General features: G+C 41.0%; 4 protein-coding genes and 1 long non-coding RNA gene across 9 annotated transcripts; 4 read left to right on the top strand and 1 right to left on the bottom strand.

Moving 5' to 3' along the window:
- Positions 1-20: 20 nt before the first annotated feature.
- rad51d (RAD51 paralog D) lies at positions 21-16118 on the top strand. Its single transcript, XM_041051271.1, has 12 exons — positions 21-143; positions 298-427; positions 519-580; positions 5793-5911; positions 10489-10570; positions 10767-10901; positions 10983-11078; positions 11209-11299; positions 11695-11765; positions 12323-12490; positions 13816-13953; positions 15227-16118. Exons 2-11 carry the CDS (start codon positions 346-348, stop codon positions 13909-13911), a joined length of 1002 nt encoding a protein of 333 aa, XP_040907205.1. The 5' UTR covers positions 21-143; positions 298-345; the 3' UTR covers positions 13912-13953; positions 15227-16118.
- Positions 15168-30727, bottom strand: lig3 (ligase III, DNA, ATP-dependent). 2 transcript variants are annotated; one of them, XM_041051270.1, is made up of 21 exons: positions 30611-30727; positions 27952-28532; positions 27493-27621; positions 26186-26404; positions 25907-26058; positions 25535-25701; positions 24487-24564; positions 24205-24373; positions 22435-22590; positions 21217-21348; positions 20997-21076; positions 20464-20551; positions 20302-20379; positions 19925-20048; positions 18899-19041; positions 18718-18792; positions 18100-18246; positions 17075-17225; positions 16623-16702; positions 16394-16477; positions 15168-15453 (listed from the first exon to the last, which is right to left on the bottom strand). In XM_041051270.1, exons 2-21 carry the CDS (start codon positions 28502-28504, stop codon positions 15220-15222), a joined length of 3039 nt encoding a protein of 1012 aa, XP_040907204.1. In that variant the 5' UTR covers positions 28505-28532; positions 30611-30727; the 3' UTR covers positions 15168-15219. The 2 variants fall into 2 exon arrangements, with proteins under 2 accessions (XP_040907204.1, XP_040907203.1); XM_041051269.1 differs by lacking the exon at positions 30611-30727 and adding an exon at positions 29592-29824.
- LOC121190490 lies at positions 18999-25620 on the top strand. The gene is made up of 4 exons (XR_005894993.1): positions 18999-19130; positions 20491-20579; positions 24190-24406; positions 25555-25620. It is a non-coding gene; the product is annotated as an uncharacterized LOC121190490 (long non-coding RNA).
- Positions 30728-30986: 259 nt separating the features above from the next.
- tmem248 (transmembrane protein 248) lies at positions 30987-43524 on the top strand. Of its 2 annotated transcripts, none has more exons than XM_041051365.1 (7): positions 30987-31337; positions 32951-33109; positions 33757-34045; positions 36618-36768; positions 37002-37185; positions 38567-38710; positions 39887-43524. In XM_041051365.1, the coding sequence occupies exons 1-7, from the start codon at positions 31335-31337 to the stop codon at positions 39905-39907; spliced, it is 951 nt and encodes a 316-aa protein (XP_040907299.1). In that variant the 5' UTR covers positions 30987-31334; the 3' UTR covers positions 39908-43524. The 2 variants fall into 2 exon arrangements, with proteins under 2 accessions (XP_040907299.1, XP_040907298.1); XM_041051364.1 differs by having other exon boundaries at positions 38567-38748.
- Positions 43525-53388: 9864 nt separating this feature from the next.
- Positions 53389-142082, top strand: doc2b (double C2-like domains, beta). Of its 3 annotated transcripts, none has more exons than XM_041052158.1 (10): positions 53389-54106; positions 96965-97044; positions 106456-106479; positions 114015-114089; positions 121735-121844; positions 124629-124755; positions 132508-132665; positions 135887-135968; positions 137176-137272; positions 141250-142082. In XM_041052158.1, the coding sequence occupies exons 1-10, from the start codon at positions 53776-53778 to the stop codon at positions 141261-141263; spliced, it is 1098 nt and encodes a 365-aa protein (XP_040908092.1). In that variant the 5' UTR covers positions 53389-53775; the 3' UTR covers positions 141264-142082. The 3 variants fall into 3 exon arrangements, with proteins under 3 accessions (XP_040908092.1, XP_040908089.1, XP_040908090.1); XM_041052155.1 differs by having other exon boundaries at positions 137627-142082; XM_041052156.1 differs by lacking the exon at positions 106456-106479 and having other exon boundaries at positions 137627-142082.
- Positions 142083-144179: the final 2097 nt, after the last annotated feature.

Genomic DNA, 144179 nt, shown 5'->3' with positions numbered 1-144179 from the left:
CTTCACTACGGCAAGCAGGAGGCGGCTCTTTATGCCTTCGCGCACACACTTTTGGGTAAAATGAGTGTGAACCTCTGATGTTTGAGATGTAGTCGAAAGAAAAAGTTTCGTGTAGGCGTCAGTTTGTCTTAGTTTAACATACGGTGAGAGTTTTGTCGCCGTGAACTTTAAAAGCAGCTTTAAGAAACTCACTCACACAGACTCGAACGACCGCACCGGCAGAAAAGTTAGCTGTGCAACAAGCTAAAAACAGCTAAGCTAACTCCATCCGTTAACGTGGTTCACTTTCTTTTTCAGCGTCTTAATTTAAGTTACTTGTGAACGAGCAGTAAACAATGTAAGACCATGGTAGTCCTGAGAGAAGGCTTGTGTCCTGGACTGGATGAGGATTTAGTGCGGGACCTGCGTGCTGCTGACATTAAAACAGGTCAGTGTGTTTGTGCGCTTCTGTGCGTGTGTTTGAGGATGTTTCATCAAAACAGACAAGCGCTGACAATCCTGTTTTTTTGTTTTCACAGTGGAGGACCTGGTCTCGTCCGACATTGAGGACCTTGCTCAGAAATGTTCTGTGTCATATAAGGTATTTATGTCAGACAGGAATTAATCGTGGAGCTCATTCACTGAGGTGAAAGACCCTTAAAAAAAACTCTGCACGTCAAAGTAAATACCCTGTGAATGTCCCTGTACAAGCTAGATTGTCCCTGTCCAGTTCAGCCATATTCGCCCCGCGTATTATATCAAACCCTCCAAATCCATGAGTAAATCATAAAGTCCCTGAAACCAAACACTTTTCCTCACAACATGTAACAGCTCTTCATCTGTGACAAACTTCATTATTTCTTTGAAATACATCAAATTCATAGCTTTCTTCTGTGGTGTTAGAAATAAATTAAGTAAAAACAGAAGACACCCACATTTTATACTTGGCATTAACGGTGAAGAGTGGGAGGTTTAGGCCCTGACCAATATTATGTTGATCTTAGACACACATTCACCCACACGCAGCATGAGTTTCTTCATTCTGGACCTATAATTAAAAAAAATGGCTCGCTTAATGTAAACAGACCTCCCACTGGGCTTGTTATGTATAATCATGGCAAGCCAGGTCATCTGCTGTAGAAGTCAGGCAAAATTGTTTCAGAACAGAGGTTCAAGTCAAGGCTGAAGATCACATTTGTTTCCTGTTCTTTTCTGGATATTTAATTGAAATTGAAACTAGATTATATGTTTTAGAGTACCGGTTTATTCAGACGTTTTGGCACGCCTGGGGAAATCATGTATTTTGTTGATTTTTGAAGTAAAAAAAGAAGTAAATACTGTCCTTGCATCAAATAAACACTCAAACCGAACCTTTCTTCACGCGTTAATGCACCGTTAAGCCTTAACTGACTCATTAATACTTGTAAGGCAGGCCCTGAATTGTCATTAGGAACTGTCAGCTGGTGACATTTCTAAAGCTGATAAATTCTCTGACTCTTCAAACCTTGTGTTAACACTCAGCAAACATGGACTCCTCAAAGCATCTGACTGAGAGGCTGAAAATTAAGCTAATTGATGCTTATAGAGCAGGAGAGGCTATAAAAAAGATATCAAAGCACCTTCGGCTTGAAATTTCCACTGTCTGAAATATCAGTCAGGAAGTGGTAGTGGAAAGAGAAATGAGAAGACAAGATCTGGAAGACCAAGGAAACTTTCAGATAGAACTGCAGGTCTGCTGGGCAGAAAGGCAAAACCGAAATCCATACGACAGCACAGTAGCCGCAGGAGTGTTTAGCTGACACAATTCCACTGTTCACTGTTGATGCACATACATGAAAGAGTCATGAGGAGGAAACCTTTCCTGCAACCCCATCACAGAAGTCCAGGTCCAAAGTCTGCAAAGCAGCATCTGGAGAAGCCAGAGCCATTTTGGAAAGTGCTGTGGACAGATGAAGTTAAAATTGAGCCACAATCACCAGAGGTGTGTTTGGAGAAAACAAAAAAACAGGAGCAGCATTTGATGAAAAGAACAACTCATCACCTGTTAAACATGGGGGCGGAAAAGTTGTGCTTTGGGGTTGTGTGGCAGCCAGTAGCACAGGAAGCCTTGCACAGATAGGATGGATGGTTTCCACTAAATATAAATAAATTCTGGATCCAAATGTCACGCAGTCAGTCAAGAAAGTGATAGAGAAAAGAGTTACTAAGTTCTGGCTTCGTACACGTTTACACAGTATAATTTGTCTCTATTTTTTAAGTTTATGAAATAAAAAAATAAGAGTGCATCAACATCTTTAATGTCTGTTTGCTGCAGTGGTTGTATTTACTTCTTTTCACTCCAGAACTCAACAAAAATATGTGTCCGGGTTGGCCAAACGTTTGCATACAACTGTGAGAGAGAGGTCACATGGCAGAAATTAAAAGTGGTATTTTATATACAGCAGTTATATGTGCAGTGAGGAATAAACAATAGAAAAGTTTTTGGCCATCAGGAAAGCAAAACTAAAACAACTCCTCATTGTGTCTGCCACTGAGTCCTTCATTATCAGTTTGAACCCACAAAGAGAGGCCAGCTCTTTCAGTTTTAAATTATTTTGCAGTGAGAACCACGAGGAGAGAGTGCAGAGATCATGAAAGAAATTCTGCCCAGCTCAGTTCTGACCTTACGGGCAGATAACAGGAGACTATTTTTTTCTATCATCGTGTTTCCCAGCAAAGTTTTTCTGAGACATAAGAGTGTAAATAATCGGCAAGGAGACCCAGAAGGGCCTTTTAGATAAAAGTGGATCAGTGAATAATTGTGTGAGTGGACAGGGAATAGAAGGCAGCCCAGGCAATGTTGGTAAAAAGATGAGTGAGAGATTTTCAGTCAGTCAGTGTCTGTACATGCAATCCAGACACTTTTAGGAAACGAATTTCTGTAACCCTAAGGGATTAAAAAGCTCAGAAATTACAAAAAAAGTTTAAGTTCTCCATATCACTGCACGGTTTGAGTCGAAAGTGTTAAAGATACTGTATCACCACAGCATCAATCAGAGTATTTCTCCCCATTACATTATTATTTTTTTAATATTCTTTTTCCGTCACTGCCTGTAGCAGGTTCAGGTTTATCCCAGTGACCGAGTTAGACTTCCTGACCTGCTTGTTCAGCCTGTAGACACCCCCTGAGCTGAAAAGCTGGACCCTGGTCAGTCAGACTCCTGCTGCTTTATTTGAACCATTGTTGTGCACACTCAGAGGGTAGGAGGTCAGTGTTAGGTCATCTGTACCGACATGTTTATTTTGACTAAAGCAGCCTCCCACAGTTCAATTAAAGCTGGACACGGCAAGGTTGTTATTTAAAAGCACTTGCCTCTTATGAGGGTACATCCTAAACTGGGGCGGCTGAATTCCCTCTAATTGAGACCCAGCAGATTTACTTTATTTCACTAAATAAATTTCTGCTGCTGGACTTGAACTCAGGCAGGAAATTCTCTCTGCCCAGAAGGAGAGACTAATCAGAATGTAAGTCTGCTAAACATCACTAAGTGCTCTTTGCACAGAAAGCTGGACTCTCTAGCATTTGATGTTTCCCCTCCTCTGATCCCTTTTAATACAAAACCTGGTTAGTGAACTTACAATAAGCAGCGTGTTCTCATGCCGTAGACTCATGTCATGTTGTAAATTCCAGTGGGATGCATTTGTGTTGTCTGGTATTAGGTACGAACATCCAAGAGACAATCACATACTTATTTACCAAAAACAGAAAACCAAATGTCCCATGAGGTCACCCTGTTGGGATTAGAGCAGCGGTCGTCATGACCTGATTGGTCGTTTGTTTATTTGCCTCCGGCAGTTGTGCTCCCTTTGGTCGCGCACCTTGAATGGATGACCAAACCTAGAGAAGAGGCATATCGCTGTATTTCCTAATCATCTGGACAGTACTGTTCCCTCCAACCACACCTCCCTCACCTCCATCTGTTAGCTCAGGAGGTAAAGGGCGGAGTTTTTGCCTATTAAAATATCCAGACACACACCACCGATCAGTGATATCCCTGTGATAGCTAGTTCAACCCTCAAGCTAATGCTCCAGTGCAGTATTGTATGACTGTGGGGTTAGCTGCATGTCTCACACCACATTTGATCTGATACATTTATGTATTCGGCCCCCAAGTGTAGGAAGAGTCATCAGAAAGGATTTTGATAGTGAGTTTTTCATTTAAATACTTGAATGCTTTTCTGACATAGAACTGACAGATACCATGAGATAAGAGAACAATTAACACAGGGACAGAATTAGAACTTGGAAAATGTATTTTTCGCTTCACTGGGTTTTAAGGTTCCTTGTTCCTGTGGAAAACAATTTCTGTTTCAAAGGCTCTTGTCTCAGAATGAATATGAAAGCTAATTGATTGGCCACTGAAAATCCAATCTGGCAACAATTACTATTCTCCGCCATCACTGTTTGGGATCCCAGGGATCTCAGAGTGAACTGAGATGTTTTGTATTTCTGTTCCTGGTGAATAAGAAAGCAAAAATATCTGATTCGATGTTCAACTCTTTATTCATTTACTTCTCAATCGTGGTTCTCAGGCTTTTAAATAGCGGCGGGGAGATGAAGCCGTGTTGAAGCAATGAAACTTTCCAGCCAGTTGTGATAAAATTAGGTTCATTTCCTGAGTCGTCATTTGTTTACAGCAAGAAACAGTGAGTTCAGTCCTAACCTTCTGTTTCAGTGATGGTGTCTCTGTGACCCTGTGGGGTTTTTGTTGCTCTGATGAATCAAAGTATTCCCATACTGGAGAAGACCTCCTCTTGGCTGTTGGCATCTCAACAGAATACCAACACAAAATCTGCTATTTAATATTGGCTATAAAATTTCCTGTATTTCAGACTTACAGAATTTTGAGTTCCCCCCTGTTTTCTTTCTTTTTTTTTTTCTTGTCGTTGAATAATTGAGAATATTTGGTATTTGGACTGGTGGCTGGGAAAAAAAAAGCAATTTCAAGATACCACTTTCAGCACTAGGAACTTTTGGTGAATGTTTTTGTTTTGGGGGGTGGGGGGGGTAATTTCAATATTGGAGATGTTAATAGTACAACACAACTTAAGCAGTGTTGATAATTGAATAACAAAAAAACACCAAGATAAACCGTAGCACACAGTTATACATTACAGTTAAATGTTGTTTCCTCTAATGCGAGTGTGTAGGGGTGTGTGTGTGTGTGTGTCACCATGTGTGACTGTGGACAACCATTATTCTTTATGTAGCTTTGTGTAAGAGCTGGAGGAAGAGAAACGAGACCGAAGAAATACACAAAAGGGACGGAGACAAAAAAATAGGGTGGCAAAATGTGACGGCCATGGACGTTTTTTAACAAGGGCCTGGCACAGACTGAAAAAAGGAATCAGATTAATCTGTAATGAAAGTAATTACTAGTTATATAATAATATAATAAAATCATTACCCATAATGAAGGCTTTGATAAGGAGCCTGAGCACAAACTGTTCTACGTTCTCGACGTGTTCTTCAAAACTGCAGTGCAGGAAGTTTTCTAGTGAAGCTCCAGTACTTAAATGTTTGTTAACCAGATGAGAGGTGAAGGCACAGAGAAAGCAGACAGTGTGGGCATGGTGACATTATTTCAAAAAGCCTCCTAATCACATCAAAACAAGCCAAATTTTTACCTTGTGCCTTTGGATTAGAAACATAATGGCCCAATTGGGCAGAAGAGTACCCCAGCCTGTCAGCGCTGGCCGGATCGGTACATGTGTTGTGGCTGATCCATGCAGCAGTTGTATGAGCCTCATATGCTGTAATTTTTGTGTTTCAGGCTCTGTTTGCCATCCGCCGAGTGCTGCTGGCCCAACACACAGCTTTCCCTGTGTCGGGCGCTGATCTGTATGAGGAACTATTGAGCTCAACAGCCATCCTCTCCACTGGAAATCCCAGGTAAAGACGATTGTGCACACACAGCAGAGCACACCGCTTTGTCTTTCAGGGACCGGGGGATTTAACGGTGGGCTCCGTGCCACAAGAGCTTAAAGGAAGGTTCACCTCCAAAACCAAATATGTATTTCTAAGGACAGTTTTCCATATATTGAATTAAAAGACACGTCCTTTTGACACAGGATATAATTTGAGATTAAAGTCTCTGAGATGTTGGTCTGCTGTCGCGATAGTTTGTGTGTGTTTTTTTAAATCGAAGGACATGACGGTTGATGAACAAGGACTTTTAAACACCAAGTCCAAATTAATTGGGAAACTAAAACCGCCTTTGTTGGAGCAGGGGCTACTTTTGTTATGTTTGCTGTTGTTGGCCTTCAGCTTTGCAGACGAGTACAGACTTTGCACAGTCACACGATAACGTGAAATCAATAGAATCGTGCATTACCAAAGATGTTTGTAACCAGAATCCTCTGCATCGACCCATTTTATCAAACTAAAATCTTTTCAGTGTTGTTAGAATTGAATTTCCATCGAACTGTGCCGGCAGAATATGCATCTGGAGCGTATGGCTGCTGTAGTTAAAAATACAGAAGAGCAATAGAGTGTTTTAGAAATGGGCCCGTGTGCTACTTTCTTTCACTGAGGAAACATTTTAGCAGCTAAAGCCGACTCCTGTGCTCGTTGTTCCATTTGGCTCATGAACGCAGCCCAAAGTGGCTTCTGATATATCAGCTGCATTTGCTTGGCCTCCAGCTTGACTACTTTCCACCTGACTACTTTCCACTAAAAAAACAAACACCACTGATAAGTCCTTTAAAGCATTTTTTTTTTTGTGGTACATCAGAAAATCAAAATTTAATGACTTGAAAGAAACCAGAAATTCCCTCTGATACCAGCATGGCATTGTGTTACAGCAGCACTTACAGTGCAACCTGCAAAGCTGAGACACAGCATCCCATGAAAGCTTACCAGATGAGTCTGTGCTGGCACCACAGGATTTGGGTTGTCTGTATCCAGTCATAGCACAAAGCACTGCAGAAAAATATCTCACTTTCGGAAGGGAAATGCTCTTTAGCCAGGACACAGGCTGCTCTGGACAAATCTATGAAATAGCATAATTTATTGGATGGTACCTTTTCTCCAGTTAAACTCACAGTTTCAGCATAATTAATGACCACAGGTGTTTTTTTTTTTTCTCTCCATGGCCCTTTTTAAGTGGTTTGCATGAATTAGTTAGTGCTTCGGATTAGTGATATGAAACTGAATCATCCGTGTGAGGAAAGCCGGCGTGATTTGTGTGTGTCTTGGTTGCGCTCTGCTGGCGAAAGAGTGAAGTGATGAATGATGCTGTTTTTGCTGTCCACGGTGTCACGCTTTGTGCAGTCAGTGTGATGTGTGGTTGTACTCACGGGCAGCGTAATGAAGCGTATAATTAGTGGCCGGTTTATTTAAGTACACTAACCCAAATAAAGCAGCCCTGGAATAAATCCTACCTGCATAAAGGTTATAACGATCATTCATCACTTCAGCTGCATGGTGTTTTTCAATTTTTTTGTATGTTTGGTGGAGAAAATGTGTCCCTAAAACAGCTGGGCTGTTGTATTAGACTGGATTAGTTTTAACTGGTTGGGCTTATTAAACTGGCAGCTGAGTGTATAATATGTGGAGTATTTTAGCTGCTCTGAGAGACTGTAATCTGTTGGTATGCCGCAGGATACTTCCTGCTCTCCTCGCCGTCTAATGCCGAGTGTGAAACTAGTTTTCTCGGCTGATCACCTGCATAGATGGGAGAGAAGATCTTGCTGGTCACTGCTTCAGGATCAGTGAACTGGTGATGGAAAACATTATTCATTAAAATAGCAGAATGAAATGATCCCAATATTTCAGTATTTACATTTTCTTCATCATTCTCACTGATGACAGCGAAGTGTAAAGGCCTGAAGCCCCGAAGGCTGTACATACTTTTCCACTTTCCCTTTCTTCTTCCAGCTGTTTGATATGTGCAGGTAATGCGAATCCTCAGTCCAGAGAATTATAAAAAGAACTTAATAGGCATAATACTTCTTGGTGTTATTTCATCCAGCTAATAGAAATGTAAAAAATTTATCAAAACAGCTCAAAGAAAACCTTTCTGCTATAACATAATAGTGGCTTTTTGAAGCTTTATAATTGGCATGGACACAGAAACCTTTCACAGGCTGTCAGAAAGTTTTGCACTCTCTACCTAACTGAATGTACTTGAACTGTTTTCTCATTATTATGGCCACAATAGCAGCTGCCTCATTGTATTTCGAGAAGTATCACAAAATCACTGGAAACACATAGATGCAACTTAAATTTCAATTCTATCACAGTGTAATTAGTATAATAATTAATAATGCAGGTAAATGACATTTACTTTTCGCCACTCAGAATAATATGTACCAATATTCCCAGAATGAGCTTTTTTCTGTTGTAAATTCACTTGTCAGATCGTTCACACAGAACGATCTTTTTCAGACAGAGGCTGAACTGAGGGGCTGCATAAAGGACCAGTATAAGATAAATAAAGTGTGCATGCTATGTCCCCTTTAAACTGCAGTCCTGGTGCTGGGTGTGGTCACAGACTGTAAATATCTGCACACAGCAAAGTGAAGTTGTCTTCAGGAGCACTCTCCATCTAAAGCAAACCATACTCAACATCAGAATCTGAGCCTCTTCACTGCTTACAGTCCAATCACACACTAAGATGAAAGCCTTTAGGTCCAAGGACCGCGCAGTGTTTTGATTTCACTGATGACTGCAGCCCATGGAAAATTCTGAATCTGTGGCTTTTCAAGGACAATCACGTTCATCCTTCTGAGCTCTTACCGGAGTGCAACCTGATTTTTTCATCAGCAGCGCGACCCTCTCTGCGCCGGTGTCAGAAATGGCCGGAATAATGCAGGCATGTCCGTCCCCGCCAATTCTCCTCTTCACAATCATGCTGAGTGTGATGAGAACCACCATCAACCAACCACAGGCTTCCAGTGATGCTTAACCTTCAAGCTGGAGGACACTGGCTATGTAGATTTAACTGTAAGGCTGTCACATCCGTCATCACACATGCAGGCAAACTGTACAGATCACTGGCCTGAATGTCAGGCGATCAGATGATCGAAGCTTTATGAGAACAAACATCGACTTTGTTGATGACGATCAAAGTAAAAGTGCACAAACAGCATTTGTTCATCTAGATTTGAACGGTAGGATAAGGTTAAGATAGAATGAAAGTTTTATTTTTATATACTTTTTTTTTGTTTGTTTTTTAAAACCACATCTGCACCATCACATCAGCCTCTGCTCTCTGAGCTCAGGAGGAAATTAATTGACCCCTGGTGATTTATTGCTTTAGTTTCTTGAGGTGTCAACACATAAAAGGAGCGGATACGCTGGGGTGGAAGAGGTCACGTATAAATGACCTGAGGTGTATGAAGGTGGAACTCGGAGAAGATTTACCTGTGCAGCAACAAAGAACCCATAACAAGACTGACAAGGTCATGAATCTTGGACCCTCCCTCACGCAGTATATCCCTGTCAATAAAGATAAAGTATCCATCTCAGCGTGTTCCTGCAGGAGTTTGAGGCTATTGCAGATGTTGCATCTGCTTTCGGCTGACAGAACAGTTTGTGGTAATAGTCCTCAGCCTATAACACTGGAAGAAATAGATAATGTAATAAAAAAAAACAGATAGTGAAAGGGGAATTAATTGAACACCTCAGTGTTAAAGAGGACGTTTACAGGAGATTTATACCTGAGCTTCAAAAGTTTGACTCTTGACCTTAGAAACAGTAGTTTGACCAAATAATTTTGCATGAAGCTCGATTTACAGGGCAAGATTTTTGCAGAGTGTATGAAGCTTGAACAGGTGGTCATGTCTAGAGGGAAATCTTTATTCAGCTGCACTGGCTACAATATAGAAAAGCCGATACTGCAGATCAACATGTACAAGCTAACATCAGCCAGCCTGCTACAGGCCAAGCCATGTTTCGATAAGTTTGCCACAGTTCAGCACAAAAAGTCTAAATCATTGTGTTGCTTTCTGTCCTCCCCCTCGCTAATCATTCAGTCAATCTAAAAAAACACAAAACAGAATAATCAATTACAACAGTAAATGTGTATAAAAAGAAAATTCTGTACCTATAACTCTCTATTTTATTTCACTTTACGCTTTATTGAAATGTTTTTTTTTATTTGGCACCATAGATCGTCAATAGACACACCTATTAGACTTGTAACTAACAAACAATGACCCCTACACACACCTACACACAGACACACATTCGCCCTGCGAAGTGATTAATGAAAAGCCAACTATTTTTGATAGATTCCATTTGAAAGACGCAGCCGGTGGCTGAGCTTGATAAGAGGCAATCAAACAGCAACTGAAATTAGGAATTGGCCGAACGTTTTAAGAATAGTCTGGAAGCCGATGCAAGCCCCGTTTGTATTATGTTTACCCAACTGCAGTTTGTGTTGGATCTACAGATGCACTTGGACTTAATAGTTTATTACATGGGATGGCAGTTGTGAGTAATGAATCGTACCTTGTTTTTTGCAGCTTAGATAAACTGCTGGATTCAGGCTTGTATACTGGAGAGATAACAGAGCTGTCTGGAGGCCCAGGAAGTGGCAAATCTCAGGTGAACATTTCCTACCTTCCCTCTCTCGATAATTTCAGTCTCATGGATTCACTCTTTTTAGAATCCGCCCTTTCTCTGTAGAATAAGAAAATGTACGCTGTCTGAAATAATACTTTACCGTAGCTACCGTTTAACCAACATGAATTATCCATGCTTTCTTTTTAATTATCCCCTGGGTTCTTGTTGTGTGTTCTAGGTGTGTTTTGGTGTCGCGGTGCACATTTCGTACCATCTGAAACAGAGTGTGATTTACATTGACACGACAGGAGGGCTGACCGCCAGCCGGCTGCTTCAGATGCTGCGAGCTGAAACAAGTAACACAGAGGAGCAGGTGGGTTGACAGGAATTGAGCTGTAAACACACATCACATGGTGTGAAATGTAATGTGAAACAAGAAGCTATGACTTTACAGATGGAAGCTCTGCAGAGGATCCACATCTTTCGTCTGTTTGACATCTACTCCTTACTCGACTGCCTGTACAGTCTTTGCGGTGGCGGGCTTCAGCAGGTTCGTTTGCAGTTGTTTGTTTTTTTTTCCTTTTGCTTAAAATACACCAACAATCCCGCTGCACCCAGGGAACCTTTGAGAAAGGCGGATCAGATTTTCAGCAATCTAATTTTGTCACATTTTGTATTAGGCATCTGTTGGCGGTGGCTCTGCCAAGGCAGTGATTGTGGACTCGGTGTCAGCTGTTATCTCTCCTCTACTGGGAGGCAAACAAAATGAAGGTGATATCTCTTTCTGCTAGCCCATCATAGTCCATCATACCTGAGGCTGTGTTTACACCTGAGCCTATAAACTACAAATGTCTGTCATGAATCTGTAAAAAAAAAAAAATCACAACAGGGTTCACACACATATAAGGCATCATATCGAGTCATAAGAAAGTGTGACAATAACAGTGACATCTCTACAGTAACATACAGAACTAATTGGTAACTGGTCTTTGTGTAGTAACTAAAGTTTGTTGAAGCAGAAAACCACAAAAAAAACAAGTGGAATAATGTAACTAAACATAGTCCAGACAACATTATAACAGAAACACTATAGGCTGTGTCTCTAAACTGAAGGTTATACATCAGCAGCACACAAACTAACCTCCCCACAACTTCTGTGCCTCCAGGGATGTCCTTGATGATACAAGTGGCAGGAGTTCTCAAGATGATGGCGAAGGACTTCAACGTTGCAGCTTTAGTAAGGATGACACAGCCATTGGATGACGCGTGTGCTGCTCTGGATGCACGATGCATCTCCAGTGTCAATCTAAACCTTCTCACGCTTCCTCTTGTAATTGCTTTAAGACCCAAAATGAAAACTAAACATTTTCTCCACCTTTGTTTGGGTAAGCGAACAAAATCAAGATAAAAAAACGTGATATTGCTCCTTTCTGACAGCTGAAGGTGTAAAACAAAAACACCTTTGTTTGTTCAGGGGTATGACTGGAGGTTATAATTATGTTTAAAAAAAAAAAAAAAAAGAGCTAATCACATTAAAAAGCATGCACCAAAGAAAATTTGCCTTCACCTCAAATTAAGGTATTTGAAGTACGATAAAGATAATTTGATTGGCTGTTTGATTCCCTTTGATTAAAAGTGGAACAATCTGGCCGTCCTCTTTTAAATCTGGTTATTATCTCTGGAAAACTATACAAAAAAATAAAACAGAATGTAGAAATGATGTGTGATAATCCTGAGAAGGCAAAAAAAAAAAAAACAACTAAAAACCAAACAGGATGGTGTCTGGACCTGCAGGTAACAAACCATGTAACGAGAGGTGGCAGCGGGGAGGTGCAGCCAGGCCTTGGTGTATCGTGGAGTCACATCCCCAGAACCAGAGTCCTGCTGGAGCGAGTGGAGAAGGCCGTGGCTGTCGGCCGCCCCAGTTTGCGCTCTGCAACACTGATCAAGTCTTCTAGACAGGTACGACAGGCAGCATTGACTTGCACATCATCTGCTGTAGCTCGGTATTGATTGTGTTAAGGGGGTCTCATTCAGAGGCAGATGTCAAAACGTCTTGTTAAAATGGAGACTTTGAGCCTGTGCCTGCTGTTTTAAAGCAGGTCTGGTTTGATAAAGCAGCTCTTTATTTCATTTTAATGGCAGCTTCCAGGAAGATTTCCATAAGAAAAATATACCAGTCTCATCCTAATTCACCAAGACGAGCTGTCGTTCTCCTGATGTAGACACAGGACACGCAGCTGTTTACACAAAAACAATTCCAGTGTCATGTACTCACACTTGTCCTGCAAGATGAGATCTACAAGATGTGACAAAATGCAAAACCCTGAGTGAGCACGCAAGTCGAGTTGGACATGACCTCGATATAAGTGCAACTATACTTTTCAAACAGTCGCCTCTGGCTGCTGTTTGAAGCCTCGTGCAGACGTAGAGCCTCATTACTGCTCATTAAAAGTCCATCTTAGTCTTTTCTCCGGTGCTTTAATACTGTCACCAGCATTCGTCTATAAGCAAATTCCTTTTTTCTTCTATAATGTTGTTTCAAAAGCCTTTTGTACTCAGTTATTTGTGCGTTCTTTGTACTGCAGAAAAGAAATCTACAGATCGCTTATATTTCAATCACAGCTGTGTGTATAAAACATTGAAATGAGTTTTATTGAGTATTTCCAGCCTTGACTAAAGTAATAATATATGAGGCTAAGGTGTGCTGCAGGCTTTAACTTTACAGCTTCATTATCATGGGTTGGTTGTAATTACTTAACACTTATTGTTGCACTGAGGAAGCAGAAATAACAGCGGCAGCGGAGGGCAGCGTGCAGTGAGCTCTTCACCTTAGCAAAATAGGCTTTTTCTATGTACTTGATAAAATTACACACGTTGAAAACAACAGCACACGTGATATAAATGTCAAAGCACCAGAGTGTGTGAAGGAAAAGCAAACATGCAGTGGAACGGACAGAGCTAGCTTCTACCTACAGGACAGCAAATACATGAATGCCATTAATTGATAGTGGGTTTTAATACCATAAGGAAATTGTTATTATTATAGAAAACTGCTGTATATTTTTATCCTTGCATAAATAACTGTCCACATTAATTATACATTTTTGGTTTTGCAGTTATAAAAGAAGTCCATCAGATGAAACAAACAAGTGCTTTGATGAATCACATTCAGAATGAACATAGCCAAAATGAATGTTTTATATTGCAGCGTTTTTTGTTTTTTTTTTGTTTTTCTTGGGGGAAACTAGGTCTAAATCAACCCTGTCGTCTGCTCTGCTTCTCAGCCTTGTCACATCAAAGAAGAGTTTGACTTGCAGTGGTGGAGTCGCTCTAAAGAAGGACCCTCAGGAAAGAGAAAACTGGATGAGACCGATTCCTGACGAGAGCCAGCTATAATCGTCTGCCAAAACGTCTGACCAAAGGTAAATGAAAGTTTCTGGACCAAATTTGCAAGAAAACGTGTCTTTGAAGCACTATGAAATACTGCGTAATTGGAATTACGTGTAGCAGTTAGTCAAATCAAAAAGATTGTTGCTACAAAATTGACCCATTTAGCTCGTGACACTGGCAGTGCATATACCTCTGAGATGCTCTGTCAGTCATCTGCTGCAGCATTAATATGGTGGCCTGAGATTTCTTTTTACCTGTTTTGAGGAGGGAGGAATATGGATGCGAGCAAGTTCTTCCTCCTGTGTGTCTTTCAGGCCTTTCAGAGCAGGTTCAAGTGGATTTTTGCTCCTTCACTGGTTTAATACATTCAAACATTTAATTAAGCCACCTCATAGCCTAAAGTCTCCCAGGGATAAAAGGCGAATCTGAATTATCCCTGAAAGCCATTCAAATGCATGAGACTGAATCAGAATCAGAGAATCAGAGTGAAATATATTTGGTTTATGAGGAAAATGCCTTTTAAAACAACGGATTCCTCTCATATGCTCATGGTAGAATTGAGGACACGAACTCTCCAAAAAGCAGCGAAATTTATAGATGGGAAAATGTATTTTTTCCTTATCTCAGACAGGAAGTCATTAGTTTAGGGAGGCGTCGGTTATGTCATCAGAAATCCATTTACGTCATATCTGTAATACCTCCGCTTAAACAGAAAGTGGCTGCAGTGCAAACTGAAGGATATAAACAATGTTAGAATGATGTTACTGAGACAGTTTTATTATCTTTATCAGCATTTTGTTTATTCCTAATGGCAGGCAGGTTTTGGTTGTTCTCAGTTCATGAACAGCAGTTTAATACCTCACAAAATGTTTCGCTCTGGTAGTAAAAATAATACATGTTGTAAAACCCATTATCTTAATACAACCGTGTATTTGTTTTCAAGTCCGTAGTGTGATTTATGTTCCATGATCACCCTGTAAAATGCATTTCATTTTCAAACACTGTTCTGAGTAAATCTTTATACAAATACTCTACGTCTATCACCAACATTCACAATTTTCCAGTGACCTGGATTTGGCAAAAACTAACACTCCAAAGGTAAAGGTGTGCTGGACGTGGCCCCTGCTGGTTTGCAAGTGTACAAAACACAAAGAGAATAAATCAAAATGACTGTCTTAGAGGATGCATACCTGCTGTCACAGTAATTTCCCCAAACCATAAAGAAAAACCCCGTTCACTGATTAAGTTACACTGATGTGTGGTACAGGTGAATGAAGTTTCTTTTTTTTTTTTTCTCATTAACAGGGAGGTACGACGCGCCTCTTCCTGATACATTCCCAGATCCAGCTGGGTGTGACTCTCTGGGCTTGGCTGTTCTCTTCAGGTTCCGCCAGAGTGTGTGTGGCTGAGGCGGTGTCGTAGTCCGGTACGAGGTCTCCGTCATACGCCACAAAGTACCGCCTCAGCTTGTCAAAGTCCTGCACTGACACGGGCAGGAAAAGCTTCACCCCGGTGAAGATGTCCAGCAGCGTCTACAAGGAGAACACAAATGGTCAGTAGAAGAAGTACCCTCCACTTTAACTGTCCCCAAACACCTATTGGAAACTTACAGGACGATCACTTGTGTTTATTATTATTTCTGATAGAAGATCTGATTGCCTTTGGTGGGACAACTTTGTCTTTCATGACACTATTTAAATGTCAGCTGCTGTCATTAACCTGTATTTTGGTTCATTTTATTAGACACTGTAGTGTCTGCTTCGCTGTCATGTTACACACACACACAAAAAAAAATTAGTTCTGCGGTGCATTACTGAAAAATAACTTTATGTCAGCTGTAAATAATGACTGTATATACACTCACAAGTGAATTTCAGGCTTCATCTTGACACTTAGCGAAAAGGAGAAAAGAGCTAGCTCACGGACCACTGGCTAGAATCGAGCAGTAGTGGCAGGCAGGTGAACCGCAGAGATACGGGGATTTCTCTGACTGCACAACACACTTGTCAAAATTGTCACAGTGAAAAGGAAACACAAAAAGGTTGATTTAAATTTGGAAGCAGAGTCTTGTGCTGATTAACAGTGATCACGGGCTAAAAAAAAAAAAATCTGACTGCGAATCATCACAAGCTGCAACTACTTATAACATTAAATTAACCTTTTTCTGATTAATAATTTTGTCTATAAAATGTTTTAACTAAAGGAACTCACATCTTGTGTTTCCAGGATGCCAAGTGTTGTAAAATACCAGTAAACAAAGTCTTGAAGTAAACAGTAATGAAATGAAGCTGTGGAAATTGAGCTGTTTTTCACATGAATAAAGACACAACTAGCAAAATATTTGGGGCTTTAATCTGATTGACCAATGATGATGTGAAATTCATGCACTTGTCATTAACAGTTATCTGCCAACAGATAACAATGCGGTGTTTGTTTGGGTGAAGTTAAAAGTGAGACCTGTTGTTGACCAACCTTGTCGTTTCTTGGCTCCAGCAGCTGAGAGGTTGCCTTTGTTTTGGTTTGTCCGTTGCTGTGAACACTTTCACTCTTCTTCACCTGGTGATAAACAGACGACTGTCAGTTCATCACTATTGCACGAGGCTGTCCACTGTTTTCACCACTGTCTGACAGAATTACTGTAATATTTCAGGTTCACATCTGTCACGTGATCACACTGTGTTTTCTGCACCGCTAACAGTACCTTCTTGGCGACGGGTGCTTCGGAGCCAGGAGTGCGAGGCTGGGATTTCACCACCTTTGGCTTGGGTGGAGTGCTGTTGCCTGTGAATGGAGTGCATGTTATGGATGATGTATCAGATAAAGCAGCTTTGCAGCACTCACATCACACCGGGGTCTCTCGTTTTACTGGGTCAATGCCGAGTCGATCAGCACATTTGTTTCGGTGTTAACATACAGACATACCAAACATTTCGCATTTCTGTGACTGTGTCCTTTCTGAAATGTTTGGGACTCCGTCTTTTGATGGACATGTAAATAATGGGGACATACTGACGTTGCTGTGGGTGTAGCCGGTGAAGGTGAATATGTGTCTGCATGAGTTTCAACATAAGCAAAATAGGAGATTTGTTTCTGGTCTTACAATGCTAGCATTCGAAAAGCTTGCTTTGTGTTTATGTGGCTTTGTGTACTTACTGGTCTTCTTCTGAGAAGCACCTCGGTGGGAAGAGGCAGACGGGGAGTTTCCTCCGCTGTCCCCTCCTGATGAGCCCTTGTCATCATTGGACGTGGACGGTCCAGCTGTCACTTTAAAGTCACAGTTCTCCTTTGATATGCGGTACAGCTCCTGAGCAGGGTGGTGAAACAACGACATGGGCTTCAGCCAGGAGACGTAATGTTTCGTGTCATGAGAGATTGAAGGCCCATGTTGGATTCACGTAATTTAGCGCAGGCATGTTTTACAGCCTCAGCCGATATTTCAACTCATTTGTCAGCGTTTGCTGGATGACTGACTGCAAATTTGGTCCTCCTCCTCCTCCTCGGCATTTAAATCATACATTATTTAGGTAGTCCCATGGGTGCTTTGTTCAACAGTGGCCTTAATTATTTACTATTTCCATCACCTCTGTCACTTGGCCTCCCCCTTTCTCACCCATATTCCATCATATATTACAAGTGAGACTGAAAGTTAGTTGCAATAATCCCACGACATGCTGCGTTTTCGCAATCTCATGAGCACCTAATCATTATGCGACAGTGGTTAATTATACTACCGGTCAAAAGGTTTAGAACGCCTCCACTCCAGCGAATCACTGAAAATGGTACAAAAGTCAAACTGCCCTCACCGAGTGTGTTCGGCTGCTGAACGAGTCACAGATTTTGATTAAATTAGTTCAACGAGAAGATTCCACGAGCCCTTTTTTTCTGTGCTTTCATTTCAGAAACACTGAGACACTGAATTATGTCAATTTAACTATAAATAATATAAATAATGGAGGTGTTCTACAACTTTTGACTGGTAATGTGTTTCCCACAGTGCCATTGATTAACTGCATTTACAATCATTCCTTTTCTACAAGTCATATCCTTGAATGAGCAGAATGTTGTATTTTCTCCACGCTTCCATTGTAAAATGTTTTTAATTTGCTCTTCCCGCTGTAAGGAACAGTTATATGTTATTAACTCAAATGTAGACTTGAATCAAAACAGCGATATCCTACTTTAAGCTGGTGCAAGTTGGTGGCGCTCTTCCAGTCCTTGTCATCACGGATGCGCGTCATGCGGGGAAAGCGGATGGAGATGCCATCAGCGGTGTGCATTTCTGATTTGGAGAACTCGGCCCCTGTGATCTCCCAGACAGGTGCTTGCTGCAGCAGGTGAGAAAATAAATGACAAAAGGTAAATATATGACTGTCGTTCCATTAAATGAAAAAAGTCTCACTTCTGCTCAAATGGAAAAAAAAAAAAAAGCCATGATTATTACTATTCAAGGAAAGGAGTTTGTGGATTTCATTACTAGATTCTATTTTCAAACTTGAAAGCCCGAAAGGGTCATTTCAATCAAATGTTTTCAGTCTATGAAGTTTCGAGTACTTTCATGTGAGACTATTTTCAGTTAATATGCAGGTTGGAAACACTTCCCAGCTCTGCAGCGCGGGTGGTCATTATCTCTGTGTCTGAGGGTAATTTATTTGTAGACAGTTCTGCAGAAGACATATGCAAGAGATGCTTTTAACTGATCGCTTCGTTTAAAGGTCTCTGGTACCCAGATATACAGCTGGGTTGTGCAAGAACAGGCCCACTGGGAAATACAGATGAGCTGAAGAGGGAAATCTCACCTCAGGATCCCGGATAATGAAATCTGGATAATAGTTCTTGATGATTTTCAACCAGCTTGGGATTTTGCTTGGGTCCTACTCAAAGACACACAAACACACACACACACACAAAAGATGCATTTTAAATTTTATGACAGCAGCTCAATATTCCAGGCAGGCCTCTAAGTGGATCCTCTCTGACCTTGCTGATTTTGATCACATCCAGCTCCTTCTGGAGCCTGGCCAGGGTGGCGTCATCGTAGCCTCCGGAACACTTGGTGACTGTGCACCATTTCTTGGAGTCTGGGTCATAACAGCCCATTAGGAAACTGGACATGATGCCCCCTGGTGGGTAGAAGAACACACCTGGCATTAGGAGGAGGAGAAGTGCTGCCTGGGGAGACCTCAGACCCTCTGAACTGTCCCTTCCACGGGTACTGAACTTACACACCTACATTATATATAATTTATATAATTTCACTTCTGAAAACCAGCCTTTTCAGATTCACTTTTTTCCTGCTGATGTTTTCCCGCTTTTGTCGAACGTATGTCGTAGAATGTTATGGCAGCTGTGTTCATCTGATTTATTGCTTCTGCTCTCACACTGCACGAGCTGTCTTTTTTAGCTGTGCTTTGGAGAGGTGTACCTTTGTTTTTGCATTTGTTATGCTTCCATTGTGTTATGTGCTCATTAGCCAGCCTCCACAGCTGCTCACATCTCTTGTGTGTCTGCTTGCTTTACCCGGTGCTAAGCTATCCTTATGCATGTTGTGTTTATTTGAGCTCACAATGTAACCGTTAACAGATTTATGTTATTGTTAATTTCACCATTGTGTACACGTACAGTTACACAGTTATATATTTGTGTATATACACACACACTTATGTTGAAGATATTTAAGATTGTATTCAAACTCACTTATCTAATAAAGTATCTGTTCACATAATTACCAAAACACATATTAAATATCAGTTTTGCTGAAACTCATCAAAAGAAAATTTCTAGCAATATTAAAATTTAATAGTCACAGTAAAACTGTCTTGATAAGCTAACTGGGGTGTACCCAGTCTCACTCCTCACCTCACAGGTGGTTAAGCATAGAAAAAAAAAAAAGAGCACTAAAACTGTCAGAACAAGTAAGATAAAGCATCAAGGACTGGAAGAGACTCCAAGTCCACTGCATAAAGACATGAATGCACTGTAGCGGATGGTTAGGGCTTTACACACCGTTTGAGCCTTTTCCGTAGAAAGCTCCCAGCACCACCAGGTCAGCTGTGTCTGCCATCGCACCTTCATTCAAGTAGTCCTTCTTCACTTTCAGCCAGTGACGCTTTCCTGGTTCATAGGAGCCCTGAGACACAGATATGCACCTCAGTACAATTAAACTTTACCTATAACCTGCTTGTTATGTTCACATTCTCTACGGTTAGCATGTTAGCATTGTAACAGATGTGAAATATAACATTTTATTTAGTTTGATTTTCCTATTTAGGTAAATACTTTTCAGTACAGAGGTCCACTGTGAGGACAGAGAAACATTAGACTCATATTATCATCAGTTTGATCCCATTTGGAGACAACAAAAAAAAAAAAAAAAACCTCACCTTTATGTCTTTTAGCACCAGGCCTTCGAGTCCCTCTCTGATGACACGAGTTATCATATCAGCCAGGTCTCCTGCCCTCTGACACACAAAACAACACAGCATGAGATGCTATTCTTGCAGCACTGAGCTAATGCAGATGTACACAGTCAGAGTTTAACTTACAGTGACATGTTTCATCTCTGAAAACAGGATCCTGTTGGGGACCTCCACCATGTTGTCATGCAGGAACTTTCTGCGCTCACATAGAGGCCTGGAGAACACGACGCCAGTGGATAAATGTAAGACAGCTTGTTATATTTTATCTATAGTTATTACTGTAACCTAAACCTGTGACAAAACTAGTTGATAAAACTGTATATTTCAAAATAAAAAAATACTGTTTAGTTGTGATAGACCAAAAATGTCTAATATGTGAAAAGGCTAATTTTGTCTTCATATACAAACGAAAGTGAAACATATTTGTTTGGGAAAATAGCTGTTTTTGCTGAAGTTAATATTGAAAATTCAGGTAGAAATATTTTTACACAGAGACTTGTTCCCAGTTTTTTTTATTATTAATCTAATCTTATTCTTACCTAAACATGTAATGAAACAAAATACAATCACAAGCCGAACTACCAAACCAACAAGAGAAGTTGTTTATAAATAAACTGAAGCCAAATGAATAATGGGATCCCCACACACACACACATTACCTCTCCATGAGACTAACACCATTGAAGTAGATACAGTCGAAAACAAAAAGGCACACGTTGGCATCTTGAAACGCTGCTTTCTGAAGGGAAAGGAGAGGAGAGGAAAGCGTGACATGTGGCAGCAGCGACTTATCAAAAAAACAAGCTGTGTGACAAAATTCATGCTGTTAAAAAAATAAATAAATAAATAAAAAGTACAAATTGGCTTTGTTGTTCTCACCTTGTGTACACCCAAGGTCCCAAAAGGCAGGGGCTTACTGGTCTTTGTGTCAATTAGGAGGACTTCGGCATCCAATATCATACTGTGGCCACCGGGAAAAGCCTGAGGGATGTAGTCTTTAAAATGGGCCACCTGAAACATCAACATGGACACACACAGGGCTTAGGAACCGAGTAGAAATAGGAAGCATCTAAAACAACTATTACAGCAAGGCTTAATAGATTGGAACAGTCCCAAGTTTTTAACAGGAATAACACTGTAAAAACAAATTAATGTGGCTAATTATTGTCAACCTGTAAAAAAAAAAAAAAGTGCAGTTGAAAGGACAATTTTCTGCATGCTACAGCACATTTGGTCTTCCTCATTTTGGTTTGTCCCCACTATCCACCTTCATTATATTCTGTGGTGGATGATGTGCACAGTTTTACAGTGTCATCATTTATCAGAATAAAAAGCATTAGGAAACTTGGACTACTGTAATTAAACCTCATTCCCACCCCCACAGAATGTTAACCTAACATTAACATAAATTGCCTAATTACTGTGGCTGAGGGTGCACAATCAGCCGTTTGGCTGATGGGGAGCAGGGGGAGGGCAGTCACACAGGGAAACGTTCAGGTTGGAGGGCTAAAACTGGGCCATACTTTAACAGAGACCGCAAAGAACAAGCTGCTCAGAAACCGGAAGAGCAAAGGGTGAACCGAGATGTAGAGATGTCTATCACTGAAAGGGTCTGCAGACTTGTGTGAATAGAGAAAAAAAATAAGAACACAAGTTTTCAAAAGCATTTCTTAAGCATTTAGATAAGTGGAGGCACCTGGTTTGTACATATCCTCATATATAAAAGCTCTAAGGCTTTTTTCCTTGTGCCACAGTGCTCAGTGTTCTGCACTGACATTTACTGGGGTTCAGTGTTGCTGTGAGTCATGTATGTGCACAGCAGCTCCCTCTAGTGGTTCAAAGGGGCTAATGGGTATGATGTGGTACTATTTATTCCTGCATTTTTTAAACTCTCAGCCTCGTGCTGAGAAAGCAAATGCTGGAACATCGCTGTGGGAAATGTCTGAATTTCACACTAGGATAAAACCTTTAAGCTCGTAATCCTGCAGGGGCAAACCTGAGGACGTTCTATTCTGATGCATTGACAGTGTGGCTATGCGTTTGCATTTGTACGGTACGTGTGTGTGTGTGTGGGTGTGTGGGCGTGACAAGACTGACTTTGTGTGGTAACACTGGTTTGAGGCTGCGGCTGAAGTAGCTGAAGCTGTCTCCGTTCTTATGGACCTGCACGCGTTCTCCATCATACTTGATCTCAGAGTACATCCCGTTGGGGCATTTCTTCATGGCATATTCTATGGATTTACACGCCTCTGCCTGAAATCACAAAGGAAAACAATCATCCACAAAGCTCTCAGCAAGTAAATTCCAAATTCCTATGGCTACTTTTCACTGAATTTTCGTTCTGGTTGGTCCACTGGCAAAATAAAGCCCACTTTCATTGCATCTAGGTGCTGTTTTTACATACAGCAAAGAGAAAAGAGCAATAATGACAATGAAAGCAAACAAACCTGCCCTTTACTCAGCAACCCTGCATCGCGAACTCACTTCCACAGTGGACATGTGTTTGTGTCATCCACAAAAGCCTAATTTATCCCTTTCAATGTTGTACCAATATGCAGACTGGTAATATTGCACAGTTACACTAATTGATATGGCTTTGCTGACAATGTGACTGCATGTTCACCTGCTGCTTTGCGTGCACTAATTGCATTTCAGAGCACACCATCCAAATAAATTATCCTTAATTTTATGTCCATACTCAATTTCAAGTGTCTCCCCTGCTAATGTGTCTACTGGATGTAACAGAAGGTGACGTAGCTCTTTATCTTCTGCAAACTGATGTCAGGGCTGAAAACGCTTAAGTTTTAAGCCTGTGGGAAGCTGAGAACTGGACCATGTTATTCATTTGTAAACTAAAATATGATATGATATGGCTGCAGTGCATTTCATTTTACCTTTATACTGTGTCATTAAAGGTCTGCTGTGTAATGTGAATTTGAAGTGGTCTGCAGGTTTTTTTGGAAAACATTCTGAATCATGCTGAATTAACACTCAGAAGGGGATTCAGCACGGTCATGTGTTTTCAGTGCTCAGTTATCTGTATGGTCCAGCTGCTGCCTGTTGGGTTGTGTAGAGACGAGTTATCAGCTGGAAACTCTTTGAGCATCATATTCTCTAAATCTTGTAGAGTTTTCATCTAATATGAAGGATCTCATTAAATCTTTTGGTGAGTCAGTCATAGGCAGTGTCTCATCCTGATGATTAGATTGACAGGAAGTCCCTCCTCTGTTATTTAACGTCTGTGTGGAGACATGCTTGCTTTGTTTAGACTAAATGTATGGTCGTCTTAATCATAACTGAATGAAAATGTTCTTTTGACTAAGCACAAGTCCTAAGGAATGGCTGACCTTCTGAACTGATATTAAATATTTGTTTTATCTAAATCTTTTTTTCTTGCATATAAAAGAATAAGAATAGCGGTGCCTTGGTATTAAGACATCCCATTGAACTACACTGCAGAAAGGTCATTTCATATTTTTAACCTTTTCTCTTTTATAAACCCAAGGTATTAAAACCCCAATTATTGCCTTTTATCAGAAATCTATTTCTAATTTACTTATTTTCACTGATAACCCACAAACTTTGCCCTAAAACAAAAATGGATGAATACAGAATTGGCCCACTGCTGAATACATGATGTGTAATGAGTTATAATGAGGTCACGTCATGTTCATTTGCTTCATCTTGTATGGGAACATATGTATCAAGTAATTCATGAGGTCTGAAAAGTCTGAACTGTGAGTCCTTAAATCACTACGGCTCAGACGAGTCAGCCTTCTATTCAATCACACAAACACTAAAGAGAAAAATTAGGGAGGACTGTTGAAAACTTTTTTTTCTCCCATGTTTTAGCAGGGGACCACTCACCAACATGGGCTGAACGGGGGTCATGAGAGAGGCCTCCACAGTGAGGAGTTTCCTGGGCCCTGAACCATTGGACGCCTCCTGCTGATTCCTCAGGACCCGTTCAATCACATCACCCAGATTACGCGAGGCCTTGAAGGCATCGTAAGCGTTCGGATCCACAGCATCCAAGCTGCGTGAAGGGGCAATAAGATAAAGGCTCGAGGTTGGTATGAAAACGTACCTTTTCTTAAAAGTGTTCAAAGAACATTGTGTATATTAAGCGCAGAAGACAAAGACACTCACACATGTTTTGCTCCGGCGTTCATCTTCAAGTCGTGCTTAATAAGTCGAATGATGCATTTCAGGTCATTACTGGTGCATCTATGAAGAACAGAGAGTGCAGATTATCACTGGGGTAAAAAATGTAAAGTGCTGGGGTAGTGCTGAAGGTTTGTGACCAGAAACAGTTTAAAATAATAATTTTAAAATAACAATTAATCAGTAGTAAGGTACCATAAATAAGAAGTTTTGTCTGCTGCTATAGAGACTAGACTGTCAAAGATGTCTACTGTAGTGTGTGTGTGTGTGTGTGTGTGTGTGTGTGTGTGTGTGTGTGTGTGTGTGTGTGTGTGTGTGTGTCATGCCTGAGGCAAACAATCTAAAAAGAAGGGAAAACTACAAAAACCAATAAATACTAACAATAAAAAAACAGTACAAGCTAAACAAGCGGAAACGAATCATTGTACCATTCACACATACGTGAAATGAAATCATACAATCTGTCTCCCTGGCTTTTACACAGTGCTGTTTAAAAAAAAATCACTATTTGAACAGTCACTGACACATATAGCACTAAAATACAGTCAGTTAGCAGTTAATTAGGTACACCTAGCTAAAACACCTAGCTAAATGCAGTCTGATACAACAGCCCTGCAATAAAGCCTCCGTGACAGCTAGAACATTGAGTTTTTATAGTTTTAGAAAGGTGTTGATTCAGCTTTATAATTTTGGAGGATGTAGTCTGTGGTGCTGTTGAATCTAGTGCATTATACAGAGACGTGTTTATATTATTTTTTCCACCCCGTTTATATCAATGACAGAAACACCTCTCTGTATAATGCAGAGGCCACTAAAGTCTCTATATTAAACCGTTGCTTGTCAACAGTCGGGGTTATTTCTGAGTTTCTGCCACATGAATGATGCTGTGCTGCTTTTGGATGCATTAAAGAAGAGTCTTAAACTGTTTTAATAGAGCAGGTCTGCAGTGCTTATTTTTTTTAATGAATGACCTTATCTGTACCACTTTACTACCCAACCTAATTAAACTGGAAATGATGATGTCCTGTATTACTTTTTGGAAATATTCTCCAGCTCAGTCTGCTGCTCATCTTCCTTGGTCAGCTGGGCGAGGCGGGTCAGGGAAGCATCCACTTCCTGGATGGTCAGTAGGCTCTTGGCAGCCGGAGGAAACGATTTACTCTCCTCGAAGAACATCCTGACTGTCTCAGATACATCGCCCTTAAAAACAAACACACTCGCTGTATTTTACAAGTGTCATTTTTGACGACTTGTTGTTCTGTCATCGTTTTTAATTGGCCCAGAATGAACTCTGCTGAATTTATTTTTCTTTTAATCATCCAGTATTCAAGCTTTGTGGTATACCTTTGAATATTCACAAAGCATTAGACATGAGTTTATGTGTGAAAACATATGGGTCACAGACCTGCTCCAGATCGCGCACCATGGCATCCTGGTCACATCTGAATATGCGGCTGAAGAGTTTTACAATCTGCTTGTCATTGAGGTTGTAGACACTTTTTACAACGCCTGGCAAGAGCAGCTTCACTGTCAGGTAGAGATCGCCATGGAACTTATCTAGGAGGGCAGAAAAGAACATTCAAGACCAACATTTTGTTGTTGAAAATCTGGCCTCGGATTTTGTCAGATGCTCGTGTGTTGAATAAACATTCTAAGCCCAAAAAAAAACAAGAAACACATGAACCTCCAGTTGAGCCCTTCTTGAGATACTTCTCAATAATCTGTGTCTTGGCATTGTAGCTGTTGATTTCTGCCACCATGGCACAAAGCTTGCGAAACTCTCTGAAGAGGCAGTCCTTGTGCTGAGGGTCACAAAGTTGGGTGGACAGGGTGCTGCCTTGGCTGGCTTTGGCAGGGGAAGAGTGGGGTGGTCCTGAGCTGCTGGAGGAACCGGCCTTCGCAGCTGACAAGAGAGCAAAGTGATGAGACCAATTTGTCCTTCAGCTGGACACACAGTGGAACATAAAGTAAAGGTGACATTCTCCTCACTTAGACAGATTTAATGATTATTGCTAAGTTTCATCATTTACAGATAACTTAAGGGGATAATTTGGTTTCGAAAGAATTTCAGCCTTTGTTGTAAGCTTTCTTTTTGGACTTATAATGCTGACAATTTCTCTAAAAACCCTAAAAGAATACGTGTACAAAATGCTAACAGTTTCACTGCAGTTTGGCTTTTTCCAAAATACACAGTTCCATTTTCATCTGACACACTGGACGTCCTGTCCTAGTTGAGCCTCCCAGGCTGCATACAAATTAAGGTTTTCCCTGCCTATTCAAATGCAAGGCTGCTTTTCATTATTTATACTCGTGTTTTTTTTTTTAACACTTTATTACTGATGCAGAACACTGACACTTATTAATTAAGTAATAAATAGTATGACTTCCATTTATTTATTGATACAGTTCAGACTGTATGTTAGACAGGAATTAACACGGGCAATATTGTCAAGATAGTAAGTAAAATCATTTTCACTGTCAAAGACCTTTAGCAGACAAATTGCTGCAGTTTTTCTTTTATCTCATGAACTTTTTAATGTGTTTTGTATTGCTGTCGAGTACCAGCACTCTTAATGTCTTCAGTTGCCCTGTTGTGTTTTCATTGGGTTTGTGTTTTAGTTATTTATGTGTGTTTGTCCCCTTGCTGTGAAAAGATTTTCCTCTTGCCCACACACGTTTGGATTTAGATTTCAGACCTTTCTGTTTCCAGTTTCTCAGCATTAAAAGCCAGTTCATTATTGCAGTTACATGTGATATTGTACTGTGGTGTCTAAGTGTCCATTATTCCAATAATCAGACAGAAGTGGCAAACATGACAATGTGTGTCTCAAGATGTTCCTACTGCTTGTTTCAGAATTGATAATCATCCCCTTTTATATCATGTTATTTTGATGACTTTTGTTGTAACATTGAGCAGTTTTCGTATTGTTTCTTCTTTTGTAAATAGCTATACAAATAAGAAACTACTTGACCTTCAGTCTCATATCTTACCAGTGAAGCCTGAAAACTTGCGTGGAGCATTAACAGAAGGGTCAGCAGGGGGAGCCATAAGCTGGCCAGTGGTGTTCAACTTGGACTGCACCTTCTTCTTTGGGCTGGCATTAACTTTGGCCATCAGGTCTACAAGACAAGACAAATGGCTTTAGAACAAATAAGGATCCACTTGACCTGAAGCACCATATCTGACTGAACAGGTAAGCTGACATTAGATGCAATAATGTGGATACACACTGAGCATGGAGTCAAGTAAAATACTTTAATTCATATACTGTTAACAGACATTAATGGTTAAAATCATCCTTTTTATGTGGTGCACAGGAGTTCCCAGTAAGTGTTAGCACTACAGAGAAGCCACTATAAAAGGTTGCACATACAAAAGAAGAAAATTTTATTAAATACTGCTAAGTACTGCACATTACAAAGAGATTTTGTGATGTGTGTGTGTTGTACCTGAAACATGTTTATTAATGAGCTCCTTGTCTTCATCCTGCAGCTCCTCCCAGCCCTCCAGATCTGTAATGTCCTCAATCTTCTTCGTGGTGGCCCTTGCTCTTTCCAGCTTTTCAAATATACACTTCACATGATACCACTCTTTCATCTCCCCTGCAGACTCACTGAAAGGATTTGGCACAATCTTCCCTATACGCACTATGCCCTTCTGGATTTTGTCTTTGCACTTCTTACAGCCTGCAGTGCCGCGTTTGGCGTATTCCACGAGGAACCTCTGTTCTGCCATGTCTGGCTCGTTGGAGAAACACTGATGCAGGGAAAGACGGGGAGGGTGGTTTTGGAGGAGGCTGTGTTGATGGGATACCGAGGAAAAATTTCGGATTTCCCTGGAAAACTCTAACACATTAATAGGTGGAGGCTGGTGTTCAAAGCATTTAGAGACAGGGAAGGATCTGCACACTTTCAGGAGTTGCTGACACCTGACAAGTGTTTGAAGAGTCTGGAGGCCTGCACAGACAGTCTTGGGAGCTAAAAAAATAAGAGGTCTCTGCATCCAGTTGTGACTGTAGACAAATTACAACCTTAAAAAAAAAAAGGGACATAATGGTTAAAGAGATCATTTGTTTTTGTTTGGTTTAAAATCTGCCTTGACATGTCAAACATTACTAATACCATCTGTCTGAATAAGGGTTTAAACTACCTCAAGTGAGTCAGCTTGGCCTTATTTCCCTAATTGTTATGACTTTAAGCACTCATTTCACTGTAAAATTTTATGCAGCTCAGACCAAAGTATGTACCAACAACTGAACCCAAAGTGATTTACTGATTCCCATAGGGTCCAGGTCATCTTGACCCTTGGTTGGTAAAATTTCTTCATTCATGTTTCTAATCCAAAACTCTGATCATAGATTTATGACAACTCAAATGTGAGATATGTTTAAAGAACCTCTTTACTCATCTCTTGATATGGTCTCTATAAACAATGACGATTTAAAAAAGAAATAACAAAATATATATAAACATGTATAACGAACATAAGTTAGACTGTGCTATAAACATGCAGAATACTCGTAGTATGAGCTTTCTTGGGGAAAAAAAAGCTAGGTCTTGAAGGCACAAGCCTACTGTTGGAGAATCACAGTTAAATATGACAAAGGCTACTCACAATAAAATGCAAATCCAACCATAATTCGCAAGAAAGTAATTTGACTATTCTGCCATGTAACTATGCTGGCTACCAAACCGTATTGCATCACATCCACCACGTTTTTTTTTCAATCATTTGTTGACAAAAGGTGGTGGGGCTTCGGTTCAACATAGTACACGAAGTGAATGAGGGTCTCTTCAACATTTTAATAATTAGACTTTATAATTAACCTTGACTGCGTGTTTAAAGACCGCCTGTCTGTTTACAGTTATAATGTTCTGGTTGTATAACTTTAAACGTAAATGTGCACAAGATACGTGTAAATTTGATGACACGAAGGCAACCGTTAAGCTAACTAATGGATTAGCTTTAGCCATTCTCCCAGTGTGCCGCATACAGACGGCTAGCCTAGCTAGCTAAACTGACTGCACAGCAGCTATCAAAAACAACTTGACACGTCGCTAATATCTCTGCGCATATTTAGCTACTGTACCTTGAAGAAGCTTAGTAAAATGCGATAGCACGGTTTAAATTTCTAACCCCCTCTTCATTGTTGTTAGCCAACAGCTCGAGTGTCAAGTGAATTGTAATTACAGTATATAGAAGCACTACACTTCCGCATTGGGTCTTCAAATTAAAAGATTAGCTACACAGACATTTGAATCGAATAATGTTTAAGAGTATTTTTAATTAGGTGTGCAACCCTTATCTAATAAGCGCGTACTATTGTCCCATTTGTAATCCACACGTCGTGTTATATCTAGTTCCTCGGGTAAGACTTTATTTCGAAGGATTACTGATTTCCGGTATATATCTTGTTCACTCTATTTAACTTGGCAGACATAAACAAAGCTAAAAGCCAAAGGGGGTAAAGCATGGTATGCCCATAGACTGTAGTATGCCGTGGCTTCCCCATACTTGTTGGGTTCACGAGAGAAGAAACGGCAGACCTTTAAACATGTGGCAGGATGTACCTACCGCCACCTGCCGAATCGGAGCACTTAACCTATAGACGGCAAGCCAGCTAGTTTTAAAACTAACATAAATAGATCGTATGGAAATATAAACTTAGAGGCGTGTGCATAAGTTCAACAACGAATCACCTACCCCTGAGTCAGTTGGCAGTGGTGGAAGATGTACTCAGATGTACTTAAACCAATACAATTGTGTAAATATACACTTGTACCAGTGAAAGTCTTGCATTCAAAATGCCACTTAAACGAAAGTTCAGAAGTATTATCAGCTTCATGTATTTAAAGTATAAAAAGTAAAAGAACTTTATGCCGTAAAATGTCTCCTGTGATTGATATATAATTCTCTCGTATATTATTAGATCGCTAGTATTGATACGTGTATTAAAAACGTAAGACCTATTTTGTACTTCAATTTGGTGTAAAAGGCAAATCAGAGCTTCTGAATCTTGTACTAATAGGTAGTTTTATAATAGTTACCTCAGTTAATAATAAAATGTTCTTATTATTATTGTTGTTGCTTATATTGTTGGCCGCATACCTCCTTCAGTAATTGATGTCATTCATGCATTGCCATCTTGATCTTGTTTCCCAGCAGAGCATGAACTCAAAACAAAACGAAATATCAGGTGCAACAGAGCATATGAAAACATGACAAAACACGCGAGTGAGAGGCCCGAAACTCTCATACCTAACCATTCAGTTGCGCAACACCCTTGCATTTCATATTTCCGACGGTACTTTAATGCAACAAGAGCCTTCGAATTTTTGTAAACACGGCGAGCGCTCTCTCGTCGTCTACGTAAATTTCGTAAGCGTCACAGTCTTCCAACGCGTGGACGACCAATTTTTGGCGCACATTCTACGTAAATAACCAGAAGGAGGCGCTGCGACGCTTCCACTACGCAGTGCGCGGGTACGCGGAGGAGATGTCGGCAGGGAGGACCCAGATGTATTATTGACGTTATTCCAGGCTGTGCGCAAGATATAGCCTACTTCTCATCAGACCTGCAGTGAACTATAGAGCAAAGAATGGGAAGGAGTATACGTGGTGTTTTTATCGCTGAAAGCCTGGTTGTCTCCACCGAACACCGACTTTTGCTCTTCAGCAGCATATTCAGGAGGGACTAGCTTCGGGAAAGCAAGCAAGCTAGCAGTGCAGGCTAGCTTCGCAGCGAGGCTAGCTTGCTAGCAAAACTGCTGCCTTTATTGTGGCCCGCAACGAAACTCCCAGCTAGCATCCGTCGCATGCACAGAAAGAGAAAATGGTGAGAACTGCTAATGTGTTGTTTCGTTAAATTTAATCAGCTATTTTGGCAATGTCATAGCCTGACCCTCAGTATGTCACGTTTGTCACACTGTTGTCATATCTTGGAAGAATTGTCTAGGGGCCAGGTAGCTAGCTAACCGTGCTACACAACGTTGACAGCTTCTGTCACCTGGCTGGCTGCGATCTCTTGTATGGAGAGATCCAAAAAAAGCCTAGCAGTTTAAAGATGTTTGTTTTATACCAAATGTCCTCACGTTGTAGAATGGCAATTACAGTGTCTTTTGTATAGCAAGTGTTAGCAGCATTGGTATATTCGAAAGCGTTAAACTTTTTCGTTGATTTGTTCAAGCAAAATGTCAATTTTTGAATTCTTACTCAACTTTGTAGCTCGAATTGGGATCTCGGTATTTTGCAGGAAGATAAAATCGCATGGGTCCGAGATGTAAAACTTCCACGGAAACTAGCCTTGTTTGCTGTACTGACATGCAGCGTGTAGACCTAAGGAATTTACCTAAAAGTAGTATGTGAAGAATGATGGTAATGAGCTGGTGAGACTTCCTTTAAGTTTGGGTGGGTAGTGAAACTCGCACATTTAGGTATTATTTGCATACAACAGTAATCTTACTTAAGCATCCCAGTGGAAACACTATCAGAGATGCTGGAGAGATTTTGAAGTTTCAAAGTATCAGCCAGAAACAGTTGTTTCATGAACGGATTAGCTGAGTAACACTGCTGAAGACATGTCAGTTCAAAACCTTAATGTAAACCACCCATTCCACATCAGTGCTAATTTGGGCCTTTAAAACAACCAGTTTATTGGCTAAATTAAATGAGTGGTTTTGAAGGTTCTGTTGAAAAATGTGCCATTGATATATCATTGCTACTGCTAAAAGCATCTTGCTAAAACAGTTGATGTTAGGTCTCATGATCAGACTTTGTGAGCAGTCATTGTATCATCAAACATGTTAGTTGAATACATTTGAAAGGACCTAAAGCTACTGCACCAGAGATACCGGAACACGTCAACAGTTTAGTTGCCTAGACATGTTTTCTGCTGGTGATGTGTTTTGATGATAGATATGTGTCTTTTTATAGTGTCTTTGGGTGTAACTTTTGTGCTATTCTAAATTAAATAATTTTAGGTGTGCATTTATCCGGTTTGACTTAAAAGGAACTTGAGCACATCGCCGGCATTAACACTTAGAGCTAGAATATTCAAATTATTTAGATTAGATTTAATCCTTCCTCACTTTATCCTTAGAGCACACATCAAACCCTACATTATGAAGTAGATTAAAGCAACCTTAATCGGGCTAAATGCACGTTAATAAATGGGCCATTTTCTGGCCCATTTACTAGATCATCACATTTTAAACATTTTAAATTTCCCTAATACAGACCCAGGTTTTGAGACTTTAGACCTAGGCAGCTGTTATTAATTGTATTAGTATATCTGTGACTTCATTATCTATACTGAATGCACAGATACAGGTAATAAATAATTTAGTGTTTGTGTCAAGGCTTGTTATTTACCACTGTTTTTTAGAAACCCCCGTGATGCACAAGATTATTGTGTGAATGTTGGAACATTGTGTATTTGTCCACATGCAGGTGTACCTGTTGAATCCTATAGAGAACCTGAGAAGCTACATCAACAACCGTCCACCACTGGTCATTTTTATGATCAGCGTCAGTGCAGTGGCCATTGCCTTCCTGACCATCGGTTATTTCTTCAAGATTAAAGAGATTAAGTCTCCAGAGTTGACAGAGGTGAGGCACACCCACACAGTTCTTTTAAAAGAGATGAAATTATATGGTATGCACTTTTAAGTGTCTGTCAAGTACCAGAAAAACGTGGTCACAGCTAATGGTAAATGTCAGGTCAGGACTTTAGTGACCTGCCTTTTGCCACATGGATGCATTTGCCCAAATTTGTAAACAATTCTGCGTTTATGACCGATTCAGCCTTTTCTAGTCTCACCCACTTCACTCTGCGAGGCCAAGAGAGGCTCCTCTTACTGTAACAATAACAGAATCCAGGTTTTCTTGATATACTGTGCAAGCTATGTGGTACATTTGACCCATTTTGCTGTAGTGTACATGTGACTGTAAATACTATAATAGGAGACAACAAAAAAAAATGAAATCAAAACCACAGAAAGCGTGAATGTGCTGTGCTTCCAAATCCCGTACAGAAGGTGGATGCATGGAATAAAACTTTGCATTTGAATCTGAGCAGGAAGCATAAATCAAAGGGTGAAATGTTATCTGCTAATACATAACTTAAATATCATAAGGGAGGTTTTGTGCATGGTAAGTTAAATAGGATTTCATTGATACAAATCAATGCAGGTGTGTTTGGTTAATTGCAACATATTGTAATGTCCAACAATGAAAACACACTCGTTCTTTCTCAGGACTGGAACACCTTTCTGCTGCGCTTCAATGAGCTGGACTTTTGTGTGTCAGAGAATGAAACGATAAAGCACGGCCTGAACGAGTCGACCACGCCAGAGAGCATGGTTGTGACCAGCGGCCAGGCTCGTTCCAGCACCCAGGCTCCCCTCCTGCTCGAGGACTCGGGTCCCATCAACATTTCAGTCCCCATCACCCTCACACTGGACCCCCAGCGTCCATTTGGAGGGTACTCTCGCAATATCACCCACCTGTACGCCACAGTGCTGGGGCAGCAAGTTGGTCTGTCCGGTATGTTCTCTTTTTCATCGTCTCCAGTTTATTTGCTTCATACTGAATAACAAATACAAGATCTAGTAACTAATGGCTCTGTTCCTGTGCCCTTCATATGCCTGGCAAGGTCAAAACCCAAATTACAAAGCTGTTTTACTCCATTCAACCTCATAGGAAAAAAATCACAACTACACTATTTGTAGTGTAGCCAGAGACAGAACTGTTGTAGTTTGCAAAAACTCTCATTCAGTAGTGCCACATTGAATACACAAGCTTTTATTACCTTAAAAATAATGCCTTCCTACTACAGGTTGTGGATACACTACAGAAACACGATAGCTGACATAGACAGAATGCAGAAAGGATTTTGTTTAAGCTCAAAATATCAGGTGTTGGTCGGTTAAGTGTAAGCGCTGCTTGGTGCCTATAGGGATGTTTCACACTGGCGTGGTCTGTCACTAAGTCTCACAAAGTGGGAATTCTGCACATGGATTAAACTCCCATTACTTACAACCGCCAATCTGTTCATCTGCACTACAGGCTCATGCACATTATCGTCACAAAGACAGTGTTATTGCTACGCAATAAGTGACAGAGAGAGTTATTTGTCATGTGAGAGGTGTATGCAGTCTATAGTGTCTGTATGTCACTGACCTGGGCTCTTTTTGTGTGTACGCTTGCTGTACGGAGGTAATCCATTCCTTTTGTGAGTGGGAGTTTGTCCTTTTCGATGGGTATTAACTTACGTCTTTGTGTAGTGACTTTACTTAAACATAGTGAGCAAACAGTGGCGGCTTTGTGTACCTTTAAGCTGATCCCATTCAGCCCTCCTATACATGACAGACTTTAAGGTTTCAAAAGGCAGAGGAAAAGTGAAAAGTGAATACCAATAGCTTTGAAGGCATTGTGCCTGCATGTGTACGTATATGAACGTTTACTTTTGTCTTCTGCGGCGTCACATGCTCAAAGAACCTGTGTGTTTTCTTGGCATCTCACTTCTGACGTCTGTTGACTGTACAGCTCCACAGAAACATTAAACTTGGCAGATTCGTGTCTTTCAGGCTGGGTTTAAATCAGCCAAATATAATAATAAAATTGTGCATCTACGTCAAGCAGCTAAACTTAATTGTCATACTTGAATCAGGTGTCATCTTTGAAGAACATTAAATGCAGTGGACAGGAGGGCTTTCCAAAACAAACATCATATTTGTGAGGATAAGTAAAATGGTCAATTTAAACATGTTATTCCATTACCTAGTGGCAGAGCGTAATGAGAAATTTGTATCTCTATTCAGAGGAGATTAAATTCCCTGGGTAAGGTCAGGTAATTTTATTTTTTAAAGCCCTTCGCACTGATATTAATCCTATCCAGATTGGCTGTATATGTGGTTTTAACTCTCTGCCTTTGAGGACAGTCTATCTCTAAATACTTGCTCTGTTTTGATTAACTCCTGCTCTAATAATTTCACCGTTAGGCAGATAGGTGGCTTGGCATTGTTGCTGAATGTACAACACCTTACGGGCCGCATTTTACAAACACAACTGTTCCTGGGCTTCGGGCCTTTGTGTGTCTTTCACTATCGTTCTATAGTCGTTACAGGCTCAGTGGTTTGCTAACAACATGTACCTTGTTTTAGGTTTTAGCACTAGAGTGGATGAGCATAGTCAGTAAAGAGCTATGCAAATATTTATTACACTGAGCAAATAGTCCTGTCTGAATAGGGCTTTCACAGTTCAAGAGGAGAATGAATAATTCCTTGGAAATGTCAACATACAGCTTGTTGTATTGGAGCCTTTCAAAATCAATGACTGTTGAAAAATGTCCTTAAATTATAGTATTTATGATTTATAAAGTAATATAAAAATTGTATTTAAAAGACAGTTGTTCATAAATGGGTGCACAAATCTTTTGTGAAGTAGCCCAGTGTATTAATATTAGATATTATTTTGACATCCTGATTGGTTTCCTGTATAAATGCTCATCTTGAATGATTGTTGTCATTTCTGCTTTTACTATCCGATTTACCTAACCTTAAGTACAAATTCCACAAATCAGATTTTGAGAAAATAAAATGTACCTAGTTCAGGTACATGATGACTAACTACTAAGGTCGTCAGTTGTTTGACTTTTGCTTAAAGACTCATTGTCCATAGCTGTCCTCCTCTGTGCTTAGACACACCCAGGAGTCAAGTTTGAATGATAATCTTTTGATCGGCTTTGCAGTTTGATAAAAAATTGCATAAGTCTACAATCAGTCTGTCCTTTGTTATCAGCTTGGTATGACATCAGATATTGCTGCTGTGGCGGTCCCTGGTTTCCTGTCGTGGGAATTGTGTGCGTGCTATTTAGACTGTTTAGGCTCTAATAATGGCCTCAGAGGTAGAAGGCGTTTCTCTCTGGGCCTGTAGGTTGTTTTAGCCCGATCATAACTAATCATCAGCAGCAGTTACTCCCATGTCAACGTGTGATTGAAAAGTGAAGGAAATTTGGAGAAACGGACAGAATTTTCTCCCAGAGAGAGTTTGAAGTCCACGTCTAATCATGTAAATCTCATAATAATCTGTTACGCTCACATGTTTTTGCGTGTAGGCCGGGAGGCCCATGAAGAAATAAACATCACTTTCACCCTGCCTGTATCCTGGAACTCGGACGACTGTGTGCTGCACGGACACTGCGAGCAGGTGGTGTTCAGCACTTGCATGACCATCACAGCGGCCAGCAATATCTTCCCAGTCACAGTGTGAGTTGGACTGCCTCCCTGACTCATGGGAAGACACTTTATGTTTCTGCCTAGAGCTGGGCGATAACTGACAAAATAAAATACAGTATCTTAATATTTTTATCTTCACATCATTTCTCACAGTGTTTTAAGTCTGCACCTCTTTTCTTTGCGTATAACATCTAAATTAAGTGTTCAGATTTCATTCACACAAACACCAGTCAGCAAACAACAATCTGCGTTTTGTTTTGTAGGCAGCCGCCACACTGCGTGCCGGAGACTTACACCAATGCTACGTCCTGGTACAAGGTGTTCACCACAGTCCGCGATTCAGATACCAAGTACAGTCAGGACTACAACCCCTTCTGGTGTTACAAAGGAGCCATCGGCAAGGTGTACCACGCCCTGAACCCAAAGCTTACTGTCATCGTTCCAGATGTGAGTCCCCGTGTTCTTATTTTCTAATAGCAAACATTGTTCACGTTCACAGCTTTTATTTAGCAGAGTTCCTGGCTCCAGTGTCAAGGGTTGTCACTGGTCAAGATCTCGCAGGTGTAAGGACGTCTTTCAAATGTCCTTTCTCAGGACATCTGTGAATTATTCTTAATTTCTCTTATTTATAAATGTAAAAGTTATTATACAGATAAGATTTCAGAGACTTTTTCTTAGTGCAGATTCTTGGTTAGCAGCATGTTAGCACAGCTGTAGAACAATAATCCGCAGTATTTTATAGCTAAACTGACATACATTTTCTTTTCTGGAATATTCTATTTTTTTTAAAAAGTCATTGTAGCACAATTCAGAACAGGAAGAATACAGGACAATTCAGATATCTCATCATGATTGTGTATTGGTACTGTTTAGGTGTGATTTTCAGGCAGGGTATGGAATCAGTCACTCTCCCTGTTTATGGTAATACAAGGTAAATGTGACCAAACACAAAGCCCTTTCTGAAACCCATTTAGTCTTGGCTCTATGCTGATGGCAGTAGATTGTTCCAGGATCACAATGATCCCATTGACAGACCACAGCTAGGCACTGAATGGTCCAGGGAACCAGAAAACAATTTAAAGATATATGCTGTGCCTGCACAGTTACCTGATCTGAGCACACTTGAACACACAGAGGATCCGGGAGTGGTGCTTGAGACGACCCTTTTCCATCATCATCAACAAAATAACAGAGGAATGGACTGGCACTTCCTGTTTCCTTCTTTCCTTTATATCGATAAATGGACCCTAAACAGCTGTAAAATGTCTTTAAATGCTCCATTTCTTTACTTTTCAGACTCACTGCACAATTAAAATTTGTATTCAATGTACTTTGTATTATAAAACTCTCTAATATCAAGTGGCATGTAGTTATATTAAACAGCAGCCAGTGAAACAGAGCACTGTTAAGTTATTTTTAAGACTCTTTGTTATGTAATTATTAAGTTTGCCCTAAGGGGGGGAGGGGTAGTATAAACTGTGAGATGGATTTGGCAAACAACATACAGACAGTAGGGTTTTAAATGTCACTTCATGTATTGTAAGTACAGCGAATCCCTATGAGTGCATGAGTGAACTGCGCTAACAGACGCGTGGTGTCTGTTAGCGCACAGAGCGACATGGACACAGGATTCACATTGTGCAATGTCAAGCTGCAAACACGTCACCCCAAAAATAATAAATCCCGAAGTTGTACCGCAGGTGCTGCGAGAAAATGGGGCAAAGGAACATACGCATGTAGTATCAGCTATGCAGTGTACGTCACCTTTTAATTATAACAAAACCGTCAGTTAACTCTGATTCTGACTCTTTTTAACATTTCATACCAGGATGACCGTTCCCTCATCAACCTGCATCTGATGCACACGAGCTACTTCCTGTTTGTCATGGTCATCACTATGTTCTGCTACGCAGTCATCAAGGGGCGACCTGGCAAAGTACGACAAACCAACCCCGACTTCTGCCCTGAGAAGGTACAACAGACACCAGCAGTGCTATATGACGTAAACAGGTAGTTTCAGCCAAGCATCAACCGACCCCTGATTGGTCAGAGACATGATCCAATCACGCTTCTGATTTTCTGCTGCTTTTCAAAAATATATTGATGACCATATATAATGACTGTATTTTTTTTATATGTCTTGTGAATGTGTGGCACATTAGCTCCTTATTGCTTTAGAGATCCAGAGCACATATTAATACTGCCGATGTTAACGTGAACATATTTGCAAGTTATGCTTCAAAACCCGGGAGGACGTTGTTATGTGCTGCTGATGGTCCTCGGCTGTGCCTGGTACGTGCGTAGTCGCATCTCGCCTCCGGGGGTAAAGGCAGATTGCCCTCTTACTGCTCGTGGTAGCACAAGGGCATTACCCACACGTATCACCTGTCATCGCAGCCACTGTACGAGGAGCCGGCTCACACCAGTTCAGAGATTAACAATTTTGAGATAGGTCAGCACGCTCTGACTCATTGTCTGAGTCAGGCCAAATGGATGGTTTTGAGTGCTGTGCTGGGGGAACAGCAGAGCAGATTATACTGTTTTTGGATACAGGCAGGTGGGGGGGTGGAGCTGAGCTAAAGTTCTGCAGTTCTTCATCTAACAGCTCACTGTGTCTGTGTCTGTTTGTACGATTCGTCCTCACAGCTTTTAAACCCAAAGCACCACTAACTCAGTGATAAACTCATCATGGAAATGCAGATTTTGATTTTTTTTTTTAAAAATTAAAAAATGCAGAATTTCCACATCACCAAGAAATTTGTGTGAACTGAGATGTCCTTCACTTTGATGTTGACGCTTTAGATGCAAAAAATATATATATTTTAGTGATTTCTTCACAGCAGCGGCTTCTTTCCAGTTTGCTGATTTACTTGCATAATTCTTTAGATTTAGGATTTTAAAATTTCTTACTGAGACTCTGAGACAGCAGGGCTACATACAGTAGTTGCAGTAGTCAAACTTACCTGAGGAAATCTGATCAGACTTTCAGCTTGCGTTCATCTGATTTCACTGCTTCTGTCCATATTACCAGTCTTTTTGTCGTGATACTTGTGTGTTTGTTCTCTGAGGGATTGTTGTTGTTTTCATTTTCTGCAGTGATCTGTCAGGAGGTTGTAAGCTGCACTAAACTGCATTTCTTCTGTTGCAGGTGGCGCTGTCAGAGAGTTAAAAAGACATCCGAGAGCTATGTCAGAACTTACCTGTAACATGGAAAAACTCAAAGAAACGGAAGAAATAAAAATAAACATACCAGTTGCCTAGTGAACCCTGGAAATACAATAAGGGACACAAAAGCTCTGTGAATGCATTACTCTTGCAATGTTGGGTTTCTCCAACCAAAGATATACAAGTGCCTGTATCTGTGGTGTAAATATTTGTAGGAACTCTGATATTCTGTGCAAAACCTTTTCCTTTTGGTTTATTGTTGTTATTATTTTTGCCTGAGTCCCCCGTGTGCCATGTCCAAACATGCAGTACGTAAACAACGCAAAAGGCCAGATTCAAGAACCACATCGCCATTTTTCTAACGTTTAGTCTCGTTCTTTCAATCAAGATAGAGAAAAAAGTATTTTCAAACCACAGAGAGGTGAGTTAATGGCATTTATTACAGAGTTCAGATTTGAGTTTTTGCTGTAAACGTTTGTTTTCAGATGGATTTGAGATATCTGAAGTCTTTTTTTATCTCCCAGGTGGAGAGAGCACGATGTTTAGTCGCTTGTTTAAGTGAACTAAATATGCTTGAAAACCTGGGTTGAGATATTTGGCCGAGGATGAGATGCTTGTGAAATTTGTAGTTGAATCTTCAGTATGCACTTGGACTTGCAGCTTCAACAGGAAAGAGAATGAATGTAGCATGTTTCTCTGCTCCGAGCTCAACAGTTTAACAGTAGTCTGATCAGAATTTGGACATTTTCGAGTCAAAAGTAGCTTTGCTCATTTAGTTTATTTAATTGAACTCTCAAGCAAATTCTATCTTGACCAAATTAGATATCTGTTTCCCGTGTGTCTGCAGTGTCAATAAACATGGAGTAGTGTGTTTAGATAACTGCACTGTGCACATCAACAGTAAAATTAACGAGTCCCATTTTCAGTGGCAGTTAAATAAGCTGCAGAACCTGTGGTTTGTGTCAAAGTTGTTTTTGTTTTTTTATTTCGAGACACATAGACGTTGTTACACTTAAAATATGATTTTCTGCCTTTTGTTTTCTTTCCTCTGCGGCTCCATCACTCACCTGCCTGTCGTCTTTTATTAGCTGCCACTCGCTCTGAGGCATTTTCGTAGTTTCGGCTTCTAGACTAGTGTGACGTTCAGTACAGTCTCCGTCGTTGCACCTGGATGAAGCAAAACATTATCTTGCCTTACCTACAGAACAATATGATGGACTTGCTCGCTTAAAAATAGGCGGGGAGATTGTTTTCTCTCTTTCCAACATGAACTTGCCAGACCCTTCTTCTTCCACAGCCACCTTCCTCTTTTTGTTCTATTCCAGTATGATGAGCCTGTGGTTTGAAATCCAGCTTGTGACCTTTGTCCTGTTAATGTAAATGTCAAGTGGCCCTTATTATATTTTAGGATGCTTTTTAATTACCTGTGCTTTTTTTTTTTTTTTTTAAAGCAAATCAATATCAGTTGCACGTGTACAAGTGTTGGCAGAGTCAGTGCACCTTCAGATTTCTTGCACATTTTGTGTTATTTGCTCCCGTGAAGAAATTAGAAAAAAAAAAATGTCCACGATCACATGTGAACTGTCTGATGTTGACTGAACAAGTGGGACTCCTCCTAAAAATATAATTATAAATTAGCACATAATTATATTGACACAGTGAATATATTTATGATTAAATAATTTTAAGTTTTATTATTTTGTAGTACAACAAAATGTGCAAAAACTCACTTGGTGTGTGAATGTGTGTGTGTGTGAGAGTGAGTTTGGGAAATGTTTAGACACAACAAACAAAGGCGGCTTTAGACTGTGATTCTCTGAGAGCTCGTGAAGACCAGAGTGACTCGTGAGTGTGTGTGTGTGTGTGTGTGTGTGATGGGATTTCTTCAGTGCACATGTCTGTATTGACTCGACTGGGCACAAAATTAAAACAAGCTCACCCCCCCGCCCCCACCCCCCTCCACCCCCAGCCATCCCCATGCAAAAGTCTGCATACTTTCACGAGTTGTCGTGACTGTGTCGTGCTGAAACTCGTAACTGTAGCTTTAAGGATGAAATTTGTGCTTCTCCAGTGGTTATATAATTCCTATTTTGAGAGCATGGCTGACTTTGACAATCATTTATTCTAAATGTACTGAATCACATATTGGGAAAACAAAACAGCACTTAAATTAGATGAGGTTCAGATTGTTGTGTTGTTAAAAGCCTAAGTCACCAACCACTGTTCCCTTTGCTGTTTTGACACAAATGTAAAATCTATTAAATTTGTCTGAGCTTGTCTAAAAAACATGTTTGCACAGAGAAGATCCAGAATAAAATCCAAACTATCCACAGTCTTAAAGGAAAACTAGAGAATAAAGAACAATCTAAGTCCGCCTTTAGTATTATGTTATGTATGACTTTTTTCAATAGCAGTTACTGATAGATTTAACTTACCTCCGTTATAATTCTGTTCCATAATTGATGTACCTGTTGAATGTACTTTTTAATAAGAAGCATAATCTAAATCTGAGATGCAAGAATTCCAAGTGATTTTAAAATATGATGTAGTTTGATTATATATTTTTTTTTCTGTTTGAAAGGCTTTACTTGAATTGTGTTTTAGTTCGAGTGGTATTCATATAAGGTTTTTTTTTTTTTTGTGGCAGAAATGAATCTCTGGTCACATTATTGTATCAAACACTTTGTACATTTATTGTTTGACTCTCGCGTGCGTGCGTGTGTGTGTCGGTGGACGAGTGAGAGGTGTTGCGTGTCGGTCCTGATGGTTGTGATACCTTTTCTCTCCACGTTGACTGATGCTAGGACAAGTCTTCCTAACTCTGATGTGTATCATATTTGAGCATGCATCTGTTGCTTTTACTGGCATCGCTATCTGCTGTGCGCTCGCTATTGAACTGGCAGCTCTTACGGGACGGTTGGAGATTTTGGTGGGTGGATACAAAGCGGGTGGGGGTTGGCGGGGTGTATGTGAGCGAAGGGAACTTGAAGATGTGAATGAAGCATGCCATATTATCGCCACACCATCAAAAATTAATGTCGGTGACCTGCGTTTACTTCTTACGTCTTATCCCTCTTTGTGTGTTTCATCTTTGGTTAGAATTGCATCTCTACTTGCAGAATGCCTTAACATTGTCCAGTTTCGTTTGAGTCCTCTTTGTTTCACATATCACGTATTGTAAAACGCACCGGCTTCCCAGAGACAAACCCAGACATAATGCCCACGTTATCACCTCTGAGCCACAGGAAGCTCGAATGACCACGCTTTGCTGTCGTAGTTTGGAATCTGCTCCACCAGATCACAGGGGACTGGAATAAAAAGCAGCGGAGTTCCAACAACTCACAGCATTCTTGGCTTTACATTAAGCAAAACACACAGTAATCTCCTATATAAAGCTGCCATTTCACCTGGTTATCCTTTCTGTCATATTAGCAGCGCTTACAGGCTAGTATTAAGCCAACTCTGTGCCTTCTGCACTATCGAGCTGCATCCTCCTCCCTGTACATATAGTAGATAGGACCATAGGTTTAATGTGGCTAGGATGTCATTCAAATCCTTTTCCTCTCCAGTGGAACTGCTGTAAATTAATTCAAGTTTAAATAAACTCTCTAAAGATCAACATCGTTTTGTCCCTGATGCTCTTTCTGTCCACCGACACATAGTTTCTCTCTCTTTCTACGGGGAGATTAATGATGTTATGCCAGTGGAAAGAACTTGAACGAATTGGCCGGTACTGAAAGTAAAAGGCCATGGAAATATTAAGCGCTCGACGTTCAGACCTCAAGCTGTCTATGTAGGAGTTAGAGGAAAGATCTGGTGATATTCTATATTTTTGTTATTGTCAACAAATTCCGTGAAGAGACCAAAACCAAAAATGCGTCAGTCTGTCCTTTCCCAGCCCATCTGTGGCTCATAAGCCTGTAAAAAAAACAGCTCAGAAACACATAGTTTCAGTTTAGCAAAATGGGAAATTATTTCCCAAAACAGCTGAGCACTGTAACTTTAACCAAATGTCGTCCAACAAGAATAAATAGCACATTTGTTTGGGACTATTTTCAGTTGGCGATTCATAGGTGCTGTTGAGAATTTGCAGCAGCAGAACAGTGTATGTGGTTTGATTCAAAATCAACTACAGCGCCCGAACTCATTCTGATGAAGGAACATGTCACTCAGTGCAACAGTGTGGCTCACTCATGTTTTTTTTTATAGCTTCTAGACAAGACATAGAAGTCAAGGGCACAGAGGAAGCTAAGCCAGGCTCTGGACATTCTGACTGTAAGTGTTAGCTGTATCAGTTTGTTGGTAGTTTTGGTCTTGGTCTGAAATTTGCCGCCAAGGAGAACAGAATTTCACCTGACTTATGCTTCAAAGTTAGACACTGACTCCCAACATTTTGTGCACATAATCTACATCGTGTGAATTTAAGAAGATCAAGCCAAGACATTTTCAGTACATGGCATCACTTTGCTGGTTGTGCTTGGAAGAAATGAGAAAAGTTCTCAACACATTAGACTATTTATCTGTGAGACTCAAAGGGCAGATGGCAGCAGGGCAGAATTACCAAGCAGGCCTAATCACTGCAGACCTCGAATAGCAAAGGTCAAAACAGCCCTCGAGTCCGTCTGCCCCCGTGGCAGCCCCTGAACGGGCCACTCTGAAACAGGATGAGGGGGAAGCTCCAAGAATATTTGAAGCAGAACTGGAGATGCTACTACAGACGCAGTCACCATCACAGTGAGTTCATTTCTGCCAGAAAACCTTTCCATTTAAGAGATATTCAGCATGTGCAATATAATGGCAATGGCATTATCATTTGGTTTGTCTGTCAGCTTTCTGCTGGTTTGGTCTTTTAAGGTTTAAGAAGGGTTAGGATTTGTGCAGCGCCGCATGTGTTGCTCCTCGTCCTTTGTACTCGAGCCCTGACTTTCAGCTTGCGTCCGGGAGGTGGGCAGAGACAATAAACAACTCTTAAAGTACACTGCACTAGAACATTTTGTTCGATCAGTTCCTTCCCCTCAGTCACAGAACCAAACGCAACAACAAGCCATTTGCCCACAACACAACACAACCAGCTGAGACTGAACGATTTACAGCCAGTCACGATGCATGCTGGATAATCCCAATCAAGGAGTTTCAATTCAGGCAAAATTGCCATTTAAAGCACAAGTTGGGCAATTACATCTTTTTCTTATTGTCAACAAATACCCTCAGCAGACCAAAGACTAATTGATCCTATTACAAAGTGTTTCCTGTGCAGCCAAAGCCTGATTCCGTTTATTTTGTACACAAACTATAATATAAATAAATCTGACATGGTCCTTAATTATGAACAGTGTTTGAGTCAATCCCACATTCAGCATCCTGCTGCCAGAAATACTCAGTGGAGCACCAAACGTCTATTCATCCAAAGCTGGAAATTCCTGCACATTTTAAAAGTTGTTTTGACATACATTGTTGGTTTTGGTCTTTTCCTGGGATTTGTTATTGTATTCTTTAAAGATAGGACAAGCAAAACAAGACATCTCTCACACACACACACACACACACACACACACACACACAAACTTTATAAATACATAATTACTATTTAGCATTTATGAATAACAACATTCATGATTCATTTAGTGAGTCAGTTTCCATAACTACATGGTGAACTGTGAATGAACAGGACCTGTGCAGAAGGCACGAGCAGAGCTGAGTGGTGATATATAAAATACATGTAATGATACAGTGGGTGAAATCAAGTGTAATTTCAGAGTAAGGCAGCTGATCACAAATTAGCCACTTAGCAGTGCAGACAGTGCTACAGTGCGCTCACACTGGAGTAGGAGGAAGTAGAGAGGAACTAGACACTGATTGAGGACATCAGGACATGAGGATGGCGTCATTTTGTGTCAACTGCTTCATTCTAATATTGGACCAAGATCGGTTGGTTTTTGAAATCTCTGTCTCAGTGATATGTATCAGCACATTTCAGCAGAAACCTGTGATAAACCCACAGTGTGGTACCTGCCCATTGCTAAAAGAAACAGACATGAGTGACGATGTAGTGAACATTTAGAATGAATGGAAACAGGTAAAAAGATGCATCAGGTGGCCCTGAAAATATAACTCAAAACTAAAGCTAATTCTGCTCTGTGCCTGCTGCATGCGTAAATGGACAGTTTGCAACTTCACAAAAGGATAATGTGTCAATATTTTGCTCTCAGCTTGTTCTGCTTCCCCCAAGTGGCCAAAAGAAAAATCAATTATTGTTATTGGTGAAAATCTATAAATGGAAAAAAAAAACACTCAATGTCCAAAGAGCCTCTTCAGTTATTGAGGGAAAAGCACAAGCATAACTGATAATGTTAATAAGGGGTGCATCCAATATATAGAGCTCACCGGTGCTGGCTCACTCACATTGCTTTTTGGAAGAACTAAATGGAACTGAGCCATCGTTAATGTTATTAATATGCTCTTTTACTGCTGTGACACATTCAGATGTCTACAGCAACACAGGCCTGCTGTTTATTCCAAGTGAGGAGTTACTTGGCCTGTTGTTTACAGGCTCAGAAATAAACATGTTAACAGCATGAGGGTCTCCTCATGCTGTTAACATGTTTTAACATGTTTTGATCAGAAGGAATCTGAACAGGTAGAATAAAAAATAAGATTCCCAACATTGCTGAAGGATCAGTCTCGCACTCTAATGTTTCAATCATTTGTTTCCGTTTTCCTTGAAACACGGGGAGCAGGCTCTTTCACAGCTGTGTGGAAGGAAAACATCCCCCTGTGAATACTAAAACTGAATTTGTTTGCTGAAGCTGAATGTGGACGTTGTCACCAGCAGAGGGCAGGGTTGGCAGACATATAGATGAGAGGAAAGCCTACTCTATGTTTGAGTTTCGTAGCGTTCCAGATAACACAGAATGTACTGGCAGACTCAATCATTTTAAATCTAAAGCTGCAAACTCTTGTATCCTGAACATATTGTGTTTAGTGTTTTCTCAATAAGTTTGGTAAAATGCACCCAGACAGATGAACGTCTTGATTTTATGAGTACTTTATTTTCAATATGAAACATAAGCATGACACGAGGCCTGCTGCCTCTGTGTCTGCAGGTTGATGCATTCAGCCTCTAACAGCTCAGGAAGGACACGGCTTGTTTCTGTCCCTGAAAAGCCATTTATAAAGGATCAAATGAGCCTGAGGAACAGTGCCTTCACTTTTCAGACACTGTCCTTCGGTGGTTGACATAATGTTGATCTGTTTTACTGTATGAGGAGACCCGAGGAGAATAAAAATCAGTTTCTGAACTTAAAACCGAAGTTTTGAGGCCTTGCTTTATTTGGTTATATTACTGCCCACCACCTACTGGAACAGTAAAATCCATGGGTACAGTTGGTTCTATATAAAATACATTGACATGTTTTCTTTAAGAGAGACATTTGGCCCTGCCTTCTTATTTTAATCTAACGACATGAGTGGTATTTCTGTCTTTAGAGCAGTCCTACCTCCTACCTCTGAGTAGGACTTTTAGCAGAGCTAAAACTTCAACGCAGGGGCCTGATGACATGTGAGAGAAGTTTGTTCATTTTGTGTGCCAGAACTGAGCACAGCTGAAATTAAGGGCAGAATTTCAGGCGTCGATATGGGCCATTATGAACAAGTATGTTTGAAAAGGTCACTCTTACCCTTGACTCCCTCATTTACACTGAATTCCTGGGTGACGGGAGTGGCAGAGCCTCCTTGGAGCGCTTGTTAAGAGACCATTAATCAGATTTCTCCTGACATGGCATGCAATTTGGGAGAGATTGTTTATCCTTTCCTTTAATGTGTGCTCCTGCTCTGAATAATAACGGCTCGAACAAAGATTGGACTCAGTTGTGTACAAAGCTGCTTGTTAGTGTCCAACAGTTAGCTTACCGTTATTTAGCAGAGGGACGTCAGCTGCAGAGGAGGAAGTTGGAGTCCAGACAGTCCAGCACATTTACTTCTCTCTCTGCAGATACTTTTCAGAAGCTAATGATCAAGGACACAGCTGGTTAAAAGGCAGCAGCAGCTCATTCGCCAGCAGACACAGATTGTCAGAGACAGCGGAGTCCACAGGCGGGACGGAAAATGGACTGAATATAATATTGAAAATGAAACTCACAATAAAAATTAATGGGTTTGCAGAGAGTCAGGAGGTCTGCTTGGGTGGTGAATTATTCTCTTAATATGACGAGAATCTTTACACAGAGAACCACTTTTCAACAAATGTTTTCTTTTCTTTTTCTTTTTTCGTATTTGTCAAGATATGCTACTACAGCAAGAGCGTTAGCTCAAAGTTGAACCAGGCAGTTGGTTTGTTAACTGTGACGAATATTAACAACAGTTTGAGTACTAACTCTACCATTTGTAATCTTATCTGCTAAATTTGGAGGATACATTTGTGAACCTGGGGGTTTGCTTAACACCTGTCTGACCAGCGATAGTGCTGGTGATTCACAAACAGTTGTTCAAATTGGCCTGGACAGGAAAGGTCATGTAAAGAAGAAAAACTACGTAATATTGCCTTTTTTTCCCTAATATTCCTGTTTTTAGCTGCATTCTACAAACACCATCTCCTATGAGCCCGTAACTGCTGTGGGTTGAATGTTATCAGATCAACAGAGTGAGGCGAGTCCACGGGTAAGTCAAGTGGCCATGGCGAGTTCACACATGGCTGTTATTACAGCCACCACGTGACACCTCCTGAGCAAAACACAGGCTCAGTAGTTCCATTAGGACAAGATAAACATAACACTAGAATTAGGAAGCATGATTGGAAAATCTATTGTTGGGTTCTCACCACATATAAATAAAAGATATGGATGCAGATCATCTGATTGGCTAAACCTCCTCTTGAGGTGGACAAGGATGCAAAAAAAAAAAAAAAAAAAGAGCCTAGTTTGCTGCAGAACAAGTGCAGTGACCTCAGGCTGGCAACATGGTAATTCTGTTGGGCACAAGTGGACTTTTCCCCATTTGGTAATTTCATGGTACACCATGTCATTGCTTGCACTAAAATGAGCGCTTGAGGGAAGAGTAAATACAAATTGGGTGATGAGGTGTAATTTTGTGTTCCTCTCAGATCATCTTTTAGAATAGTAGCAGGTGTTTCATGCATTTTTAGCAGGTTTAGCATACGCACAGCTCTGCACATACACATCAAAAAGACAGTTTTAATATGATTGAGACAATAAACCATAGAAGGGAGAGTATGCACTGGACTAGGTCCAGGAGTGATTGTCATCCGTAATCCGCTTGTAGTCCTTTGTAATGTCTTTTCTTTTGCCTGATTAGGTCCATGTATTTACATGAAGGTGACAAGACGGGCACTGCGCTCTGTAAAATGTTTTTCAAGTGCAGGAACAAGCTAAATAATCTCATAAAGCTGGTCTAGGTTTATCAGCTGATGGGCCATTGCCATTGTCATTGTTATTTTACATACAGCAGCTTCTATGTTCATGCAGTGCATTTCATCAGCTGTACAGGAGACATCCTGATGATCTGATCTGAATATTATTACATTTAACGGTGGTGGGAAATGAAAAGTGTGGGTTTTGTCTAATCTAATAAAGCTGCGATTTCTACATTTTTCTCCAGATATTCATAAAACCTGTCTTCAGCAAACAGTAATGGAGTCATGTAAACAGGTTTATTGTAAAGAATTCAGTTTATGAAATCATCTAGACGCAGACTGTTGTTGCACAGTGTTGGCAATATTGCCACCATTGTATGAACAGAAATGCATAACCGATTGCAACCTATTCCATCACTTCAGCAAATTGAACAGACAAACAATGAAACACATTTTCTAGACATGGATATCTGCTTCTCTACATAACTTTCAACACCTCATTATTTCTAACAAAGGTGTACAGACACTCTCCTCTGTCATTCGGCTGCTACAGTTCCAGTGAGGTGATGACATGCCATCAATATCCAAAATGAAAATGTTTGGTGTGCATCATTACCCACAGAAAACACGGTCAGCGGGGCTGTTTGTTTCTGCAGAAACCATTCCATAAAGTCAGCTTCAGGAGGGAAATCATCTGCCCTGTGTGGCATATTTAGTGTGCAGTCAGTGTATTCATATTTGAGGTGTTTTATATTGAAGCCTCTGGACCCCGGGAACATAAATTTCATTTTGAGAGAGTCTGGTCTAGGTTCTTCGTGAGAAAACAGTCAGTGAGTCACCATGGGGAGTGCACTTCTTTTAAGAGACTGGAGGCTTTATAATGCTGATTTTAAAAGGGGTGGTGATGTTATTGGCCACAATAGCTGTAAAATACCTCGTGTGTTGTCATTAAATTACTAAGATCTGTTCAGAAATCACAAACAAAACAAACACCGTAGCACAGATTTGGCAAGACATTGTGGTTTGTCGCTCAAGGAGGAGGAATAAATGAGTCACAGTGAGCTTAAAATTTAAGGGACAGCTCTTGGTTCAAAATCAGACTTTTACTCCGCCCCCATTCAGGAGCCAATCAGCAATCAGTGTGCCCTTTATTAACCCAATCACCTGTACACCTGTGTGTGCTGCTTCCTGCTCCTAACACACAAAGTTTGCTCAGAAAAGCAAAAACATAATACACAATTAAGCTCTGTCATTATTAAACCTGGGATTTTGGCCACTAGGGAACATGAAGTTTTGAACGCAGTATAAACCTATCATCATTTTTTGTGTTGATATTTTTGAACAAATAGCTGCTTTGTTACTTAGACATGCGGCAGTTGTGGAGGAGCATTAGCATTAGCATTAGCCTTCAGCCGGAGAAATGTGTCTGGCCACCTGACGAATGTAAGTCCAATCCTCACTCTCTTTTAGCTCTGTTTTCTAGCAGCTTCCAGGGGAAATATCTGTTTCTTCAGCCGCTAAACGCTTCACTGTGTTCACCAGCTAGTTGCTAACTGCGTTTGCTAGCTGTGTCTGCTAGCTGTATCTGCTAGCTGCGTTTGCTAGCTGCTTTTGCTAGCTGCGTCTGCTGAGCGGGTAGAGCACAGTGACCTTTTAGGCCTATGTGATATCAGGTGTTGTGGGAAAGTGAAGGGTGGCATGGCAAACGACTATTTAAATACAGCACAGGTTCAAGGTGAAGTGTAAAGGCTTTGTTATGGTTCAGATAAAGTGCAGAGTCTGAAACCCCCGGCCCGAGGGAGAATCGGTGCGCGGCTGCATTGGAACGTTTTTGTGCTTTTTCGAAACAGAACAAAACAAAGAGATCAGACGGCCACTGTGGTGCAGCCAGGAGGAAACTATGATTGATTTATTTATTTATTGATTGATTTATTTTGCCCCGTGCTTGTGTGCGCGCTCTTTGCCTCTTTAGACGGGGTGGACGATCTACAAATGAGATTGTCTGAAAGGTAGTGAGTCCGTAAGCTCTACATCAAACCTGTGTTTTTATCAAAAGTTTTGTTTATCCAGTAATCAGAAGTCATTTGTACCTGCAAACTATTCTTTTTCTGATGTAAGACAAGAGGGGAAAAAAAATTGATTTAAATGCGTAATGAACACTCAGTATATAAAGTAAGAAGCCTGTCAGGGTCTCTGTCTTCATTTTGCGACTCTAAATTGTCACAGTGCTGATGGTATTTGTTAGGCAGCTGATGCTTGGGGATTTAGTTTTTGTGTTTTCATAGAAAGGGCTACCTGGTACTCCACTTGTTTACTGTCGGCTCACTGCTTATTTGAGATAATTGCCTCGGCGTGGCTGGGGATTAAGAGAAGGCTACTTTAAATACCCCAGAGTCCCACACTGCTATCTCTTAGTGCATTATTACCGAGCAATCGTGGTTTTACTATATCTCTCCAAAGCCCCCGTCGTGTATGTGTACACACTCACACACAAGCCCTTAATCTTCAAACTCACAACTAAAAAAACAACTTCCCCCATGATGAAATTTTAAGAAAGTGGACAAAGGCTCTGTCTCTTGTTTGATAGTGACAAAAGAATATCGACGTTTTTGCCAAAATAATAATTTCTGGTCTCATTACCTAACTGGAAATGCACAGGGGTGTAAAAATAATCAAGTGTGTCAAACTGTGTCTAAAGTCAACACTTTTTAATTTAGTCTTTGTATTTAATTTGGATTTCTTGATTTGTCAAATCAAAATGAGCTGATCCACTGGAACTGATGTTTATCAAAATGACTTCTTCCCTTTCGATGGCAGGAAATCCTCAGCGTGTTTCCTGCGGGGATGCCAGGCCTTGTAGAAGAGGAGGAGGACATAATTGAGGCCACCTGTTCAGAACGGCACCAAAAGAGAGGCATTTTCTGAAGGTAAAATTTCTTCCACAGCAGTGATGTTAAGCATCTTTTGCTGGTTCACAGCACATAAAGGATGCGTTTTGTGTTTCTGGTCTGCTTAGAATGAAGAGAAAGGAGACAGTGGCAGGCAGCGTAGATAGTGAACAAGAAACAGCTGAAAAAGAGCACCACCTCCCACAGGTGGTTTATTTTAATCTTTTAATTAACCATTTGCTCGGGCACAGCCTCTGAATTTCAGTTTCACAGAGCTGTAACCTGTTGCTAACAGCTAACACAAGAGGGTGCTGCGTCATCTGTTCACAGTGGACACGACTGTTCTGTTTGTGAATGAGTGAAGGTGATTGCAGAGCGTGCTTCTTTGGATGTGCATCTTTTGCTACGGGGGATAACTTTATATTTTTGTTAGACTTTGAGGTGTCTTTATCCAGAAATCCTCTAAAGTGATGTAATTAAACTAATTGTTTTCTTCTCTGAATGTGTTCTTTTGGATAGGGTCTTTCCCGCTGTGTGTCTGGTTGGGGAAATATGTGGAAATATGTTTATCAAACAAGTGCGAAAGTGTGCAGCATCACAGTTTTCCACTGCAATCCATGAAACTGCAACAGATGGCAAGCAATTAGGAAACGTGCGATAACATCAAGGTTCATAATTGGTACACAAGGAAGTGGAAATAGGTCTTGTACACTTAAACAGACAAGTGTGCGTGAATGAGAGAATAAATGAAGGTGTGTGTGTTAACATTCAAGGCGAGTGAAAAATGAAAATTCAGGGTGTGATGGCAGAAAAGTACCAGACGGCAGGTGCAGCAGTAGCTGGTTTAGGACCCTAAGGGTGTTTTTTTTTTTTCTGTTTCGTCTAAAAGACTCATTTTCAGTACAAACAACATCCTGGAGGTGAATCACAAACACAAAGCATTAGTTCATGGCTCATTGTCCAGGTTATCATAGCGCCAGAAGTACACACACACACACACAGTCTAAAGGACACACACATTTGTACGTGCATGAGTCTGGCACTGCGCTGGATCTTCCCTCCCACTGACAGATGGATGGGGTTAATATCATAATTAAGCACCTCAGCCGACGGTTCCTGTTTACCACTCGGTTGCTAGGCAGTGACATCAGCTGATCCCTCCCTCCTTCCTCTCTAATCCCTTCCCTCTCCCTCACACTCCCTCACACACACACACTCATACACACACACTCCACTCTCTCTGCTCTCTCTCTCTCTCTCTCACATAGGCAGCACAGACGTGGGCAGAGTGTGGGGGTATAGGAAGAGGAGAGAGCAGGAGGGTAGGTAGTAGTGTGTGTGTGAGGCTGTCAGACAGCATGGTCTGGGTCTGAGGACAGCACTGGAAGACGCAGCAGCAGCAGCCTCCAGACCTCCATGTAGACCCAGTGTGGTGACATCCACAGATCACCTGGATCATCCAGCACCCACCCAGGACAACACCCACCTCTTCCAGAGGAGCAAGAGGAAGAGGAGGACGAGGGGGTGGGTCTGTTTATCTTCTTTTTTTTCCTTTTCTAATTTTTTTTTTCTTTTTTTTTTTGGTTTTGGGAAAAGGCTCCGGGCTGGACCGCATGCATGACACAACGCAAAGGCGAGAAACCCACCATCAGCATCCAGGAGCACATGGCCATTGATGTGTGCCCTGGCCCCATCCAGCCCATCAAGCAGATCTCTGACTACTTCCCCCGTTACCCACGGGGCCTCCCCCCTGCTGCGCCCCACCAAGTGGGCCACGCCGGGTCCCTGCGCTCTGCCCTCTCCACCTCCTCGGCCGCCGCCACTGCCGAAAGTGACCGCACCAATGAGGACAACCCAGACCGGGCTTGTGCCGGAGCCTCCGCCTCCTTACAGGCCGCCAAGAGGGACGAGGAGCCAGATGTGGAGGGATACGACTCAGATGACTCAAGTGAGTGATGATTTCCTCTCTTGTCATCTCCATCCTATTGTTTACCGTGATGTTTTCCTACATGTCTTCATGTGTGTGTGTGTGTGCGTGTCTTTCCCTTTTAGTTCTTCCTCTCCCTCTCCCTTTCTCTTATTACTGCATCTCCATTTTTGCCACCGGTTGCCAGGCATCCCTCCAGCCGTGTGGCTTTGTGGCTTTATCTGTCACCTTTTCTTCTCTCGGCTCCACCGTTCATCTCTTTCTATTTTCAACAGCCTGGTGTGTGTATGTATGCGTGTGCGTGTGTGTGTGCGCGTGTGCGTGCATGTTGTGTGTCCCCGTGTGCATGTATCTGTGCTGCAGCTAACTCTTTGCCTCTCAGTCGACAGCCAACTGTTGCTGCTGCAAAGAATACAGCTCCCCCTCCCTCTTCCTTCCCTGCTCTCCTCCAACTGAGAGGACGATGTGTGTGATTTTATTGAATCAAACGACTGCATGTATCTGTCCACGAGTGTGCGTGTGTGCATTTTTCATATTCCCGCTGTCTACGGGGCGCTCAGTCTTTACTGTCGATCAGTCTAACCGAGTTGAATGATTCATGGCTTCTTGGTGAAGCTTCACATTAGTCGCAGTTTTGCGCTCAGCGGAGTCTGACTGCATCTGTAAGCTCATCGTCGTACTGTACTGGCTGGTGACGAGACAAGCAAGTTCCAGCGGTGTGAGCATATTGTTTCTGCTTTTGTGTTTGCAAAGCACCGAGATGTGTATTTGTGTGTGTCCATATCTGTCTCCATCATCGGGGAGGGGAGGCTCCTTTGAGAAAGCCTTTGCTGAATGTCATTCCTTTAATCTAACAGGTTTGAGTGGCTGCATAATAATGGGAATTAATAACAGGCAGAACAGACATTAGAGCAATAACAAATCCCAGGGACAGAACACGATTTCCACGTCCTGCAAAACCATTTTCACGGACAGATGATACGTCCGCACCAGAGCTGAGAGCTCGAGTAAATGTGGTGCCAATACGAAAGCTGCTGCTCCCTGCATCATTTTCACAAACCTCAGGATCTATCTGACAAATCACTGAAACGGTGAAGGAGTCACTGTTTTAGCATTTGGTTGCCTCTGAACTTGGCGCGAGTGCAGCTCACTCCGAGTAACGTGTTGCTCTCACAGTGCACAGAAACAGTGAACATGCTTCGCAGTGTGTTTGTATCGGACTCTAACCATCCTTTCTACAGGTTTGTTGCGAGTGTTCTCTGCACAAGAGACTTGTGATTGCAGGTTAATGTGTGACAGCAGTGCAGCTTCTCCAAGAGTTAATCCATGCAGAGCTGCATGTGAAGGGGGGCTGGGAGGGGGGGTTTAGGCCATCTCTAATCCAGAACTGGACAGGGGGGGATGGTAGAGAGAGACAGAGAGCAACAGAGGCAGGTCCAGCCTGGCAGATGTTGCTCTATGACCTCCACCAGCCGACCAGGATTTCACTCCCCGGGGAAAAAGAGGTGGAGACATGCATTCTCCTACTGTGTGAGGGCAGTCTTTGCTTTGTGAGACGCTTGACTTTTCTTCTGAGATTTGACTTTCTGAGGGTGTTTGCTCCTTTGTTTACAGAAACTGGAAACTACTGCTGGTATATGACAAGACATGTCTTGTCTCTCTGTCTTTGTTTTATGCGGCTTTTCAGTCAGTCAGTTCTGTCCAGGCATTTGTTATGTGTTTGTTATGTGTTAAATATGGCTCCACTTACACACAGAGACAAAATGCATATTTCATATACTTTCATCTACAATTAGCTTCATGTATCTGTGAGCCAGATAAGAAATCCATCTTGGTCTTGCTGTGCAGTATGATTGCTCCTGATGGGCAGGCCAGCACCTTGCGTGCAGATAGGTGGCTGAGTGTGAGAGTGAATGGGTGAATGAGGGGCAATTTGTGAAGCGCTTTGTCCATTAAGGTAGAAGAGCACTATATGGGTGCCAGTCCATTTACCATTGCCTGCTATTTTCATAGGGGCAAGTAGTTGGGATTGGGAATAGTGACAGATTCAGTGTGTATTAAATAAAGTGTTTGTCAGATCCTAAAACATCAGTCCATCAATTTCACTATCCTTCTGAAACAGATGTACAAAGGTGCATTAGTAAGGCAGGGATTGAACGACTCTTTCAAGATCTTTTCTTGTGTACAACCGAGTGAGTGCAGCACAATGGATGATTCTGAGGAGCGCTTGGACCCTTATCCCATTTGTACAGATAACAATGCAGAGACTGCAAAGCCTTTTAACTCCACCTTCAAGTGGAGCCAGTCAGAATGGGTACGAGCTCCTTGCAACATGGAAAGACAGGTGTAGACCTTTAAAACATCTGGATAGAATGTGTCTTTGGTTTTCATCTCTAATGCTTATTGGTTGCACTTACACTTGGCTTTCTGTGATAACAGTAGCTGTCCAATATGCCCAGGACACATGAAACAGAGTAAACGAGTTTGGCTGAACGCAGCAGGCGTTGGGATGTTGTTGCCTCCATACAGTTACTGTAACTTTATCAAATTGCTGTTGGTGCACAGTTACTAACTTACTTGTTTGCGAGGTGTCGGTTGAGGATCAGTCACCGTGCAGGTTTATGTAAATGTCAAAGCTTCTCTCCATCCTCCCTGCAAATAAGGCAATTAGACACAAACATCTGCCGGAGCCTCATCTTAACGATTTAACAATCACCTGAAGACTCATCAGAGATGCAGGATGATTACAATTTCAACTCTGGAAAAAAAGAAGGCCACGTGAGTCAAGAGCGTCAAAGTACTTATGGTAGCAATTAATTGTAAATAAAAATATTGAATGGGTACATGCTCACCTCAGCTGCCTCACCTAAAACTCTGATATGTTTAACGAAGTCAGGCACTAAAATAAATAAATAAAAAAAATAACAAGTGGCTGTTTGGGTCTGATGCAATGTCCCAAATAATCCCAAGCTGCTGCTGCCATGGGAGTTTGAAAGGAGAAACATGAGGTGTATAAACAAAATACTACTGCAGCAGCACAGGACTAGAGACTGTACACAAGACTGGAGCAGCCACATTAAAGCACTTTGCCACTACAGGTGATGTACCTCGCAGGTTTGCTGTCGTGCAGGTGCAGTGCAGTTTTTTCGGTTTTATATGGGAAATAACTCAAACATCAGCGGCGATCATCAGGCTTTGTGTCAGACTCAGATTCAGCGGAGCAGTCATGCAGTATTGTACAGACAGACTCAGCCATAACGTTTGGTCCATTACGTCTTTGTGTTTGTTTTCGACTTAATATTTGAAAATCTTTTGGTGGATATTTATTTTCTGACGTCAAGACGTGAAGCGAACGAGTGAAAGAACGTTGCTCTTACGTCAAGACATTTGAAAAAGAAAATGTAATGTTGTCGGGTTGAGTTGTGAAATATGCAACGAGCATTAGAGACTGATGTTGTGCTGCGCTCTGAAAGGATTTCTCCTTTCATATACAAATGCTCCTGTATTTTGCAGCGCTGAAAGATGCACTGAAGGACAAGGCTGTCTGAGAAAAGCTCACTGTGAAATCCGTGAACACACTGTGTCAGGTTTGCAGACCAACAGCTTCTCCTGGACGGCAACAAGCTCATAATAAGAGCAACAATAATGAAATGGAATTTCTCACCACTTCCTCCTGGCTCATCGGCTGAGCATGCGCATGGGTCGGTAAAGTTTTAACACACTTGTTGTGAGGTTGATCTGATAATTCTCGGCCTCATTCATATGAGTCACACGCTCGGGTAAAGTCATTTCTCTCTCCTGGCCGTGCAGCAAGCGATGCTGGAGATGTAACTTTCACTCTGCTGCTGCATGAGATGCAAGAGAAAGGAACTCTCTCTGCTTCCTGTTGTTTGTGATTTAAAAGAGCCAGCGCTGCCCCAAATTGGCTGCTCATGGTCCTGCGGGACTTGATCCAGTATCTGCATGCTTCCTCTGGGGGGGTGACGGGGGAGGGTGGAGCGGTGTGGCAGCGTACTCCCTTATGAACCAAATCACACAGGGACATCTCGATGCTTGCTAAGAGCCTGCTGGTTAATCTGCATAACAGCAGCTTTTTCTGATTCATTGTGACTAAAACTTGATTTTAATTGAAGCGGAAAAGTGCATCACCCACCAAGTGTCCCAGCTCCCTTGCAAAAGGGGGGTAATCAAAACCAATTTGACATCCGGATCTCTGCCACATCAATTAATGGTTGTTCATAGTGGACGTAGAGGGCCACATCCCTGCCGGGGCCAGGAAAAACAGCCGGTGTGACCCACATGACAGATCAGGCTGTTGTGTTTTTTGAGAGATAAGTCTCAGAGCCATATTTGTTGACAGGGCAGTGCAGGGTTGGTTGGGGGAGAGGGGGCAGGGGGGTGGAAGAGTTGGTAATGTATGCACACACAGGTTTCCCCCTGAGACGTCTTGCTCTGGCAGTACTGCTGGCTTGTAGCTGTCAACTGGTGAGATGGTGAGACGCAGTCAGAGTAGGAGACTAAAACAAAGCAAAATGACATGTCAGGAAAAAGGAAATAAAACCAACAAAACTGGGTTTTATATTTGGTTGTTACTGTGGATAATCAGGGTTAATATTGACATTTGGCTTTAACGTTTGAGCTCCGAAAGGAAAACCAGCAGAAATTAAACAGGACCATTTAGTATGTCTGGAAAACACAGATGAGGATCGACTGGCTTATGGCACAACATAGCCCATGTCTGTTGTAATTCTTTCAGTGGCAGTTTGTTATATTATGTTACGTAACATCATATTACTTTATTTAATGTTAAATAACTGTGCAAATTTTAGACACCAAAAGTAAAATGAGGAGGCAAAGAAAGCCCTGAATATTTTTTATTTAACAATGAACTTCAAAGTTCAGTCACTTGGCAGGCAGGTTGTTCCCAGCATCTTGGAGAACTTGCCCCGGTTCTTCAGTGGATTTCGTCTGTCTCAGTGTCTTCTGTCTCTTCGCGTTAATCCCAGACTGATTCCATGATGCTGAGATCAGGACTCTGTCGGGGTCAGACCATCTGTTGCAGAACTCCTTGTTCTTCTTGTCACTGAAGATTGTTCTTTATGGCTCGTGTTGAATGTTTGGGGGTTAATTTTGCAAAGTGCCCAAACATTTGCTCAGTACTGTACCCATAAACCCTTCAAACCCTTTCCCCCATTCAGGATTTAATGTGACGTTTAGTGAAGTTCAGCAATGTACTCTGGGGCTCTGCCATGTCGTGCCTTGTATTTAATTAAAAGCACTGATTCTAAAACAAATGGGGAATCTGAGTAATGAGGCTAAAACTGAAGTAATTTTCTTTCTAAGCCCACAGAAGTTTCTGAGTGAGAACACCTTTCCACAAAAAAAACCTGATACTGCCAGAGAATGAAATGGCAGCAGCGCTGTCGGGCTCGAGAGAAGAATAATTTAATATTTCCCTATGCACCGTCCCAATTTACACTCAGAGCTTGAGGATTACTGACACATTTTGTCTTTTCTGAGTAATAAGTGCAGGACTTTCTTGACTAAATCAGAGGCCAAGTTATTACAACAGAGACATCAAACTCATCCATGACAGTACTCCATGTTAACACTTTAGCATACTGTAGAGGCAAAATGGCATTTTCCCGACACAAAACTGAAGTTATTTCCAGTGAGCAACACTTCTCCAAAGTAGCTGCCATTAGCAAACAGTTTAGCAGTAACGTGTAAATGCTTTTGGTATCTAACCAATGGGATAATCTCCTAAAAACTCAGTGTATTCCTTTAAGGGCAGGAGAGAAGGAAGAGCGTGTCGAGCCATCTGTTGCCTGTCCCAGACCAAAAGCCATTTCCAGACCTTTGCAAAACAGAAGGCTGCATCAATCCACTCGAAAACATCCCCTGAGCCTCGTAACGCTCGCTTCAACGTAAAGAGTGTTTTCGGCGCTGCCGTGCCCAGCACAGTAGAATCCTATTAAAAGTCTATCTGCAAGCTGTCATGCAGTAGTAATGACTCACTGTAGTGTCCCATGTTTTCCTGTGACTAACCCAGCACTAACAAAGCGTGCCAGATTGTCAGCCAGTTCACATTATGGGTTATTATTACTGGTGCTGTCTCTCAACAGGAGCCATCGAGTGTTTTAAGTTAGCAGCAGCTCTGCTTCATCAGATGCAAACTCTGCCTCTGCCCTGCCTTCATCCCACTAAGCACATTATGTAATGATAATGCCAGCTACTACACAGATCCATTTGGCGTCTGCGGCTGTCGTCAGTGGGGAGAAATTTGGCTTTAGTTTGTCGTGCTTTGCATCCACACATTGAGGGAATACGTTTAAATATTGCAGGCGAGACATGGGCTTTTTAAAGCTTCTGTTTTTAAAATAAAAATCCACCTGTTTCGATCAGCTTAAACCTCGAAGTGCTTCGTTCCTCCCCCCCTCCTGAGAAGCCATACACTCACTCCATTTGCCTAAATTAAATCCTGGTGTCTGATCACTTTTCTGCCCACACAAAGTGATGAATCAAACCTTAACTAACTTAACCACAGCTGCATGGAGTGGGCACTCTGGTCTACAGAGAGCTCAGTTTCACCAGTATTAGATTTTTATCCTCTCGTGTCTCTGGTGTGAAGCACGAGTGTGCTGTGTACCGTTTAATGAGGCCACATTAAAGGATATCTGGATACGAAAGTTCAAAGCTTTCAAACTGTTACTTCTGACTGTCATTTGCAGTTAAGGGCAAAGATGTCCAGTGTTCATGATGTTCATGTTGAACATGCAATTTTATTAAGAACCATTTACAGTATGAGTCCATGAAAACACATAATTTATCCGGTGGTTTGGTTCATAGGTTTGGATGCCTGGTTGGACCTAAGGCCAATTTACTGATTTCTAATACCTGATGTCAGTTTCATTTGTGGTGGCAGCAGCAGGGAGTCGTTTACAGCAAACAAGTTCTGATAAAGCCGCTGTACACTACCTGCTCTGCACTAGTTGATGCTAGTTGTTGCACACATCCTCTTAAGCCCAGTGTGGTATAAACAAAACAATGAATGACAAACATATCTGTGTCTGTTTTGGAACATGCGCAGGTTTTTCCATGTACCTGAATAGAAAAGTGGTCACTGGGAAGTTGACCTTTGACTTTTGACGAAGGCGTTCCTGAGATATTTGTTAATGAGAACAACCGGGCATCCAGTCTCAACTGTTGCTGGCTCAGAGGCGTAAAAAAATTAACTTGTGATTTTCTCAGTGGACCAGTTCTAGCTTGGGCTCAGCTATGTTCGGAAGAGCTTTGTGTTAGTAGGAGTCCAACACTTGCATTTCTCACTTGGCCAAAGAGTCTTCCTTTCTTTCCTCCGCATTCCTCTCATCACTCCCTGAAAAGAAGCCGAACTCCTGTTCTTTCTAAGCTTCTGCATCCCACCGCAGCCGGGTCGATAACAGATCACGCCTCGCTTCTTTGCACTCTCAGAAGCCCCAACTTAGTATTTTAGCCTTTCAGTTACTCTTTTCACAAGAGAGAGAACTCAGTGAGTAGTAAAATACAGTAGACCACAGACCACAGTGTCTGGCCCCAGTGTGGAGTGCTGAGCTGAAAATGCTTGCTGAGCTCACCTGGACTAATACCAGCCAGGCAGGAGGATTTCCTTGTGTAGGTGTATTGTGTGTTTCCTTTATTCTCTGCTAAAGTCGATTTGATTTCCTCGGGGTGAGGGTTGTCTGTCTTGCCAGATGGTCTCCAGACAACTGGCTTAAAGATTAAGCATGTGATCTGTAATCACACTGAACTAAAGTCACATAGAAATGACATAGAAAGAACTTTGGCAGAACTTTGCATTACATTTGGATGGAAACCAAATGGCTTGCTGTAACTTTTAGATTGTGATTTTGTGTATTAAGTTGGTGTTTTGGCCTGAAGGCAGCTGAGAGGAGAGTTTATGAAATGTCCATCCTCAGGGGAGCATGAATGAGCTCAGATATTTGCTATTTTCTCTGTGCAATTGAAAGTTTTGACCTTTTTTTTGGTGGTGCTAGAGGAAAGGTCAGGCAGGGTCACTAATACGATTAGGAAACATCCTTTAGTCAGTATTAACTTTCACAGCACATTCTGTGGCCTTCAAGACACCTTGGTCCAGACTGACTCTTGTTCTCAGCTTCAGCTGGTGAAAAATAACAAAGTAAAAGTAGTAGATTCTGAATGAAACTGAGAACAGGTTTTTTTTTGAGTATTAGTGTATATTATGACACGAAAGATTTGGTGAGGTTAAATGAGACAATAAAAAATCCCAAGCAGCTGTTCTGACAAGGCAATTTCTCTGCCTCGTTTCAAAGACGAGGTGAAACTAATACCACAGAATTATAAATCAAGCAGCTTCTCGCGGTATTGGATGACATTTAATTGTCATGTTGAGCATTAAAAGCACATTTTGTATGCATGCTGTGTCTCCAGTAAAATTCATCAAAATATCATCACAGAGAAGCTTACATAAAGACCCATGACTCGTCTGCTTCTGGCAACTCCACAAAGTAGCAGTGCTCGAGTCATCTTTTCAGGGAACCATGGGTCTGTAAAAATTCAGAAGGCCAAAAAAAAAAAAAAAATTACATTTTTCCCTGAAAGTCCACTTTCATCAATAAATGCTGGGGCGTTCTTGATGGTGTTACTTTAAACCTCCACTCTGGGTGAGGAGGGAAGTGAAGAGGAGGAGTAACTGTACCCAACATCAACAGAAAAAGGTCTGGTGGACCAAACTTTTTTTTTTTTCTTCAGTCCATTCAAGAACTTTCATGTTCCTGCTTCTGCTTTTTTTCATTTACTTTTTCTCTTTATAGTTCTACCTTAAAAAAGAGAAGCTATGCATTTATTCAGTTTATGGACATTTTTTCGATCTGTTTCTTCAGCACTTACAGCAGCTTTTAGCTCACACTGTGTCGACCCGTGGAGTAAATGAGCTATGTGAGGGCCCTGTGCAAACCTTGACTTAATTGATTTTGCGTCCTTATGCATGCTGGGAAATCACTTGAGACCAGTTTCAGTGCACCCTGTCCTTTGGTCACCAGTGATAAATTTACACAGCAGTGAGTGGTGAAAAGAAGCACTGCTATGTGTTCTTGCTTGTAAAAATCCATTCGGATCCCACTAAGTGCAATCTTCTTTAAAGATTAAGTATCTGACGATGGAAACTCTGTTAGTTCCAGCTGTTCTGGCTGCTGCTTTACATCCCCATCCCCTATTCTTTTTCTTTTTTTTTTTTAACATTCTTTTCAGGGCGAGGACGGATGGAGTAGCACCTCTGTACTGCCAACATCTGTTCGCTTTGATTCTCAAAGATGCTTTAAGGTGTTGGTGGGTGTTTCTTTATTCACCCTAGGGTTTAACATGATAATGAAGCATAGCACTGAAAGCCCCTGTACTCATCACCATTGCATTAGCAGAGGCAGTCAATTTGAATGTGTGTGCCATAAAAAAAAACACATCAATATCTCTTTAAAATGTGAATCCCCAGTCTGGAGTGTAAAAACTGTCTTTGTAGTAGATCATCTTTGACACTGAGTGAACGTTTGATGGAACATACTGTTGTGTTTGGTGTCGGGGTGCTTCAGGAAAGCATCACGCTCTATACATCCACGTTAATAGCACTATTAATGACAATAAACCTTCATGCTGTAACGCTTTTACCGATAAGCAAGAACCAGCTGACTGATTAACAGAAAGGAAAAGTTATTAATGAGATAACGAAAAAGCCGAACAGAATTAAAAGGCTCGGGTTTTATGTTACTTGGTTAACTGTAAAAAATGTAAATTTGATAATTATGTCTGTGAAAGCTTTCCCGGCAGAAGGAGTCATTAAAAGCTGCTCCACGATTCACCGCGCTCCTCGTCGTCACACGTTGATGTAGCTGATTAATAACTTTTACCAGTTTGAGACGATAAATCTCAGTGTAATTTGCTGGTTTACTTGTTGCTGCTACTTAGGAAGAAAAGACTGCTGAAGTCGTTTTCTAATGCACAAGTACAGGTTCTTTAAAGTTATCATTCCTCTCTATATCTGATCACAGTGCAATAAATTAGTCACCTGTAAAAAATTATTTTTGTTAGCTTCAGTCATTTTAGCTACTTCAAGGCATTTTGCTGTAAAAAGCAACCGCAGGGCCTCTCGTCCCTCAGATGAAGCCAGGTGTTGTTGCACACAGCCTTTTTTTTTTCCTGTTTGTGCTGAGAACCACTGTGACAGAGATTGGATGGTCACAATATAACTATTGTTCTCCATCCGAGTGAGTCAGTAAGTCCGAGCACTGTCAGTACATGATGGGCCGTGTTTCAGCAGGGATGCAGCAAAAGAACAAAGTGGGTTACATCAGGCAGTCTGGTTTCTCAGAGGACCGTCCACCCTGACCTCCAGCGTCTGTGCAGTATAACAACGTCTCGCTTCCATGATTGGAAAAAAATATTACTGGTGAATGCGATCCAGGCAGCAACTGGGTTTCACCCAAAACGTATTTGGCAAAGCAAATTAGTAGTATATATTAAACACATACAGTGTTTTACATTAGACAAAAATTCCCTGTATCTGTAAATCCTCCAGGACACTCTCTTGTTCCTGTGTCATGTTCCTTAAAAGCAGTGGTGGAGGTGCACAGGTCCTGTACCAGCACATTAGTGTAAATATATAGCGTTAGTCCTGAAGTCAGTATTATAGGCACTCACTCACATTGTATCTGGGTGAGAGAGGGCTAGTTTTAACTTCTCGTACACTGTTAAGTAGTTTAGTTCCCAAGCTAGTCAGATAAATCTGAGGAGTCATGAGATGTTTAATGAGATATGACTTTGCTTTTTTTGTGGAATATTTGATCATTTTACCTCTTTGTGCCTTGAACAGACTTTTAAATGAAACCATGTGAGATTGAAATGCAAGTGTCTTAAAACTGTACTGGAGCTCAGGACTTGTGTACATGTACTTTGATTTCATCACCACTTAGAAGTAAATGTTTACATACAGAGAAAAAAACAAACAAAAAAAAAACCCTGCAGCTTTTCGCTCATCTCCACTCCACATCAGCATTTGTTCTCATCCCACCAGGTAGAAATCTGTAGCTTACTGAGGAGAGCAGCAGAACAAAAATCCCACACAGTGCTCCAAACAATAATTCAGAAAGCAGCTTCATTGCACCATTTCCAAGGACTGATGCTGTGAGTTTCAAAGGTTTGACTCCCTGCAGGTTCATGTCTTTCTGTGTGTGTTCTGACTCACAACGTCTGTGCAAAGTCTCTTAGTTTATTTTGAATTGTTTGTCAGTCTTAAACCTACGGTATACACCGCAGCGCAAACAAAAGTAAGCAAGCACAAAGTATTTCATCCTGTCTTAAGTGAGTAGTTTTACCTCATAGCAATTATTGATTATGACAGCTTGGAAAACCCTCAGTGTTCAGCGGTGACTCGTCCTTTCCAGGAGGAGTGGGTTGCCTGCTCTTGGACGTCTGCGCGGCTAAAAGTGAAAGAACTTTCAGCCAAAGAAATATTGCCTAGCCGCCTACCAGAGGACCAGAGGAGTGTTTACAGAAAATAGAGCCAAAGTGGAAATGGGAATGCTGCCTCACATTCTGTAGGCGGGGGAAACTGACAGAAAGATAAAAATACAAACAGTGTATGTACATCAAGTGTGTCAAACAGGATGGAAAACTGTTGGTCGCGTTATTAATTTATGAATCTGGAGTTGCAGCCTGATTACTGCACCAGTGCTGCTGCGCGATTTCCCTTTTTCTCTTATGTAAACCTCTTCATTCAGCAGAGTAGGATTAGAGAATTGTGTAATTTGTCGTACGTTTTAAATTGAAACGGCCAAAGGATGTCTTTTAGTTCCTGTCAGAGTGCAGCTCTTCAGAGCTCTGCCATTAGCGAATTAAATCTACACATACAGCACAGGTTACTGCAAAACAGCCTCATCAGCAGTGTGTCAGTCACAGTGCCCGTCCAGGGTATTCTCCACTTCCTGCAGTGACATTAATAAGAAGAAGACCCACGTACATTAGACACAGACCTCCCAGCTTTCAGCAGACATTTAATAACTCTATAGAAATGAAGATCTTTCATCTCTTAATGTGCCCACACCGCTCTCTCATAGTCTGACCCTCATTATGGTGCAGGGAAGATGAAGACCACTTGGTGCCATCTGTGATTACATGTAGCAGACTTCAGGGCTGAGGAGCAACGCGTAACTGGTCGATATATATGCGTGAAGCCCATACCAACCAGCTGATTTTGATTTTGCCTTCAAAGCAAATCAGACTTTGGCTCGATCCAGCGTGCTCTGACGCACGGGAAGTGGTCGACAGCAAGAACATGAAGTGAGATAAATAAAGAGCTGCTTGGGTGTTTGAATCACCCGTGATTTCTCACCCAGGGTAAAAGTACCGAATCAACCCCGCACTGAACAAGTGTGGCTTGTTCACTACATACATAGATGACAGTCAGAGCTACTGCGTTGTTTTCTACTGTCTGTAGTTCTTTCTTTTGTCATTGCATTGCACTGTATCTATTCCCACGTCAAATCTAAAGTTATACACAAATGTTGGTTTGGCTCAGACACAAACACTTCTTGGTTTTGGTCGGGGAATGATCGTGGTTGGGTTAAAATAAGCATGTCGTTAAGGTTAGGAAGCCTCCGTCATCATGGTTACAATAAGAAAGACTCAGTTAAGGTTCAGGACGGAGCTCTGTCGTGATTAAAAGAAAACCAACGTTGACTGGAGATTGGAAATGGGAAACTAACAGCGATGCCCAGTGCTGAAGTCTGGCATTTTGCTGACCTGTCCATCAACCCTGACCTCTTCCTCCCTCTGTGGACTTTGTTGCTCTGTAATAATGTCACCTGACTTCCTCTCTTCCTGACAACAGTCTTAATTACTACGGTCACTACAGGGCTTAGTCTCTTGCTTGTAAACATATATTGTTTTGCGGCATTTGCTGAAATTAGTGATCCTGTCATTTTTCTTATGTGATTATAGCTTTTTTGAAATTTTATGAAGTAATTATATTAAAATAGTTTTTATTATAAAAACACAAATACACTTGTAAACATGGCATGCAGAGTTCCTGTCAGGAAACAAGCGACGTAACCATGTGTGGCTATGTTTCAGCGGACGTGTTCACTCTAATGTGCTGTTCTCCAGCATATTCTCCAGCATGTTTTTCTGTTGGTAAAGCATATTATAGAAAATGGTACTGTAATAGTCTGTTCAAAGATTCAGTGTGCTTTGCAGCATAGCTTTGTTGTGAAACACCATTTTACCATCCCTCATCAAGGTCAACCCCCGACTCCCCCACCCCCATCCTCGCTGCCGCTGTAGAGATTGCGGTTTCTCTGAAAAGCTCCATTTGTATAGATCTGAGTGCAGTTTGATCGGATCCTGCCGGCTCTAATGAGTCGGCAACACCTTGGTAAGCTGCCCCTTGATCCCTTCAGAGATGCATTTACACCAAGCACCAAATAAGGTCCACAGGTAGCACAATGGCCCAGTGCTGCTGTTTGACTGAGGTTTCAGGGCCCCTCAGGGTCCTTTGCAGGCTTCCAGTTTCACTTTCATTCATGCTGGTGTTTTATTGAATTAGAGCTGGAAAATGTTGTTGGTTATTCTTCACTGTGTAAATATGTTGTACGTTGTGCCTGCATAAACAGACAGTGCTGTGCAGGAGAGAACAGAAACAGAGGCACATAGCACAAGGTGTGAGTCTGCAGCATTTTTTATATACAGTCTTCTGTGTATTAAGGGCAGATGGTGCAGAACATGATAGAGACATGAAATGGTTTCCTGTCTGTCTGAAGCCGAACTGTACGCTGTATTCTCTGACCCGCCCCCCCACCTCCCCCGACCTTTATGTTTTCTCTGACTCAGGAATTGAACGATGAGGTAAAGGACATATGTTTAGTCCCCTGGTATTCCAGTCAGCCAGGCTGTTCAAGGTGTAACCAAACCTGATGACAGAGCTGCCTCACTACAGGAGGCTCAGGTACAAGAAGCGTCTCAGGCTGAGTAAAGTCACCCACAGGCTCTATGACATTTAAAATCAAAGCAGATTCACTCTGCAGCAGTACACCAGGGCTGCTCTTTGTTTGATAAATGTTAAATTGATTGCCTGGAAATGTAAGCAGTTTTAGTCCATTTTAATACATATTCATAGAAGGCCCATGTTGTTTTTTCTTAGATTTAATTTTTTACCCTTGTTTCTGATTAAATTTAGAAATTTGTTGTTCGGTACTCCCTTTCATTGTCTTGAGTTTAATTTGTAAATTAATATTATTGTTTTTCGGAGAGACTAGACCTGAGCGCTGCTATAATACCATCTCTTCCAGTTAGCTGTCAAGTAATTGATCCTTCTCATCCTGACAACGTGTGACTAGCATAAAATCCCTGAATGGTACAGATGGTTACCATAACACTGAGTGTCTGCTGATACTAATATGAGATTTGTCATTTCCTCTTTGATATTTAGTCATAGGCCAGGCAGATGCATGCTGCTTAAAACAGCTTAATGCGAAGCATAAATTATCAGATGCCTAAATACCATAAATAAATAACATTTGCAAAACTGACCCGGGGGCGAATGATAAAGCTTCATATGTTAGATGTAAAACTCTGCTCTTCCTCACACGACATGTTTCTACTAACTTTTTTTTTTTTTTTTTGTTAAGTAAACACTTCACCTAAATTCGTGTTGCTTCTGTCGAAGAGAAGAGAGAAACACAGATCACGGAGCTGCTAACAGACACTTACTGTATTTTCAATTCAAATTCAACACGAGAGGACTTTAAAACCCCAGAGCCTGTAAATACTCTGTGTCTGTCTCTATTGTTAAGCAGTGGAAACTACAGAATCACCATAAGACTGGTCAAGATTCCACTTGTGGAGAAACAAAAATCGAAATGTGTTCAGTACGGTCGTAGCAGCTCCATCAATCTGGAAGTGACAGATTTGAATCGCAGACGCCCACGCAGGACAAGATAACTTGTGCTGACTGTTCCTGTTGACCTGCCATCCTCTGTACAGACCAGTGCGTGCTGTGCAGTACACAGCAGTAATCTGTAATCAGATTATTGTGTTGTATGTTTCCTGGTCAGACAGTATGACGTGTCTGTGTCCCAGTAGAATTTATTGATATTTGCTTTCAAGTTGTGTTAACAGACCTGCTCTATAATGAAAAACATGATGGATTGTTGTAAAATCCCTCTAATACTTATTAAGAATTATAAAATGACTCACTAACTTTTGCTGATTTCTTATCAGAAAGTGAGAAACTCGAAACCTTTTACTAACGACTCATTAACATTTATAACTGATGACTTAATGTTCATTACACTTTAGTAATGACTTAATTATGACTGCTGATTTAAGGTTTATTACCCTTTATTAATGCCCTACTAACATTTTACCCTGACTAAACTGTCTATTGCCATTTATTAATGACTTAGTAACATTTATAACTGCTTAATTAAAGATCTGTACCCTCTATGACAGACGTACTAAATTTATAGCCAAAGCCTTGATGCTATATTTGAAAACAAAAATGACTCACCGTCTAGAAAAGCATACCCCTGCAACCCATCTTATTAATCTCATTAATTACTTCTAAATATTGGCTCATAACTAGTATTTGAAGCATTTGTGAATTATCCATCAACTATTAATAAAGCCATTCGTTACAGTTGCGAGGTGCCTTATTAGAAAGCGGCGCCGACATAGCTGAGCATGTAAGGATGGATAGAGCGAGGGAATGTGGTGAAACTCGAGAGAGAGAGACAAATCCTATCTTCGAGCATCAAGTCGGTGTCTTCAATCAGGAACATGAAAAGACTGAATGAGTGTTTCACAGTGTGCACCTGACTTGTCTTGCTTGAATGCACTTGATGATGAAGCCCAACCTCTGAATTCTCTCACAGGGTTCATGTGTCTGTGAATGTCTTATGCCGTGACATTGTCTTGCTTTTATCGCTGCTCACGTGCTGTGTTTATATTATGATTTTTTTTTTTTTTAATCAGTGAAGGTGCTATCTCACAGCCTGTGTTTTCTGTTATTACTGGTGCACAGTTTATAGTCAATATGCCTTGGGTTTTTTAGGGTTTTTTTTTTTTTTCGAAGCAGAAACTACACATTCTACAATCTATACCCAATCTGTTCTTCGCTGGGCCTCACTGAGTTCCAAGATTTATTTCTGTGTGTGTGGCATTTTAGCTTCTTTTTTTCTTTTGTGATAGTTCACAGTGCGGAGAGACAGGGAACATTATGAGACAGGAGAGTAAATGGAGGGGGAGGGCATGTAATCAGGCCCTGGGCTCGACACAAACCAAAGATGTCATGTTTAGTTCCCCTCAGGCAGCAGGATGCCCTCTGAGCTTAAAAACATAACCCGGACCCCTCTTGGAAAGTCTGACTGCAGATTGTGTCAGAAAAAAGTCCTCAAGGTCTGACAACGTGCAGTCTGAAGCCACGTTTAACCCTCAAAGAAGCACCGCATGGATCATGGTTAGTACTTTTTAAAAGCGCACTTGAAAGGCATCATTCATATCATTTCAAACATCAATACGTTTTTTTTCTTCTATGGATGCTGCTCTGTCAGTTGGTGGGTCGATCCACCACTTTGGTTCATATCTCAACAGCTATCGAATGGATTTCCTTGAAATTTGTAACAGACATTCGTGGTCCCCAGACAATGACATCAAACAATGTCAAAGTTTCTAAGAAGACTGATGTCCCTCTGGGTGTAATACAGGATGTTATTTCTTAAAACATAAATTTAAGTCTTCCTAAGCTGTACAACCTGTAAAGGACTCAGAGGTACCCTTGAGATTGCATGAGAGGTGTTGCTTTTCGTGATAGAAAATTGGTGTGTACATCTACTAATGCTACTGTACGTACTGTACATCAGGGGCAGGTTTAGGCTTCAGGGAGTTATTGGATTTCCTTATCAGGTTGAGGTGCACTGTGCCTGAAGGCCCTTATTTTGGAAAGCACCTAAATTACCTTAGCATATAGCCACACTGCTGACTGTGGTTGCACTTTGACACACTTTTATGACATACTTTGTTTTTGGAACATACTCTATTGTGAAACAATAGACCTATTATATATTGCACCAAATATCTAATTATCTAATACACTGACAAGAAGTGCTGGTGCACAGGACTTCACAGTCTGGGGAAAAACCTTACATCTTCAGTTTTCACACTCCTCCATTGTTTTTTTTTTTTTTTTTTTTTTTAATCCCTCAGGCTTCGGTATAGCTGACTGATTTTTGGACATGCAAGGTTTTCACGTGAGAACAGAGATTTGTAATTTGCTGGTGTGTCAGCTACTAAGCGCCAGCCTCAGGCAAGCTCTGAGTAAAACAAGGGAAGGAACAGACTCTGCTCGCTGACTTTGTATTAAATCTCTTGAAGCCCTTTTAAGATGCGATGCTACCAACAAGGAGAAAAACATCACATATGAATTCACATATACGTAGGGCGAGCACTCACACATTTTCCTCTTGCATTGTTCTTTTGATTAATAGTCCACTTACACGCATGGGCATTAGGGTCTCTTCCTCTCTCAGGGTGTTTGTGTATGTGTGTGTACGCACAGCGTGCGTCAATAATCAATCAAAGCTTTCTTTATCAAACATAATTCAAAACAGTCTTCACTTGCGTCATGAAGCAAAACAGCTCTGAGTAATTCTATGAGGAGTGTAGAGCGGTGTTGCCGTGGTCTGTATGCACGACATGAATGTACAGTAAAGATAAAAATAAGATGTCCTTACAGGTATAAGGCAGAAGGTTTGAGGACTATATTGCAATTTATTTTGGATTAAATTGTTAGTAAAAAGTTATTTTCTGTAAAAACGGATCTTTTTGGTGCAGCTGCTTGTTGTTACTGACCTGGCAGGGTTCTGTTTTTCTATGTCAGTAATAAACAGCAAGCTTAAAACAATAATATATTGTGCTTCTGAGCCAAACTGGGAGATTCGCAATCAGTTTTTTACCTTGTTTTTTTTCTTTTATTTCCACCTCTGAGTAGCTAGGTTAGATTATTTCCATTTTTGGGCCGACAGCGTTCGACGGTACTGCAGCTGGAAAGTTACATAACACAGATGCAGCTTTAGTTCAGGATGTGAGGACTGGGTCACTAAGTGTATCCACTGTTGCCTTCTACATGTTGTCAGAGATTGTATCTTGTGGCGGATGGTGTCTGCTTAGTGCAGATTCAATAAGGTGTGGCACTGATGGCTCCATATTCACGGCGTAGGCTCAGTGGACAGCGGCATCAGTCAAACAGCACACTGCTCGCCTGCTCCCACAAAAGTACAAAATGGGTCCTGAAGGTAAAAGCAATTAGAGGTTACTTTGTTCTCCTCTGGCTGCCTGTCTCTCATTTGCTGTGTCCACAGTGAAGCAACGATCCTTTGTGTCAAATCCTCCCATGATTTCTCACTTTCTGGAAGATGAATTGTGCTATTAATTGGAATTGAAATGCTGAACTTCCTAATGAGCCCCTGCATACATTTTGTTGCGCGTGCTCATATTTCAAGAGCCACAGCAGTTTTTTACGTTTAGCCCAAATGGTCATTTCCAATTAATCGCGGAGCTCACTGTAATTGGCTCCCACACCCAGACTGTCAGAATAATAAAAAATCCATCTTTTATTTGCTTTTCTTCCACACTATCCACTTTCAGCCTTCCTGTCGCCTGTTTCCTGCCAATACAAGGCCTCCCATGGCTTCATTTATTACAAGTGAGGTGAAAAAGCTTTAGTAATCATGAGTCATGTCCCCGTCCTTTCACCCCACCCCTTTTGCCCTCACGGTGCTGTCACCAGCCACCGGATCTTTGGGGCTTATGATAAGAAAGAGCTCAGAGGATGATCAGATGGACCAAACTGCTGTTTTTGTCTCTGAAACTCAAACTAAACTGGAAGTGAAATCAGGCTTTAAAAAAAACCAAAGCAAACAGTAACTCAGACGATGAGCATACATCGTTTCTAAAAATTACGCAACATGATTATTTTTGGTCCAGTAATTTAGTCGGCTTTTGGCATTAAGATGGATAAAATCTTTTGCGTTCACTCACATTTCTTTGCACGCGCAACAGCCATGCACTTAAAAACACACACTCGGATAAAAAACAAACAAGACAACAAGCAATTAGACCCCATATGTGACAAACTTTCTATTAGCAGACTTCATGCGCCCAAGGAAATGCAATTCAGTCTGTGTATCTGTGGTGAAAATCTGGTACAGGCCTGCAGAAGCACTCAGCAGGCGTTTTCCTGCTGCCTTGTTCAACACAGTATCTGACCACAGACTCCTGCTGGCTAACATAATGTAATCCGTCTGTCTCCTCCTTTCTACGCTCTTAAGACTCACAAACGCTTTGTCTCCGTATATTTGATCAGAAGATGTTAAAACAATCAGTGCAAACCATGACTATGTGTTACACGTTTCCTTTTTCTTTTCTTTTTTTTTTGTTCTTCGGGCTCTGTGCTTCAGAACATTCATTTTGAGATAATATAGTGGATACCACATTAAAGTGCCAAGTCTAAGCTTTAATTTGAATAGATTTACATCAATAGAGTCTGCAGTTAAGAAATTACTGTGAATGACTCTTAACATAAATTCTATTCTGGTGGTTGGTATAGCAACAGGTTTACAAGGTCGACGTTTAAAATAATTTCTGTTCTTAGTCATCCACGTGTTCTTTAGTACCAAATGACGCTTTTTAAAAACTCTGATCATGAATAGGCATTGCATTGTTTGCTGTTAACACACACACACTGACTGTAGACCGGCTGGACCTGTCCTCAGAGGCCAAAAACTGTACTTCACTGACATTCATGAGCCACACATCTGGGCATGAGTAGTTTTTGTTTCCCAAGTGCGGACTGGAAGGTGGCCGGCTCCCCCCGAAGCTGTTGACAGGGAACACTCTTCCCTTTTCGAGCCGTGTGGCTCTGTGCCTCGCTCACATCCCTTGTGGCTGGATGTGTGACTGAGGGAGCAGAGCCTGAATTGAATCAAATGGAAATGAATTGGGAAAAGCAAGCCTGAAATCGTTATTAGCAGTTAGAGTCAATAATGATTTACATTAGAGATTTGAAATTCAATTTCCAGGCCCTGCACTCAGGTTGTAACTTAATGTTAGTTTCAGAATTGTTTCTCATAATTGTGATGTTTGTCTCTCATGATTGTGAATACTGATTTCATAATTACACAATCTGTATTTCATAATAATGAGAAAACAATAACCTAGAGATAAAAATAGGCACAGAGCAGAGCTTTGGAGCTTTTTGGCCAATTTGTCCAGAAGACGTTTTACTGGATTTGTGAGGAGGAGGTATGGTCGACAAAACACAGGACTTTGACATGGGAGACCACTGTTGACTTCTTGTTTGAAACTGATAGTCGTCGTTCGTGACTATAACACAACCTTAACTGTACATTTATTATTGTAAAGAAGATGAAGCTTTTCTAGCCTTAAGGAGGTACCTACCAAACCTAACCAAACCCATGATCTTTTCCTGAACCTAACCAAGTAGGTTTTGTACTTAAACCTGACCAAACCATAACAGTTTCATGTTTATTATTGTTATCATGAGTGCGAAGGTTCAGTACATCGATTTCTACTATTTCTATTAAGCCTTTTCCTGCTGTTGCAGGCGGCGCTCCAATGGGCTCAGACCGCTCATTAGGATTGTACCAAATTTCATGACAGCCCATCCAATAGTTGTTTACATATTTCATTCTGGACCGAAGTGGAGGAGACTGACTGACCAGCTGACCAAACATTACAGCCATCCCTAGAGCCATGCCGGAAATGTGGTTAAAAACCTATGACACGAGTTTCTCATGAGACTGAGAGATACTGACTCCTAATTACTAGAAAATTTCTATTTTATTTCTCACAATCACTTCTTAAGCTTTCTTCGTTCATTACATTTTATTTTGCGTGTTAGCCACTTTTCTTTCCTCACCCCAGCAGCATCCTGACTGCCTAATGGAACATTTCGGGTAAGAAGGAACACCCATTTCTCTGGGTTATGAATTTAGATAACTAATTAACTTCATGATTTCTGCAGTGGAAGCTGTTTCAAGCTGTCACTCATGATATACTGCTGTGTATGAGCAGGCAGAAACCCTCAAATTCTGGTACAATAAAGCAATAGTTGCAGGCAAATTCAGATCCTGTATTTAAAAGTACTAATATCACACTAGAAAAATACTCTAATGCATGTTTCATTTTACTTTTGTAGTTTAGGTTTGAGCTAATTTTATGTACTATATGTAATGTTGGTGGAAAAAAACAACCCCTTTCAACTTTAAATTATATTATAGAATATAGAAGATAACACTTCTATGTTCTTTTAACAACAAATCACGGATACTTTACGTCTTCTTAGTATTTTTGCATGCTGTAAAGTTTCAGAGTTTTTAATATATTTTTCCTGCCCTCCAGGCAGACTCTTGTAACTTCTGACAGACGTGTAATCCATCACACTGAGCAGAACATTTTTGTCCAAGCTCCTATATTGTTGTGTTGATTAAAGGAAACCCAACTGCTGCCTGGAAAGTAGGAAAACACATATGGAAGATCACTGATATGGTCCTTCAAAGCTCAGAATCTCTCAGGGAATAATGTGGGAAAGACAGAACTTAGCCCTGTTAACCCTCCTTTAATAAAACATACTTTTTCAGTTTTAATAGAAAAACAAATCATATGTTTTATTCTGTGCTGTGAGTCAGAATCTCTTGCGTCCGCCTGCAGCTTCCAGGCTTCTTGTTTTCATAGTCAGAGTCAGAACTTGCAAATTACTTGCATTTGTTGTGGTAGCCACATACAAACCCAGCCTTTTTTCATCTCAGGCTTTTTTAGTGTTACGTGCCCACAATTCACAAGAGTTAATCCAACCTAAATACTCCATTAATTTAGCATCTCTTCCCGCGTGTTGCTGCTGTGATCTAGATTTCAGTTTTAATCTACAGTGAAAACGCTTTCATTTTTCTCCTCCTCTCCTCGTGATTTCAGTTTGCTGAAAAGATGAAAGCAGTGTTGGTGGATATTGAGGCAGGGGCGGTGTGCGTGATGGGGTGGCAAGTGGAACAGCTTTCCCACAGGGAATTGCCCGGCCGCAAAGCATGAGCATGCAAACTGGGGAGAGGAACCAAATTCCCCTTTCAGACGGCATCATCACTGAAAAAGCAAAGTCCAGTCGCCGTCTGTGGGAAAAAAAGCGGGTCAAGGGCCAATCATACGATCAGTAGGAAAGGGCACTTTGAGGCTTTAATTCGTCCTGAATGTCACACTGCAGTATGGGCTTTTTAAAAGGAAAGGGCAACAGGCAAAAAGGGACTGTTTCACATTTTATAACAGTGGCCTTAAGGAGCAAACACAGCCTGCTGTTTTCAGGTCTATGTGATGTGGAATGCTTGAAAGAAGAGAGGAGATGTGTGTGGGGGGGGATCAAGATATTTAGCTTTGCTATTCACTGGGCTCATTTCATTGTTCAGTCAGACACAGATGATGCTTTTGGTTAAGGCCGGAGGGTCAGACAGAAAACGAAACCTTTATTTTCCTGTATCATAAGAATGACATCGGTTCTGTTTCAGGGAAGGTTTTACCTCAATTATTGATGCAAGAAATGGAATTTTTAATCTTGAAATAATCCGGCAATAAGCCTGAGAAATGTTTCGCTGATCAACAAGATAAGCTTTTTCAGCCTGATAATGACAGCAGCAGCTCAGTGGACCCACAACAGTGAAGGTTCAGTGTGTTTGGCAAAGGGAGGATAAGCATAAGATTTCCTGCCTTTTGCATTAGCTAACCCTTGAATGCATAGAACTGCCTACTAGGTGATGTTCACTGCTACCTCTTAGTACTGATGTTTTCAGCATAACCATGGCAGACACATTCACTTTTGTGCTGAAAGTGCGTCAGTCCTCTCCACTTGCTTCAAAGTCTCCAGCATTTCCAAAGGTTTGCCCAATTATCTGGAGCCAAATTTAGATGGGCAAGGGCCAATCAAATAATCAGTCCAAAGGACACTTGTGCACTTTAATTTTGCCTGAGGATCACACCTGAGGAGCGCTATTGCTTTTTCAGCATGAGAGCCTCTCTGAAGGGGCAGTTTCACATTTTATAACAGCAGCCTTGAGAAACATAGACATCCCATTTGATGGGTTACTTTCAAAGCTCTGAGGAGTGATGGGAAGCTGTGGTTGGGCTGTACACACGCAGGGTGTGGTGATGACTGCTCATATCGTTTCATCATACATGACTGTTATGTCATGTTATGCATTTACGGCCTGTTGTTTATGAGCTGGAACCAGATCACAGCATAACTCTGGTTCTGACCTCGAACCTGTGTTCCCATCATTTTTTTCATCATGCTCAAACTGATCAGCTGCTTCAGTACAAATCAGATCTTGAACTGACATGTCTCATTACAGAGCAAATTTTACACATATATTTTTAAATACTTTACTTTTGTCCTCAATGTGAAACACTTTGTAAAGTCCATTACAATATGAGCACTAGAAATGAATCATTGATCATCTTTCTGACATTTAATAGTGATGACTGAGATATCACAGCTGATTATGGTCTACAGGTATGAGATAAATTACTGGTATGTGGCTATAAAAAGCCCTAATCGTGCGTAATGTTGGCTGCTCTGACACACTCTGTTGGAGAGCTTCGCCAATGCAATGCAGCCACTAAAACTGCAGGAGTAACGAGTGGTGGGGGGACAACTATCGACAGATGATTAAGGGTGTTTCTACTTATCTATTTATGGATAACTGTGGGGAAAGAGATCAGGCTTGTGCATGTGCACCCACTTACACAAAAATTAAGACTTCTAAAACATAACTGTGTATACGTACAGCTTCATAAATCTGATGAAAGCATTGTGTACACATAATTCTGAGTGTTATGCATCTGATTATGGTCTACAGGTATGTGAAGTTGCTATAAAAAGCCACATACCAGTACATGAGTATACAAGAGTGATGCAAGGCCACCACCCTCCAGACGATGGGACTGGCTGTGAGAAGCACTTCATCTGCGTAATTACAAGCCTCATCAGTGTAGTCAAGATCATTTTCAAACATTTTCAGCAGCTAGTGTACTATTGCAATGTGATGATGGAAATGTGAGGGATTGTCTCGAAGGCCTTTCACCACATGAAACAGCCACACTGATTCATTGCATCTGTCTGTATACATTATTACATGATATACCATCTGTAGTTATGAATATATGTCCCTGAAGGATTACATAAACAATAATAAAACGGAGACAGCAGGGATAAGATTAGAATGATGATGATAAAAGTTTTTACAGTTAGATTTTTATTCACTTTACATCTATAAAACTTCTACTGTATTTCTTCTTTCTCCTGTGCATTGCCAATATAAGAACAACATTTTTGGCATCATTTGTTTTCCCTTTATTGTCTCCTTATGTGCTCTCCTGTTTCTTCCATCCACCATGCAGACATTCTTAAAAACAGCCTGGTGGATAGGGTTTGTGTGGCTCCCTCTGGGTTTTATATGAATACGTAAAAATGGCATGCTTCAAATGAAAGAGCTTCAACAATAAAAAAAAAAAAAACATTTTTTTTTTTTTAGTGAATATTAAAATTTATTCCGAATCCTCATTATGCTCATAATCACAGAACCATTGCGTGCCTTTAAAAAGCCGCCTACACAATCAAAACCAGACTGAATGGAAGCAATGATCAAAAAATAAAATGTTGATCTCACAACCCGGCATATGGACTCGGCTTCAAGTGGGTTTTGACATTACACCCAATCCCTCAGTGTTTCTTCAAAGCCACACAAAGACGCGCTTAATCTGTGTTTTCAAATTCACATTATGGCACAACATCATGAATCCTCTGAAGGCCCCAGAATTTCTGCTGGTGCCCATGAATAGCAATAACTCAAACTTTAACTCCTTCATAAATGCTTGTAAACGCACCTCGGGTGTTATTCTCAGTGGTAAGATAAGACGAGACATTACTGCAGGATGCTATGGAGGATACTGTGCAGTCTCCCCAGCCACCGTAAATTACCCAGTGTCAGATAAAATGCCTTAAACCCCATACAAATTCACGGAATGGTTTTTGTTGTGATTTACACATACATGCAGTATTTGTGTAGGCAGATTTAAAGTCTTTGCATCAAGCCAATCAAAAGCTTTCACTTGATACTGTATTGGCTGACAGTAACACCGACATCCACTGAGGACAGGTGCACTGCTAGCAAAAAAGACTGGCCGTCCTTGGCTTGAAAGCAACAGTTAGCAGCACAGGTGCTAATAGCTCATTTCACAGCAGACATTTTGACGTGACATTGCAGGAAGACGACAGGTGTAATTAATGACACCTATAATGGCTGCACTCCATTTAGGTTCACTAATTACTGGGTCCTGTAATAAGTGACTTGTAGTGATTTTTTTTTTTTTTTACATTTATAGTAATACAGAAAAATCCCTTTAACACAACAAGAAGGGAAGATAAACTGTGATTTTATTTGGACTTTAACATATCTTTTCTGACATTTTCTCAACACAGCGTAAAGATTAATTCGTCATGTTCCGACACATTACCCATCATTTATCAGGCGACCGTCCTGGACAGAAACACAAGGTCACACAAGGATAACGCATACGTTTTGTCACACCCCTCCCTAAATTTCCCTCCAATCTTGAAAAGAGGCATCTACACGCTGAGCTGAGTGTACCGTGAGATGTTTTGGTATTCAATCCAGGGATAAGAGCAAGATCACTCAAGTCATGTCTGACAGCAGGTTATCGATCTGGAGGCAATTTTATTCGTGGATCAGGAGAAACGAACGGCCCCTAATTCTCCGTGTGACCAAATCCTATCGCTCCTGCACATCTTTAATCCGCTGGACGGCTGGCAGATTGGCTGGGGGCTGAAAACAGTCGAGATGTGAACACGTTTGCCATTTGTCGTTACAATTGTGGGGCTGATACACTGTACCTCTTCATTCATTCATAAATCTCTGCTTTATGAGGTGCGCCTCTCTGAGTTACACTGCCTTCAGCAGTCCACGTACGTGCATCTACTATAAATACACAACCTTACATTTAATAAATCCACTGTCTTGTTAGGCAGTTCTCACATGTCCGATTTTCACTTGAGACCTTTAACTTCTGTGATGACAGATTCACACTGTTGTGATCATTTTCACAGAGAGCTTTTTCATGTCTAATTTCCGAACAAGCCTCACAGGTTCAAATATTGCTCAGCAGTGGCTTAGGGAGGTCTAAATTTGTCTGTGCATTTCAAGGTCTGACGGTTAAGTCAAAATGTTACTGTACAGACCTTACCAGCCTCCCCTCGTCCTTTTGTGAGGGCAAGATTAGCTGATGTCCAAAACAGAAACAGGGCTTCTGTCGCCGGTTGGTGAAAGAAGGGGACGTCTGACGCTCACAGCTGGTTAAGACAGCTTTACTAATTATATCAAAAGTGTTGTTGTTGTTGTTGTGGTGGTGCTGATGCCTGCTAGCTGTTAAAACACAGTGATAATGTAACCAGCCTGCAGGTGATCTCCATGCTGACTCAGTGACAGCAAATTACAGCCTCTGCTTTGAGAGAATTAGATGATGTTTTTCAGTGTTTTTAGATGATTTATTAAAGTATACACAAGGCCACAAGATCGGCTTCAGCTTTTAGGCTCCCACTGCAAAACCAGGCCTTTCTTAAACTGTGAACTTTATCCATGCGGAATGTTTTTGCTTGTGCACCCTCTCATCTTCACCCATTTACTTACTATGAAACCATAATCTACATATGCAGTAAAAGCAGTGAAAGTACTGTCTTTGTGTTTTCTTTTGAATAAATCTAGTGATATATTTTATCCTGTTTGATTCCCTGTGTAGTTATGTTTACAGCTCTGTTACTCTGTAATGATTGTGAACTCATGGGGTGACTACACGGGATGAGCTGCAAGAGTGAAGGAGTGGAAACAAAGGGGCTAACAAGGTGGGAGGCTAAGCCAGGAGATGATCAGAGCTGAGGCCTAAGAGACAGGCTTCACTGAGCATAAGAACTGCACAAAGGTTTTAGCACCTAGGTGGGTGTCATTTTGTTTGGTCAGTGATCATAAAAAGATCCTGTTGTGGACTGGACTTCACAGGAAAGGAAGAGCAGCTCAGTTGGTTCATTTATGAGCAGGTGGGAGGAAATCTTCTTGGAAATGTTGTGATGTACAGCATGTATCAGTGGAGTGGAAAGAGAGATGCAACCGAAGACTGTCTGCATAGCAGGGGGAATATTTGAGACATGATGACGGACCAAGTTGTTGTGTAGAGAATTGGTGAACGCAAAGCACTGAGCTTGTGAGGACTCGTGTGTCTGTGGTGAACGAGGGACCTTCTATAATGAAACCCCTCAGACAGGTAGGAGGAAACTAAGCAGTGCTTTGCTGGAAAGATGTGTGAGAGTGTGTAAGAGTAGGTGTTGGTTGACTGAGAATAGGCAGGCAGCCCGAGTAACACGGAGTACTCCTCAAAATGTAGAAGTACAGTCTCAGATGAAGGAGCTAAAACCTGACTGCAGCTTGCTTCTCCAGGCGGAACATCCACAGGTGTTGTTCTGAGATGTTCACATGGGTATTTTTTCTTTTTTTTTTAAACCCATCTTCTGACAGAAACCACAAGGCCACATGATGCACTGTTGAAATCTGGGTGGTGTGTGTGTGTGTGTGTGTGTGTGTCATTGTTCCTATGAGCCTCTGCAACCTGTGGTTACCTGTAGCATCCTTGTCTATGTAAATCCACAGAGACAGTGGTGATAATGGTTCCCCCTGGAGTTTCTTAATAAAAATGTTCTAACCAACATCCAGCCACCAGAAAATCTGAAAAAGTACTAATAAATATTCGCACGTTTGTGGATCGAACCCTCAATGTGATGTTATACATCAGGGTAGATGGTTGAGCTTTGTTTTTCTTTTAACCACGGGCAAAAGGCAGACAAAGGTCTGCACACTGCACTGATAGCTCCCAGCAAATTTAATTTAACAGAGCAATGTTTTGATCTAACAGAGCTCTTCGTCAGGCATTGTCAAATAGACATCACAAAGAGGAACAAGCATTGTATTGACAAACAAATTCATCACTCAGGTGGTCGTGATCTGCATGATAGCAGATACTCCCATAGTGGGCATAAAGCAGGCCTCTGTGGAAAAGGCAAACCACAGAAAAATACATATATAAATACTAAACATATTGAATGAAATGCTGTAAAAAGAAAAAAAATCAATCAAATGCAAGACAGAAATCACATAAATCAACCAAATAAATTATCATAGAAACCAGTATGCAGAAAAGATCATACAAAAAGCAGGAGAGGAAAATAATTTCTTGCCTGGCAGAGATGATCTAAATCTATTCATATTAAAATTTATAAAAGAAAAGTAAGATCTGTTAGCCATACTGCTTTAGTTTTTGATCCAGCACTGTATAAGCTGCTTTGTCAAACGCTAAATGACCAAAACATTGTATCTCTAATAAACTCAGTGTTGACAGTGTGCAGGGAGTTGCTGTGAGGCCTTATTGCTCCATGTGCTGTTTCTCTTTAGGCCTATGTTCAAAAATCTCCAAAATTAAAATCTTCTATTATCATAAAGGAAATGTGATTAGCCTTCTTAGACCGCATAATAAGCTAATGCCACAAAACGTCTCTTCTGTGCCAACTCTGAACTGCATCCTTCGTCATTTCATAGTTATACTGTACAGAGACTGCTGAGCTGCAGTCTCTTGCATCAAAAACCTTCATGCGCCAAAGTCTTCATAAATATTTATGGAAATCGCTGAGGATATCCATGAAAAGGAATGAATGTAATTGTCACTGTGAAAGCTGCTGTCAGGGACAAAACCATTCCTTTGTTCATTTCCATGCATCTCTTGACCCCTGCTTGCCTTAAATCATTCAGCCACACAGTGACCACATGCAGCCACGGTGCATTTTCTAATATGATTGTTTCCAGCCCAATGCATATCCCCCGTCCACAACCACCCATTTATTTCCCCTCTTGATATTAGATCAAGTCTAGCTCAATGTGGTAAGCTATTTGATGGGGATACAAAATTGTCTGCCTCATCCATTCCCCAGCTTGCCCAGTTCCTAGCAACCAACAAGATTAGACTGTCTGTTTCTCAGTGGTTTAGAAAGACCCAGAGTGCAGGCAGATACCATAATCACATTATACAGACTTAATGCATGCATGCAAGCACACCAGATAAACACATATGTGTCTGCACGCAGACCCAACCACACACACACACGCACGCACCCACACGGCTGATAAGCCAGTGATTCAAAAGAAGATATGGGTATAGACAAAATTCGTCAATCACCATTTATAATAAAATTCAAAAATGTCATGGAGGGTAAACCTACAACAATTCACTTTATTCTCTATCTTTTTATAAAATGGAGTTAAGCAATTGAGTTAGGCTGACATCAATTTTTAGATCAAATGATAATAAAAAAAAATACTGTCGAATGGCGAATATGTGCGAGGGCAAAATATTTTAAAAGAGCACTCACTGAACCAGTGGGTCTCAGACGTCTTTCTGTCCCTTTTGTGGCAAAAGAAAGAAAGCCACATCCCACCATGAACACACACACAAACAGGCACAGATCCTTTACTGTGACCTGGATACAAAGATCCAAGCTCAGTATGTGACATTTCACTGAAAGGAGGAACAACAGGTGACTTTCACAGTGATGGCATTAGAATAATACCATAGCATCTCCAGCATGATTAATGAGTTTATGGTTATGTTGAGATCATTGTCTTTGTTAAATACTGAAAAAGGCAACACTGACTTTATTTATGTTACCATAAACTCAGTTTAGAAGCCGAAACTTAACTACACATGATATTAGACATTTATCCCAACCTTTTAACTTCTGTGTTGTACAAGAGCATAATAATTTCTCCCAAAAGGTATTTGGCAAACACCAATAAGTAATATAAAAACATAATCTTTAAGATGAAGGGTTGCGTTAATGTGAAAAGAAAATACGACTATTTTTTTTATAAAACTTTTACTTTCATGATAAAGGAACAGAGGAAATAGTTTGTTACTAAATTATTCACAACATGAGTCATGATCTGCCAGATACAGCTCAGCAGGTGGCAATAACTGATTGATCAATCCATCACATTGTACTTTTGCTTAAATGAATAGGGGCAGCACATCACAGTGTTGGGGAAAAAACCAAAACCTTCAGAGTTTATTAGGAAAAGTCGAAGCAAACATCTCAATCACAATCAGTTAGGCGCCCCCCACTCTTGGAAGCCACTGCCATAGACCGGGTTCAGTCCCTCTTAACCTGTGATTGATGGTCGATCAGGTGCATGGGGGAGGCCTTAATGAAGTCCTCAAGGGCATGTTTGTGATGAACACCTACAAAAGTAAATGAACTTGAACTTGAAATCACCATCTGGTCAAGTGCCCCTTCAGTCATTGGTTTTGGTCAACAACCCTATCAACCCCCACAGATACTACATCAAGGATCATTTTGTGCAATGAGGCAGGCAGGAAAACATCCCGCTGTTCAAAACAAACGTGAGCAGGTGATCCACCCTCTGTGATATCTTCGAAGAGATGTGAACAAAATATAAAAAGGCAGAGGACATATAAAAAGAAGAAACTCAAACTCAACTCAATTTAAGATTCTAAATACATTATAAATACTGATAAGTCCGCTTTGTTCCACTACCACTGTATCTATAGGGGCCCTTGGCTGTGGTGACACACTACAGATCCTGGCAGGTGCTTCGCCTTCGATGCCCAGCACTGATCAGACACAAAGATTAGGCACTGCATCAATCAAGCATCGCTCCATCACACAGACTCAGCACGTCTTCACTGCAGTACATCTCAGTGCAGAAACACTGGAAGTCTGTAGCATGCGTATTCACATATCTTACATCTTCCTAGTGGAACACCGCTAGCTTTGCTTTGTCATCTGCGGCTCCTCATGTGGTGCCGTCTGACTCGACATTTTTCGAGGCTGGATGAGTAGCACGTTCGCAGGCTTTGGCACAGAGAAGTTAATCATTTGGTTGTGGAGGTTTGGGGACATAGCGCCTACTCGCAGGGCTAGATCATAAACCGCTGTAGCAGGCGAGCTAACAGCTAGCACACTATTAAAGCCAGGACGTGCTCATGCTAGTCAGTTAGCAAGCTTATTTATTGTTGACAAAAAGTCACGAAGGCGACAAAGTCTATACAAAAGACATCAGCTCCTGTCAAATAAGTGTCTGCAAAGCATTGAGTAGGGACTCGTTAGCTCCGATGTTGTCCACAGTTTAGCTGTTAGCTAAGTGTTTATGTTCTGTTTCTATGTCATCCATGTGTTTTCAGTCCAACTCCATATACTTTGGGGTGTAATGAACACAAGAAGGATTTTTTTGACAGTTACAGTCCAGGTGAACAGCTCAATAAGGAGAGGTACGCGCTACAGCCCTAAGCAATCATCATTTTTTTCCCCTCTACTACTAGCCAAATCTAAACGTTATTTTTTTTTTTTTAAAGCAAAAAATATGTGTCTCTGCCCTTTGGCCTATTCTTTCATGTTGAGTTGCTCCTACTTTTCTCATCAAACATTTTGACATTCAATAGATGCTCATACAATAGCCTGCAGCCTACATTGAAATATATCAGAGCCAAAATGAAAATGGAGGCGATGTCCGTAGTTCATCCATCATCGCGACCTGCCGTATTGCTCTGTGAAGTCAGGAGCTAAATATCTCTCTGAAATCCAAAGCAGTTTTACTGAGTGTTTTCACTCTACCATAATATCATATTGTGAAAATTTTGTGCCCATTTGGTGGAATGTTGAACCTGCATGCCTCCACTTGCATATTGCCTTCTGCCAAATACTTGCTGGTTTGCGATGGCGTTCGTCTTTAGCAGAGGACGGAGACAGCAGAGGCTCCTCAGCTCATCATAATGTTGATATGAAGGAATCTTTTATTAGCTGATCTATAAAAACCCTTTCTTCTGTGTTTTATGCAATATGGACATCTTTTGCCTTCATTTTTTTTTTTTTTTTACCTACCAACATAATCCCGTCACAAGCTGTAATGAATCTGAGGAGATGTACTGAATTCAGCAAACATACATTACCTCAGACTACAAAAGGTGGCAGTATGTGTGTGCAAGGTGTCATTTCTTATCAAGGAGCCTTTTCTACCCTTCAGTCTGTTGTCAGTTCTGTCGACAGAATTTCATATCGCGGGGGGGGGGGGGGGGAAGCAAAAGCACTCCTCTTCCTGTCTAATCCACTGGGCTACAACAGTGAATGTACAGCAGGGTGGAAAAGATAACTTCTCTCAGGGGAGGCTGCCAGGCACAACTCTTGATCACTGACTCCCTTCATCTTCGTTCTCTCTCAAATTTATGAATAAAAATGCAGACAAAGTTTGCCCAATAGCTAAACAGAAACCGTTTCTTATCTGTTGCAGCTTAGGACAGAACTTTGACTTCTAACTCCAAAGGGATGATGGAGTTTCTTCTTGCCCACTTAAGTGGATTAACACAGTGTGTGACAACGGTATTGTTGAGGTGTTATACAGGCCAGTGTCTTCAAAGTCACCTTTTGTTCCTGTAAGCCAAAAGGCAACCTGACAGCTTAATCCTACTAAAGGAATGGATGAAGATAAGTTTTATTGGAAAAAAAGAGTATAATGGAGAAAAAGACACAGAAAGGTACTGCTATAACCTACAGTCTGTGTTTACCAGCAGGGGTTTAGGTTCACCATAAATAAGAATATCAAATCAGCTAATAAAGGGAAAACCAGGGAGAGCTGTGTCTTTAACCAGACTCTGACTCACTCATTAACTAGTTAAGGATGAAATTTCAACCCTTACATGTTTAGATGTAAATTTTTTAATGTTCAGTGTCCTCCCAGAACTTTAATCATGGTTGAGTGCATTAATTTACACCACTGTTGTGTCCACTTTGGCTCAACTTGCTGTGTCTGTAAAAAAAAAAAAAAAAAGTGTCTGTAGACACAGGTTTAAAAAAATTCTTGGTGTATTAAACCGCTGTCCAAAATACAATCATATCTGACAAATCAGCGACATTCAGTGCTGTGAGCCCAACCCCGAAAGCTCCTAAACCTTCAGAAAGTACCATCCTCAAACAGGGACTTTTTTGGGATCTAGAACTTTCTCCTCCTTAGTTATGGTTCTTGTGGTAGAAACACAAGTCGCAAAACCTTAATCCGTTCATTCTTAGTTTGACTTCTCAAAATCACAAACATGATACATCAGACAAGACCAAAAGAAACTGGTATGTGTTATTTCTACAGTACGTGTTCTTCCTGTGTGCTTCTTACAGTAAATGTTGGCCTAAAAGGATGTTGTTCGCTTTAAATGTTTGAAATAGCTTAACGGAAAGATGAGATGATAGATCACCATCAGTGGAAGAAATGCTTGAGTGTCACGCATTCCTTTGAAACAATCAATGATCAGTGGATGTTAGCAGTGTCGTGCTGTGTGGTAGTGAAAATGATTTAAATCGCTCACTGATACTGTTCATACAGAGAGCTCAGTGGAAAGACACCTCTGTCATTCATGAAGGAATAACTGCTGTTTGACTTCTGGCGGATCCATCAGTAATTCTCAGCTGAGCTCATTCGAGTCATTAGTTTGCACAAATTCCTCAACTATCTTCCTTATGCCCTCTGGTACCGCTCTAATCTCACTCATCTTTTCATGCGCTCACAGCAGTGTGCTCCTCCCACGCAGAGATTTGGACGCTTGTTAAGTTCATTTGCAGGGCCGGGGGGCCAGACTATGGCTAGACATTTATTTCATAAATAAAGACAACTGTAATCTTTCTCCATAAAAGCCTCAACCTGATTTGAGTAATTAAGTATCCAGGCAGCCAAGGTCACTGGGAGGACAACGCTGTCACAGTGAAAGGTTCGTTTCTGGAAACTGAAGACGAGATTTTATAAAAATCTGAAAAAGAACAATATTTCATTATGACAGGACCTATCACCTGTCAAATCAACGGCTTCATTAAAATGAAGGATCCAGGCTGAGCATGGATTCTGTTTCCAATCAAAGTGAGATTATGCCGCATTTGTCTGATTTATTGTAACAGGATTTTCAGGATAGAGTTGCACTCCTAATAACTGACATTAGTATCAGTCTCCATCCAAATACATAATCAGCTGACCTTTATTCTAAACGAGCCTGCAGCAGAAATCCATGTAAAGTATTGACGGAGGCAGGTCTGAGCTTTATCAAAACAACACAAAAGCAATTTTAGACGGAAAAGGAAAGACAGAGATTGAATGTGACCTAAAGCTTTAACGGAGCGACATAACTTTGTGACATATGATACAAAGGCAGCAGTTTCACGCATAGGGAAACTATTCCGTCCTGTTAAACCTGTTTTCGTCTCTGTTGAATTGTTTGCCATCCACCAACATGCTGAGGTTCAGAGGCGAATCTGGCCTTGACTGAAGATTAACTTAAACAAGCATGGTTCAGTGATCCGTCAGTAAGATGTTGCACAGACCTCCACCATGGCAGAGATTATTTTTCCTTCATCTATTACCCACCATACACGTATTATCACATACTATGTACCAGCATAGAAGCACAGTTCAGTGCATCCAGATATGTGATGCACATTCATATGAGCGTGGGCACATACGCAGAATATTTTATGAGTGTGTTTCTAATAAGGGGAACCCAGAGACTGAGCAACATAGATAAAATGTGTCACACTCCACTGGCTGTAGTAATTAACAGGAGTTTGACCTCTGCTCCTTCCAGCTCCACTGATCTGAAGGGCTGCCACACGGGTTCATAGATGAACCCTGCTTTAAAAATCTTATTGTAGTCACACTAGACTGACGTCTCGATGTGACATTACCTCGTCTATGTTTGACATGTTTTTCTGTGATAATCCGAAAAATTTGCAAACAAATCAGAAATATTCAGTCATGGACCATATTTTGCCAACAATGGCACAAATTAAGATCGTATTTGGGAGCGAATGTGAATCTAAATTCAGCCAAGCGTTGGCCGTAAGCTTCCATGGTTCGTACACGCTGAGACGAGGAGCTGATACCTAGAGATTTGGCAGTAGATGTGAAGTGATGACAGGAGACTCACAGGTTGAAAGAGTCATTATTCCAGTGGGTGTGTGTGTGGTGATGCCTCCATTCAGTGTTTGGAGGTGATAACATCACACGTTCAACAAATGATTTCTTTCCTGTGGCTTGAAAAAGATGCAGTGACAGAATGAATTTTGCTAACCTTCATTTATAATGGTTAACATTTACATTTTGAGCACGTCCATCATATATTTCATAAGAAATATTGTACGATGGAAACTCACCTTTCTGTCTTGTGTTTTTTAATTAAAGTTGTTAGAGTGATGATATTTGTCAAAGATTGTTCTTTATTATGGATGATGGTGACTGGGCAGATGGATTTAACAACGTCAAGTGAAGCTAGGCTTTGTAGAAATTGCTTAAATGAATTCCCCTCCAATTTTGAATAAATTTGGCAAACATGGTATTATGGTATATGTTATATTGAATTTACCACAGCTCTTTTTTTAGCCTCTGACTGGTTTATTTCCCTGTGGCAGCCAAGGCTCATGGGTATCAATAGGTATGAGTCAGAGTTATCTGCCGTACCAAACTGACTTAAAAAACATGATCTCAGAGATTTGACATTGAGTTAATTAAAACTGTTGCCCACAACATATGCCTAAAGTATCGGAACATATTTGGGAGACTACAGTGTTTCTATGCTGTGGGTGAAATTTCCAAAGCAGGAAATTATCGTGGGTAAACACACTTCTGGAACCAGGTTCTCTTCCTGCTTCGTGACTCTGTTCGCTTTGGGTTGTTTCATAGTCTTTAGTGTTATTAAAACTGTGACAACACAGTCTTACAAACCTTTAAAAAGAATGGAATTCAAATGTGCACAGTGCTCGAGAGAATGCTGTATAGAATTTCACACTTACAGTCAAGAAGTGAGGGGTCGTTACAGCCTTATGTTGCCTCACATATAGAAAAACGTTAAATTTATTACACTGCTGTTCAGATATTTAGACCATACATTTATGGCTGCTGGCTGAGGATCTTTTTCAGGTACCAGTGTGTCTGAAATGGACTTTGTTTATAGTTTCCGCTGTGTTAAAACATTTCATTAGAGCTACCTAATGTGCAGCCATAACTGGCATATGTAAAACACAACCATTTGCTCTGATGTTGCCGTTACACTAATAAAACGCAAATGTTCCCTTGTCAAAACACTTGTCTTCAGAGAACACACAGGTAGTTCAGCATTAGCATGAACTCTATTTAAAAGCAGTAAGATGTTACAGTTTTATTTCTCATTAACATGCAAATGTGTGCAGTCATGAGCTCCAAAATTTAATAATTTCCTCTGTGGTGGCAAGTGGGGAAGTTTGTATGATATTTCATAAAGTAACCCCTGGTGTCAAAAACAGATTACATTGTAAAGTGCATGTACCTCAGTGCTCAACACTTTCAAATCTTGTGACAGCTCAGGTCAAAATCCTATTTTTCTTTTTCTTTCATCGTACATTAAATCAGCTCTGTGGTTAAAAAAAAAAGCAAAACAAATAACATCTTTTACAGAACCTGTCATCCCCCATGAGAGTTTTCCACTCTAATGAGAGGCACATAATGGGATGCTGAAGCAAAGCATGCAATCTAATTGTTCATTCAAGCACTACATAAGCAGACAAATTAACACTTGGGCAATTTGTCCCTTGGTCTACAGTATAGTGTGCATGATGTGACTCCCCACACTTTCTGATGCAGGATGAAACATGCGCATTAGCAGTATAAACATATTGGTTACCAGCTGCAACAGTGTGGCTTGTGAGTCTGTGTGTGTGTGTGTGTGTCATCATGGCAAAATGTGGTCCTGGAGACTGTGGACCAACTGTATCGGTAACTAGCACAGGGGTGGTTTGGGGTATGTAGACAGGCATATAAACACCTCCCAGTCTGCCTGTTGGCAGATTTTATCATTATGATAGCATCACAGTAACACTAACGAAACTTAACTTAACTGGTGCGTAGCCGAGATCAAAATCAAGTTCAAAGTTGGGTGTGGTCCGACCCATGACTACTGAGTATTCATGTAATCCTGTGGAAATGATTACCGAGTATGAATCAGCATGTTGACAGGTGTTGCTGGTGGTGTGATCTCATCACAAGATGGTCTCTACTTTTGTTTTTAAATTTTATTTTATTATATTATATTATATTATATTTTATTATCTTTATCATTATTTTTAATTTTATTAGCCATCTAAATTCAACCAATTCTCCAAATACAGTATATATTGTACATTAGACAAGGTAAAAGATAAAAAATAAAAATAAAACTTGAATGTAAATGAGGAGAAAATATAGGAAAAGTCTTTTTATTCACATGGGGGAAAAAAATGACTATTTGGCACATGGAGTCCATGATCCCAAATTTTAGCTATTTATTATTTATTTCCATTCATTTCCAGCACAGCGACGTGAGAAAATCACAGGGTGTTTGACCCAGTTTGCAAGATGAATTACTTTGCACTCAATTTATGCAATTTGACTTTGAGCTATTTAGAGGTAATGGCACCCTAATTGCACTTCTATTCCACCTGAGCAAGCCCCAAAAAATAAATGGCAGTGGTGTTCACACGGTGTGCTGATTATTTCTTGTTATTTCTTGTGTTCAAGCTGGTGTTACAACTGGCTCTGTCCTCAGCTGCTGCCTGTTGATCAGTATTCGCAGTCTGAGAGCAAACTAAAGTCGTGTTCAGCTGACGTCAAAAAGTCCAAATTTGCAGCGGATCCTTTCAAGATGTATATTTCAGAACAAAGAAAGACCAAGTTAGTGTGTATGTAGCGGTATGATGTACGCAGCGTTGCATTGTATCCTGAACTTGGCTCTCAGCGGGGAGGTTACTGCCCGGTCAGCCTCACTCAGTGGGAATTGCCTCTGCAGCTTTTGCCTGGAGGGAGGTAATGGAGCTGGTGTGGCGCTCCCCTTAACTGAGCGTTGTGATGGCCACTTTGACAGCAGTCATCAGTCAGAAAACCTCCTTCCCCTGTCAGCTGCGTCGCCTTCATCAGCTCTTTTAACACTATTATGGCCCAGAGAGCGGATCATTACCTCGGAAGGCACTCTGACATGTGCAACATGCTGCTTGGCTGTGCTGTCACATTAGGCATAAATGTGTGAATGTGTAGATTAAGCGATATTCTTTCCCACCCCCCTCCTCCAATTCTTGACTGTAGTGGAGGCCAGAGGCTGTTTCTACGCTCCGCTAGTTTTTCTACAGCCCTCTCTCAGCCTTCTTTTGGAGATCAGATTTTTAAAATGTCACTTGATGCACAAATCCTGTGGAGCCATGTGTGACTCAGGAATTATCTGCCTTTGTATTGTCTGCTGTCTGTTTTTGCTGTGAGAAAAGGATATCTCTAGAATTTGCTCAGGCTAATGTGCCTTGAGATTAGCCCACAGAAGCTCACTGTGCAACGGACACTGCAACTTACAGTATGTTCATAGGTTAATAGGTGCTGGTGGGGGAAATGGAGCTTTTCGAAGGACTGAACCATTTTGAAGCAGCTGTTCATTATAGAGAGTCTAAATGGAGACATCTGTTGGCCAACACTTGGTATATATAAAAGAATAAAGTGACAAACTGTAACTCACATTTTTTTTTTTAACAAAAGCTGTCCTGAAAGTCGATGCATTCAAAAAGAATGAATAAGAAACCAACCCAGTCCTTTTTCTGCTGACTTTATAAAACAGAAAATGTGAAATCCATAGGTTTTGAGATTTCCGGGCTTCAGCAAGATTACAGTTTTCCTGTTTAAAAGTGATAGTATTTGATTCCTATGCAAACATGTCTTGCTGTCAAACGTGTAAACTCTATAATATATTTTTACAGTTGACTTTTAATCAATGGCCTTTCCTAGAGAATGTTCCCTCTTTGGATGGCCATGTCATTCTGAAGCCACAATCCATCGTTTCAGAAAAGAAAAAAAAAGTGGTCGATGTGTCCGCTTTAAAACGTGGCTTCGGACAGTGCCTCTGATAACAGGCGGTGAGTTCCCTCAGGACAAAAATCATTACACGCCGGGTGAACAAGATATTTTGTACGAGAAATGATGACGCCGTAAACATTTTAGCAGCTTCTCAACACCTGTCAGCATTCGTTCCCTGAGAAACATTCACGTCACCTGATTTACTTCCAGTTTCAACAACAGAATTCTCTGTTGGATCTTCACCTGATGTTTTTCCAATATTTCAGAGTCTCATTAATTCAACATACTTAAGGGCATCGTACTGCATAGACAGCTTTTCCCTCTGTAATCTGTTGCTGTTCTCTTTCTCGTGGACAGAGAAGGAATCTGCACATTCACAGAAATTTTATGTCACTTTGTCTCAAAGAAACTCATCAACACATGACCAGGGAGCAAATAATGATTCAGTTCATTTAGTCCTTTCTTTCCAACTAATAGCGTAAAATACAATTCTTTGTAGAAAATTTGGTGATTATTGCTTTCAGTACTGTTATGTAGCCACTTGAAGCTGAATTAGACCCATCACATCACCTTTTCCTGAGAGTCGCTGAAATTAGGCTGCACAGCAAGACTGGAATATGACTCCACTGTCGAAAAAATGACTCCACTTTATTATACTCCTGTAGGGTTCACAGCACTGTTGCGTCTCGCAGGGCTGTACCCCACCGCTATCCAGATGGCTCATGCAGCTGCAGTGCAAAATGGTGGGACAAGAAGCACCTCCGCAAACTACCTAATAGAATCCCACTGTTACCCTGAATACAGAGATAAACATAGAGGGGAAGCTGCATGCTGTAGCTCTTTTATTTGGAAAATACACAAAGCAACATATTGCGAAAACAACACAAGCGCTGACATGATTGTTACCATCACAGACTTTCTTAAAGGTGCCTTCATGACCCCGTTTTCGAGGTTAAAAGTGTAAAGCCTTGTTACAGGCTGCATGTATTATGGGGTATAATGAACACTACAGAACAACAAGTATGGTAATAAAAACCTAGCTTGCCTCTAGGATTCAGATTCACCGGTGATTCAACTACATCTGATGTTGTGCTCGAGAAACAACTGATGAATCAGGGATTTGTGGTTTAAATATAGGGGCATCATTTTTTCTGTGCCAGAGCCAAAATCAACTCCCAAAAAAAAACAACCCAAGAGTGGTTTACGTTGACACAGCTGTACAGGATTTTGAAGTCAACTTATGAAAATAACACCTCTTAAATGTTTACACAGCAAACATTAAGTGTTCCTTCAGACCAAAATATGCGTGACATGATATCAATAAAATTGAAATGGTCTAGAGATGACGGGTTGGGGTTATTGGCAAGGACTGGTTCCGGTTAAGGTAGGGGCAGGCACAGATCAAAACAACAGATACCAGGACACAAAGTAAAGTGGAGAAGTTTCAAATGTTTGGATACAGCCGATATTTTCCAGGAGATTCTGGATAAAACTTGGTTGTTCATAGCACGTAGGTCTGCCAACATTTCACTACAGCACGGGGCAGCTTTGCCCTTTGGCAGCATTAAGTAGCAGCGAACAGTGACTGTACACTGTGATTGTAACTCTTTGTAAAACAATACCCATTAATCATGTACCACTGCATCTACGAACAAGCTAAATGTCTTCGTCTTTGATGTGTGTGTGTGTGTGTTGGGGGTGGAGGTGGTGGTGGCGAGGAGCCTCAGTCATTGTTGATGAGGTCAGCTTTCTCTCGGAGCTCTGATTCACTGCTGTTTAGGAGACGCAGGACAAGTCTAATCACAAATAGAGACTTCATTCCAAACTCATTGGACTTAATGCTTTGGAAACAAACCAACTATTGATACTGCGTCTGTTCGAGGAGTACCAATGTTGATGGAGAGCCTTGTTTAAAGCATTAATGTGACCTGGTGGTTAGGCAGACCATCCTGTAACTCATCGGTTTTCTAAGTCGAGTGGGTGGAGGGGGGCGGGGCTCCGATTTCATTAAGGGGAGATGAAATAGCTTTCTTTAATACACTCTACATCTTGTTTTTTTCTTTCCTCTACTGTTTGCTTCTTATTTATAAAAGTTACAAAATATTTAAACAAATAGAAAGATCAGCTATTAAATCTCAAACTTTTGTTGTACTTTGTCCAATTCTGTCCCTACTACACCACATTAGCAATCATAAATAACTGCATGAAGTTACTTATGTCTGACAAGTGAAATATAAAATAAATAAAGGGATGCAGTAGCTCTGCATCTTAATAATTTGGTTGAGAATTTCTCCTGTAACTCATAGCCGGATTTGAGTCGTCTCAAAAATCAATTCATTCATCACAACTGTCAAAATTTCCCTGAGCAAGACACCAAAGCCTCTTCCTTTCCAGGCCTGGAGCTTCTGTCTGCCTCCTGACTAAGCTCTTTAATTCTGATGGTCCCGCTACTGCATCCACCACTTCAAACATCTGTTACAAAGCTCAGCTTTTCTTCACTTGCATTATTTTGCCATTAACACCAGTGGAAATCTCAACATTCTGCAACGCACTAAATATAATGTACTGTACTTTAAAGATTTGGAAAGGTTTACATTATTTTGCATAATAATGAGTTTTTTTTTTAATTCCCACATTTACCATCTAGTTTCTTCATCCCTAGAATATATAATTATTCTATAAAAGCCAACTACTGGATCGTCCCACATTACGTTTTTAAGATTAAGTAAATTATGGAGGAGGTGGTATTGGCGAAGTATAATTACAAATCCATGGAACTAATGTTGTTCACTTCTCATAAATATCAAAGTGTGAATGAAGCATAAACTGAGTGTTATTTGTGACCAGCAACACAATGCTTCAGAGCCTGTGAGGCCCTTTGAAGCCCACACGTGTGCTTTTTGTGTTGTGGTTGTTGAAATGTTTTCATCCTGACAACATTTCATTAGTCCGGGAAACATGATTCCCTTGTCACTTGGCATTTTGAAAGGACAAAGGATGAGATCACGCCATAAATTGTTACAGTTCACTACTCAGCGTCGTAGTGCTTTAAAAATATGTAGCGGCCTCTGAGTTTGAGGAAACGCTGGTTAATTACAAGCAGGGGTGATGGAGAAAGGTCGCCAAGGAGGCAGTGAAACCCCTCATTTGACCCTGCTCAAAAACAAAAAACAGTAAGATTCTCTTAATTTAATGAATTTATTTTATACGGTGTAATGGCTCAGATTGCCTCTTTAGCCTGTTTAATGTCTAATAACTGAATTATGTCATGAGCTCCTTATTTACTCCCTTGTTGTAGACTTGATTGGGACAGTACCAGTGTGTGTTTGAATGTGGCTGTCAGCCTGCAGAGACGCGAGTTATTGTCAGCCAAGCACAGTAGCCGACCAAAACAGTTCGGCGGGAATTTTCCCAGTTCTCCCGATTGCATCTCCGATTACAAGCTAAATGTGCTGCTGATGTCTGTGCACCACAAAAAGACTCAGACACAGGAAAACCTCAATCCTCACTACTCCATTCATCAGCGTTTGTAAATGTCCATTTATTGTGTGTTCATTTCTGTGTTGATTATTATGGTTATAATTACATGTCAGTGCTAAGAACCAAGCCAAGAGATTTCCCATCAGGACTGTTAGCGAGCAGGCAGGATTGGATTTCTCCTCTCCCCAGCGAGGCTGTTTGTACGCCATGAAGTCTTCTTTTCAGCAAACTCATTTCCTTCTCTCTCTTCTCTCTTTCTTCTTTGTCTTCACAGCTACATTGGGGACCTTGGAATTCAGTTTGCTGTATGACCAGGAGAACAATGCACTGCACTGCACCATTAACAAAGCCAAGGTGAGCCACTGTGATGATGACGGTAATGATGACGAAAATTTGCAGCCTTTAAATTAATTTCTCATTGATTCATTCAAACATTTTTGCTTGGTTATTTCTTTATATTACCTTAAAAAAAAGAAATTCAGTATAAAATCCTGCAGTGAACCCAGTGAATTGGCAATTCAGGTGCATCTGTGGACAATCAATACAACTCAACTGACAATTTTTCAATCTGTTTTTTAGATTGAATAAGATTGACTGTCAAAGATGAATATTTTAGCAGCAGCCTACTCTCATGTCAGCCTACACGTACTGGCAAAAAGGCTGTGGAATAGCAACTTAACACGTCCCACAGTTCTCTGTGAGAGATATTTACATCTATTTTCATCTCAGACAGCATTAATTATTTCTCAAGCATATTGCTAACAAACAGAGAATTAAAATGCGCCCAACCAGTTGTGTTTCAAAGCTTAAATCAGTGTTAATCAGTGGGTTTTCTATAAATCTAATGCATCTAGCTGGTCAGAAATCTAGCAGCTAATAAAGAGCCAGATATTTTTCTCTGGGACTTGGTGGTGACCAAAACAGAGCTGAAAGGAGAGAGAATACTGGACCAACTGTAAACTGTCAAATAGTGGCTGAGGCCTTTAGCTACTGAGGAGAGGTCATTACCAAAGACAGACTATTATTAGAGCAGACTCCTCTTTGTAGAACTTGAGGCTGGAGGCAGGTTACTTGCCGAACTGTGAAGGGACAGTGTCAACATCATTTAACATTTAGTTATACATTTCCACACAATTTATTAATCGATTTGGATTTCTTTTTTTTTTTTAATTATTTATATGATATTGAACACTTTGGGGCTGCACAGGCCATTGCCATGCCATGCAGATGAATCACCACAGTTTAAAGGCTTTCTATGGACGCCAGGTGCCAGAGGAGCATTGATGAATTCTTTGATAAACAGATAAACCAAAACTCCAGCATATTGGAGGTGGGCAGTAACTAAACCATATCTGTTTTTAACAAAAAGCCAATTTTGATCTGATAAACAATAAATATAAGTCCAGGGGTCCTCCCTGATTCCCTCCCGTGTTTTTGTGATGAAGCGGTGGTTCTGACAGCCATGGCTGCCGTCAGCAGCTGTAACTCTTCCTATCTGTCTGCCTGAATAGCCTGTATGGAGGAAAGTGGGCATCAGAGGAGCCAGTCTTGGCAGGAGTGTAGGACAGCAGAGTGGGCATCCAGCCATCTTGATTTATGGTGGTTATTTTTCTATACTTCTCTGCTGCTGGACTTCAGCTGCTGCCTAGCCAAGCAGAAAAAAAGGCTTTTTCTCTGTCAAATACTGTATATACCCATTTTCTTGATTTCATTTGTTTTCTAAAGTCCTTGTTGGTCTTTCTAACCATTGATTTCTCTGTTGCTTTTGCTGCCAGAGCTGCAGTTGCTCCAGTAGTAACTGTGGCTGAGTGCTCTTCGATTAAGCATTTCTCTGATGAGAACTTGAATGGGAACAGGTTTACACTACAGGAAAACAGTATCTTTACTAAATTCTGTGGCCTGATATTGGTGCCTGGTGTGCTGGTTACATTGGCTGTGTGCAGTGAGGACAGTGATTTATGTTTACAGTAAAAGTAATAGTTCACATGTACAATGCTCATATTATCATATCCCTGTTGGCATTTGGTCTGAAAAATCAATGTCTTTCAAAGCAGAAACCGACAAAAGGTCACCAGACAACCTAACTGAAACAAACAAAATGGTTTTATAAGAAACTGATATGTCAGATGTGAAGGATGCAAAGGGACTTATCTCTACATACAACTCCACTTGCTCAAATACTGTTAAATCACATTGACCCCCTCAAAATGGGGAAACCCCAAGCGTAAAAATTCAGCCTGGGCTAAAGACCGCAAAACTCAGCAAATCTGGAACAAAGAGCAGGTTGTAATTTTTTACACACTTAAAGAACGGTTCAGCATTTATCAGAGAACAGTTACAACTGCAGGAGTGAATTATTTTGTGACAGAACTGTTCTAAACCTGAGGCGTTCATCCATTTAGCCACAGTGCTCTGTCTTGTCAAAAGCTCTCTCACCCAAGGTTTTTTCGACACCCTGCTAATAACAGGCAGTGATACAATCACCCTTGACCCGAAACCGAAAACCTAGCTAGCTAGCTCTTTAAAAACATAGTTTCTCTGAGCTGAGCATAGTAAATATCCTCTAAACTCTTGGGGTTGGTAAATGTGCTTTTTTAAAACCCTTCTTATTTTCCACCTGCAGAATATAGTTGGTATTAATGGTGTAGCCCTGTTCCTCCCGTCCTACAGTCAGAACCTTTCAGTAATCATGGGTAATTTCCCTTCCTCCTTATAACTAGTATCAGTTGTGGGGCTCCTCAAGAGTCCACCTTAAATCCTTTGATCTTTTTATGTTTCCCCGTAACATGTGAGCATATTCTTTTTCTCCGTTATGCTGACGACGCCCGTCAGTATCTTACTCTTAAAACTAACAATCAGTTTAATTTAGAGAGCCCTAGCGTCGGTTTTGAGGACTTCAAAGGTTGAATGACTTGTAGATTTCCTGTGTAATGAGACCATTTCTGTGATCAGCCCTTTTGGCTCCCTGGACTTTAGCATTGCTGTAGTCAAAATATTGAATTGTAATTAGCTGAAGACACAATTAAGGATAATTTAGTACTCCAGTATTTATAGGGACATGTCCATTTTAAAACTGCTCATTAAAACTAATTTCTACCTCTCTACTTTGTAGAACTATATGTTTTTGTTCCAGTTTAGGATTCATAAGACAAGGACTGTTCAAGGACTGTGTATTTTGATGAGTACTGGTTGAGTCCCATTTTGACCATGTCATGCTGACAGCATGAATAGGTCTAGTTCTGCAGCTTGACCCAGCAGAGATGAACCTTCCCACATATTATACATTTTAATGTGTCCCAGACCCTTAATTGCCCCTTTCATTCACCCACCCAGCACAATACAGACAAAATGCTACCTGTATTATTGCCTTTCAGTTAAGCTGCCAATCGTGACCTGCATTTTCACGTTTTCTCCTTTTTCTTTCTGTTCTATTATTACAAAGCAAGAGATGTGTCATTTTCAGTCGCTTTGTGTGTGTTTTCTTCTCTTTTTTTAGTTTTTGGTAAGATGCAAAAAGAATGAAAGAGTAATTCACTGTACCACTCTTATACTCGTTGCTGCACACAAAAATAACAGAAGCGAGAGCACAGTACTGCGTCACCTATGTGCTTGCTGCACTAATTTATTCACTCATTAATGCTGAGTGAAACGGAATTTGTTCTTGCACAATCTACAGTATTTTGTTAAAGTTCTTGAGGATATTGAGAAACCCTGTAAATATTTCTGAGAGTGTAGTGGAGCAGTTTCTGTATAAAGTGTACACATACAGTAAGAAGTCTGTGGGTCTATTGCCAGCTGCCCTTGGTAATTTACTTTGAAATTAATTTGTAAGTGGAAATGACTGGCTCCAACCCATGCAATAAGGATAAAGGTAGTAAGACAAATAGCCCATAGACTCTCTTTTAATTAAATGAAATCCTTCACCTTGACATGTCAGCAGGGAGAAAGTGGAACTATTTGATAATTACCTTTTAGTTTTTTAATAAAAAGCCACTTTTACAAGGTAAAATGAAGCGTAGTAGCTTTAGTGAGACATCATTTTAAATGCACAATAAATAAATAATGCGTTCAATCATGTGATAATATTTTAATTATTTTGAGTATAACAACAGTCTCTCTTAAAAGTACGGTATCTTTGAAGTTGGAAAAACAAGATGATAAACAGAAAAAAGTAATCACATTACTATAACGTAATTATCAATCAGTAATACTCTACTGTCCAATATAGCTTGGATGTCATTTAGTAGCCCATGTGACTGCTGATAAAAGTAGTAATAAGAAAAGAAAAAGTGCTATTTATCATTTATAAAGCACTTTTCATTCAAATGTAGTACAATGATCATCATTAAGTCATCAGTGCTACACCCATTTGACGGAGCTGCTCGATGTGGATAATGATGTAAAATTGATGGTGGGCCACAGCCTAACATTTCAGGGTCAGACATTAACTTTTGTCTGGCGAGGTAGTAAGTCTCAACTCACACTTTTACTTTTGCTAATGTCGCTCCATCTATAGTTGCACTGTCTTCACGGGCTGCTCACCACACTGAGTGACTCAGGTCACGTCCATTGTAACGGCTCACATGACAGAAATATGTCAGTTTTAGCTCCTTGAAATGGGCTTTAAATTGATTTAAAAGGGTGTGCATGCACCTAGACGAACAAAGAAAGAAACAGCAGCTCGGAGCCAACAGCACTTTCTCTACATGAATAAAAGAGTTTGGTCTAAATCTCAGCCTTTCACTTTCACATAGTACCTGGTGAGATTTCAGTGGCTTGTACAGAATGACTTGCAGTGCTGGGACATAAATAGAGTTGTTCCTGATATTACAGTAGGTTGACACTGGTAAAACTCAATAGTGCCACTAGTTTTAAAACTACAAGGTGAATGGCATTTTCACTGTGTCTTACATGTGTATTTGACATATTGAATTTTCAGTTGAAATCTCACTTCACAGCTCGCCCATCCTACAGAAAAATAGGAGACAATGGTAAAGGGCAAAGCTTTAGGGCTATAAAACCATTAATTGAGATTATCCAAGTTCTGTGATGACAGCGGTGCCTCATTATCATGAATTTGCCAAAATAGCTCAAAGCTCAGATCCCCTCCTGGCTCTGTGTGCTTCTCAGTATGACTGTATTAGGCAGCTGCAGGGGAGTTGGCTATTGTTCAGAATTTTTAAATATGAGCAGAGGCAGGTTGGGACACATGTTGCCTTTCGAGCAGCCACGATCAGGACAGGTGCAAAAGTCACTGAAATCATGCTGGAGGTTTGAGGTTTGCCTAAACCGCAGTAAGCTCCTCACTCATGGCTGCATCTCTTCTTCTGTGTCTTTCTGGCAAGATTTAAAAATGATCTGCTGACTAAAAAGTGTCAAAAAAATTATTAGCTCAAAGAATTAATTAGCAGTTGTTCTCTAATCTTAGGGTCTAAGTCAGTGAGGATGCTTCACAATAAAATAAAAGCCTCCCAGAGATGTACAGGTGGAGTCACTGTCTATGGTGACACAGTGATGATTGAGCCTATGGCCCACTGTGGCTGTCTGTGGTGACATTCCTGGAAAAACGCAGTATTAAGTCACAAAACTTCCTACTGCTGCAGCTTCACATTAAAAGCATTTAACTGGCAAAACACCCGTTGACTTTTGAAGCAGTCACAGGAAATGCAATGTGTTTGTCAGCGAGCGTAGCGCTTACCGCTGTCATTCATCAAAAACCCTTCAGCAAAACAAGACAACAATCATTCTGGGCATTTTTGGACAGTGGATCAGTTTGAAATATTGCAGGGAGTAATGGGATACAGGGGCGCAGCCACAGTGAGCTGTTAGATGAAGAGCTGCAGGCGACAGGCTGCACACCTTCAACTTCTCAGCGAGGTAACCAACTCCTCTCACTGTGCCCTGCTGTTCGCAGACTCATGCCCCGTGCAGCATGAAATCAGATCAGGGCTGCTCACAGAATGATGGAAAAATTAACTGCCTGACTTCTTTATTAAAATGACAATGGTTTGGTTTGCTTCCCCCATATTCAGTGACCTGTAACGTTAAGTTACCACCAGTGGCCAAATCAGCCAGGTCTGAAATGCAGACCTGGCTGATTTGACCTGTGCAGGGTTATTTTTTAAATTAAAAAATAACCCTGCACTCCTATTTGGTACCATTTCAGATCTCACTAAGTGACACGCTGCCACTGTCTTTATCTTCTCTCACCTCAGCTGAATAAAGGATTCTCCAGTCCCTCGTGTAATAGCATTACGTGCAGCTAAAATCAGGAAAAACAAGATGGTCTCTGACATTGCTGCGGTGGTTATACTGAAGGCATCCTCACAGCTTGTTATGCCTCACCACATCACCACACAACCATAAAATTATCCAAAGAAGTACTCGCCGCAGGAGGCCCGTCTGCATGGAAAGATGCAGCCCTCGCTCCTCTGCCATTGTTCCAGTTACTCAGTTTCATAAAAGCTTAAAAATTACAGTCCAATTCACAATCTTACACCTCTTTCTAAAAACCAGCTGCCAAAAGTCGTAGCTCACTTACCCTGAATTTCAACAATCCTCTCCAGCTTCACTGAAAATAGAAAACAACTTATTAGCACCTGACAGCTGCTCTGTCTCAGCCTTCAGTCTCCCGGTCCTCGGACACAGCAGCCTGGAAGGCTCACAACGCTTTGTTGGCATCCACATCACTGCTCCTAAGTGATTTCACTCACACCTGACTTTCCCAATTTATTATCTTATCTGGTAACAGGTGACACAGCTGATCTGAGGTCTATTTTACATTTCCCTGCCTTCACTTGTCCCCTGTGTTTTGATTCTGCAGACTGACATACACAGCCAAAACACATGAACCCCACCTGCTAAAAGTTTAAAGATGGATCACTTTCTTTGTTCCTTTTCACCCCTATAGCAGCATGGGGCTGGACATGCCATGAGCCCGTCTGTCCATCTGTTAAACAATTTGGTGCACAGTGAGATATCTCAACAACTGCTGGTCAGATTGCTCTAAAATTTGCTGCTGGACATTTCTAATACTAGTTTAAATATAGATACCAGCAACCAGCAGTGCTTGTCTGAAGTTGGACTTTTACATCCACACACTGAAGCAGTTGCAGGGCATGTCTTTGACTGATCCTGACCTGGTAAAATTATACAGACAACCTCAGAAGAAAGGGCATTAGTTATGGCCCGAGTCGGTTTCTTGATTTCCTGAGTTCCTGAAGACATTCATGGGTTCTGGGAAAAGTTACTGTGGCCAAAAAGGACCATTTGCTTCCTTCCCAGTTGGCTTCAGGTCTGCATTGCTCGCCAAGTTTTTCAGAGCTTTGCATTCTGTGTTCTGTACAGTACAACATATTCTCTTCACTGCAAATCTATCTGTTGGGTATAAAGAGTTTGAAAGGCATGGGCATTTTTTTTCCCACTCAGCAAAGTGTCAACTCTTTAAAAATTCAGCTGAGACCACTGTCTTTTCCTAACCTTACCCGAGTGCTTTGTGTGCCTACACACAACCTTGAAAACACCAATAAAGCCTCAGCTGATGTGATAGGGTACAAAATACATTGCCCACTGACTGTTTTGCAGTTAAATTCAGTCTGAATATTTTGTGTAAGTTTAATAGCAAGACTAAAAGTTTACAGCCCTGCTAGCAGCTCTGTGATACTGTATTTAGGCACAGCAGTACTTGTTTTCCATTGCATCCTGATCATCAGTACCTCTTTATCGTGTTTATCAGCAGTACAAATTCTGATCCTCAGGTTGAAGGTGGCAGTAGTAGTATATTGCTTTCACGTACTAGAGCTTCACAAGGCTTTTGTTGGCCTCATGCTTTGATTTATTGCTGATCTACCTCCTCGCTATAAGCATAATCATACACTGTCGACATCCCACACATATTAAAGTAAAGAGCCGCGGGAAGAGTTTTTTTTCTAAAGGAGGACCTCCCTCCATAGAGAAACAGAATAAGTTTCCTGCCCTTATCAGTGAATCAGACACTGTCTCACTGTTCAATTGCAGATCCAAGACCTGTTTATTCAGAACCGCCTACACTACAACCTACCTTAACACTCCGCTGCGGTCTTTCATTCTCTTCCTTCTTCTGCAGACTGCCCTTTCATTGCCCAGTACGCCCACACTCGTGTGTGGGAGCAACAAACACACACACACACACACACTCTGGCTCAGTTTCTTAGAGATGTTTTTGCTCTTTTGTATTCACAATCGTTGTTTGTAACTGTTTTCATGTCATTGGGTTTTTTTTTGTTTTTTTTTTTACAAAAGGCTTTCATAAAACAACTCGTTGTCATCTGTAATCCCTGCATTACAGAAAATGGAAAAATCATCTGGGGGAAAAAAAATCTGAGAAACATTTTATTTTTATTGTTCAACTTGTCACTTGATTTTGGCTGTAAATATTAATGAAATGTCCAACAGACTTTCCCCACAAGGCTTTTCAGAGAGGAAGAAGTGAGTACCTGCGTCATGGCAACAGTAAAATCAATTGTGATTCATATCTTAACAGTTAATACTGGTGCTGTCAAGTCTTAGACAGCAAGTGTCTGGTAGATAAACAATAAATTACAAGTGTGATTTGTCCACTGAGACATTTTTTTTGTTTGCTGTTTATTTAGACAGTGTATTGTTAAGTTAGTGCATCATCAGCTTGAAGGAATAGCTCGACATTCTGAGACGTATACAAAGAGAGATGAGAAGATCAATATCAGTCTAATGCCTGTTAATTACAGAGTCAAGAGTCAAGCTTAGCTTAGCTTAGCATAAAGGCTGAAAATCTTTTAAGGTGAAGACTTGCTGTAACAATGACCAATAACAGTTTCTCTGGCTCCAGCACAGGTTGCCAGATGTGGTCGGTCAACACAGGTTTTGGTTTAGGTCTCTTTGAATAGGCACGACAGTACCAAACCTGGCAGCCTCACGGTGACAGTGCTATGCACGTCCACCACACCCAGCTGGTGTTTGCCAAGACAGTTAGTGTATGCAACTCCCTGTAAAACCACAAACTGTTGCTGGCAGCAGAACATTTCTTTTTTTGTTTGGCTTAAACACTTTGGCACTGCGAGAAAGAAAGCAAGGACGTTTATTTCCCAAAATGTCCAACTATTCTTTTAAAGTTGATGGCTCCACTTTATCGTTTCAAATAAGTAATTTATTTTCCAGTGTTGTTGAATGTGTACCTCCCCCCCAGTGTGGAGGTGTTGAAACTTCTGCTTAATTTCTCTGCCTTTGTCTGTGAATCGTGGGAACGTTTGTGGGCAGAAACACCTGCCAAAGTCCTTGGTCTGCCTTGAAGTCAGCACGTTGATTCAAAACAGTTTTTTTTTGTTTTTTTTAAACTTATTGTCACAAACTGTCTCCAGCTTTTCTCTCCATCTGCAATTAATTTAATTCCAAATTTAAATTAAGCAAATAACAAGTGTGTGGTGTCGTTTACTTGAAAATGACTGTATCAACAGTCCATTCAAACTCAGTATGACACTGATCAATTTTTCCTTTCAGCCTGTTTCCACAGAAAACATTTCAGCAGCGATCTGAGCTGTGTAAACCAAACAATTTCTGAGAGAATACAGACCGCTACTGCTTGATTTTCTTTCTGTCTCCATCACAGTTTTTTGTCTTGTTTTATTTGCATTCAGCTGCTTCAACAATTTCACATGGTCAATGTTATTTTTCTTTTTCTCCTCCACTTTACTCTCTTGCATGCTCTCATCGTCTCTGTGTGTTGGTGCTTTGTGTTTGCTGGAAAAACAGCTTCCCGTCCCCAGATACAAGAAGGTAAGCTGCTGAGATAAGCTCAAATCCCAACCAGTCCCCGCTAATCAATACTCCCGTCTTATCTACCCAATGTCCAGACCCAGTGAACCCTGATCAAAACCATCCCCGACCCATAGTTAACCTCCTCTGAGCTCCCGCTCATTACCACCGTGATGTGATTCAGTTTGCAACAAAAAAAGTTGTGTTTGTTGTAAATGGATGTTTAATGTTTCAGCTCTGTTCCTGTGTTGGTCCCGTTCTTCTGTGGTCGAACAGTGTAAATAATTACTCAACAAGACAAGTCAACTAATTAAAAGTGAACACTGATAACAAATAGTGACAGGAGCATACACCGCGATGTGGTGATTGACGGCGCTGTACTGAAAGGTCAAACAATTTACTGATTAATTAAAGGTAAACTCCATCTTTAGATACAAGATGCTGTTATACATCAGAAATCAGTGTTGATCGTGCAGTTATTTTTAATTAGGTTGTGTCACTTGTATTTTTGGTGAAGCCTTTTTTTCTAACTTGCATTAGTGAATTTCTACTTTTCTCAGAAAGCCTTTCCAAAATAAGTCTATGCTTGTCTAAGTAGTTTTTTTGCACAAACTGCAAGTACAATGGTTGAGAGGTCAATGTTGTATGTGTTGTTGTTTGCAGGTGAAACTGGCGAAAATCTTTTCTTCATTTGCTTGTGTTTTTAAAAGCTGCAGTGCGTTACGCTTCTGTTTTCAGTGTGTTCACGTTGAAAACACCCAAAAAGGCCAACATGAAGGCTAAAATTGCTCAGTTTGTTAGTGTAGTGTTGACTTTTTTCCCCCCTCATTGAGAAACAGAACAGACAAGCTACTTTCAAAAGTAAGTAAATAAATAAATATTTTTTTTAAAAAAAGGAAAATTGTGAACTGTTGCTCCTACTGTAAAATTTTGCTTTGCAAGATCTTTCTGGAGCTGAAAAGTACTGGAACTGAACACAATTACTTGTATTTCCAATGTGACCGCACATACAGTACATTAGTTAAACCTAGCTAAAATTAGAATGTAGTAGCGTTGTGTACTCTGGTCTATTGAGCTACTTCTGACAAAGAAACTGTCTGTTCTTCTTCTATAAAGCTTATCCTCCTGTATTATAATTCAGGGTTTGTACAAAATGGCAGCTCTGTGAAATGTCTCAGCCTGTGTCTTCTGTGTTTAGCCGTTTATCCTTGAGAACCAAAGAAAGCGTGCAGCATTAGTGCCGTGACGAGCAAGTTACCTTCCAGAAGCTGTTTAAACGGTAGTTTAGTTTGTCTCCTTTATATCAAATCAGCCTCTGTGCTGTTTTCCACCAAATCAATGAGACGTTATCAATGACCCACGTTATCAATGTGTCCCAGTGTGACCCCGTGACACAACCCCTACCTCCACCCCTGTCCGCCTTACGCATCTCGATCATTCAGCGATGACATTTATTGGTGATGAATGGGACCCATCTGCCGGCTCTCCATGTTGCCTGCTTCCATCACTACGGGATCGCCTCAAGTAGCCTTGACCTGAGCACCTCCGCTGATCCCAGGTGGCCCCTGAAGCATTAACCCCTTCTTTAACGTGACTGCAGGTCAGCTCCCTGTGGATGAGATCAATGCGCCGTCTCATCCATCCTGTTATCTGCTGCTCCTGGTGATTGATGCCTCCTCCACCTGCAGGTTACCAGGCCAGTCAGATATGGTAATGAAGACATATGCCCTGGCCGATGAAGAGGCTGATAGCGCTGCAGAAAATAAGCACCCACATGGTGATGAAGGGCTTAGAAAATAAACATGAACAGTATTTGCTCAGAATAAACTGTATGTTCTGAGGCTTGATATATTTATAAGATGACAATTAATTGATTTATGTAAAGAAAATGCTCCATGAGAAGACCAAAAGCAAACATGCACAGAGATACAACAAAACAAACAATAAAAAATCTAAACTGTATAAATAATAACTAAAAACAGCCATGGGGTTAATAAGAATGGATTCTCTTGCAGTGCACACCTTCTTAACTGTTAAACATACACTTAATGTTTTCAAAATCTTTGACAGAATATATGAGATCCATATTGTATATGTCTACGAGGTGTGCAGCAGGTGGAGGAACAAGACCTTGTTATTAAAATTTTATGCTGTGATTATATCGCCAACACCAGAGCGGTGGCAGGAAATTAGCAGGGAGGGAGATCCATGGCTGGATGCAAACCAGTGGTATTGAACCGTAAACAAACAGTAAAACATTACCTCTTAACATGTCACAGTTACGTGATTACTTTTTTCAATAACGAGTAGTTTAGGGGATTACGAGCTTGTTTGCTGTTTTACTGGGAGTTTGATGGACAGTGTGACCCTGGACCCTGGTGTAATAATGTTGCTGGTCTCGATGTGACGTGTGTGGAGGCTTTGGAGTCGTTTGAAAGCGCCTTAGATGGAGCTGGGCTGAGTAATGTAATAAAATACCTCTGCTGTTGAAAATACTTCTTATAAATTAGTTTTAATGCAAATTTCTCTGATAGAGTTTATCTTATTCGACGTTGATAAAGCTGCATATGTATGCTCTTTGCAGGATTTGAATGTGACTTCAGTGTACTTACTCTTTTTTTCTGTTCATTACGATGTTTTCAGTCCGGCTCCAGCTCCAACATGACCACACATGCCAAGCCCCACGACACCCCTCATTTCCTCTGAAAGATGTCAAGGAAGCTCATAATCCCCTAAACAAAGGGAGCTCAACTTCATTTCACAGCATTTACAGGCTGTTATTCAAGGGAGCTGTTATGAATGAGTATGTGTGAGATGGGAGGTGTGTGGCTACGCTGATGCATGTTACCCATCTGCCTTTTGCAGCGGTCATTTTTCTCCAACCCTCGGTAATTATGATCAACCAAGTATTCACAGGCTGCTCGCGCAATCAGCAGCATGACGCAGCTGTCTGTTCATCCCAGTCCAACCCCACGGAATGTGCCTCCGCTCAGGTGTTTGCTGAAGGCAACAATAGAGGTAGATAAGAAGACAGCACATTAACCTCTCCAATCAGCTCTCATGGTGCCGTCTCAGTAACTCTGTGTGGAAAACACAGTCAAAACATGTCGCTAAATATCAGCAAAAGGAAAAAATATCTCAGCACCCACAAGTGTTACCTAGTAGATGAAAATGAAAATCAGTTAACAAGGAGTCACAGACGGGGTTACAGTTTGAGAGGCGTGTTAAGCTTTGAGCTGGTTTGCGCTCCTGTTTAGTTCACAGAAGAAGAAAAAAATAGCAGTTCAAAGTGTTTCTATTTCGGATCAAGCATGTTATATATAGCTGAATATTTTACGTGTTTGGTTCACCCGGGCTGCTCCGCGTACGAGGGAGGAGAAAATAAGAAACAAGATTGAGATGAAAGGGTCACGGCTGGCACAGAGATTGGTTTGCAAAGTGAATGTTGACTGTGTTGCATCGCCTGATTTTCGCAAGCCACTGTACAAGACCCCCTCCGCCTCTCAGTTTTGCCTTAATTTTGTTGTTGAGCGTTGTGTCCCTCAGCGCACAAACATACACAAAATATTCGATCTTAAAGATGGACGAAAACTTTCAAAATGGCATGAATTCCCAGCAGCTCGGTTCAACCTTCTGGCAACGCACAACTTAGCCATCAAATCAAAACGCGGCTCGGTTTTCTTTTATCTCCCACTGTGAAGTCATCGTTTCACCACCTCGCTTTGCAAGATGCAAACCAGTGAAAGCCTTTGGCAAATCTGAATTCACATTTAATGATCATAAAAGAAAGACTGAGACTTTTGGTAAGAAATTCTACACATCAGAGTTTGATAATTCCACGCAGTCTTTCTCATCTATTAATGTTAGAAATCTGAAATACAGCACATTGATTACCGTCCATAAATCTCAAGCTGTCATGTACTGTGGAAAAAGCACCTTTAGATGACGTTCAGGTCGCAAAGTCCTCTCTGGCTGTTCTAATTATGACGGCAGCAAAGAAGGAAGTACAGGTGAAGTTACAGAGTCAGTTAGTCCACACAGGGAGGAGGTCGGGGTGGATGGATGGGTCAGTACAAGTTTGAACTTTAAGTCGGGAGACTGCTCCTCATTTCCCATCTCATATCATTCTGTGGTTGTTACTGTAACCATGACAACGGATGCCCTCTAACCTTAAGGAAGTACTTCTTCAGTACAGTCTTTTCAAACTATCAATCCTTCCCCAGTCAAAGCTCGTTGATTCGGGAAAGATTGTGGCTTGGATTAAATATAAACGCACATGTTGTGTCTCAAGTCACTGTGAACTTTTTCTGGATTGAACCAGACCAGGATCTTTCACAAACCTTAACCACTGTGAGAGTTTAAACATAACCCAAAAAAAAAAAAAAAATGCTGTAGTCAGTTTACAGCAAGAGTGGATATTCTGGCAAAAAAAACAAACAAAAATAAGCACATTCCACAACATAAGCAAATTCAGTTGTTGTTGAAGTGATAGATTACTGCATGGAGACATATCTGGCTTAACTCAAAATCAAAAGCACCCAGAGAAAGTACCTGTCATGCAGTTACTCTTTCCTCTTAAACTGATTTCACAGTCTGTTTTTAAAACATACAGAGTCTCTTCAGGCTCGACTTCCACTGTTCTTTCCTGAGATGTCAGAGAACTAAATATATCCGACACTATGTGCCTTCAAAATGTGGATGTTTATGCGAGCCAGCTAAGAAATTAGTGTCACTGTGGTTCTGTTTTGTGCAGACAGGATCTAAAGCAGTAGTGTTGCCTTATTAGAGACACAGTTGAGTGTGTCATTTTGCTGCCAGTAATTCCTGCTGAGAGCTGGGCTTTGAGCCGAGCTCTTCTGTTAAGCTTGATAATTGTGGTTGAATAGACGTCATATTTGTTTTGTTTTTCCCTTTTTGATCCAAAGGAAAAAAAAAAAACATAAAGACGGGGAACAATTAAAATAATGATACTAGGCTGATAATTCAGAATTTTCCTTTTTGCATGAGGGCTGTTTTCAGAGATGTGAAGTCTTTGTTATTTCCCAGATGAGAAATGAAACCTTTGTCCTGAGAGATCACAAAGCCATGGGGTTTTAAGCTTTATCATCATTTATTCTGTGTATGGCTTATTATTTAGGATGTTCAATTCTGCTGTGTGTGTTCCTCTCTTTTGAAAGTGAACAGCCATCTTTTCAGGCCAAAGACAGTTGATATTACTCTTTCTTATTATTTTCTCTTGTATTTAACGTTATATTAATTATTTTGCTTCAGTTATCCACCACGAACAACACACACTGTGAAGCTTTCACTGAGAAGCAAGACTCAACATTTTACACCAGTGTTCAGCAATCACATGGGCTGAAATCAGTTGTAGGAGAATCACAGATAACAATTTTTTCAGCCTCCTACCATCTCTTCACTTCCCCTTACATATTCTACATGTTCCATCTATATGTCCACACTCTACACCCACCGGTGTACACGACCACATTTACACTCGCACTTACACTCCCCACATCTCCCCTATATGTACTGTAAAGTGTCTGACATTTACCGTGTTATATGTTCTGTTTGTGTTGACTAAATAACGACAGAAAGAAAAAAAGAAAGCCAACATTACAAACTCTGAAGCCTTTGAAAGTTAATGCGAACAGTTCCTGCAGGTGTCCCGAGTCTTGTTGATGTCTTTACAAAGGCAGTGGTTGAATAAACTGTGTTACTACACCTGCTGATGTATTGTCAGGCCAATACTGTGCTTCCAGAAAAAAGACAAGTCAGACAGAAAGACAGCGTGATTGGTCAGATGTTCATCCTACAGCAACATAATCAAGAATTTGTGAATCTAACTTAACTTACACGATGGTCTAAACTAAACGCTAATTCACACTGATGAGAAAAGTAACTCTGATTTAATTAATAGTAAATTTGTGGCTCATGTACTTGTTTTAATTTAGGGATTTACTACACAAGTAATATATTTTTGTCCTAAGACATGTTGGTCTTATTGAAATGTAGAAGTAAAAAACAAATTGACATAGAAATCACAAGTATTATGTGACAATCTTGGTTTGTCATGTTTTAAGAAATTCTCCCACCTAATATGAAAAAAATGTTGGTAGAACATCATGAAGTCATTCTCATAAAGCCAAAATCAAGGCTGATTTTCCTGTTTGCTGAAAATCTGACATCTGTCAGTGTCTGTGGCACAAATTATCCTCAGTGGTGTCTATAAAACCTAAAAATTCAAGGACTCTGATCCAATTTAGGCTTTTTCCCTCTCGGGGGTTGGCAACTTGAATAATCCCGTCACCACACGAGTTCAAAGAAAAGCAAACTTGGATATTTTGACTGAGGTTTCATAGCTCCAGTTTGTTTAAGTTCTTCTATTTATTTCCCCTGAATTTCAGTTTGGAGCCTCTTTAGGTTCTTTCAGTGGGCACCCACATGGTGTTGCTTTATTCGTTCGTTGTATGAGTGACCTTTACACCCTGTGCCTTCTATGAGTCACATTGATTTGCTCTTCAATAGAATATAAAAACCTCCTTTTTTTTTTTTTTTTTAAACTCAGTGTCATTGTTTCTCAGGGCCATGTGGAGGTTTCCTCCAGCTGAGGTGGTTCTGTACTGAATGTCTCACACCTCAGAGACAAAGATTTTATGCTATGATTTATAGGAGAAAGAATAATGAAGGCGCTGCAGAAAACCGGTGAGAAGTCAAAACATCTGCACACCGTGAAAGCTAATTACTGTCGCTCGCTGTGGATTTCACAATAAGACACTTTAAGCTGCTCTTTGTGTGTTAAATTCAGATTTACATGTCCAGAGCAAAACAAAACCCAAGTTGTGTGAAAACATTAACATACTGTAATGATGTTCGTGACTACAGGCTGTTTTATTTTGCTATTCATACCGATGGCGTCTGTTATTTTAAGAATAATAATGCAGACTGGGTTATTGTTCAGAACCATCTGCTCAGTCCAGAGCAGGATGTCTTGAAAATGATGGCCTGACTGCGACGACACTGTGTATTAACATTCAAGGAGGATTTCTCATGACTGTGATGACCTTTTGTTCAGTCTCGCCATCAGGTCAAAATCTGTCTTTGACCAACACTTTGGTTCCTGTGAGCACATTTTGAAAACTATTGAACATATTAATAGGTTCAAAACTGGTGGCTCTGCTCACTTTTTCCAGATTTTATTAAAAGATGTTGCTTTTCATAGTCGCCAGATGATGAATCCTAATGTTTTTGGTGACCCAGTGACCCCCTGACCTTTCATACCTTATCATACCAAACTCATGTTATGGTCCTCAGGTGATTCATTCTTCCCGTTTTAGACCCTCCATAAACTTTCTTTGTGCACAGTTGTCATTTTCATTAAATTAGCTTTTGCCAGAGGATGAATCAGAAGGTTTTTGGTGACCCTTAATCCATTATATGGGGGCTTAATTAAAACTATCACACAAAAATATAATATAGTATTGTCAAAAGTTACACTGCAAAGGAACTTTTTTGTCACAATGATTCATGAGTGCTTCTCTGTGATTCCTCCCCAGGGGCTCAAACCGATGGACCACAATGGGCTGTCAGACCCCTATGTCAAGTTGCACCTACTGCCTGGCGCCAGCAAGGTACGCACCATGTTAATTAAAAATCTGTGGTGGATTTTTTTTTACTTTCAGTATCTTTTTCTTCTTCTCTCCTAAAAAAAAATAATTTAAAAGTGTATTTCCCAAATGTTGAAGTGTTCTTTTAATTCAGGATGACAAGAATGAGGACGAACAATGAGGTATCGAGGAGTTATAAGAACAGGAACAAAAAGAAAAATGTGCAGTCATGTCCACTCTGCATCCAAAGAGCGTTTAGAAACCTAGTTTTAAATGCTGCTCGGTGTCAGTTTCCAGGAAGACGTGCACCATGTTTTGCTCTGATGTCTTCTTGTGGTTCACTCCAGGCTGTAAATAGAACCAATAGAAGGCTAATAGACTATTTCATGATTCGGAGAGCACCGCAGTGTGGATATGTCAGTGCAAGGCTTCATTAATGTAAACAACATTAACTGACTGACCTAATGTTCCCACTTTCCAATGATGTGCTTCACTTGAGAAGACCTTGCCTCTTATCATCATGCTGCGAGCCGAGCTTTGGTCTGCTCAGTGTCACAAGTGGACGCACTTGAAGACACATAACTTATGTTCTGTTGTATAAGAGACACTAAAACCCCCATGAGTCTCCATGCGTCAGACTCCTATCTGTGCTTTTCAGCCAATGTTGTCACGCAATGCGTGTATATAAAAAACAAAGGTGGAAATGCATCTTAAATTTCAAAAATGACTCACCGGTTGTTATTTAAGAGACTGAATTCTTTAATTTGCTTGCGTCTGACGGCAGGCCTTGAGGTTAATTTAATCCTTTCATTAAAGTCTTCAAATCTAATATAGATCCTGTGAATGAGTACATTCCACAAAAGCAGCTTACTGAAAGCTGAAGCTGTGCGATTATCCATCTACCTGACTCATATCTCCCTTTCTTCTAATTCCTTTTCACACTCGTCTCATTCGGTCTTTTGATCCGAACTTTGTAATTGTTTCTTGTCTGCTCTTGCCACAGAACTTCCGCTATGACTTCAGACCAATGGCGTGCATGTAGTTACGCATGAACGTTGTGTAAAAGGGGGGGGTGAGTGACCATGTAACTGTGTGGTTTACACGTTTATAAGTACCATGTGAATTGATCAGTGTTAGCCAAATCAAACTTTTAAACTGAAAGGCAGGGAAACTACAGGATTCATCCTCTGGGTGCCATGAATGTCTGTACTAAATTTCTCAGTTGTTATTTCATTCAAACAAAGTTCTGAAACAACAGACTGACGGTGGGTGGATCGACAGACAGTGAGGCTAAAAGTAAAAAGCTGCAGCGAACCAAAGTTTGAGAAACTGTAGCACATATGATGAAGGAGACTACAGCACAGGAATGACCCTTCACCACCAAGAGACCTAATAAAAAATAAAAAATATTGGGAGAAATAGTGTGAATGATATATTTTTCTGTGTGTTCTAGTTTTCATGATATGGCTGAGAAAGTCTGCAGAGCCAGTATTACTACTGCAAACCTGTTGATCTCACACTGAGGCTTGTAAATCAACAGATAATGCAGCTCCGACAAAATGACCCCTCACTGTTACACGAACATGCAGAGGCTGAGAGACGCACGATAACTCTGACTTCATCGTATCTCTCAGCTAATGCTGAGGCTGTTCTGCATCTCTGGGCCTCTTGCATCTCTGCAGACAGATGGAAACAGTCATCACGTCTGCCATGCGTGTGCCATCCTTCATTGTTAGCGATGCCACTCTGCCCACTGTGTGCTCAGACAATGTGCTGTGACTTATATTGTGTAGTCAATGTAAAAATCACTGTGTTTATTTAACATTTTCAGTCTCCTCGTGTCAGGCTGGAATAAATTACCGACTGCTTCGTGTGTGCAGACGCTGGTGGTGCTTTGTTGTGACACAACATGTTTTGCCGAAATTTAAAAATGGACTAATTAGTGACAATGCAAAGATAGAGTTGTGATTATTACCATGAGAATGTGTAATTAGCCATTCAGAAAGTGAGGAGGCTCAGGGCCTGATGACTGCAAAGAAACAGTAGCATAATAATTGTCACACAACAAATGGAACAGGCCAATAAAACAAACCAAACAGTCTGCTGCGGTAAAACAATGAAAGTGACTGATTGTGTCTTGTAGCCCATTCTATACCCAAAGATGGAGCACACACTGTAAGTACTGCGCTCGTGGATCAACTGTTACGTGTCAAAAATCTCATTGAAATCCACATTTTTTTGTCAAACTGAATAACTGAGTGTTCATTAGTGAACTTTACTGTGTGTTGGGAGGTGCACTTTTTCACTTGGTCAGAGCCAAGCTGCCGCTCCTGGTCCTCTCACACAGAAAGGAAGGATTAATGTAATTAACTAAAGAAAGAATTAATAAGGTGAAATGTTCCTTAAATTGCTGTTGCAAAAAGGATGCACTCTCTGGTCTCTGCTGATAAGACGCACGTGCACCACTCCAACCTCCTTACTTTTGTATTCACTACATAAAGGGCACACTCCTTCCTATACTAGTAGTAAATATTGGTTTCCAGTATGAGCTACAGAATCATCTAATATGAACATATTTCCTGGGGGGGACAGTCTTTTCTTTGACTTCGCCTGCAATATTACAAACATTGATTGACCACTTCTCTCCGTATCCATAGGCTTTAGATTTTAAAATCACTCACCGCCCACGTCTTCAAAGGCTGAAAGAGGTCAAGATGCACACTTTTTGTTAGCTACAACACTGAGTCTGGCTTGCTCCTCCTGCCATCTGCTGCTTTTACCAGCTCTCCATCCCGTCCCTGCTGATAAAGTGGTTTTGTACATCTTCTGTGAATGGATGCCATGGCGTCACAGAGAGCGCTCACATCTTCAAAAGACTTGTTTAAATGCAATTTGTAAGCTGATTTAAATGTACTTTTGAAACTTTCTGAACAGCACAAGCTCTCTGACAAAGTTTTTGGTCTCTGTGTAAAGCCTGGCTTCTGCACTGTTCTCGTTTGAGATCATTTGTCACTCACAAAATGTGACCGGGTTTGAGTTTATGTAAGGGGTGTTCCTTTCTTCATGTGTCCTGCCATGGTGGCTATCACCGCTAATGCCAGCTACCCAGCTCCTTCCAGCTTAGTTGAGAGAGTTGCAGAGCAGACATGAATTTATATGAAAACGTCATGGATTATTTGATTGGTAAGTGAAATGAAACTCTCATGTTACCTCTGGGATTTGTCTCCTGCCTCAGTAGGAGGCCTCACAGAGGCCTCTGCATATTCCTGCCAGTGAAACAAGATGCTGTCACCTTCCCCCTGCTCTGATATTCCCTCAGCTTGCTCTCAAAATAATCATTAGGCTCGGTCTAAGAGCCTCATTAAGACCCACTAAAGAGGTCATAAGTTCTGCTTGCAGTCTAATCAGAAGTGAAGTTTCACGCTCTGCTGCAAAGCCAGATCATGGTTTCATCTCCTCTGAGACCACAATCAAACACAATGAAATGCCTCTAATTATTCCAGAATAAACTGTCGTTTGCTGACAAGGATTAAATACTGTAAAATGGTGGTGTTTTCACAGAGATGATGAGCGAATATCCATTAACCATTAACACTTCCATACTTAATGATAATAATAATAATGATAATACATTTTATTTATAAATATTTTCAGGGTAATCAAACCAATGATAGTAGAGATAATACAATAAAAGTGGAGGCTGTGGGAAAGAGTGTGATGGTGGAGGAGGTCGGTTGGGTTGCAGGGGGGGGGGGCATGTTTATGGAGGGCTTTGTGAGTGAAGAGGAGGACTTTGAATTGGATCTGTTGTAGGACAGGAAGACAGTGAAGCCTCTGGAGGTGAGAGGTGAGATAGTCAGGAGAACAGGTGTGCAGCAGAGTTCTGGATGTACCATGGTTTGTTGAGGTCTTTGCATGATGTACCATAATGAATACTGTTGCAGGAGTCAGCTCTGGATGTGAGGAATGGATGGAGAGTGATGGACAGAGATAAGCTCTGTTTTTGTGTGTGTGTGTGTGTGTGTGTAAAAAGGCAGTGCTGGAGATTTGATTGACGCGGTGTTCGAAGGAGAGTTTGCTGTCAAAAATGACCCAGAGGCTGCTGTTGAGCGGTGAGAGAGAGACAGAGTGGAGTTATCGATGGTGAGGCCGAAGCATAACACGGATAACATTAAGAAGATCCAGGTGTCACGACTTTAAACCAACAGTTTTAGGCTGTTTAAGTTAATCATCTTTAGGAGGGACCTGATGTGATTTAAGATGGGCCTCTGAACAGTCTAAAGCTGCAGTGTGTGCGCCTGCAGCCCGCTGATTCTCTGTTCTCTGTGTCTTAACCTCGCCACCTCTCTCACCATGTCCTTCAGGTATGTGAGCCATTTTAAAGCTAGTTAGAGCACACATCCAGAGGTCCATGCAGAAATAGTGCAATAATTGGCTTGAAAGGAAGGCGTTTTAGCCTCTGCAGCGGAAATGACTCGTGACACCAGTTGCTCATTTGTAGCGCTGCCCTCCGTCTGTGAGCAGGTGGTGGTAGTGAATTATTTCCCCTGTAATGCATGCTGATCACATGTGTAGAAGTGGAAGTGGTTTCCACCACCCTAGTTAAAAACAGCAGCCTGTCACTTTGACATGATGCCATTTCAAGTTCGGTCTTTGCAACCCTTTAATCAAATACTTGTTGTATTATACCTCAACCTGCTTCGTTGTGATTTATCGACGTCCCTTCTCCACAACTTTCATCTGACGACATTGTAATTCAGCCGGTCACTTCTTCTGCTTCTCACCATCCTGCGAAGAAGTGTGTTTAAACACTTAGGAACACCTTGACCTTCCTATAGTGGGTGGGGACGCTGCTTTAGACAGTGATGAAGTAGTTAAACAGACTTTCTAAGTGCCAAACAAAGGCAACCCGACTTGCCTGAGGTTTCTGAAGATGTTTCGCCTCTAATCCGAAAGGCTTCTTTAGTTCTAACTGGCTGGGAGCCGGGGGGGAACAGGTCCTCTGACCTACCCGGCCATCATGGGAGTCGTTAGGGTCACTTGAGTCACGGTGTGAATGGATGTTAAGCTGCCTGGGGAGGAATCTCGAGACTGCTTTGTAAGTGGCTGATAAGTGGTGTCATAGACGACCTTCTCTGTTTAGAGATGGTTGTTCTAGTTTGACTTTCAAACCGTCTTCTATAGCCAAAATGTGAGAGCATTGCTGTCCTCAAATGAGTCCGCCTTTGTCCTTCAGATGCAGATGGATGTCCACATTGTCCATCCCACCTACAAAGCTGTACTCGGTCAACTGTTGCTCCAACAGCTGCCAATAAGCAGAACGTTTGAGTTGCTATTTGAATTGCTGCACAAATCAGAAACTCTGATGCTGTTTCAAAGCTCTGAAACCAAACTAACTTCATTAATGCACAGAGAGACAGAAGTCAGAGAAAATAAGAGTGAACAGCTTGGCTAAATGAAAGAATAAACTGTGGGCATATTTGAAACACTCGGAAAATTTTAAACATTTGCAAGCTGCTCATCTTGACAGATTCAAGGATGGGGATGGAAGGAAATTGGGGCTTATGACAGAATTAATGCACTGTTAATGTTAATGCAGAGGTAATGCACTATTCCAAATCCTGTTTTAATCCAACAAGATCAAAAACGAGGAAAAGCCTGTAATCTAGAACAGAAAGAAGAAAGAAAAGAAATGAATAATTAATGGAAAGCATGCAACATTCAGATTTAATAATTAAATTAAATACAAAAAAAAATGTTATTTGCATTTTGTACAAAATGTGGTTATCAGCCTTTTAAAAACATTTTGAACACTTTGTGTGCGTGTGTGTGTGTTTGTGTGTTTGTGTGTGTGTGTGTTTGTGTGTTTGTGTGTATGGGTGTGTGTGCAACACCCTTCCTGTGGGAAACAACCACTGATTGAGGGAGAAACAATCAGCGAGAGGCTTATTGCATGGAAGCCTGCCATCAGACTTGCAAATAATCACACCAGCTAATTGATTAAATTCAACAGAATCACATGTCCTCACCCATGACTCACAAAACAGTATCATCACCCTCATCTTGTTATGTGGGTTATGCAGAGGATTTCCCCGCACAATATTCCGCTGATAGACCTGTGTAGCTTGTCTCAGTAATTTTCATCACCTCGCTAGATTTCAGTTGATGCAAATCTGAAAAAAAAAAAACGAGGGCAGTGAAAGAAGTCAGTGAAAATGCTGTAAAACCGCTGCTTTGATATTTATTGATGCAATTCCTGCTTATCGAGCCACTCAGTGACTTTTTTTTGTCTGATATACCCATGAGGGATCCTGCTCTGTACAAACACGGTAACAGAAGATTCATCTGGAGAATAAACCCTGATTTTTGTCATGTTTTGAATCTTCATTTCATTGGTATTGACGACTCTGAACTCCGAAGAAGAGACCCTTTCTGGATAAATGTTTTACAAACATCATACACAAAACCACTTGATCACAAGGTGTTATTTAATGCTATGTGAATAATTTGCAGTTTGTTTTAGTTTCAGCTTGGACTATTTTTCTTTTCAGTAGAGAAATCTAATTTAGCTTTGCACTCCTATAACATTGTCAAACTAATTACAAACAGTTTTTTTAACACAGAAAATCGTGCCAGGTTTAAGTGTATGTGTAAATGTGGTTCTGTAACAGTTCAGTTCTTCTTGTCACTTGTTTGTCCAGAACTTTAAGTGAAACCTTTGTTCATCCGACAGTCTGAGCTTTATCTGGACACGCAGCACAGAAGTGTTGGGTCCATGGCTAAACTGTTCATCAAGAAATAGCTACAGCATGTGACAACAAATTGGTGTTGGCAGGACAGAGCCAGTCTAGCTGTTTCCCAGCTTCAATACTTAAGACAAAGACGTGAGAGTGGTTTCAATCTTCTCATCTCACTCTTGGGAAGAAAGAGGATAAGTGTTCCTTTAAAGTGCCAATTTTGAAAATTGCACTAGAGCTGGCTGTGGTCCGACCCTCTATTTCAACTTCTCTTACTCAGTAATAAACATTACTTATATTGTATTATTCCAGATTCTGTTGTTTTCTAAAAACCTTAAGGTTTGCTGTTTGTCATGTTGTCTGTGTGTATCAATAATAAATGACCTGAGGTCTTGTTTAGGTCCTGTTTTGTTGCAGCCTGTTGGTCATGTATAAAAATATCATGGTCAATGGTCATGTTTTCAGAGAATTTAATTCTGGACAAAGTTCTGAGTGAAAACAGTTTTCTCTGAAACTGCAGTGTCAACAGAAACAAGCTGAGCCAGAACTGAGCCACTGTGACTGACTTTTAACTTCAGAGTATTCAACGCATTGTACTCTGTGTTTTTCAGTCACTTCCTGCGTTGCTTTGATAATGCTTGTCACTGGTAAATACAGTCCACTGTTTATTTTTCATTCCCAGCAGTGCTCAATATGCAGCGATGAGCTTGTGTTTGCGTGCGTGCCACCAAACATCAGTGCACTGACAAATTCTCACCAGGGCAGAGACGCTTTGCACACGTTGTAGGATGTTTGTATAATTCTGGCAGCATCTGAATGAAAGTGACACCTGAGGGACGAGGTCTCCGGAGCCGTCAGAGGGAAACAGTATTTACTCAGTTGTAACGTTCAGTTCTCTACAGTGGCCAACTTCTCTCTGTTTTGTCTTTCAGGCCAACAAACTTCGAACCAAGACCCTGCACAACACACTCAACCCTGTTTGGAGCGAGACCCTGACCTACTACGGCATCACCGATGAGGATATAGTCCGCAAAACACTCAGGTAAAGAAAGAAAGAAAGAAAAGGAAGAAGGAAACAAAAGGAATAGGGGAATGAAAGAATACAGGGAAAGATATGGAGGAAAAGAAAAAGAAGCAAATGAGAGGAGGGGAAACTAAGGGAAAAGGGAGGAAGGGATGAAAAGAAAATGGAATGTAAGGAAAGCAACGGAGGGGAAGAAAGGAGGGAAGAAAAAAGAAAGGAAGTGGAAAGGAAATAACAGGACTGGACAAGAAAGAAATGAAGGAAAGGAATAAAAGGAATTTAGGAGAAAGCGGAGAAGAGTTTTGCCTCGGTTTCTGTGGATCTGTTTTGAAAAGGTTTAGAAAGTCGTTGTCACGGAGCCGTGATGTTTGTTTCTCTTCTTCCCGGCTCCTGAGGTAAATCACTGTATCGCCGCCTCTGTGTGGCAGTGACCGTATTAGCCAGAAATGACTGATGTTGTTATTTCTCCTGTGTTTCCCTTTTCCACTACAAATGATACGGGTTTCCGTGCCAGGGTGAAACCTGAACGCGTGATAGCCCCCGATCAGAATAACAGTCGGGAAATCCTTTACGTGCGTCTCATCTCCAAACAGCACCTTTGTTTGGGTGAGACCACTTCCTGTTTTGTTGGTTATTTATGTTTCACTACGACACCTGAGAACAGACTGAAACCCGAGAAGAGAAACTTCTGCCTCCCATGATAAACATGACACTGTTATGCAATGGAAGTGTTACTTCACTGTTCTTTGCGCCTTTATTTTTACCAAAGTGTCAACGCCGTGCAATCAAGTGGTGGAAGTAGATTATATAATCACATGCATAATCATTTTGGTATCTACACCATGTTTCCCAGTGATAGGTGGGCCGTATTCAGTGGAGGATTTTGAGTTTGCTTTAGTTTTCTATTTCCCCCCCAAGCATCTGAGTAACTACTCTGTGTATGTACGAGTTTGTTTCCATTGTGAATGTGGCACTGTTACACAGTTTAGTCCTCATACTCCTGCCTGTAGCTGTGCCAGGGGCCTCATTATATCATCCGACAGTCTTGTTGTGTTTGCTGTACGAGGAGACAAACAGGTGTCATGGCAAAAAAAAAAAAAAAATGGCACTGATTGGCTGTAGAGGCCATTTTTAGTCAGTGTCAGTGTTTTGGTCTGTCAGTCAACCGTTTTCAGACTGAAATATTCCAACAACGATTGGAAGGATTGCCATGAGACATTCAACACCATTGTATCATGGACCTTAATTAATCAGAGAATGTGCTGCGTCTCAGCTGGTGAAGTAGTTATGGAATCGCGGTTATTGATCGGCAACGACAATCAATGCTCTGCAAACATTTCATGTTTTTACTGTGTAGCAGAGCAGCAGACACATGACTGCACTGAGCACCCGAACAACACGGCCTGTCTGCAGTGTTAGCAACGTTTCACAGGTGTGAGTCTGATCCGATGGACACACCGAAAATCTATCCCCACAACAGAGCCCTGTTTAACCGTCTTCCAGAAACAATAGACTGTGAGAAGGCCTCCACATTTCCCAACAACACCACTCATTTATGGTTGTAAATTGAAATTTGATGTTAGCACCATCTGTCCCTGTAGCAAACAAGTTATTTTTTTTTTATCCCTTAAGTTTCATTGTAATTCTGATTACACCACGTCCCCCTAAAAGCCACGGTGCTTATTACTTGGCACCCCGTGGCATGAGTACATCTGAATTACTCATGCCATGGGGGTGCACAAAGGCTGCATGTTTTCCTCCATATGGCCGGCGATTACGCAACAAAAACCACTTGAAACTACATGAACTTGATTTGGTCATGAGTGTGAATCATGTCATGTCATGTCAGAGCTGTGGGTGCTCACACTGCGGCCGCTCTCTGCATTTATTGAAGACATATACGTCCGCTGAGAGCAGCATTGTCCGCTCCACCAATAATTGACTTTCATTATAAATGTAATGAAATGGCAGAGAGGAATATAGATCTCCAGTCTGGAAAGTAAAAACACGAGGCACAGTGTGCTGCATGTGAGCCTTTGTCCTCGGTGGTTTTGAATTGAGAGCCGCCTTTCAGTTCACCATCAATCATTATCTCTTTTTTTCCAGCAGTTATACTGTGTGATATAACGAATCTTCTTTTTCACCGACCGAAGAATACGCTGGTAAACATACACTAATGTTTACAAAGGACGTCGTCATGCATCGAGAAGAGGACGTGTGTTTACGTGTTGGGTGGAAACAGTAAATAGGCACATAATACAAATCAGTAAACAGGCTGAATGTACTGTAACATGCACCACAGCACAATTCAATTCCAGCTGCACTAATTGAGTAAATAAGATGAGCGCAGCCAGATACTGTATGTCCGAGCTGAGGCCGTGATTTGGTTTTACATTGTTTTGACGTGAGCAGGAACACTGTCATTTCTCTCTACACTTCCTCTCGTCGAGGGTTTCTCCTCTCCGTTTAGTGTCTTTGACTCTTTTGATCAGTGCATGGCTGAATGCTTCCTAAAGCTTAATTATCCCATCATTTTCTGTCACACTCATTGAGGCCGACAAAAGTCCTATGAACTGCTTCTCTGCAGAGCAGCTAGGGTTTTATTTCAGTGCTCTGAGACCAGTGGCCTTAGAGAGGAGCAGCGGGAGTAGCTCTGTGGTGAGGGTGAAGATTCTGGTGAGGACTGAATCCCTGTGATGGAGGATGATGGGCTACAGGTAGAAAATGACTGGCTTTACGGTTTTAACCCGAGCCTCACCTCATTCACGTCCACCTCCGCCCACTCTGTTCTTCTCCTCTCAGGATTTCAGTGTGTGATGAGGACAAATTCCGCCACAACGAGTTCATCGGGGAAACGCGAATCCCTCTCAAGAAGCTGAAGCCCAACCAAATCAAAAACTTCAACAACTGCCTGGAGAAACAGTTACCTGTAAGTCCACTGCTACAGTCACAGATTTGTGTTTTTTTTATTTGTTGTAAATATGATTCTGTGTTTTTTTGTTTTGTTTTTGAATTGAGGTTATAAAAGCTTTATAGTGTTTTAGCTACACATTCCCCTCTCTACTATACGTTACAGTATATTCATCACTATACACTGTAAATATAAGTTAGTCCAGTATATATAGTACCACACAGTACTATATTAGACTTTCCTCCGTTATATACTTTAATTATACTATACTATACCATTATACCACTTAAAATACACTGATTATAATTTCAGGCTAATATAATTGCTAATGAGTACTATTATTCTGTACTGTAGCTCATTTTCTAAAAATATCTAACCTCTGTGTCGGCTGATTAATCTAATTAAGGTCTGCTGAGTGTCTAGATTTATATTAAATGTTAAACTGAAAAACAATCAGGAAATCAGTGGAAAGAAACACTGAACCGTACTGAACTTATTCTATATACTATATACTATATATGCATTTTATATAAATCACATTTGAGATTAACATTGTTAAATTATTATTATTATTATTGTTGTTGTTGTTGTTGTTGTGTTAATAATAATAATAATAATAATAATATTATGCCTTATACTGTTCAATAGTTGTGATCCAACAAACAATAACCAGTAGAATTTTACCTTGTTGAGAGCTGAAGGAGAAGTTAACTCTGCACACAAGAGATAAAAGCTTAGTTCTTGATGCTGTGTCATAACAAGGCACAGTATGGCTTTTTCCATATAGAAGGCTGCAGGTTGGTAATTGCAAGAGGAAACAACAGTATCCATAAGGATTTAATTTAAACCACATGACAGATTAGAGCATGGGATTTTGAACCCATGAGTGGGGCGCAGGAGTGGATTATGTGTTTTGAGAGCATGGGAGTGGAGTAGAGTGTCGTTGAACTGTGATTGAATATCCTTTTCAAAGTGCCTACACAGTTAATAATAATAATACACTGTAATTGTGGACCATCCATATTTGGAGCATAGAGCACTGCCTTGTGTTTGAAGAGACAAATTCCTGTTGCTCTTCTCATATGCTTTGTTCTCTATGTGGGAGTGTGAAATTAGCGTCCAAAAATACAAAATATGCTTGTGCAAAAACTGGTAGCAAACAGCCACGGTGCATTCGCCATTCTAAGGCCCTGATCTGGTTAAGGTTTATTTAATGTAAGTACATGCTATGCTTTCAAAATGACCATATTTCAAATGTGTATGGTGGTTATCGTTTTACATGCAGTGATTACAGAGTAACAGTGCCAGCAGAAATCACAGTCACAGTCTTGATTTTTTTTATATATACATAAAAAAAAAAATCCTAACTAGTGGGTAAAGCAGTTTGAAATGTGCAACATTGCGTCTCGAAGCCTCTGACATATGACTCAGTATGAAGTATTTTTACATTTTAATTTTCATAGTATTTTCACGCCACGAAAATCTCATCCTGACAGTGGATCAACTGATGTTTTTGGCTGAATATTTGCCTTCACAACGACTACATGTGAAAATGATTTAGATGATAGAAGCTTGAACCTGCTTGAAGACACTGCCTGCAGCTTTTCAACAGGTACCTACAGCAAAGAGTAGATTCAGTTACTCTACACACAGTGTACATACTCTTTCATTCTTATATAGCTATAGCTTCATTGTAGTCAGAATAAAACTGGAGGAAGGTTTCATTAGAGCTCGTTGCTCAGACCATTGCAGCATGCGGTGGCGGTGGCAGCAGTAGAGCACATGTTTGTGTCGAACTCAATCGCTGTTTGTTCAGAGGGTGTGTGTGTTCTGTTTCAGTTTGGTTGTTTTGTTATTGTGGACCACCCTGTCATATGTCATATCACCCTAGCAAGGGAGAGTATAAAGCACAGCCTGGCCATTTTCACGCTATGACCGGTTACAGAGAGCTCAAGGCAGGAAACTTTCTGCTCTGCTTGCTCTTGAAGCAGCGGATGAGGAGTTCTGTCTGAGCACAGGATGTTGTTTTGCTGTGCTGTGGAGAATGGAGCACCGAGCATTTAAACATCTCATCCAGCAGCTAGCAGTACCTGTCTTATTGATGGCTTTGGCCTGACAGTGGAGCATTTTGACTGGCTTGTTCAGCTCATAAACAAGTCAGCCGGCCCGGCGAACCTGTGGATTGCACCTGTCACAGGCTGAAATATAGTAAAAAGAAGCCTGAAAATATTTCTGCCAAGTTTATGATATTTTTAATCAATTTATTTTCTCGTCATTAAATCACCCAAATCACTGTGAACATGATTCACTGTGAAGCTAGAGCACACAGGAAGCCCATGAATGTGCGGTAAACGTACACATGAAGGGACCAAACAGAAACGGGCTCAGGAACAGTCGAGATAAAACGTTCAGTGTCACTATAGATAGTTACCACCATGAATATGAAGGGTCTACACATGCTGACATAAAGGCTTTTGAATGACAGAGGAACTGTTTGTATGTTGTGATAATCCCAAAGTGCCTGGGCAGCTGTGTCCCTGCTAACACTGTGACCACTCGCCCATTTCTATCTAATGGATGTGTCTGCCAGCCTCGACTCTGGATCTGCCCCCAGCGCTGGAACCAGAGGACGGAAACAGGGCCTGAACAGCGTAAAGCCAGCAGCCTTATCTGGCAATGAATCTTGGCTCAGTGTCTCTGTGCAACACATTTCTCTATTCCCACAGCTCAGTTGGACAATGAAAGGTTTAACTGTAAAAGATGACCACAAATGTGTTTCTCACCCTGTTGCCATTTCGGAAAATGTCAGTTTTAATTCTTGTTTTTTGGATAGCACTTCGTCTCAGTACAAAGTGCAAAAGGCAGTGATTAAAAGTTGTTCGATTTCCCAGCACCAGCAGTGACACTGCTATTGTGCTGAATAGTTCAGGACAGCCCACAGAAAAGGTCACGGTGGTGGGCGGATGGGTGATGATGTTGGTCAGTGCGTCCTTCCAAAACTGCAGAAAGGTCCAAAGAAACATATGTTGACAAGTAATGAAACTGTGAATATAATGGATGTTTATGACCCCCGGCAGATACCTAATGATAATGATGACCCCCTGAGCCCCTTGTTTTGCATCACCATCAGATCAAAATCTTTTCTTGAGTAGGCCACGCCTGTGCACGGAGACCTGGGTCCATCAAAGACGGATGGGAAGCCAGTAAGAGATCAAACTGTACAAGCAGCCAGTATAAAGCTATTTGCACTTGTACTGGGTCACCTGGGTCAGTTACAAGCTGTAAACACAACATAAACACATTATTACTTTATAAAGTTTTACTGGAACCTCACCATTAGATACCACTAAATCCTACACACTGGTCCTTTCACTCTCCTCTTCCTCTCCTCATATGTTTATGGTTTCTACTAACTCTTGAGGGAAATACCTGAGAATGAACCAAAATAAGTAAAGTTGTGGGCCTGAAAAACAGAAGAATGAGTTGAAAGACGCTGTAAATCGTCACAGAGATGCAGGGTGATAGTTGTCTGTAGGTTTGTCACTGCGAGCGAGCCCTGTCACATACCAGCAGTCATGTGATCGATTGCGACAGTTGTGGGGTTGTTTGCATACTGGATGTTGCCTGCGCCGTGAGTCAGATATGATCAGTTGACAATGACAATTCGTAGGATCCGAAAAAGTTTTCAGGAGCTTTAAATGCACAGATACTAAACCAAGCTTCTCTAAAAAATGTTTTTGCTCCATCTGATGTGTGTGTATTTTGGGCTGTAACTTAACTTAAACTAAACTTAAAACTTAGACTTTTATTCTTGTTTTATTTGAAAATAAGATGGCGGGCCTGCAGCAATATTTTTTCAGGGAGACAAGAATTCTTTGTTAAGCCCCTGAGCATCAGGTTCTCTTATCTGATTTTACCTCCTCTGTTATCAGCACTACTTTTTCTATCCTCTCTGTACGGGATATGTTTGTGAGTGAATGCCAGTGCCCTGTAAGCCGCGGCCTTGCATCAGCACAATAGCCAGCGCCCCACTGTTCTCTGAAAGGTGTTGATCTGAGGGATCCTACCAGGACATTGGCAGGAGATGCATTTTGGCCCAGCTTCCTGTTACCAATATTTACTGCCTCATATCCTGAACTACCCAGGTATTGTTTCAAAGAGGTTTAGTCATGACATGTGACACAGGAGAAGACCTGTGCTCCTCCAAGCATGTCAGGATTTTGTATTTTGTGCTGTTGGGTTTTAGGAGGGAGCAAAGACAGAGGCACTTGTGGCTCTAAATTTTCCATTTTGAACTGTAAGTTTAAAAATTGCAAATGACGACTGGCTCGGCAACACAAACCAGGCAATGGAAAACTCCCCTTTATCCTGGGATTTTACAAGTCCTTGTTCCTGGTAATATCTCTGTCTCCCTGGTAACCCCTGAGGGGGCTGAGTAATACCTGGAACCCAGTCAATACACTTGGAATATTATTGTGTTGGAGTTGCTACCTCTGCTACCACTGCTTTGTTGTCAGTCTGTGGAGTTCAGAAAACAATGGCAGGCAGGCAGGCAGGCAGAGAGAGTGATGTATATCTCACTCAATTATTTAGCACTGCAGCTACATTCATTCAGAATGATGTTCAGAGAGCAACATCAGAGGTGTCCGGTTATACTGTGCGTTAAATTCAATTAATGGACATCCTCTAGCCGATCTTAATTGAGTTTTCCCCCCAGGCAATGGTACAATTAGCTGGAAAATGTTAAGCAAACACTACTGCGCAGGAGTGCGTTTGCTTATGTAAGTTGATTTTATGTTTGAGCAGATTGATGGAAATAGGAAAAGGAGACTCATGGAAGCAGGGAAAGAAAGCAGACCTCAGTCTGTGAAGAGCCGTGCAGTTGCAGACAATTTGTGTGTTTACATCCATGATTAATGATGTTACACGGAAATCATTTGAGTCTCAGTCCTGAATGCCTCTCTGGCTGGTATATGTTGTTTATATGGCAGCATAAAAAAAAACATCTGCTGTTAGGGAAGGGAGGCTATCCAGGTTAAATGGATGGTTTGTGAGTGTGAGATAGAAAAGAAGACACCGAGCGCTGTAAAGATGTCTGCACTTGTCAGGTACGCCGACCTTGATACCATCCAGGCAGCCTGAGGTGTGTACTTCCTTCCTCACTCACTTTCTGTCTTGATACTCTCGTATTCCTGTCAGCCTCTTGGTTTGTCACAGACTTCCCAAAGCGCATCTTGTTAGAGGAGAGACAGAGACAACAGTGGGTTGTCCTAAACTCGGATAAACAGCAGTGGAGGAGACGGGACTAAATGGATTTGACAGTAAACCGAGGCGGCATCTGAAACATGCTGGCATGCCAGATGAAATGGAAGGCGAGTCCACAAGTCCAGTGAGACGTCTTGCAAAAGTCATCTGTGATTCATGTAGAGAGAGTCGGTTCCCTGGAGATATCTGATTAGTATCCTGCTGTGGACACTGCTGGACAGACTGTTGAGCACTGTCTCCCACACACAGCACAAGACTGTGTTGGAGACAGAAGTCTGTGTCTGCAGAGGCTTTTCAAAGCCTGTTTTTCTTCTTCATTTCATTGTTCTCATATTGTTTCTGAATGTTGTACACCAAATCACACTTCTTCATTCATGTGCGTGTGCATGGGTAACCTGTGTTAATAAGCTACAAACAGAAGATTTTTTTTGGCACAACTAGACTAAAAGAGTTGTTTCTTTAAAAACCAAAGCAGATGCATTTTTTCTTTCTGGTTTGTACAAGTTGTCATGAGATTTTGTGAGTTCCTACAAAACCTTTTCTCAAAACCTTTTCTTGAGGGGAATATCAGGCTCTTTAGCTACTAAATGCTCCTTTATATTCACCAGTTAATTCACATCCGGTACCCACTTCCTTTAATATGTCCATGAATGCAGATCACTATCACGCATTGCCTGCGCTCTGTCTCTATTTCCCTCTTCCCACTGGATATTGTGTGTCCTCATGCAACAAATGACGTGGATAAGTGTCGGAAATGTCTTAATAAATCACATTTGGAAAACCCAAAGCTAAACCAGACCCAGGGCTTGGAGGTGAACTCCACTGATTTTAAACATCAAACGTTTTTTTTTTACAGACCTTAGGGAGGACTACAGCATGTGAACAAAGTTGTATAAAGCCTTCTGTCACACGAGTCGGTCACTTGTAGCTGAAGAGTACTGAAGTTCGAAAATGGAAAACAAGAAGTCATGTATTTTAACATTGCAAATGTACATTTCACTGAAGAAACACACTAATTTAACCTACTTTTTCTGGAACTATTTGTCTCTTAAGTCTAACTTTATAGCTTAGCTCCACTGTGAAGTAATTTGCAGTTTGTCATAAATGAGACAGAGAGGCAGAATGAGACAGAAAAGCATCCATATGCATTTGCTCTGCTCTTATACCGTATATGTGGTTAAAAATAAGTGCTGAAGTAAGGGAAAGCCCGGCGCATATTCACGCAATCAGCAGCTGCGGGAGTGTTGCTGGTAAATTGCATTTCTAAGTCACTGGGCATAGCAGTGCAAAAAAAAAAAAAAAAAAAACTCAGATAGCTCTTAAGGGGCCTGGGCTGCATTTCAGTAAAAAGTCATAATGCTCAAGCATGTATTTTTCTCTTTGGAGAGCTCTCCAGAGGGCTGGAAGAATGCGGGAAAAAAAAAAAGAAAATCACACTGATAAGAGTATGATGAACGTCTGGCAAAGCAGGGGTCTAGCTTCACCAATAAGCAAGTACCGACTCAGCTGATGGACTGATGCTTGACCAATTGGTTGGTTTTAGTTGCACCCTATCTTCTTTTGATAGTCAGCGTTCCCTCTGTCTAGTGGACCTGTTGCCATGGCCAGGACGTGGTGACAGGGTTGTTTAGTTTCTCTGTGATACTGTGTGTGAGAAAAGGTTTAGCTTTGCCACCATTTTTCAGGCATCATATTGTGTTTTCTCACGGTGCTTTTAGTGAATTTATCAGGTCTTCAGTCTTATCTCGGTCTAACTGGACGTACATGTGTGTCATCTGTGGACTGAGGAAACTGGTTAGGGTGTTAGTAGCAGGTAGAGGTTAACTGGCATGACGGACACAGATGCAGAAGCACATCAGGGAGGCTGACGGCTTCAGATCATAGTCTCCTTTTGGTGTTAAATTGAGCCTGGGCTCAATACATGACGTTTGATACTGAATCATCCAAATTTGTCAGGACCCGAACGTCTGGTTCTCAGGCTGAAGCTGTGCTCATCAACGAGAAGGCGAGATGTGGTGTTTGAGACAGCCACACTCTTGGCACACAGGTCATGTGTTAAGTCAGATGTTTATCTTGTCTCTAACGAACATGGCAAATTAATTTTGATGAGGCTATTAACTCACCATCTACAACGGAGATGGCGTCAATCAGCCAATCAGTGTTTGGCTGATTTTCAAGACACAGAACTGTCAGGAAGGAAAGTGCTGTAGCTGCTACAGACTTTTAATGATACTGACTCACTTTCATAAAATACTTGACAGGACCAAAAAAAAAAAAAGCACTGGGATCTAAAATAAAATGAATTAAATTCGTTGCTGACATAGTGAGAACATTTCCAAGTAATGATTCTCTTGTCAGCATGGATTAATAGCATTTTGGAAATTAAAGCTTTGGTTATCTCCCAGTGATGAGAAACGTCATGAAAATGATTCTTGTGTGGGCATGAGGCAAAGCCCGGCTGGCAGTGTTTGTTACAAGAGCTGGTTATTATTTTTATCACTGCAGGTCAACAAGACAGAGGACAAGTCTCTGGAGGAACGAGGACGCATCATGATCTCTCTGAAGTACAACACCCAGAAGTCTTGCCTGGTGGTGGGCATCATACGCTGTGCTCACCTGGCCGCCATGGACGCCAACGGCTTCTCCGACCCCTACGTCAAAACGTCAGTACTGCGTGCAAACACTTACATATACACAGTTTATTATAACCAGGGGAGGGGCCCGGGGGGGTGGAATATGATTGGGCACCTCCTACTCTCCCCCTCCCAGAGTCAGAAGGTGATGGGTAGTTGGTTTATTAATATCATATACACAGAGGTACACTTTACATATTTACTTTCAATTTCACACATCACCAACTGAGTTGACCTTTATTTTGGTCTTTAAGGTTGAAAAATCAAACTAAATTTGTTGTGGAAACTTTTGCAGCATCCACAACCAATGTCATGGATTCACTGTCATTAACAAAAGTGTGGGTTAAAAGCAAGATCTGACCTTATGATTGCATTAGAGGAAAGTTCAGGGGGTCACCAGCATCATTACAAACCAGCCCCGGGGTTTCATGAATACTGAAACCGCATTTTCACGGCAAATTGACTTTTCGTTGTCTTGTAGATCTTATTGTCGAGGAAAGTACAAGACAGACTCGTCGTCCTTAAACCTACAAAAACACAGACCTGATATAAGTGTTTGTAACTTTAAGGAAGCACCTGTGAATCCATCATTCACAAACATGGGCTGACTTCACATAAAGCAACCGGTCCATTGATCACTGCCTGTTCCTCTCAGCACACATTTCTCCCCAAAACACCGGATGGCCATCATAATAATGCTATTTTTAGAGGATGTACAACGCACTGTAGAAGTGCTGAAATGGATTATCTGGCAGTGCTGATGTTAGAGGTAAACTAACTGTGATTATCTGCAGCATGAAAGACACACAGCACAAGAGGCCATCCGCAGGGCTGCAATTTGAAGGAGAGTCCTATTTATCACACCTGAACATTTCCCAAGTCTTTCATCTGGCTCAGCAATGAAAGTGCAATTAATTTCCGACTCTGCTGTGCACACCTCGAGAACAAAAGCTCAACTCGTTTCTGAGGAGAGGGGCTGGCAACAATTTTCCAACAGTTTGAGGTTGAGAAAATCTCCCTGAAGCTTGAAGGACACACAGGCAGATAACAGATTTACTGACTGCCTCATGTGAGAGGGAATAAAGGAAATGTATGCTCTGTCAGATCGACATGATTGGCTTCTCCTCTTTCACCAGCCGATGTCCAGCGAGACTCTGTCTGATCCATCGAGTCACAGCTGTCGCCTGCGCCGAAAAATGTTTTGCTCTGTGTGTGTGTGTTGGTATTGTTGGGGACATCCTTAAAGTGCATGTGCAGTATGAATGAAGAGTTCAGACACACACTAGTAGACGGGGTGGTGGATTACATCATGAAAAATTAAAATGAAATGAGTGTTAATGTCAGTGGTGAGTGCATTTCATCAGGCTTAGAGGTAAACATATTTTTAAAGAATGAGTATTCAGTGTCACTGCACAGCTGATGAACAAAAGCTTTTAATAATGGCAGTACTGCAAACCTGCGATAATTCACACAGTGAAATAAGATTTGAAACCATTGTTTTGCACGGTAGCACTGTTTACATCCTGACTCTCACTCTTAGCTTGTTTTGCCCCGGGGTCAGTTGTCCCATTACGTGACAGCAATTAGGTTCGCTGCAATATCCTCATCAACAACAATTTCAGCCCCCACTCCCCCTGGGGTAAGTTTGTGAGCAATAACCCATTTAGGCTCTCTTTAAGTCTCCGTGTTACCTTGGGAAATTGAAGTCTGTGTGGGTCTGGTGAGCATAGTAAGAGGAAAGAGGGATGTGACGAGCTACTGTAATTGCTTGCTGGATTGAAATATACCACATCAGAACGAGCGTTATTGCCTAAAACAGTTTTTTTGCCAAATGAACAGAGGTACTAAACAACATCCAGAATGCAGGATTTGATATAAGCACACCCTGCCTTTTGCATCATTTATGAAGGCAAAACAGAAACAAAAGTCCGGCCTCCACGTGCACATTCACACACACACACTGGCTGTGCATTCACGAGCACATATGCCTGCACCCAGAGCAACAGTGGCACTAACAATCTGTTTTCACCACTGACTCACAGACTGCAGTGAAGGCGAATTGAAACAAATAAGTAACCACAATGGTACGTGCTCTGGGAACACCAGCAGCGCCTCAACAAATCAAAACAGTGTCAAACATCATTTGTACTGCATATTTCGCAGCGTAAGCTCAATTTATTGAGTGTATCTAACCAAAGTTAATCCGGTCTAATGCAACGGCCCTGCAATAAATTGTTAAACCCACAAAGGTGATACTGTTCAGCTTTTGTTAAAACTGTTTTAGAGAGATATTGATTCAGCTCTTACTGTTGAATTGCTTTGCATTATACTGAGTTTTCCACTATTTTGTCAGTTCTACTCACACATGTATGAATCAGCGTAGACTAAATATTTGAAATGCTTTTCAGTATAAAGTAATACAGGTCTACATTCCAACTGCACTGTAGGTTACAGCCTCCAAAATGACTGAAACTGTTTAAGTAAAAACTGAACGTTATCGCCATGGTGTGAGTGTGATTTATTTTATTAAACATTAGTTTTGACCATGTGTGCCTAATAAACTGGCAGCTGAGTTTAGTGAGACTTCACAAATTATAAAATGAAAGCCAATAACAGGAAGGAGCTCACAAACAGGTTAACTTTGTACAGATAATACAATTCTACCAAAACAAATCCATAAAACTTCATATTGACAAGACTTAGGTTTTATACTGTGAATGCTGGAGATCTGCAGGATCGACTGACATTGGAAGCGTCTTATTGTTTTGAGGGAAGGAGTCTTCACCTCTGTAATCCCATCAAAAAGACAATTTTGTTGTTAAACTAAGTATTGGACTTCAGTCTTGATAGAGAAGTGTTTTCAGAGGTGACGACATGAAAACAAATGTCTTTAATAAAAGCACAGGTGGAGTCTACAGAAAGTAGTAATGCAATGTGGTGTGTGTAATGAAATGCAGCTGTGTGGCTGAATGTAGGGCAGTACCACAGCACCCTCTGGAGGACAGAACAATATAACAGCTGAGAGATGAGCAGTGTGTGAAGCTTTTACATTGTACAGCTGATGAGGGTTTCAGATAAATCACTTAATCACTTAAAACACATCAACATCGTGTTTTATACAAAGATGTGTTGGTAGAGTATTTTCTCCCTGCTGTCCCATCCACAGAACTGGGAGGCGGAAGAAGATGCGAGATCAGTACTAAAGTGTAATGAGTCTTCCTCCCTTTCTTCCCTGCTCTGCTCCACTCCAGGTACCTGAAGCCTGACGAGAACAAAAAGTCAAAGCACAAGACTGCTGTGAAGAAGAAGACACTCAATCCTGAATTCAACGAGGTATAAACACAGATCTCGCTCTAACCTCCCTCTATGTTTTTTCTTGTTTTCCTTTTACCTAAGTTGATGCTTTTGTGTGCTGAGAAATGTTTTCGTCATTTCTTTAAAGGCCCTGAAGACATAATTTCTTAATCCAGCTTTTACTATTAGTGACGTGGTCTCATGTAAACATATATTTCTGCCAACAGTTTTTGTCCTTCTGTGTTTTTCGACTGATTTGTACTGAGCTGTAAGTTTTGTAAATGCTGTTGAAATCAGAAATGTATTTCCAGCGTTCCCGAGGACCCGTCCATGTTTTGCAGAGGGACGCAAAACATGATTTCCAGGCTGAAGAGGCCCCTCAGTGCTTCGTGGCACAGGGTAGCTTGGCTCAGAAGTATCCGCCTGTATACGAGTGGACGGGACTGGCCAAACACTCACGCAGGCCAGCGGCTTGACATTTCCTCTGACATTTTTTGCGCCCATATTCCTCCGTCACCTCTTGGCCTTTGTGTCAGAGACAAGCAATGGGGTCTTCCTCCATATCGAGGCATTGATTTCATTAAGGTGGAGCAGCAAAACCTTGATTGAACCACAGATTGAAATGCAGAATAAACGCTCTCGGTACAAATTGATAGCAGGAAAAAAATGCTTGTTTCATTTAGTGGACAGTGTACTTTATTGATTATGCTGTCAGTCTGTTAAAGTGCCCTAGAATATACGTCACGTTTTATTTCCTCCTTGTTCCAATCGAGACACTTCTGGCACTTGTCGTACACTGAATGACTCGCTGAATGAGGGTCCTGCACTAATAGGACTGGCTGAATGTTCGACCATGAGGCGAATGACTCCCTGAGTGGGAGAAAAGGCAGCTACTGCACCGACATTAACCCGCATATTATTTTAGGCGCTGGCAAAAAAATTAAAACTCAATGAGGCGCTCAGAATTGTGAGAATCAATTTTGCCAGAAAATAAAACAAATGTCAGCTGCATTCAGGTTTGTAATGATAATTATGCAAAACCCAGCACTGTGCAGAACAGTGTTTTTTTGTGAAGGTGGTGAAGCAGACTCGACTCTGATTCAACATGTTCAAGACCTTTACACCTACAAGGGTTTTATCCTTTGTGTTAATCTGAAAAGATGATGTGTAATTGTAATCGTACGTGATCATACTGGAAAGAGGAAGTAAGAGGAGCTCTTATTTTCTGCTCTTCTGTTCTCTGTAGGAGTTCTGTTACGACATAAAATATGCAGACCTCACCAAAAAGACCTTGGAGGTGACCGTGTGGGACTACGACATCGGAAAGTCTAACGATTTCATAGGTAAGCGCAGGTGGGCCATGCCGGGCCAGCTCTGCTTTCATCAGAGACAGATATGGTGTTCAGGTAGCTTGACTTCGTTCGCGGCTAATCATGGAAACAGCACTTGACACAACAATCTCACCTAAAGGGCCCTTTCCTAGCTGTTCTGGAGCTTTCAGTCATTATATGATGGAGTCCTGAAGGTGTACATTCTCACTCATTTTTTTCTGAGCACTTTTCAAACTGCTTGCCCATGCTGCCTTAAAAGTGAAGAGTGAAAGTTGCACCTCCAGACATTTTAATGATGTTCTGTCTCCTACACGTTGTGCTAAGAACCCTGCACATGAATCGTGCTGTCTTTGTGTCTTCTTTCAGGTGGCGTATCTCTGGGTATCAATGCAAACGGAGAGAGGCTCAAACACTGGTTTGACTGCCTCAAAAACAAGGACAAGAAAATCGAGCGCTGGCACACGTTGACCAATGAATTACCTGGTTCTTTAAATGACTGAAAACCCGCGTCCTGTCGTCCAACCTGTCGGCCCCCTTGTCCCTCCCTGGCTGCACCTGATAGGACTCCTCCTTTCATTGTCCTGACTCCTCCACTCGGCTCTTCTTCTCTGGATTTCTCCTCACGTTGGCCACAGCGACCTGTGACACCTCTCTTTGGGAATATATTTCCTCTCAACAGGGCTCAGCAAAAAAAAAAGAATATCCAAAACCTTATGCTTGTATTCAACAACACTTTCACATATCTGATAGGATTTGCATGGCCGCTCATTTAAGAGAAATTCAATCAATCAGAGTGGTTGTAATGTTGAATTTTCAAGCTTCGTAAGTCTGATTTCTTGGATGATCAGTTAAGATAAAAGCAGCAAATGCTTTCTATTCAATTAGATCTTTTATAGCAGCTAAATAATTTACCAGTGATTCACCAGTCCCCAGAACAGCACAAACAAAGCCTTCATACTGTCATGTTGGTGGCTGTGAAGTCAAACAGAACTGTAGGGGACAGAGAATCCAACAAAGGATGTAGCAAAAATTTCATGCTGTTGGATTTTGCAGAAAGGTTTAGTGGAATAGCTCTTATCCTCTCAAGTAAATCTCCCATTTTCAGTCTGCTTGACACTAATATTTAGTGTTGTAGAGGAGCAGCTGAATAAATTAACCAGCCACGCGTTTGAGGACGTTGCACTTTGATACGATTGTAAAGCTGTTGGGTAATGCGGGTCATGCTGTCGTTCACCCTCACCCTCAAGAAGTTTGTTTTTTAGAAATCTGGAGCATTTAACCTTTAGTTTCAGTCATTTGGCCAGGTGAGAACCATGTCATAGGAACCCAGAACCTCCTCAAAATACTGAGCAAATTAAGGCCTCAGAGTGCTTCAAACAAGCGAGCAGCATCTGTCATTGACCTCATATGAATTTTATGTTAAAGTAAAAAAGACTTTCGGCTGCAGACAGAAGTATGATTCTCGTCCACTGAGAGTGAAGGTAATAATGATGTTATAGCATCCAAATCAAACCAAATGTAAACATAGCAACGTCAGATCAACAGTTTCCGAAGGCACTGACAAATTAACTCACACTGCCGACAGGAGTATCAGACTGTACCAGACTGAATGTACTGTATGTATTTTTCCATTTAATTAGCAGGAATTGTTGGTCTGATCTAAAAGCAGAAGTGTTAAATCTTATTCAGAATAGTCCCACTGAAAAGAGAAACGTCTGCCGTCACAGCTTCCTCCTGGTTGCATCCCACTACCTCCCCGGGCCATCTCCGAGAACTGTGTCTTTACTGTTTTTTTTGTAGCCTTGACACCATGAATCATATAAATGGGTATAACTAATCTCTCCTCACAGGCATTTCACCCATTGACAGCACCAACAAAACACTAGACAGATGTATCATGCGTAATCAGGCATGAGACCTCGCCTTGAGCAATGGTCCCATTGAGCAGAAAGTTTGCAGTGAAAATGGCTTTGTAAGATGCGATTGTTAAACTTGCAAAAGAAAACACAGCTCAGGCTGACCAATCACACGATCTCCATGTAGCATCTCCATAGCTGCCGAAGCCCCAAAATATGGTTTTCTCTACAGTGTCTAGAGTCTCTGTCGCCGTGCCATAACCCCTTCACACAGCATCATAAATCCACCTTTACATGATACAACTTCAGCGTTTTGTTTGAAGTATACTGAGGCCTGCAGTCCTCTTTCAATCTAACTGCAGTGCAGTTTGTTGGGAGGGTGCCAATAACCAGACTAACAACACAAAACAACCCCAAAATGCAAGGCTTTATGGGTACAAGGAGACAAATGTTGGTTGAAAGGCATAAGTTCTGCTAGACTGACTCATCTGTAAGCTGGCAGGGTGACAGGTTACCGCAAATTACTGTCCAATAAGCCGACGGCTTAGACAGCGGTTTAAACTGTCAACAAAACAAACCAATGCAAAAATCAACTTTACCTAAACTATTTCCTCACCTCTACGTACAGCAAGTATTTATGACATTACAAACACCGGTTCCCTGTGTGTCTCTGTATAGACAAACCAATATTCTAGGTGTCAAGGCGCCACCTATGCTTGGATTACTCACTGATCTTTTTCAGTGTGTACCACTAATATATAGAGCTGCCGAGCTGGTTTTGTGGTAACCGTGATCTCAAGGTTCCAAGTGTTTCGTCCATTCAGTCGTTTGCAGACTACAAAATGCTGGTTTCTTATTTACAGCAAAAAAAAAAAAAGGAATGGCTAGAGATGCATTTTGAAATTCAGATTCAGTTGGGAGAAGAATCAAGCGAGCACGGCATTGTTTTCAATCAGCTGATTGTCTATCATCAAAAGTGATTTTCGCAGATGTCTTAAGATTGAGTGCTCGAAAGAACAGCAGGACTTTGAGGGCAAGATGAAACTTCTTTCAAACGGCCGTGCAGGGTGTTAGCAGAGTGCCACCGAGTCAAACCATAAAAGAACAGCATAATAGTGTGATAGCTGCTGTGAGTCGTGTGTGTTTATTCAGGTGCTGAAGAGGGTTATGGATGTAAAAGCAGATCTCGTATGCGCCTGATGATTCTGATGATCTGTGGATAATTTCAGCACAGAGGTGGAAACGTTCGCAGTCACTGTGCACGGCAATCACACAGCCTTGCCTCAGTGTGTTTGGAAGGTGGAGAGCCTACTTGATGGAGGCCGGCAGTAATCAACAACAGAATGAAGTTCAGTGGGTGACCCGCCTGGTGAAAATCACTTGTCGAACCACAATGCCACAGGATTGGGCAGCTCTCTGATGTGTGCGCGGCTTATTGTTTACACTACAGAAAATGAGTTTCCACAAAAACTCGCTGGTGGCATTTTCAGCTGTGATGTGGATGAAAATGTACCTGCTGTATGTCAAAAGGGCAAAATTTTAAAAGCGGAAAGTTTACGTAAAATAAAATACACACACACACACACAAAAAAAAGGAAAAAACTAACAATAACAGCATGTATTGTTTACAACAGCCTATTCTTGCTGACGTCCGAGTTTGCTGCTGAAAGGGCAAACACACCCTTGCTAAAGTCACTGCGATTGTTCAGTCATGCAATGCAAGCTTTGCTACGATGGGCCGAGGTGAGAAAGGCAGAATTTTTAATGTACTTGCTGTGTACGTATCCTGTTACTCTGTTGCTGGTTTTTGATTTTATTTATTTATATCTATTTTTTTTTATTGTAAGCAGCTCCACTATAAATGTATGGAACAGAATGTACATGTTTAACCCCTTCTATTCCGCAGTAAATCCTCTGAGAATGTGCACCTTAGTGCTCTGTGTTGTTGATATTGTTCACATGTCAAATCTCTGTAAAATGTTCTGTAATTGGACACACACATCTGGGAATAGAGCTGGTTTAAACTCACAAGGGGCTATGTCACTCAAGTCACATACTAAAGATAACTAAACATTTTATCTGATTCCTTCTAACCTGTTTGTTTTTTTTTTTCTTTTAATATTTTATGTTTAGGTTTATTACCCTAAGGCCCTGTGCAGTCCAGAAACAGGACTGAAGACTCTTAACCTGAGTTGCCCTCATGGACCAGTAGGCTGGGATGCATGCCATGTATTTTGTGCGATTTTATGAGTTCGATTCCGCAGCATAACCTTTTCTGCATGACCCCCGCACCCGCCTTTCTGGTAAATTTCCACCGTGCACTGACTGGCAACACAGAAACGCCGTGCAAAAGGTCCTCACGTAACGTTCAGGATTCCTGTCAGGCTTGCAGTTCAGCTAACAGCTTTTTGTCATTACTTCACGACACTGTAAGTGATAGGCCAGGCGTGTTTGTTTTAAGGATCATGTTGACTCTGTCAGATCACATCATTTAAACTCACTAATTACAGCTGGTGGATAATCACAAACAGCCCTGATCTCCATTTGTTCAGTTATTTAACCTTCCTAACTCATAGATTTATTATTGACGTAGTGTTATTTGAGCTGTTACGTTCCCATTCACACTACATCCCATTGATTTTGAATTTGATTTTGATAAATGATATCACGCCTTCAGAGCTGGGTAATGAAATGTTTAATGCATCTGATCAGGCCTCACGTCTCAGTTTTCCTTAAGTGTTAACAGCCTCTTCAGCCACATTGATTTGTAAGGCACAAACCGGCTGTGAAACCTTGTTGGCATCTTAATATACTGCTTGACACAACAGTGATCCCTCTCTCTCTCTCTGATGAATATGTAATGAATACAACCAACATGTGATTTTGATTTTGTAATATGTCTGCCTTTGTATGCAAGCTCAATATTATAAAAAAAAAAACAAATCTGCATGCATATGTTCTTGGTTTTGTCATGAGATGACTTTGCCTAATGTTTGATACTGTTTTCTGTATAAATAAAAAACAAAATACACGACTGTGGATGCTCTAAGATTATGCTATAAGTCAGTCTTTCTTCTGGACAACATTTTGTACCTTTGAACACTATCGCATTGCCTGTTTGGCTGCTGTATTGACTATCTGGAAGCGTGACTTGATGTGAATTAAAATCTCTCCTTTGTTGTTTTGTTTCCTTTTTAACACTCAGGCACTTGTTTGCATTATTCTGGTTTGTTGAATGTATGACTGTAAATGATTGTCCCAAATTATATTTTAGTCCTATGCCAAATGAACAGGTGATCGTGCCTCGTCTTATTTCTGTTTCTGTGTTTTTGCACCACACGCTTTTCACACAGTGACTTGTTACAATGACTGTAAACCTAAGAAAACATGCAACTAGACAAAACACAATCAATGAAATTCAATGCAAATGAAGAAAACTCAAAAAAAAAATATAGAAACACCTTTCTGTACAGTCTTTGATTTTCCTTCTGTTTGCCTGTGTTTTGTCTACTGCCTTGGTGTTTTCTTAAGTCGCGGTGGATTGGACCCTCAGGGCCACTGTAGGTTTGGTAATTTAGGGGCTTTTTCTTGGATATTTTCTGCTATGATGTTGAGGGGTCAATTATTTCTGCACACTGTGGTAATTAATAGTGACAAGAGACGTTGTGTAAGGTTGCGAGAAAACAGATCAAATTATTAGTCCAGTTAAAGTTCTGCAATGTGACTTCATGTGTCATAATTTCTGTAGGTCACGTCAGGGTCTATGCTAATTGTGGTTGCAAGCGGCAGGTGGCTCCTGCCTGCTCAGTGATACCAGTGGTCCTTATTTTGACTGGGAAGCAACAGGATGCATCATTACTGCTGTGTTTCCTGCCACTTGAAGGCCAGTGTGATCACGCAAGTTCAAGTCTCTACATTAACCTAGCAAGATGGATTCATCTGATCCTCTGTGTGTGTGTGTTTTTTTTCATGTTAGGCATGTTAGACATTATACAGACCTTTTCTTTTCTTTTTTTTTTTTTTTGTCTTTACCCAGGTCACTCTTGCAGAAAACCATGAGGCGGAACAGCCCAGATCCAAATGCAGGGAACAAAGGAAGTTGTGTGGCTGCCTGTTTCTTTGTGCCCTCATCGCCTAACGCACCCCGTTATCACCCGACAGCGAAGGAGTCTGAAGTCTGTCAGCAGCCTTCAGGTAGTGATGTCCTCTAACAAGCCTGTCTCAGGTGATCAGTGATGCTGTCTGATAGTATTTATCTGTAGCAACTGGTTTTCGTGTAACCACGCACACCTCACTTTAGCATCATGTCTTTCAAGAGATAGTTTCTTATATAACATTGAGTTGCTGAATTTGAACAATGTATTCAATCAGTCTATATTTAACGATATGAACAATGAATTAAATGACAATATGGTAGGTGACTTACTGTTGAAGCACTTCCATTGGCTTGGAAGAACATGAAACTCCTGGTTAAATGATAAATACAAAACATGAATCGACTATGTAAAGAAAAAAAAAACCTAACTACAAATCCCAGTGTCGATTTTCTGTCCTCAACACCAACACGTCTGTGTGAAATTCTGTTGAGTGGAATATAGCATCAAGCTAAAGTTTGCGTGTTGTAGTGGTGCAGGGTTTTCTTTCCATTTACAACGACTAAATTGTTCTGATTTTTGCGACACCTCTGGTTTGCGCCTAAATCAGTGCTCATCCCTTTATTCATTTAATCACCTGGCAGAGTTTCAAGGCTCCACCTCATCACAAAATCTCAAATACCTGGAATTATCGTATGACGAGACATCTGTAGAGAAATTAATGTGGCCAACTTGACTAAACAGATCAAAGAGCAGAAATACACAATTATTCATGTATGTTTTTGAGTGACAGGAGATGGCATTTTGTCTGACAGCCCATCTGACGGATATTTTTTAGGGATATGTACAGGATCTTAGAGGATGCCCATTTACTTTCCTGTCAAGAGTGTGTTTTCAGGACATTTTTGAACTTGTGATTTATGTCTTTGAGCAAAACAGAAAATGAGGAAATTTGAGGTTTCAGTCATC

This window comes from Toxotes jaculatrix, chromosome 12, assembly GCF_017976425.1.
Source record: "Toxotes jaculatrix isolate fToxJac2 chromosome 12, fToxJac2.pri, whole genome shotgun sequence".
NCBI classification, from domain to species: Eukaryota; Metazoa; Chordata; class Actinopteri; family Toxotidae; genus Toxotes; species Toxotes jaculatrix.
The sequence above is the reverse complement of the archived record's forward strand: the minus strand, read 5'-3'. Positions and strand labels throughout refer to the sequence as shown.

What these genes read in the sequence shown, in the direction of transcription:
- lig3 (XM_041051270.1), bottom strand. Translation starts at nt 28,504, where the DNA reads ATGCAGAGACCTCTTATTTTTTTAGCTCCCAAGACTGTCTGTGCAGGC. An exon ending in CAAGTTTTCAGGCTTCACTG is followed by an intron (nt 26,405 to 27,492) that starts GTAAGATATGAG and finishes CTCTCTTGTCAG; the next exon opens with CTGCGAAGGCCGGTTCCTCC. An exon ending in AAGCACCCGTCGCCAAGAAG is followed by an intron (nt 16,478 to 16,622) that starts GTACTGTTAGCG and finishes GTTTATCACCAG; the next exon opens with GTGAAGAAGAGTGAAAGTGT.
- tmem248 (XM_041051364.1), top strand. An exon ending in TTACTGTCATCGTTCCAGAT is followed by an intron (nt 37,186 to 38,566) that starts GTGAGTCCCCGT and finishes ATTTCATACCAG; the next exon opens with GATGACCGTTCCCTCATCAA. An exon ending in GTGCTATATGACGTAAACAG is followed by an intron (nt 38,749 to 39,886) that starts GTAGTTTCAGCC and finishes CTTCTGTTGCAG; the next exon opens with GTGGCGCTGTCAGAGAGTTA.
- doc2b (XM_041052155.1), top strand. Translation starts at nt 53,776, where the DNA reads ATGACACAACGCAAAGGCGAGAAACCCACCATCAGCATCCAGGAGCAC. An exon ending in CCGTCCCCAGATACAAGAAG is followed by an intron (nt 106,480 to 114,014) that starts GTAAGCTGCTGA and finishes ATTCCTCCCCAG; the next exon opens with GGGCTCAAACCGATGGACCA. An exon ending in ATAGTCCGCAAAACACTCAG is followed by an intron (nt 121,845 to 124,628) that starts GTAAAGAAAGAA and finishes TTCTCCTCTCAG; the next exon opens with GATTTCAGTGTGTGATGAGG.
- rad51d (XM_041051271.1), top strand. Translation starts at nt 346, where the DNA reads ATGGTAGTCCTGAGAGAAGGCTTGTGTCCTGGACTGGATGAGGATTTA. An exon ending in CAAGTAACACAGAGGAGCAG is followed by an intron (nt 10,902 to 10,982) that starts GTGGGTTGACAG and finishes ATGACTTTACAG; the next exon opens with ATGGAAGCTCTGCAGAGGAT. An exon ending in ACTTCAACGTTGCAGCTTTA is followed by an intron (nt 11,766 to 12,322) that starts GTAAGGATGACA and finishes CTGGACCTGCAG; the next exon opens with GTAACAAACCATGTAACGAG.